General features: G+C 32.9%; 1 protein-coding gene across 1 annotated transcript; it reads left to right on the forward strand.

Moving 5' to 3' along the window:
* The first annotated feature begins 19,344 nt into the window (after positions 1-19,344).
* On the forward strand, positions 19,345-107,606 carry LOC129226741 (uncharacterized). Its single transcript, XM_054861371.1, has 30 exons — positions 19,345-19,450; positions 31,133-31,174; positions 35,561-35,776; positions 40,281-40,484; positions 45,265-45,483; positions 47,635-47,664; positions 50,395-50,619; positions 51,682-51,744; positions 52,865-53,083; positions 57,419-57,598; positions 61,640-61,716; positions 64,515-64,596; positions 69,218-69,328; positions 70,800-70,910; positions 71,880-72,074; positions 75,967-76,191; positions 78,673-78,873; positions 81,357-81,644; positions 81,699-81,784; positions 82,650-82,731; positions 85,558-85,668; positions 86,723-86,935; positions 89,336-89,713; positions 89,888-93,144; positions 93,955-95,668; positions 96,749-96,955; positions 97,061-97,252; positions 98,980-99,183; positions 105,048-105,629; positions 107,527-107,606. The coding sequence occupies exons 1-30, from the start codon at positions 19,345-19,347 to the stop codon at positions 107,538-107,540; spliced, it is 9,834 nt and encodes a 3,277-aa protein (XP_054717346.1). The 3' UTR covers positions 107,541-107,606.
* Positions 107,607-122,669: the final 15,063 nt, after the last annotated feature.

Below are 122,669 nucleotides of genomic sequence, written 5' to 3' on the forward strand. Positions count from 1 at the left end.
TACTTTATTTTCTCCAACGCTTTACACTCGAAGTTTAAAATTAAAAAAAATGGCGTATAACTGTAATTGTAGTCTAACAGTGCAAAAAAAAAGGGAATTTCAAAATATGCCCTGAGGACACTAACGCTATTTGTCAATAATTAGTTTTGAATAATTTTATTAATAAATCGTACATTAATAAAAAAACAGAAAAATAAAGATAATTTTGCCTTGGTGGAGTCAAATGCATAAGGGTGGGGTTACAACAAATATTTAATTTTAGACTTTTACACACATTTTTTGTGAATCAAATTTTTATTCTAAAACTACTGCGCATTTTTTAAAGCTTTTTTTTTTAATTTTGCTTTGCATACAATACTAATAAGCAATTGCGAGGGACATAACTTGCTTAAATTACCAACGAATACCCACACTTGAGGAGAAATAACTATAAGCACAACTAATAAAAAAGGTTCTTTCAGTTTATTGATTGAAAAGTGCGCAATTTAGCCTAAGTACAGTGTTGTGCTCCAGAAAGAAAATAAAAGGTATTAGGTGTCGGAGAAAGATTTCAGTCAATAAGGTGGAAAGAACTTGACGTTTTAACTGTCGGGGAGAAATATTGCATTCAGTTTCGGAAGATATTGAAAATAAGCGATATTTTTCACTCGCGTGTTTATTTCTTGTCGATCGTGCGAGTTTGCATCTAGTTGAGTAATTCTACAGAAGTATATTTTTTTTCTCTTTCTTTTAATGGAAGCTAAAAATAAATTCTCTTTGTCAGGAAAAATATGAATAACTTGAGTTTTGAATGCAGAGTTTCTCTATGATAAAATATGTGAAATATGGGAACTATATTGAACCGTTATACATAAAAATGTACTTTCATCATTTTAACTCTAAAACCAAACCGTTTTTGTTTTCTTCCGTTATAAGCAATACAATTCTTTTGATGGAAGTTTGTGACTTGTCTACTTATCGAATTTAAAAAAAAACAAAAAGTAAAATTACGTCGAGATCAGGTTTTGCTCCTCAAGCTTTTATTTGTATTTCAGTGGAACTTCTATTGTTTTTAATGGCTTTATATACTTATTTAGTAGATTGTTGTACATTTTAATCTAGTTTTTGAATGTTGTTTTATTTAGTTAGCGGATTATTTGAATGGCGACATTTTTGCTGTTTTATGACAGTTTAATTTTATTTCTTTGCATTTTTTGAAACTGTTTGCTATCTTTTTTGTTTGTCGAATTATGGAGCGTCAAGTTCAACAGCTTGTTTTTAAGTTCGTTGAAGAAACTAAATGATGTGTGGCACCACCAAGCAAGTGGTTTCTGTGTTTCTTTGATCAAACAGGAAGGCAAAAAATATAATTAAAAGTAATTACTCCAATTGTGGACAAGTTTATAAGGGAAAAATGCATGGTATTTTATGTGGTTTGACATGTGAACTGCCTTGCCGACAAATTCGCGCAGTGATTAAGCGTTGGATCTTGTACCCAAATGGCGACTTCAATCCCGTTCAGCAGGTGTATTTTAGGTGGAATCATCAGCACCCATGTTGTATGATTATTCAGTATGAAAAATATCCCTTGAATATTCGTTTGATTGCATACTTAAGGCAAAAGGAGAAATGCCTGGTATCATCAAGGTATGGTCACATCAAGGGGAGCACAGGTGTGTATCTGATGGTGGGTAAACTGCGCATCGATATTCCATGGCAATGATTATCTGCCGATAGAGGGGTAACATGACAGATGCCAGATCTCATGGAATGCAGTGGGTTTGGTAATGGTAAGAAACTTTTATACAGGCCCATTAAAAGACATGTCAATAGCTAAACTGGAGTATATAAAACAAGGGAATAACGAGGGGTTAAATCTACCCTATCTCCAGTGCTATTTTGGAGTCTTAAGGCTAAACGGTAGGTAAAAAGTTATAACAAGGAGAATATATTAAAAGCACTTAAGAGATACTTATTATACTAAATCAATAATATTCGTATGCAAGCAGAGAGAGTACATGCAAATATATTCAAACTAAAATTAAAATGAAATAAGTCTTTGCTCGGATATTTTTTCATCCATAAGCTCACTTCTATTGCATTGAAAAATGAGTTTCTTGCAAATCCGAAACACATGTCTGTAGTAATCTGCAATTTTGTGCAATTACACTTTGCTATATCTTCCTTTACTTTTCATGAACAAAGGTATTTATTCAATTCAATTTTTGTTTAATATGAAAACTATTAAAATAATCTGTCAAGCATCTGATACTTAATAAAGGACAGACATTTTACCTCACAACGCTCCACATGCCTCTTTGTGACTATTGCTTAGTATCGAAAAACTACAACGGTTTATGTACTGAAAAAGACGTTTCTTGTAACCCCAAAACGCGTGTGTGCAATTTTTTTTTTTTTTTTTTTTTTGCAATCTTAGCCTTTTGTAAAACTGATTTGAATGGGGTTTTTTCTTACTAAAAGTAAATGAGCCGTACTTCATCTTGTGACCCATAACTAAGTATTTTTGGAGAAATAAAATTTAAACTTTGTAATCATTTAATTAGACACACACCGTGCGGTGAATTATTGCCATTATTTTTAAATGTCAACGTAAAAGAAAAAGATATTTTAAAGTCTTTTACATATTGGGATACTTATTCTTTAAACATCTACATTTTAATTCCGAAGCTGATTTTTTTTTTGTAAATGAAAGTTGTGTTTTATTATTTACCAATGGATGTTTACAGACGTTAATGTGAGAAATTGCTTATTAGATTTGTTTGCTATTCAATGCATAAATAATGTCATAGTTAAAACTGCTTAAGATTCTTACCAGAATTTCAAACTTGTTGTGCGTTTAGAAAAGAACTTCTTTGTATTTCAAAAACACGCAATGTCTCTGAAGTATTTCCAACAAAACTAAACCGTTTAGGCAGTTAAACTTACGTGACTCCATGCAAGTTTACATTTTTTGGGGACATTTGTCTGCTTTCATTCCAAATTTTTTCTTCTTCTTTTTTACTACCTTACGTTTTCTTGCTCTTAAGAGACACTAGAATGAAATACTTTTCACAGAATTGGAACTGATAGTAAATGTGCCTCATAGTAAACAAAAAGCATTTAACTTTACTTGACGAACTGCTAAGCCACGTTTCTAAATTAACAAACCTGTTTTTCATTTTAAATGTTATCTCTTTTGTGAATCAATTTTAAGAGATTATGCTTATGGAGAAAAGAAAAGAAAAAGTTAATATTTTTCCAATACAACTTGATGGTTCAAAAATGTAAAAAATATAGAATCATCTAACATATTACTCACTTATTCTAAGTTTTAAAACATCTTATATGCAATTTTATGCGAAGTGTGCTTTAAATGGGAAATTAAAAAAACCAGTCCGAAGTTTACGAATCGCTTTTAAATAGGTCTTTTTTTCCTCTTAATTAAAATTTTTTTCTTTAAGTCTCCAATTTTTATTTCGTTAATACCTCCGTTTTAAAACACTGTTTTTAAAACATTTTTTAAAAAACTTAAACCATCTGACTCGTAACTATGATAAACCAATTGCTATCATTAGCAATCATGTTACATAAAATAGTCAATTTAAAGTAATATTTGGTCAATAGTTCACATTATTGTTACTTTAGAAGAGAGAATATGTTTGAGGAAGGGTGAAAGCGAAATTTTATCGTTGAATGTGCTTCAAATCTGCTGTAAACTTATTTTTCTAAAAAAAAATTATTCTGTCCTAAAATAAGGAAATAGGGAGATTTCAGTGCATTAATTCCAAACAATATAATCGCCTCCATGAAAATTAAACAGGCTCTTATTTTCAGGAACTAAATTTCAATTATATAATTAAAATTATGCAATTAAAATGATAATCAACTACCCTTAAAATGAACAAACTGTCATCATCCTCTCCGATGAAAAAATAGCTTTACTTTTTCCGTTAAACTTCTGTAATTAGGATTTTCCAAAGGGTTGTATAAAAAAAAGGCAACTAAATTTTTTTATTACCTCTTCTAGTGTAAAACATTTTCCATCCTTCCACTCTTGAAGCAGGGAACTTAAAATATAATCAACGCGGTAATTAAAGAACTGGATTAGTGCTCTTTTTTTTTTTACTTTTTTCAATCTCCAAAATAACACGAAAAAGATTTTTTCATGATCTGCAGCATGATCAAGTGAGATGAAAGAAGTTTGTCCAAAAGTGGACGAGACATTGTAAAATAAAATGTCTAGTTTAGCTCTAAGTTATAAAAATACATATTTTATCTGTTTGAATTTTATGTTTTATCTGAATAATTATTTCAAACTGCCAGGCTGTAAAAAATTATCAACTAATAAACGATTATCGTTTATGATTTCAAAATCGAGTCTACTATATCTATTTACTCAAAAGAGTCACTCAATAGACGACTCATTCAAAATAATCTCTCGAAAATCAAATCATTCAAAAGATCATTATTCTTTCAATTTAGGTTTCTATCGAATCATTTAATTAAATATCATTCAGAATAATCGCTCGAGATTGTAACGTTTTAATGAAGATTTAGAAAAAAGCTGAAAAATCGAATGGCACGAAGATTTTCATGCTTATTGCTTTTTATCACTTCGTATTTAGAATTATCTCTTTTGAATCTCCCACGACACACTTGAGATATATTTTTTGTTTCTCATACTTCACTAAAAAGAAATATCTTCGCATGGATATTTTCATGCATAACCATGCTGCTAAATGAAACTTGAAAGACATTACAACGAACTAGCAGTAAAATTCTACCCCTTCTTTTCCACTGCAAAAAAATTGTGCCTTTTTATTCGATATAGGATATGTAAAACTTCACTTCTCGGTTAAGTAAATGTTGACAAACTTTGCAACAACAGAACATTAAAATACCACCCCTTTAATTCACCTGAGCAAAACATTGTCTCTTTGTAGGAAACGTAGGAGAAGTGAAATTTCACCTCTCCGCTAGGAAAAGTTGAAGGAATTTACAACGAATAAACAGTAAAATACCATCCCTTGAATTCACCTATGGCGAAAAATTGTCTTTTTGCAGGAAATGTTGGAGAAACGAAATGCCAATTCACATAGCCAAATAAAATTTGAAGAATTTTGCAACAATAAAATACCAACCCTTTAATTCTTCTGCGAAAAAAATGCTTCTCTGTAGCAAGGTAAGATAGGAGAATCCCCCTGCTCACTTTTGCTTTTAAAACAGCTATTAAGAAGCAATATTTATTCTGTTGCACATTACACAGCGATTCTCCGATATTTTTCTCTTTATTATAGAGTTAATTGCACCTTTAAACGACTGATATAGAAGTTGATTCAGTGTTTGAAAAGAAGTGCGGACAAACAAAATTATTTTTTAAATGTTTAAACCTTCACGAGAGAAATGATATCAGTAACGAAGAATTAAGTAGTTCTTCGATATTTTTCTATTTATTGTAGGACAAAGTGTACCTTTAAAACGACGGATGAACAAGTTAATTCAGTGTGTTAAAAAATGTGGTGAAACAAAAGCATTGAACAAAACTGTTTTTGAAACTGCTTCAACTTTAACGTAGGAAATAATATACCAGTAACGATAATCAATACATAACCTTCAGTTCAGAATGTTAAAGGGCACATCATTAAGTGTTTAAAATATTATGAAAATTCCAACTATAGGAACAAAAAAAGAAAAAAAAATTGAAAAAAAAATAGAACCGACTTCAAAATTGCTCTAAAAAGTGAAAAATTATTTTATTCTTTAAACACCCTCGATAATGCTTTTAAACATAATTTTTGAAGTTGGCGCAAAAACAAAACGTAAAATCCAGTGTAACCATGCTTCGTTCATATTTTTTTTTTCAGAAAAGCATCCAAAGTTACGAACGAAACATTTATATCGCTATTCAAATATGCTGTCATCAATGCATAATGTATGTGATAGTGAAGAAACTGGTCCTGGTTAAATTTATAGTTGTATTTGAGTTATGGCTGTGAATGATTTTATCTATCGTTTTTGCGCCAACTTCAAAAATTATGTTTAAAAGCATTATCGATGGTGTTTAAAGAATAAAATTATTTTTCACTTTTTAGAGCAATTTTGAAGTCGGTTCTATTTTTTTTTTCAAAATTTTTTTTATTTTATTCTTTTAAGTGTAAATGTAGGTATTTCAGAAATAATAAGTTACTATCACGAAACTTTACATTTTTTTCTTAAAAATGCTCCATACTAAAAAAAAAACTATTGACACGCGTTAAACTTTAAGCGATTGGCACTAAAAACTTATCTTTGTTCCTCTCTGGAAATCATGCGTAGTTAATTTAATTATAACCATTTAAGTATTACGTTTTTCCTAACTAATTTACATTCCACAGCATCTAAGTTGCTTATGGTGCAATCCTGTATTTTCTTACTTAGCCCCGATCATCTGTGATCGGCATAGATGATAATGATAAAAATACTACAGAGTAGTTGAGTCAAACCTAATGGTAGCACTGTGAAGGCTAAGCAGATCCTAATCACTGCATCACCTCGCTTCCAGGTTAGGTTTACCCCTACTATGGAGCAATAGCACTGAAGAAAGGAAGATTTTGATAATTCACATAGGGTTACTATAAATCAGCAGGGTTACTAAAATAAAATTATTTACGCCAAAAATGAGACGACAGCGCCAGATTCCCCATTATCGAAATATCCCTTGAAGAAATTTGATGCTTGCTTCAGAGAAGCCTTCATTCAAAATTATCATTACAATTACTATTAATGTTACTGTTATATGGCACCAAACTTTTATATCAAGGAGTTTCATATTATCGCGTAGATGAAGATAGCGAAGACAATGTGAAAGTCAAATGAAGCGAATACTCGTTAGTCTCAACTCGAGATCTTTATTCAGAACCACGAATGAACGTTACATCTCCTTATATACAACTTGAGAAAGTGCTGGAACTTTCCAGACTTGGAAAGATGCAGAAATTAATAGAAGATTCGAGAAAATACGGGAAACAGTAGAAACGAAATTTTAGTAAAATTCACTTTGTCCTAGTCGGGACTTGAACCCGGGTCCTCGTGTGGGAGGCGAGAATTCTACCACTGAGCCACCGTTATCCACGGATGAAAAGTGCGAACTTCGCTACAGTATCATTTTGATCATTTAATAGGGAAATTGCATAAAATTTACTGTTTTTTGCCCACAACTTTTTTTCTAAAGAACAAATATGGTCAAACAAAGTAATGGGACCTAAGTTGAGCCATCCCCTATCCATTAAAAAAAGAATCATCAAAATCGGTTCACTAGGTGAGACGCTATGAGTGGACAAACAAAAAAAAAACATACATACGGTATGAATTGATAACCGCCTCCTTTTTGAAGTCGGTTAAAAAGAAAGAAAAGAAAAAAAAAAACAAATCCTGGAAAATAAGTAAAGCATTTAAAAATCTTTTCAGACATAAAAATGTGCAAAAAGATTTAACAAAACAATTTTTTCTCGCAAATCTTTTTCTGAAAACTGAAAACTAATTTTTGAATTTTACAAACGCCGAATCTTATATACGAGCACGAAATAAAAAAATAACTATTTTAATTAGCAGCTGTTAAAAACACTTCGCAAAATTATGAATCTCGTGGATAACAATAATTAAGGGAAAACCTCGGGAAAAACCCGTGAAGAGCTTCGTCCTAATTAATTTCCTCAGGGCAAAGCCTTTAATTCCTGATCCCGAAAACAGCTATTTTCTTATCTTGGTAATGAGTCTTTCTGCCTTTGAAGACTTAAAGAATTGCGTAAATTAATTAACGATTCCAGATGTGATTTTTTGTGCTTTCCCTTTTTTGCAGTCTCTCGTTACTTTATTTACAGTTTACTTGCGTCTGAAAATTTCATTAAATTAAATTATTTAACAGTTATTAGAAAACTCTAGGATGAACGTTTAAGTTTCGTTTAAATTTTGCTAGCTTCAGAGAATTTATTTGTCAGTTGCGTTTCTCAACTGTTCTGTTTAAAGTAAATATTTAAATTGTCCTCGAAGGAAATTATTAAATTAATCTAGATTGATATTAGACAAATATGGCTTTGGTTACTCACTCATTGGGCTGCACAAGATAAATTCAAGTTGTCAAATCGTGGAAAAAAAGTTGCGGAATTAAGTCTCAAAAGTTAAGGAAAGCGTTAAAATTGTTTTAATTTTTATTCAATGTAGAGTCTTGAAGCCGTACTTGAAGATATGTTTACTTTAAAAGTTAAATTTTGCTTTTGACAAGAGCAATAATAGACTCTCTGCTTTGATTCTTTAAATAAGATTTTCAATTTAGCCCTATAAATACGCATTGAAACACAAACATTTATTAAGGACTATTAAATATTAAATTTAATAAAAACAGCTATAAATGCATTAAAATAGTGTTGGTTAACGTATCGTAAATTCATCGCGAGCCACAACAGCCTAATCGTCTAGTGAGTTGTATTTCCGGTTTTCTCTTCTTCTAGTGCACAATTTTTTACTTTACTTGGTGTCCGCATGTGCTTTTAATCTGCATTTTCTGTGTACGCGGCAATAGTACTTACCCAACACCTCTCCAAGGACGGAAGGTACGAGAATAGTCACACACAAATTCCGAAATCTAACTTCAATTCGTCCTCCTGTTAGTGTTGTGTATGCTCCATGAGTGGTCTGTGACGGTATCTTTAAGATTACTGAAGATTATAGGGACATTAGACTGACAGGAAACTTGAAACTAGTTTTCTCTCCTTTGGGATCGTAGCGGTTTTTTCGTTCGTCAAGAAATCAGGCTTCTGTCGATTCAATGTTGATAACTTTTCGTTATCCACTGATGAGGATTCTGAGTCTCACGAATATAGAAAATGGTCCTTCATGCGTTGGTTATGGTGACTTTAGCAGTTTATCATCACAGAGACAAACGGCGAGTGTGTCGACAACGCGGGGATGGCAAAAAACTGAATTTTGGATGTGAGTAAATGAATGAAGGGGGGTTTGCTTATGCGCATTTTCCCACAGCAGTTTCAATTACATTCCCCCCTCTGGTATGCTATTGGGAATAAGAAGTCGGTAGGGAGTCCGACTGTCCATTCTGTACACTAACAGCATCGCAGAGAACTATTGGTCCTCTTTAAGGGAATCTTAATGCCGAGGTACCAGTAGTAAGCTAAGTATCCACTTTGATTTTCAATGGCATTCAGCCTCAAAGTTTGCTTTAGCGAGTTATGGAATCTTTCTTTTATTCCGTTGCTGGAAGGGTGGTACGGTGTAATAAGTGTATCTGTCTTATAAATAGTAGAGCTGTCAGCGAGGAAAACTCTTGGATTTGAATGAATACGCATTAATAACTGACATAACACCAACTCGCTCTATTCATTGGTTTCAGAAAACGCCAGTTACGTGCACCTAGTGCACCAGTAACATCAAGTATTGGTATCGCTTCCGGCAATCTGCGAAAACTGTCTATACAAGAAGGAATATGTGTACAACCTTTTGGTGGGAAAAGTAGTCAGACCAAGTCCATATGCACATGGTCGAATCTCTTTGATGCCGAATCAAATTGCTGGATTGGGTTTTTAGTGAGGCAACTGCACTGGCATGTGTATTTATATGATTTTGTACAAAATTGGCATAAAAAGTTTTTCGTTTTTTATTTTTATTTAATTTTATGTGCGCAAAAGTATACTTTTCTTACAAAAAACGTAATTAAAAGACCATTCTTGGATTATTACCATTGTTTAGATCAGAAATAAATCTGTAAAATAGCACTTTGTTCATTTATAAATCTCTGTGGTACATTTGAATTCAACGCAAAATGAACCAAATTGCTAAGATAAAATAATTATTTTTTATGTTTATTTCATATCGCTTTTCATTTTTAGTAAATCAACTGTGATTGCTTATAATGTAGAGGTATTTTAAATAAACCTAATTTAATTTCCATGAGACTTCTCTCTATAAAAATGTTCGTGACAGCAATTGTTTCAAAAATGATTTTTGCATCCTTTTAGCAATTTTAGAATAACAATTGCTTTGCTAATTGGCACACACAGATTTTTTTTCTCCGATATTCACATTTCAATTTACTGATGAACAAAACCGCAAACGTAGCAGTAGTTTTTGTTCAGAGAAAATCCTTTACAATCAGTATTATTTGCTCTGAAACTACTCTGATTCAGTACTTGAATCATTTTCTGAATGTTATTATGAATTCCGATAAATCTGAACTTGTTTCGCTCTTTTAAAAAAAATATCGCTATCTGCAATCGTACGAAATCGAAAATCAAAGTTTGCAGGATAAAATGCAAATACATGATGAATCAAAGAAGCAATAATTATGCAAACTGTTATTTTTGTCATACAGACAACAAAGTGGTGTCTGATTTTGTTAAATCAAGTACGAGGGCAAGGTCAAAAAGATTAGCCTTAGACTAGTTTTTCTTGAAATTCTTTTAATTATCTTTGTTCAAACTATTAGGGAAAAAATGAAGGAGAAGAAAAGAAAGAAATAAATAAGAACAAAATCTTATTTTTGCTTGATTTTTGGGATTAAAAGTTGTACTCCCTGTTTTTAATGAATGCATTTTCATTGCTCCGTTTCCCTTTTTCTTTGGCCGCTGGAAGTTTGAAGAGAAAAGAAATGTGGGCGGATTTTTGTTTCCTTCTCTATGTCTGCGGAAGAAAACCCTGACATTGAGATAATTTATTAAGGACAAAGGAACAATCCATTGATGGTCTCAGATACAAGAACACATACTTAAAAGTTCTCCTGACTAGACTGAACCTCTCTTTTAGAGGAAAAAAATACTGCTGCAATGCGCAATTAAGTTCACGTTGTAGCAGTACGGTTAGATTTTAATTATTGTAGCTATATTACGTTGTATTGTATATAATCAAGCTTTAAAAATTCTTTACTGAAATAGGCTCTGCTTGTTTAAAATTATGTGCTTTACGTGCAGAATACGTGTATTGAGGAATATTTTTGCACTAACTCCTCTTCAATTAGCTACGTCAACTTAACAAAAAAAAACATTCTAAACAATTTTATGAAATTTTGTACCTTCAATTTTTGGTCAGAGTACGTTAAATAATGCCAAACGGCAAACTTTGAAACAATCATTCCTTTCGAAATTGTAACAGTATTATTGCAATTTAAGCTTCAAAACGTTCTTGTTATAAAATGGAGCATTTATTTGTTAGTTTTCAATTTTGATATGTCTATTTAAGGATGATTCCACGCATTATCAACATGGTTTCGTTACATTATTTCTTGTTTAAGTCTTTATCATTAATTAAGCCATTATTGTTGATCATTTTTTAATGCAACATAAATCGCAAAATTGTATTGGACTTAAGCACAAAGTGTACTAGATACCAAAAGCATGTTTATGTATAACTTACTTTTAGCATAAGTCTAACTTTTATTCTGAAAAGCTAGTTGAAAATTTAATTCTGATTTTTTTCTGAGAAGAAAATACAACGTATGGAGAAAAAAAAAAGAAAAAGAAATGCAAAAATAGCAACTTAAGTTTACAGATGCAATTTGCAGATAACCCCCATTAGAGTTAGCACTGCATCAGGTGTATTGTTGAAAATCTACAAAATGAGTGAATTTCCAACCGCAGGTTAGATAAGACCAGAAGTCCACATCAAAACTTTATTTAGCTGAAGAGCGAAGAAAGGTTCCATTACCCATTTCCAATTGCTTTGGGCGAATGGCTTGAGACTATTTGAAGTCACTAAGTAGCATTATCAAGTTCTCCTCCTTTTTCTTACTTGGATTTCTGACAAGGATTTCCGTTTGATTTCTTTTGGAAATTGGCAGCCATAATGGTCGGAATATGATATTCCCGCGCAAGAAAGCAAATTACCTTTTTGCTCGACATAAGAGAACGATGAATTCATTAAGGTGACAAAGAAAAGATCATTATCCTAAGGTTGTTCTTTTCCATTGGAGAGTCTTTTGTCTTTCTTTGGCGTAAGGGAAAAAATGATGTAAGTCTATTAAACTGCCGATTGCACATGCCAATGAATGTATTCGTAAAAAAGTTGCATCGCAAAAAAAAAAGACTGATGTAATCGGATTTTGCTGAAGAACGAAATTGTTAAATTAACAGAGAAAATTGGGAAACGAGGTGAAATATGAAAAAAAGAAAAAACAAAATACACACAAAAAGTGCTTTTAAAAATAGCAAGTGGTACAATATTTCAGATTATCTAGGTTTCAGAGTAGGTAAAGACATACTCGAAATAAAACAAGTAAAAGCACCTATGAAAATGGAAGCGTTTAGAAATTCACAATACAAATTGCAGCCAGCTTCAGATTCCCGTCGGCTTGCCAACCCACTTGAACTACTACGCCCTTTGTTTGTATCGCAAACAAATCCCCCTGCCCCAATTAATATAAACTAGCCTGCGTGCCCGGCGTTGCACGGGCTACTTAAAAAATGAAAGAGATGTCCAATTGATGTTTTTGTATTACTCTGACATCAGTTTCTAAAGCGCTAAGGAGTAAATAAATACGCTTAATGCAAGGTTTGTAAAACACCAGTAGAGCATATTTTTGTCAAAATTCTCTTTAACGTTAATCATAGTTATCAATGATACAAGTTATGAGTATTTTCAATTAGCACAAAAGATGAAAATATATGCATTATCAACTATAATGTCTGGTCACTTTAAACTGAATTAAATCTGATAGACTATATCTGAAATATTTATGTACAATTACGATCATCTTTTTACATAAAATGACACACGCATTTTGATTGATTATGTGAAGCTAAAGCACCAAGACTAAATAAATACCAATAAGCATTAATTTAATACCAAGTCATCAGATTCCAAGCTAGCTTTAGTTAAAATCCTTAAAAACAATTTTTTTGTTCAACTCTGTTTCACTTAAAGAAATCCAAACAATCTTAATTTAACATGTTCTTTTAACGATACAAACTGTATTTCAAAAATAGAAACAGGAAAGAAAAAGAAAGTTATTGCAATTCGAAAACTCACCCATGTAACGGGAAAAAGTTCAACAAAATAAACATAATTAGTCGCACATCCTAAATGTATCAAAATATGAGACCGATGAACGATAAACTTACACTACAATCAATAAACATATCTACAGAAACAACTTTCCTATGCTGAAAGGAGTTAAGAACGTCGAGTGTAAAAAAATAAAAAAAGGACAGACGATAAAATAAAGGCTATATCCGAATAGAGCAACAAATTTTAAACTAATTTGAAATGAAATTCTAGATGGAAACGTTGTTTTAAGATTTGGACAGCAGCCAAAAAAATCTCTTTTAAAACAATTATTAGAATTTTATTTGCTCATACGCAAAATGGCAACAGGAAAGAAATAAAAATTCCTGAATAACGTTATGTTAATTAACGTTTTAATTAATATCTCCGCTAATTAAAGTCGTACAATTACGAGATTGGTTCTATTGTTTTCTTTGGAAAATTTCGAATTGATCGGTATCTCGTTCGACTCTAGTTTCGCAGCGGTTCTCGAGGAGATCGATCTTCAGACAGACAGACAGAGAGACGGACGCGAACAGATTTTAATATTATAGTGGATTATTCCAGGAATCACTATGGATTTTTAAAAGTCAAGGGTCTCAATAAGATTTTTGAAAACTGGCTCTTACCACGTTACCATCCAAAGCTGGAAGTTTCATTCTTAAACCTTATAGTCCAGTAAACGAAGGGCAACATATGGGTAAAAAAACAAAAACAAAAAAAAAAAAGATGTAATTTTTAACGTTGGTACACACCTACAAAAAGGGCTCCTAAACAACATACAAAAGTCCCCGGAAAGGGGGGGAGAGCTTGAACCACCATCTTGGATTTTAGTTTTTTCACTTCTCAGCATCCAGAAAATTAAAAAAAATTAACTTACCTTCATGAGAACTTTTCTTTTGTTTTTATTGTAGCTATAATAGGTGCCGAGATATTTCTTTTCAAAGTTCGTAAATTGTTGAAAAAGTGACCGTTTCCCCATATATTTTCTACTTTTCGTGACTCCTCAAAGTTTGATTAGATATGTTTATTTTTTCTTTTTGCTATAAATTATTACGGGCCATTAGCAATTGTTAGCATATCGTTTAAAATTTAGAGAAATTTGCCTAAAAAATTTTAACTGTTCAGCTTAAAAAAGTAATTAGTTTACGTTAAAAATATTTTTTATTGAAATAGTCAGTTAATTAAATTTTTTAAATACTCTACGTATATTGATCGAATCGTTAGATTAACAACTTTAATGCAAGAAAATAATTTTCTTTGAACAAGCTTTTGGATTAATTTTTAGTTAATCATCCTTTTAATTGAATGCTTCATATTTTACTGAAATCTAATGTCTAGTTCAAGTTTTTTACAAAATTTCGAAGCATATTTTACTTTTAATGTTATTATTCTCTATGTATTTAATGTACTTATTTGTTTTACCTTATCTATTTTACTTCATGTGCTTTCTTAAGCCAATATGTACTATTATGCAGTACGACAGTCTTGAAAAAATGGGATTAATCACGCTTGTAGGAAAAAACGCAAACAAATAGCAATTTGTTTTCATAATGGATGACTTACTTTTTATTTTTTTTAACTATCACTTTTTTTTTTGCTGGTGGTAAAAAAAAAAAAAAACTTTTCATCCTCCGCATATAAGTTTAGAAATTTTAAGAAAATCTCTTTCAACGTAGTAAAATCTCTCTTTCAAAAGATTAACGCTGTTGTCAAAAGCTTTTAAAAAAAGAAAAAAAGAAATAAGTATAAAGACAAATATGCGCAGTCGATTTCAGTTTACTTACTCTTTCGTTTAAAGAAGATAAAAATATCTGATTTAGGGTTGTTAATTACATTTTATGTTGATGGAAAGAAATAATAATAGACTACTTTAAAGTAAAATGTGTTTTATACCTCCTCTTTATTTCTCATTTATCATGCAAAAATACCGAGTTTCAATGTAAGTAATTTATATTGCTGGTTTTATTTCATCATTCGCCATCCATTATTTGTAAATATACAGGCGAACCAAATGATCTTTTAATTTTCTACTACGGGCAAAGCCGTGCGGGTACCACTAGTATAATATATAATTGATAAAGCGTTACTTAAAATACAACGGGTTTTGACAGCTTATAACAGTTACAACTCTTAATACAATGATTATGAACGTATTTTATTGACGTTTATATGGACAAATCGTTGCGTCACGTCAAGCGTCATTGATTACAATCTCACGTTTTTCGCTTGTGCACTACTGTTTACGGAGTTCTAGTGAATCTCCAATTGCTAAGGAAAAACTTTTGCTTTAAAAGAAAATCCCTAAAAACAATTCAAAATTTGATTACAGTCAAGTTTGTTGCATAAAGTTCAAAGTATGTTTTTTTTTTTGTTTTTTTGAAATATAATGTTAAGTGTTCCCGATTTTGTAGAACATCTAATTCTCTTTTCCCAGGCATAACTTTATTTCGCTTTTACTTGGTGTAGATGTAATGTTTAAAAACTATTGATTTGAAATCATCCCGAGAATAAACCTTGCTTTATTTGTTGCCTCAGCAGTTAAGTTATTTGGATTTCTATGAAACACCTGTAGATTCATGAACATAAAGAGGAAAACAGATTTCCTTCCTACAGGTATAATAGTGTGAATTTCCCTTCTCTAGACATAATCTGTAAGAAGAGGAAGTAAAATTATTTGTCTCCTTCTATTCATCACTTTTTAGCAAAATAATTAACAAATTCGCCCTTTAATCATATTAAAAATATCTTTAAAAAATACAAAATAACTAAATTTAAGGAACGAGTTCAAATCATTTTTATGTAATCATTGATTCAAAAGTTCACCCTATTACAATTTATTGTAATATAGCGTTTTCAGTACCTTCTTATGGCATTAAATTGGGTTTTTTATGTCTGAGTGGGGCTACAAATTAAAGTTTTTTTTAGTACCATCTAATGACATTAAATCACGTTTCTAATGTCCGAGTAGGGCTAAATATTAAAACGTCATTTTATGCATTATTTATGTTTTACTCAAAACCTAATAAAAAATCCGTACAGAATTAACGTCTTGCACTTACGCTTACATCATAATGTAGAACAAATTAAATTAAACATAAAACCAAAAAAGAAAAACTTTCTTCACAGTAAAATGTGAAAAATACCAAGTTCAACTTCGATAATGCTATAGTAGTGGTTGCTTTCTCTATGAACTTTTGCTAAACAAAAACGAAAAAAAAAAAAAAAAAAAAAAAAAAAAAAAAAAAACATGGTCTTTTCAAAGGCACTGTTTTTGGAAAGAATCTTCCCTCTAACTTTTGAGCTAAAACGCAACAAAGGTAAGTAAGAAATTTAAAGTTAACGTTCTTTCTCTCGGAGATCAAAAGCAAAAAACTCGGAAATTGACTAAGAAAACTATACAACATCCATCATAAAGATGGCAAGAGAGTTGAGAAACTTGGAAATGCTTTTTTTCTCTCCCTTCCTTGAAGCTACATCATTTCCTGGGGCGCAAGTTCTTTCAAATAAAATAGAAAGAAGGAAGTTGTTTAGTAAAAATGAATTCTTTCATATTTTTTTCATCATAAAAACTGACCTCAGTATTCGATAATGTGGCTAGACCTGTAAAAAACTCCTTTTGCAATAATTATGTCTGCTTTAAAGAACTTCATTTTTTAAAAATAGGACGCAACTCAAGATTACGTCAACATATTTCGTACATTTGCGTTTAACTTTAAATATCATTGCTACTTTAAATTATTCTTATATACCATATTAGGTAACCATTAATCTACTAATAAACCTGCACTATAAAATATTGCATAAGTTCTAAGAATAGTTCTTATACAGTGAAAAATAAAGTCACTTATAATTAAGAATACATGTATGTATCAATATATTGCTTTCAACTACTGTCTGACCATCGATTACATAGAAAGGCTAATATCCGGTTTAAAGGCGGAAATGGAATTATCTATTAGTTTAAAGGGGTGTTAGTTGGTTTGTTACAGATGTGCACTTTTGCCTCTCTATTATTTCGCCTTAGTTTTTTAACAATGAAAATTTGCTCTCAGCAACATTTTTTTAATCCAAAGTATATTCGATCTATATTCTCACGGCAAAAAATAATTGATGCATTTATTCACAACATTTTGAGCTTACCATTTTGCTTTTACGTTCTTGAACAAAATGAAAATATTTTGTTGTTTCCATGGTAACTATTTTTGTTTTCCCTTATTTTATTTTAAAGAATGCCATAAATGAATAAGGCACTAGTGACATTATAAAACGCGTGCATCAAAATTCCATCGTTATATTTCCTTCTCCCCTGCTAGATTCATTCAGATGGAATAGTCTTTACTTGGCAGATTGCCAAATTACATTCAATCCGCGGTCAAACAATATTGTATTCGTCCTACATGGCAAAAAACCTATAGCCCGGTTAGACATCCAGAGATGAAGTTTCTTCCTTATTTTGGACTCATTAGTCCAGAATAGTCAATAACTGAACTAGAAGCAGTTGAGATTATCAACGAACTGATAGCTAAAATAAACTTAACGCCCCCAACGAGAGTTCGCTAGTAGTAAGATAAAATTGAAATGTTAATATTATTTTTGGAAGTAACTTTGTATCTTCAGATAAAGAAGTGGAAAATTATCATTTTCCTCATACATGGAACAAAGTGACAATCAAAATGTTTTTCTAATAAAATGTTTTCTAATTGATTTTTAAAAATATGTTTTCGAATGATCTTGTTGTGATACTTAATGACATATTTTTAATAATGCTAATACCTTCGGCAAAGAAATAAAATTTGAGTTACAAAAATTAACTTGAAAAATATCTCGCCACATTAATTTATGCGGCGAGCTTCTTTACTTCAGACTATAAAATCTTTAATTGAGGTAAGTGTGAGGAAAAAGTTACTTTTTTATTTGCTTTGATCTATATAAATTTGGAGAATTGCTATTAATTTATTAACTTCTGACAATTTATTCCGGATTTAAAAACTAAATCAGTTAAGTGTGAAAAATAATTTGTGCGATTAATTATTCATTTATTCCTTCCATTTAATTATTGCTTGTTTTTATCTTCCGTTTGATATTTGTGTATATACACAGAAATAACAACAGAAATACCTAAAACTAAATTTGGATTTCTATTTGACCAGTTTTAAAATTTACTGAAACATGGTATATGGATTTAACGTAACAGTTTGACTATTTTTTTACTTATATTTATCACTTTTATGTTCTTCTATCTTAGTGAGAAATGTATTTGGAAAGTAAATCATGAGTTTGCTCAATTAACAAACAATACATTTTTTTCGTTATCTTTTGAATATAAATGACAGCGAAATTTTAAAACAGCCAGAGCAAATGTGTATGTTCTGCTCTTTTTCTCTTTTTGAGTTTTTTGATTGATTTTTCTTTAAATATATCGAAAACAAAAAGTACGGAAGGAAAAAACTAAAAAACCTTTGGTGCAATATTTTGATTCGAAATACCAGTAATTACATTCAACCCAATACTAATGAACTTCGATTCATCTGACAAGCAATTGAACATCAGATACTTTCAATTTTGCAAAAATAAATGAAAGTGCAGTTAATTGAGATTCGAAATGTAAATTCTTACTCCAGAGATTGGTATTGATTCTTCAAAGAATTCGTGCCGCTTTCAGACCTAAACTAGCTACATAAACAAAAAGAACAAAGAGTCAAGACTCTGTCATTTAAATTGCAATCGGTGAGTTTTGAGGTGGAAGAAAATAACTATTGAGTTTCAAGGAACTTTTTTTCCACTGCTATAGTTATTTCTATGCTTATTAGTATTTTCTAATTTCATTAAAATCCTAATGTCACAAATTATTTTGATTTTATTTAGGGTAGCAGATTTTTCATATTCATGTCACACATGTTAAATACACACGTTGAAATTACACTCACTGGCCAATGAATTAGAAAATAAGATCGATATTTTATCAAGTCACCTCTTTCACGGATAACTGCTCTGATTCGTGTGGGCATCAAGTCTACAAGCTTCTGGAGTGCATTTAGATTTAGATAATACCATGCATTTTCTATGAAGCTGTTTAAATCTTGTAAATTAAATGGAAGATGAGAGTGCTGTCGAATGCGAATTTTTACAATTTTTCGCACATTTTCTATGAGGTTAAGATCCGGAATATGCAGTTGCCAGGGAAAGTGTTGAAAGTTAGACTGATGTTCAGCAAACAGATTTTCAACACTTCTGGCACGGTGTGTAGTTGCATTATCGTCCAGGAAATATCCGTCACCATCAGGGTAAAAATGCAACATTTCAGGTTGCACTTGATCTGTCAGGATATCTTGGTATCTCATGGCTGTTTGTTTATCCTCGAGGAACTCCTTCCAGGGCACCACGTCCTTGCCAGCAGAACATGCTCCATATCATGATACTCCCTCCAGACCCTTGCACAGTGCGAGTAAGGCAAGAAGTTTCTCTCAAAGGTTTCTAATTCATTGGTCAGTGAGTGTATTTAAATCAGTTTCTAATTAATAGAACCCAATCTTAAAGAGAAAAAATGACGAAATTGGTATCGTGAACTAATTTTTAATTCATGCTACAAAGTCACTTTTTTGTAACATTAAAATTCCCTAGCTAAACAAGGGAAAACAATATCCTCACACTGAGAGTTAAATATATAAATTCATTTAAACAAAACTAAGATCTTTACTCAAGTCTACTGATGAAGTAAGGAAGGAAGAAAAACGGTAAAAGGTTTTATTCTTGTAACATTACGTAGCTCCCTGGGTATTCCTTTGGAAGAGTCGTGATCAATCACGAGCACGTTTTGAAAACACTTCTACCAAAAGAATGAAAACCGCCTTAAGGTAGGTTAATCGAGTGTATTGACCGCACACCGTATTTCTAGAAACATACCTTCGAAAACCGTTTATCAATCGACGATCAGTTTCCGCCTTTTTTTTTCTTTCTTTTTTACAACTTGTCCTTCACCTTCACAATCATGTACTGCTTTGTTTCCTTATGTGATTCCACGGTGGAAATTTAACCTTGTTAATCCATTACGTAATAGCGCTGGAGCAGAATTCGAGCATAATCAACCCCTGAATGCTCTGTGACGGATTATTTTTTTTAATGAGCACGCCTTTTGAAGAAAATCTATGTAAAAGGAAGTTAAAAAACGATGAGTAATTACTTTGAGCAAAACTGTTATGCATTATAAATAATAAAGACTAAAATTTCAGCAATTTCATCAGTGCTATCAGCTCAAGTATATCATGGACGTCAGTTAAAAATACAGCAAGCTCCAGATTATTGGCGGTTGGCTTATCCGCGGTTCGGATTATTCGCTATCTTTACACTTTTTTTAGCAGTCATTACATGTTTTTTACATTTATGCAATTGTGTTATTTTTTGCTTTTAGCTTTTACATTATGAATTTTTTTTTTTTTACATTCTATCTTAGTGGATGGAATATAGCTATAATTTAAAGGTTTTTAGCTATAATTTAAATGTATGTGTAAGTGTAGTTCATACTTTTAGCGATTGTATACAGTATTATCGTTTTTTTTTACCAATTATTCGGATTATCCGCGGTTACCGTACGACTCTACTGGAGGAGTTTACTGAGTTTTAAATTTCTTCTTTGCGACTGTATCATTTTTTATTACAAAGTTTGTAATTTTTTTTTCTTATTTTAACTGAAAAAATGGCACGGACACACAAAAAAAAGAAATGGTTTTTATTTATCTACCAGTGGCACACGCACGGCTTTGCCCGTAGTAGAAAATTAAAAGGTTTTTTTGGTTCGCCTGTATATATACAAATAATGTATGATGAATTTCTCGCCAATTGGCTTGTCCATGTTACGGTTCCACGTTATGATAACTTTGTAATTTACTCGTCCATCTTATAATAGTTTTGCTCGGGAAAATGTTCTTAAAATTGGAATAGAAAAAGAAAAAAATCGAGTTTTCGAAAAATCGCTTCGAGGTGCACACCGCCATGCTACAAACTAATTTTGTGCCAAATTTCATGAAAATCGGCCGAATTGTCTACGCGCTATTCGCGTCACAGAGATCCTGACAGACAGAGATCCGGACAGAGAGACTTTCAGCTTTATTATTAGTAAAGATTACATGCTAGCAGTAGGGGAAGATTGCCATCGATGAACCGGTTCCATGACTAGATCGCAAAGATATTTCCCGTACCAGAGTTTGTGCAGACGCGTAATCAGTTTAGTACCTTCCTTTGTCTGAAAACTGTTTACTGCAGAGTCGTCAGATAGCTAAAATTACTTCATCATATTGTTAATCGGTCAGATAAGATTTCTACCATTATCTTACTAACTACCAGAATTTTCATTTGGCTATAACATGCTTTGAATATCACCGATGAATTACACGTGAACATTGACGTAAAAGAGTTCCTTATCAAGTACTTCATGTTTCATTATAATTCGTCACAGCAAGTAGCACCAATAAGAATATTCGAAATCACGCAGTTGCTATCATTGGATCGCTAGGTGTTTTCACGAATGGACCTCTTGACAAAGTGGTTCATTCATGGAAAATCACAAATATCGTTGTAACTTCAGCTCAGTTACCTATGAAATATGCACAATTGCTTTAAATAAATATGATAATAATAAAACAAAAGTTTCTCAGCAATTTGTGAAAACTCTTACTTTACTACAATTTCAACTCAATTTTTTTATGAAATTGATTAAAAATTTAAAACATTTAACACAGTTTCAAGTGCTTCTGCTGTTTCAGAAAAATGCAAAAATTAGTAATATATGGCCAGTGGACAAGTGAGAGCATGTAACGTGCTACAGTAGCTTACAGAAATGATGGTATGGACCTTAACGAAGGCTGCCGACATTATAGAGTCCTGAAAACAACTCTAACAGTCGCATGGAAGATAAAAACCGGTTTGTCCCTCCAGTGAAACCTTAGTCACTTATTAGAAGTTAAGGAGAGAAGCCCCGCGAAATATGAATATAATTAGTGAATCATATTTTGAAACTAGAGAAACGTTTTTGGAATTACTTTCGAAAAAAAAATTTCTTGGCTTTTCAAGAGGCTGAGAAAAATAGCATGTTCCACGGGTTTAATTAAAATAAAAAGTGTTAGTACTTTATTCTGTGATAGTTTGAAACTTCAGTTTCTGGTTTCAGTAATAAAATGGTTAATAAGTTCTTTGACATTTTAGAGAGCAAGAACAATCTTGCTTCGAACTTAAATTTTCAAAGTGGATTGAACAAAACTCTCAACAATTCAAAAGAGGTTGAAAAGATATTGACTAAGAACGGTGTTGCATAGGTTGGGCAAGGGGTGAACGAGGTGTCATGACAACAGTTGTGTTTTGTATGTATGCTGTTTTTTATGTTACTCATATCCGAAAATAAAACATTTTAGAAAACAAATCTATTTTTTATAACTTATTTTTATTTGTAGTGTTTATTAATCGCCTGTTATAAATATTTGTAAGCTACTCATTGATATTTTTAATTTGAGAATGTGGTCCATCGATGGAAACTCGATGGTCCACTCAACCGGTTGCCATGAATGGACCAGATGCCAAAATATTTATTTTTAATTTTAATTCTTTATTGTGTATATTTATCATGACAGTGAATATTATTATTAAAAGAGAAATATACTGAGAAATTATTCCTATAATTTACGTGAAATTTAAGTTGTATTTCCTTTTTTAAAAAATCGAAAACTGTTATGTGGTTCATTGACAAGGATAGAAAAAATGTATAAATCACGAAACTTACAGCGGTTCTTATACATAATAGTACCGAAAAATTTAAATTTACATTTATTCATCCTTTTTGGAAATACTTCAGATTTCAATAGTTATAAAAGCTTAAAGGGTAATTTGTTTTCATAAATATACACTAATTCTGGCAACAATAAACACTAAATGATACACATAAAATAACAAGAAGTCCGCGAAATATTTCAATTAACAATTCGTTTAAACTGGTTGAAACAGGCAAGTATGAAGGGAAATGGAAATACCATTCAATTATGCTATATTTTTATCCCTTCCTTAAAAAATAAGCTGATTATGTCTCAAAATTTTCTGCAGAAAACAATGGGCAATTGTTTTCTTACAGAAATGAATTGTTTCCGCGCTTTTTTCGCCTCACTCCCTCTTGAATACACAACGAATTACCTTTGATGTTTCAAACTAAACAAACACAAAAAAAAAAAAAAAAAAAAAATCGTGAGCTTTTCAATATTTTTTAAAAGAAAACTTCCGCCTAAAGTTCAAGATTAAATTTGACGATCAATATCGGAAAAGAACAACAGAATTGTATAATCAGGTTAGTAGTTTCAAGGGCGAAACCATACTAGGCTAGTAGGGATGAATAAATTAGCTCAGCTATGCCGGTTGAACCAAATGAAAGAAACTTCAATAATGAATAAAATTGAAGCTAGTTAACTCACAAATGAATTCGACTGTAATCTTGGGCTGTGAAGTGATACACAGTGAAAGACAATGTACCAAAAGAACGAATAAAAACTAGAAAATTGAGTTGAGTTAAAAAATGAACCTTAGGTCATCATGTCTACACAAATGATAAAAAATAAAAATATTTAAATTTGGTCAGAATGAACAAGTGATAAAATCAAAGGCAAAAAACCGTAACAATAAAAATAAATCATCAAAACCAAAAATTAAAAAGAATTTATTGGATAACCTTGTTTTGAACTCTCAAAATTTGTGGTGCATTCATAAAGTTTCTTGTAACTCCAAAACAAGTTTATGAAACATTGTTGCTATTTTTTTACCCCAACATCGTTGTTTTTACCATTCGGGTATGTAAATAAATAATGTAACTGAAAATTGCTGTGAAATATGGTAACTCTGTTGGAAAAGGAAAACGTAAGAACCTATCTCGAATAATTTTTACATCAAATTATAACTAACTAACGTAAATTAATTAATAAAAAAATTACTTGACTTGCATAATTAAACAAAACCTGAAGCAAAGGCCATGGGTGATAAATAATATTAAAAGATTTAATTGAAACAAATAAATTTTTATTGAAAAGTTTTGCAAATTTGATAAGTCTACATGTAGACTGGAAAATGAATACGGTGAGACTAACGTCATAAGGTTGTTCGTTTGGTCGTCACACTAGTTGCCATATTTATTTAACAAGTGGTTTTCTCAATAAACATTGTTGAGTGGAGAAAGTATGCTAGAATTAAAATTGATCAGCAAATCATAAATCTCAAAACCGCAATATAGAAGGCAAAAAACCGATTGCAGTGATGCTATAGCAATAAGTTTTCATTTGTTTCCAAGTTCAGCAAATATCTGCTTTTTTTTTTTTTTTTTTTTTTTGCTCAAATTCTGCATAACAATTTTTTTGTGGTACACAACAAAATGACGCATAGCGTTTTATAAACAGTACTTCGGTTGGAAATTATTAGTATTATTTTTTTAACGAAGTAAAGAGCCCAGCGTTTTTTAACAACCCAACGCAAAATTTTAACGCATCATGAACTTTTAAGAGGACATTAAACTAATACGAGTCGCAGATATTCGACGTTTGAAAATAAATTATTTAAACCTTCACTTCTACTAGTCACGGCTCAACAGTTGCTATTAATTTTTTTCAACATTACTCGTTTGCAGAAGTTTTCATATTACATGTGTATAACATGAGTCTAACATATAGCTTACCATCGTCAATATTTCATAACACCATTAACAGAACGTCACTAATTGCACGCACTAAACGTCTCAAGGTATATCTAACAAGTTACAGAGGAAATTAAACCTCCCGAATGAAAACTGAAGTCTAGATCTTAATTGCACATGAGGTTTCAAATGCAGCAGATGGATGACAACAGTTACGAAGTTTTAACGCAGTTTTGAAGCCATTTGTGAACAACATCATGAGAAACAGCTCTGGTAGTACAGTCATTAAAATATTATTCCTCCAACATAATGGAACAAATGGCTCTGCTATGCAAGCCATTATTTTAGGTAACTGTCTCCTGTTTCGATTGTTCAAGATGATTTTCAATAATCTTTCCTCAAGTTCAGTTTTGAACAAAGCTTCTATATATACAGGTAGTTATCAAAATAATGGAAACACTCTGTGACAAGTGTGTTGGGAAACCCTACTCTGCCACAAATGTTCTGTTGATAAAGGTGCCTTCTAACTTTCATCACTCACACAGGTGAATCCAGATGGTGATTGAGTTCTTTGGTCATTTTTACGATATTTTTCGCTTTTTAGACATTACTATCCTCTTCAATACCGTCGGTTTCTTTTACTAAGCTTCTCTTTGAGTCCACTATTTTGCTTTGCCGAGCTTGTCTTACCGCGCTGCGTGTATGCTGTCATGGCTTTATATACTGTACCTCTAGAAATACCAAAAAAAATGAGATGTTTCAAGTACACTTGCTTCAGCTAGACGCGCTCCAACAATTTGGCCTCTTTTGAAATTTGAGAGGTCCGATATTTCACGCACTTTTAAAAAAATCTAAGACATCCAGAACTTTAGTTAATCCACCATATACTACCAGAATATGTTCAATGCTATTTATAAAAAATAAAAAATAAAAAATAAAATTTAAAAAAAAAAACCAGATCTAGTTTTATTTTTTATTACTTAGGAAACACATTCAAAAATGTCACTTTTATTCACAGGTGTTTCCATTATTTTGATAACTGCCTGTATATAGAAGATCTTTTATGTTTGTTGAATGAAAAGACTCTTTAAAAGTATTTTTTTAATTTCATCAAGTCAGAACGATTATAATTGGTTTGTTTCCCATTTTTCAAAAATATTTTTTCCTTAAAGCTCATATCGAAAGCATGGGATGAGTTCCTTTTTTTTCTCTAACTTTTTACTTAATTTCCTGTTTAAATAACAACCCTTAAAAGACATTCAGTCGCTGTTTTCGTTTTCGCTGATGACGTCAGAAGTGAACAAGTCGTAAGGTTATCAGAAAACATTTCAAGACATTACCAAACTTCACCAAAAGAATATTTTATTTTACCTACAATTCTGTTTCCACTAATAAGTGATCGCAGAGTAAAAATCACCAAAAGGCGGTATCTTGCCAGAAAAGACAGCAACGGGCTTCAATTCAAGATGGATGTCTTCACTTGTGACGTCACATGCTAAAACATTTTGTTCTAGAAATCTGATATCTGAAAAAAAATTATTCAAATTAAATTTTTAAAATAAAAGTATTTTCTGGCTTCATGTTTTTCTTTTTCTTTTTTGCGCATTCTATCAATTTCAGTGACTAAAAGTAGTTCTTTTGAATGATGGGAATTGAGGAATTGAGATAATTCTGCTCAATATGTAAGAGGAGCTCAATTGCCGATTGAAATTAGTCGTTATGTTCTGTGGCTCTTTACGTTCATGTGCTTTCGGGACTATTTTTTTTTCTTTTCAATGATTTTCTATGAAATCGTTCGCAATAATGATATTACTAAAATTCAAATACTGCATCTACTGAATCTTACTGCATCATGTTTTGGGTCTACAAATGATGTCATACTTTGAGGGGAATGTTCGTTAATTGGTCAAGTTTTTAACAAAAGGAGAGAGAGAGATCAAATCTGTTTAGAAAAACGTGTGACATCATTTTCAGACCCCTTATTAAAACTTAATGCTTTCAACTGTGAGAGAAACATTATTTAGCAATACGATTATTTCTTCTCATTTTTAAATTCATGAAGTTCATGTCCTAGATCAGGGGCTCCCAAAATGCAGGCCCCCGCAGGGAGAGTCTAGGGGGCCTCAAAGTGTCCACTGCACAATATAAATTCGTAATAGAGACGAACTGGTGTCGTGAGAAACTTTAATTTCTTCAAAGAGTGCCGTGAAACGAAAAAGTTTGGGAACCCTTGTCCCAGACTTTTGACTCGGACATGATACAAAGATATTGTAAAAAAGAAATGTTGCTCATTAAATTTTATTTTCAGTAGTAATCCTACTCCTGTTTAAAAAAAAAAAAATTAAGAAACCATAAAATCATTAAAATTCAAGTAAATTATGATATTCATCTAAAAATGATTTTCAAGTCCAGAAGAAACTTTCTTTTAAAACTATAATGTTATTTAAAGGTTTTGAAAATGCCTCATTTTTCTCATGACAGTTGGTAATCAACTAATTTGCTCTGAATCTACCTTAGCCGCAATTCTCATCTTTGATTGGAAATCATTACGACCCAATTGGAATTTAAATTGCACTACACCCATTTCGCATAATTGCTCTTGGGATGTCTTTTGACGAGAAGTTTGTAATTGGTATTAAGTGTTACGAATAAAGTCAAATTTTCCTCTAAATTCAAACATATTGAAAATTGTGACATCTGTATTACTCTTGGAAGTTGACATATATCTCACCTAATAACTATGAAATATTTTAGTTTTCTGTTTTTTTAAGAGGATACACTTTAATAATGCTATTCTTCTTAAAAAAAGAAAAGAAAAGAAACATTTTGTAGACGTATCTGCACTAAACAAACGCTGCATGTGTTTCCTGTTTTATGAGCTTCTCTTCAACCTTCCAGCTGTACTTTATTTTAAGAAAGGAACTTACTATTAATTTCCTTCATACCCTAGCATTTCAATGACATTTAATTTATTTTGACATAATCCCATGAAACACAGTCGTGAATCTTGAAGTCGGGAGTTTAAATAAGAAGAAACTATTAACTAATTATTGTCTTCACATGCATCTAATCAGAAATGAACTTTAGTAACAGGTAATGTTTCATCCTCAGTAAAATAAATTTGGAGCGTTTTAGAAGTACCGTAGATGAAAAAAGCATGTAAAGAGATATAAGTAGTAATATTAAGAGAGTTGGTTGGGTTAAAAAAATGAGATTGGATTTCTGAGTTCAGGAGAGTATAGGAAAGAAAGATAGCCTGGAGCCATTATAGAAGATTAGGAGTTACGTTAGACATAGAAGCAATATGCATGAAACCTTTTTGTAAAGATTTTATGTTCCAACTCTTTTATATATTGTTAAATTTCTTTGTATTAATTTTTGTTCATGTATATTTTACGCCATGATGTGCATTTTCCTCAAGAATTCTTTTTTATAAATAATTGTTCTATTTTAAGTAACTGATGCACGCATTCTTTCTTTACAATTTAAGTGCCTTCCTCCCATGCCTCTTACATGTATTTACTAGCGGTACCCGCACGGCTTTGCCCGTGGTAGAAAATTGAAAGGTCATTTGGTTCGCCTGCATATTTACAAATAATGGATGATGAATTTTTCGTTACTTTGCTATGTTCATTTGCTCGCCCTTGTTACGGTTCCACGTTATGATAATTTCGTAATTTACTCCTCCATCGGTGATTTTTCTCCGGAAAATGTTCTTAAAATTGGAATAGAAAAAGAAAAAAATCGAATTTTCAAAAAATCGCTTCGAGGTGCATAACTCCATGCCACAAACTAATTATGTGTCGAATTTTCGTGAGAATTGGCCAAACGGTTTAGGCGCTATGTGCGTCACAGAGAGATATCCGGACAGATATCCAGAAAAATTTTGAGCTTTATTATTAGTAAAGATTTTTTGTTTTGTTTCATTTTTTTTATTTAATTTAATTTATCTATTTATCTATTTTAACTTATTTCTTCTTAAATCTATTTATTTATCTGTTACAAATTTATTTTAAATTTATTTATCTATTTATTTTTTCTGTTCATTTCGCAATATTTTAAACAATTTTGAAATGTATCAACAAATCGTCATCAAAAGTGATTTAAATTACTCTTCGCAAAATTAAAATCCAAGTTTCACAGAAACGTTCAAATGATTACAGCAAATCGAAAGAGCTTTGAGTAGATGCAAAAGCAAATTATTGACGCAACATTGCCGAGCGAAAGCGCAGTTTGCGTCAACACGATAATTAGTCGTGATCACATATTTAGAAAAGCCGGATGATAGCAAAGGGTTGGATCGTAGTGAACTTTGTGTTGGAATCTTAAAGGCTTCCGTGTAATTCCAAACGTTGAAGTTGAAAGAGACCTAAAATACTTAAGATTCTTTTAATCCGTTGATCTTGGTTCAGAAACATGGATGTTTAATTTTTAATGTTTTTGATTTTAGATGATGCTAAAAGTTGCATATTTTCTTTAACATAACAAATCGTGGTTAGAATGAGAGTGAGCTAAGTCATCCAACAAAGTTAACTTCCAAACTAAGTTACAGTTTCTTGCAATTAATTGGAGGTTTGTAAAAAAAAAAAAACAATCTGTACAAATTCAGGCCTGCGGTAATTTTAATTTCAAGAGAAGGAATCTATTTAAACATAAGTATATTTTTGTATCAAAATTTGCATTGAATTTGCTGTAAAGTAATTCTCAAAAACTTACACCATTCAGGAGTGCTTCGATGGGAGGTCACGGGAAGTCACTCTGACCTCCATAAAATGTTCTTATTCGGATAATCGTATCTGATGATTTAGCAAAATTATCACTATTCGACAAAATTGTCGTCAATTGGCAAAATTATCATCCTTCGTCGAAGTTATTCTCAGTTGAAAAAACTGTAGATCCATTCAACAAATTTTGTCTGACGATTCGGCAAAATTATAGCCAATTTGCCAAAATTTGGAATTCCATTCGGCAAGTTTCGTCTGACGATTCGGCAAAGTTATTTTCTTTCGGCAAAATTCCATTGGCATTCCATTTGGCAAAATTTGGAGTACAGAATTTGGAGTAGAATTACAATTATTCGGCAAAATGTGAAGTTCTGTTCGGAGAATTGAGAGTTTCCGCCCTCCAAAAAATTTAATTTCAGATCGCCCCGAACACCACTATCTGTCTGGAGTTTACGAGAACTTAACTAAAAGTTAGTTAAGAATTGTATGCATGGTTGAGGCTCAAGCAGAACAGTCTGACTGCTGGTTCAATGAGTGGCCTAGAAACTGACTTATGCCTCGTCATTCTTACTTGAACAGTAGTTTCTTTTAATGGCAAATTGTGTGTGATCCTAGTGGACAATCCATCTTTGTATTTTTTGCGCTAAGTCTGAATAGAAAAACTGAAGAAAAACTCAAAAGTACTGTATTTGGAAAGTTTTTGATTCACGCCGCTATCCTTTGAACCCGTTCAACGTATGCAAACAATACTACATACAAAAATAATTGAATCATTTATTTTAAAAACCAGTCAAACGACAAAATTGCTAATTTCAAGAAAATATGTATACTACCATGTATGTATACTACCATACTAAATTATTCAATGACAATTACAATATTGTTTATTGAAGAAAATATACTTAAATATATATCACTTTTAGTTTAAAACATTGTAATTCTTATAGAAACACTTAATAAGAAGGGAAACATGCTTTTTCGATATTTCAGAGCTAGTCGCTTGACTGGGTTATGGATTAAACGGTTCAATTGGTCAACGCAATTTGAGTATTTTACGCTGCGAGTAAAATAAGAAACAAAAGAACGATTACACTTGTGAAAATGATGTATGCTAGACTAGATTTGACAAGTCGAAAAAAAATATTTGAATTAATCCATAACATTTTAGATTTAAAGATTTGGGCGCGTCACATTTACTTCTCCCCAGAAAAAATACAACTGTTCTTGATACTGCTAACACTACTAATTGCTGGTAAATAAGCCTACAAAATACGAATCATGTTACAACACAGCAGTCACATTTTGGATCATATATTTTTTCTAAGAAAGCTTTTTTTTATTGTTTCCTTGTTTTTTCAAAATTTTGAGAATCTTAACAGTTGTGTCACTTGGATTTTATTAAATTTTCGACAAAAAATTGATAAAAAAAGGAACACTTGGGAAATAGTAAAAAGTAAAAGAATGTATAATAAATGAAAAAAAAAATGAAAGCAATAAGATTCTTTAAACTTTTATCTCTATACAGTGATGAGTTTATTTTAAAAAATACTTCAAAACATATTTAATATTACTTTTCCATATTCAAATACTTTGATGAGAAATGTATCTAATTGTTTGTATAAGTGTTTTAGATAAGCTCGGTAAAAGTGTACTTATATTTAATTTTCAATTGTATTAGGTCTTAAATATTAGAAAAAAAGAATTGTTTATTATGTACTTAAATTTAATTTTTCTTCTCTTTTTCTTTTAGGATTTATTAAAGATGGAAAAAATGAATCGTTAAGCACACAAGGTAATGAATTTTCAAATATTTACCTTAAATTTTATACCTATATGCCCGCTTCAATCTCCTTCAAAATTTTAACTGATTCTTGCTGTTGTTAGTAAAGAAAGCTGAAAAAAAAACCTTCAAACCTATAAATAACGAAAGCAGCTTTAAAGATCTCATGCACGCGTTTCGGGATTAGAGTAAAATATTTTCACAGAAAAAGAAGGACGTTCATAGATGAAAAAAACGACCAAACTGAGAAGAGCATTCAAAGAACATATATAAAAAAAATTCATTGGTTCTCTTTTTCATCTTCTGTTTTTGCTATTCAACTTACTTTTCCATTTATGACATCGCTCTTATTGGATGTTCTTTCCTCCATAAGCAAAATTTTTTGCATAAAAAAAAGAACCTTGTAATTCAGAAACATGTTTGGGAAATAGTTTTCAAATTGTGTACCTTATTAAAGTTGTCTTTATAATTTGTAAGAAACCTAACAATATTTATGAACACTCAAACTAAGCGGAGAACATAAGGTACAACGTTCAGCACGAAATCAAGCTCTATGCACATCCAAGTGCATTTTAATAAGTAAATGAGTTAGGTAAAATATTATTTATTTGTTTGTTTTTCTCATACTGAATTTTTTCTTTCTTCTCCTCTCGAAACAGAACACATAAAAAGGCTTTATGATGCCCTTAAAAGAATGCGATGCTAAAAAGGTCTTCAACTTGGGGCTAATTTATAAATATTATTAAATCTATAAATGTAAAAAAAAACATCTTAGATTGGCATTAACATAATTCTAATTTTAATACAAGAAACCTTGAAAAAATTAATAAATATACTATCATGAAATTTGACATTCTGAAATTTTTTTAAAATTTGTGTCAGTAAGGTCAATTAAGACCGCCTGCACTTCGAATTGTTATGAACTGAATATGAATTTAGCATTAACTAAGCATCTATTTTACTTATTCAAAGTTTTTGAAAATGAAATGAGAATATTTTAAGTTTGGTATTGGCTTTGATTTAGCAACCCAGTTTACACATTTTGCTACTTAATTTTTTTGTGTGTAAGTGTGTTTTTTGATAAGCATATTTCATGGTCTGTTGAGCTTCTAAGACTCAGAAAAAGTATAAATGCAGGTACTTGCTTCATTTCCTGTATAAAATTACTGCTAAAAAGTAAATGTCTGAAAAATTCTATGAATGTATATATTTGTTACAAAAAGAAATGTTTACTTAAAAGAAGATTCATACGTAATTGTATTTATTGTGATCTTTATCATAAACAGTTGCTTTCCTCCTCTGCGCAGATTTTGCTACAGTGATATAGATGGCGCTAACATCAGAAAAATTCACTGCATATTTACTTAACTAAAAATACTTATAAATTACATGTATTTAAATTTTATTTTTGATGCGGTTCGGATTTAGTTATAATAAGCGTTGTTGGTTTTGGAAAAAAAAGTCTGGAAATTATGGAGCATGAAACTGTTTTTTTTCCCCAGCTGTGTTAGTGTTTTTTAAGTTATGTTTTTCCAGTGTTTTAGAGATTTGAAAAAAGTCACAATGCCTGTAAACTATTATATTTAAAGACGTACATGCACAGGCGGCTCGTACGGTGAGGGGGCAACTGCCCCCTCACTTCAAACAGTAAACGAGCTTTGCCCCCACTCTTTTCGGAGTTAAAAATGAATGATTTATTTATAGGATGGATTAATTTATTTTACAAAAGTAAAAACTGAAAATTCCAAATATAAATGAACTTTTCTCATATTATTTCATAAGAATGGAACTTTAAAATGGTAGAGGAAAGCCTACGGTAGTCATCCGTTCCGATTTGTTGTCATATATATGAAAGTAGTGTAACCCGATTTTACAAAAAGAAAAGAAAAAGAAAAACAGTCTCATATGGTCACTCCGCCTAACTTTTACACTTCATTTGATCCACGCCCCTTTCTTTGTGCACCAGTCACCTAAAGCACAAATAGATTTAGTTTCGAAAAAAAAGTATTAGCATAGTTTAAATATCCATGAACTCTAATATGTGTCTTGATCAAAGTAGAAAATGTGCAATCCGTTTTAGGGTAACAGTTTTTAGTATGACATTAGAAAATATACGATAGGGAAAACATAAACTTTATTTATTTAATGAACATAACAACAGAAGAAATTTTTAACATCTTCTCCTAAGTTATTTTTAGCTGATCTCAGATTGCCATGATGAAATGCTGTGTTGCGAAATAATATTGAAAAAAAAACCCTGTTTTTTGTTACAAAATGTCACCGTTCAATATATTTTATTTATCAGAAAATCGATTTATAACAAGAGTAAAAAATGTGATGAAATAAAAACGAAACGAAGAACTGAAATATCTCAATGTCTCTCAAATAACAAGAATAGAAGTTATTTGACGGTTTAACAGACCATTAAATTTACTGAAAGAAGGCAAAATTTATCACTGTATTAAGGATAAAGTATGAAACACGACTTACGCAGTTTAGAAAACATATGATAAATTTAAGCGTAATGTTCTATTTTCTCAGTAGATGGCTCTGGTGAATTGTTTCTTGTTTTTGCAACATTTATTAATGTTTCACTTTTAATAATAAATCTTTCCTTCATTTTTCCTTCCTTTTCATCCCATCCCACCCTCCGCCACCAACCTTATCCTGTTGCTTTTTTTTCTTTTACTTTTGCGTTTTTGCTATTGTTTAACTCAAATTAAAACATTCGTGCTGTCACTACTTTCCGCAATATATGTGATAACATTAATTCTAAATAAAAAACAACTTAAATTTAATTACATTTTCCCTTTCAAACTTTTGCTCCTTAAATAATAATGAATTAAATTGCATGCATTTTACTATGTACTTTGATTTAATGACACTTTTTTAATGTCCATTTTACCATCGCGGTAATTTTTATGCTCCAATTAATACACTATTTTAAACCGGTAATTAAAAAATGGTAAATGCATTTAATTTGCGGAATGTACGGTTTTCGTAAAATATGTGACCCCCCGCACCCTCTCCCGTGAAAATTCATGATTTTATTATCTTGTAAAATAAAACAAAATTAATGTTTTCGTATAAATTTTGGTGTAAATAAATAATGAAATATTGACGGAATGAAACCATCATGATTCAATTTCTACTTAAACTTTCATGCATAATTTTAACATTATATACTTTTTTTTTACTTCTATTTTCTTCTATATCAATAACATTGAAAACAAAACAAAATATTTTATTGTTTAAAAAATGGCTTATTTAAAACTCTTTTTACCCTTCAAAACCCTACGTTGTACCATGTTTTTTAATAATAAATGACATGTTGTCGAAACAAAATTTAAATTTTTCCTTTATAAAATTAAAATAAAAATCGACCTTCTTTACGTAATTTTTCTAATGTTGAAAATGCATACCAATTAAATAATGCCCTCTTTCTTATATTTTTGAAACTTCATTAATAATTAATCAACAATTTATCTACTTTATGTGCTTGTTTTGTAATCACAACTTTTTCCGAATTAATATACCAAACAAAACCTATCAATTTTTACAATAAACAAACTAAAAAAAACATGTATGCGTACCTTTATCAATTGCACTTTGGAAAACAATAATTGAAACTTAAAAAATACCTTAATTGAGTGACTCATTCCTAAAATTTTTGGAATCATATACTTTAAAATAATATTTGATCACATCTTTGAATAAAAATTACTCACATAAAATATTTTTTTCAATCAAATTTCAACATTTTTGCGCATTACATAATTACACTTTTATCAAATATGAATTTCAAATTATAAAATTAAACACACCTATTATAAATTATCTATGATGAACCATTTATTTTTTCTAAAATATTTCGAACATTCACCTGACGATAACTAACAACAAAACACTTTACCCGGTCCTTTTCATTTTTTTTTATTTATTGACTGTGCACGAAATGAAATAATATTTTCTTAAATGAATATATGTCGAACTCTTTTTTTTTTCTTTTTTTGCTTGCAAAATATTTTGAATATCTAATTGACGGTTACTAACAAAAACTATCTTGCCCACCAATTTTCATTTTCTTTTTTGAACTGTGTATGAAATGAAAATATCTTTTCCCATTATAATAAATGTTGAACCACTTATTGTTAACAAAATATTTTGAACATTTAATTGACGAAAACTAACAAAAACACCTTACCCGCCCAATTTCTCTTTTTATTTATATATGAACGAAATAAAATAATATTTTCTTCTCTGCTCTCTCTCTCTCTCTCTCTTCCAACCTCTTTTTCCTATCTCTTCGATTAACCATTCCTCTTACCCCCATCCATTTTGAATCCCACTGTTATTATTTACCCCACCCTCCGTCCGTACATTCCCTTTTCCCGAAAGGCACCTGCTATTACAACGGCACCTGGTTCGAGGACAAGGAGGAACTGCCAACCCGAGGACTGTGCCTCGTTTGCCACTGCTTCTCCGGATTTACGGAACCGAATGCCTTCACTTGCTCTGTGATCGATTGCCCCTGGGATGATTATCACAGGAGATTTCCCGGCTGCACCCCCATCTATGCCGACAGGGACTGTTGTCCCATCGGATGGGAATGCGGTACTACGCTCAATTGTTTTCAGGCATGCTTTATAGCTTGATGGTATAATTTGCACATTGTTGTAGTCCGAACACTTGTTGTATTCAAATTTGTTTGGGCCATCATATTAAATGAACGATGAAGTACTGACAACGATGCCCGTCAAATTAAACATTAAATGTCCATTTGTTTTTATTGATGCAATCCGCGAGTAATTACTTATCTGCACAATGATTCGCACAAAAGGTTTTAGATGTTTGCGGGACTTTACACTCAATTGTTTTCAGGCATGCTTCATAGCTTGACTGTATTGTCCGTCTTTCAAGAGAAGGCACTTCGCCATGCCTCCTTGAACGCAGAGTTCCATTTTACGCGGGGGTGATCGCTACGCAATCTACGCGCTTCTAAGGGAGACAACCAGACATTCTTAACTTGGGCGTGCATTTTAATGTGAAAAAAGGTCTTAGTGTCCTTTACATCGTTTGCTTCACTTGTCTGTTATTAGTTTAGTTATTCTTACATTTTAAAAACCGCTGCTTTTACAATAAAATGCTATAGTCCGAATATACCTTTTGCCGAAAACAGCGAAACAGAATCATCGGATACCACGTGACGAGGGAGGCGTCAAGTGCCTTCTTGTGAAAAACGAACAATATAATTTGCACATTGTTGTAGTCCGAACACGTGTTGTATTCAAACTTGATTTCTCCCCCGTTTCGCTGACATTTCAAATCCCCCCCCCCCTTTAATATATCAAAAAGTATAATTGAAACTGAAAAATAGGGGAGGGGAGGATTTTGTGTTGGTAAAACTGGGGGGAGGGGAGCGAAACACCTCAAATTTGTTTGGGCATCATCTCATGTGTATGATAAAGTACTGACAATAATGTCTTTAAATTAAACATTAAATGCACATTTGTTGTTATTTGTGCATTCATGCGTGTAATTACTTATCCGCACAATCATGCATACAAAAGACTTTAGATTGCTAGTGGGGCTCCACACTCCATTATTTCAGGCATGCTTTATAGCTTGATAGTATATTTTGCACATTGTTGTAGTCCGAACACTTGTATTCAAATTTGTTTGTGCCATCATCTTATATGAACGATGAAGTATTGACAACGATGTCCATCATATTAAGCATTAAATGCAATTTGTTTTTATTGATGTAATCTTGCGAGCAATTACTTATCTGCACAATAATTCACGCAAAAGATTTTAGATGTTAGCGGGCACTTAATTGTTTTCAGTCAGCTTGATGGTATAATTTGCAAATTGTTGCAGTCCGAAAACTTGTCGTATTCAAATTTGTTTGGGCCATCATCTTAAATGAACGATGAAGTATTGACAACGATGCCCATCCCATCAAATTAAACATTAAATTCATATTTGTTTTTATTGATGCAATATCGCTAGCAATTACTTATCTGCACAATGATTCGCACACAAGCTTTTAGAAGAGGTTGCAGGCACTCAATTGTTTTCAGGTATGCTTTATAGCTTGATGGTATAATTTGTACATTGTTGTAGTTCGAACACTTGTAACACTTGTATTGTTTGAGCCGTCATCTTAAATGAACAATGAAGTACTGAAAACGATGTCACATCAAATTAAGCATTAAATGCACAGTTGGTTTGATTGAGGCAATCACGCGAGCAATTAATTATCTGCACAATGTTTCGCACAAAAGGTTTTAGATGGTTAAGGACACTCAATCCTTTTCAGGCATGCTTCATAGCTTGATGGTATAATTTACAGATTGTAGTAGTAGTCCAAACACTTATTGTATTTAAATTTGTTTTATCCCCTTTTTCGCCGACACTTCAAATCCCCCCCCCCATCTCTAATGTATCCAAATGTATGATTGAAACTAAAAAAAACGGAGGACGGCAGGGGGCGGATTTCACGTTGAGGAAACTGGGGGGCACCTCAAATTTGTTTGACCCATCATCTCATGAGTGCGATGAAGTTATATATTATAACATATGTAGTTAAATATTAAATGCATATTTGTTGTTATTGGTGCATTAACACGTGTAATTACGTATCTGCACAATGATTTGCCCAAAAGGTTTAGATGATATTGGGGCTCTACATTCAATTGTTTTCAGACATGCTTTTTAGCTTGATGGTATAACTTGCACAGTGTTGTAGCCAAAAACACTTATTGTTTTTAAATTACACACTTATTGTTAGAGCAATCATCTCATATGAATGATCAAGTACTAAAAACGATGTCATCAAATTAAACATAAAATGCACGTATGCTTTTATTGGTGTATTCCCTCGTGCAATTACTACTCTGCAAAATGAATTTCTCAATGAATTTTAGATGGAAGTGGGGTACTACCTTCAATTGTTTTCAGGCATGCTTTATATCTTGACGCTATACTTTTTTGTAGTCCGAACATTTATTATATCCAAATTTGTTTGAACCATTACCTCATATGAATGTTGAAGGACTGACAGCGACGTAATTAGAATAGACATTAAATGGACATTTGGGGCAGAGTGAGAAGCAAAGGGATATAAGTGCCAAAATTAAAAATTTGGAGATAACCAGTAGAAATGATAGATAAACCTCTCGTATGCCTCTGGGCAAGAGATAGTACTAGCAGCTGTAGTAGGTGCTGTTATACAGCTTGATTTTGGAATACATTTTAATGAAAGTCTACAGAGGGACCTTATCTTTAAACGCGTTTTACTTAAAACTTTAAAATGTCCACTTGCATCTCTTTGCTTCTTACTGCCTCATTTGTTTTTACTCTGATGAATTCCCGCTTGCAGTTACTTATTTCCAGAATAATCGTAGAATAAGTAGCAGCGCGTCCGTCATCTCGGGGCTAAACGATGCTTTCTGCTTTAGTCTGCTATGGTGAAGTAGCGTGTTTTGCATTTGGATTGTGGTTTCTTGTTAACTTAATGTAACTATACAATCAAAAAGCCAAACAGTTTAAATATAGCAGAATATTTTATCCCAAAAAATTCTTAAACTGCGTACTATTTGATGGCTTCAACTGTTTAAATTATACAAAACAGTTAACAAGTACGATTTCAGATGCTTCTTTTATTAAAGTAATTCACAACTACTCCTTTTCATTTATAAACAATGGGAGTTTGCGAGTGCAGTGAGTGTAGAGTTTTTTCTTTTATTTAGCATAATTTGTATTTTTATTAGCAGCATTCTGATAATTCTTGAATATTTATCATTTCGCTTTACTTAATACACTGCGATAAATTTCATATGACTTCGAGTAATATGTATTTAACGTCGTAATTTCTCTCTATTTACGCAAATGCATGATTAGTCCTTCCTAATCATTATGTCACTAAGAAGGATTTCCGATTTGCATTTGAATTTTCGCCTCATGTTTATTTAATCAAGATGCCGTTGGCACTTTTCAGGACTCTTGTAGTGATATGTTAGTTTCTGCTTTTGCGGGAAAAACAAATAAATTGCGAATGCAGCGTTTTATATATTTTGTCTTTTCTTTTTTAATGTTTGCAGTATCATGTAAAACACAAAAGAGACTTTTAAGAAAGAGAAAAATGTATGCATTAATCCTAATAGTAATGGAAAAGAAAAAAAACTTTCATATCTCAATGCGAAAATAATTCTTGCATGAACTACAAAGATAAAATTTCATTCTTTAACGTAACAACAGTATTCAAAGACTGGCGAGAAAAACCTCGCTTTTAAAAAGAAATACTAAAATTAAGCGACTAAAGTGGATATTACCACTTTCTCAAGTTCTTTGGATATCAAAGAAGTTCATTTTCGAAAAAAAAAATAGAGGCGTCCGAGTTTCTGGTGAGACCATTTTAATTCTGAAAGCAGTAGCAAATTTACTGGTTTGGAACCGTCTCAATGCATTTTTGGGGGCCACTTTGTCTATCACAGAGTTATGTAAAACATTCAACCAATGCATTTGGAATCCTTCCTCTCTAAGGCCCCTATGATCGGGGGAGGGGGGGGGGCGGTTACTGGTTTGGAACCGTTTCAATGCATTTTTGGGGGTCCCTTTGTCTATCACAGAGTTATGTAAAACATTCAATCAGTGCATTTTAGAATCCTCTCCGAGGCTCGAATGAATAGAGAGGGGGTCGCAGTTGCGACAAAATACATCCGCTATTCTTTCAAAAAAAAAGAGTATCTTTGAAGTAGATACTTTTGCTATGTATATTGAAAGATAACGACATTCAAAGGTGGACAAAAGATTGATCGCAATTTATTTTCTGAAAGTGGATTTCAACAAAGTTTGTCTCACATTATGGAGTGATAAACATTTTTAACACATAACACATCAAAAGTGAAGAACTCGCTTTCTTCTTACATGTATCTCAGAAAGTATTTCATCATTATGGTTTTTATGTTGGTAACTTTTTAGCAGAAAGACTACACAGCAAAATCAAATCAATTAGTTTTGATCTGACTATTTGAAAGGATACTTCAGTAAAATATTTTACTTAATAAGCACCGTTTGATGGTATTTTGATTCGTGTTTTCATTTATTTTTTTAGATTATGGCACACAGAACCCAGGATCACAGCAGGTCAAAAGTCCCGGATGCGATTGTGAGTGGCGTTACCTAAAGCATTACGAAGCGAAAGGGTGCAGACCCGTTTACGAAGAGAAGAAACATTCTGATGGTGAAGAATCTTCATGCACGTGTCCTTGGAGGTTTGATTGTTCGCAGGCAGACGAGCTCCATGCCGATGAACGAGGTAAGAGTTAAAAAAAGAAAGAGAAAGCATACCATACGATACTGAAAGGCTTTTTTTTTAAAACAAGTTTCACCTCACCTTTTGTTTAATTTCGCATCATCGCTAGTCTAAGTCAGTCTGCATAAAAAAGTGAAAAAATGCGCGATGATGTCGATTAACCCCTAGTGATTCTAGAACACAAAAAAATATGTAAAACGTTCCTAAAAGCAGCACTCTTTGAATGAAATATTGAAAAAGCAACGCATTTCTAAACATCTAAATACACGTTTATCTTTGCATATTCAGAAACCCATGTTGTTAAGCGCAAACTGCAAATCATGTTGTACATACATATTCCGGTGTATGAAGGAACTTTTGTCCATGCGAAAGCGTTTAAAGCTTCAAGGCACTAAACCCGAAATAACCTATTGTTGTGAGACTTGAATCAAAAAGCATCTGAAGTCCTTGGATGCAATGCCGAAAGGACTGTTTCTTTGCACTTTGAAGCTGAAAACGTTTTAGACTTCAAAATGCTACGGTAGGCCAAAATGATTGCTGATCAATGTTCTGAAGCAGAAAATATTTCAAAAAAAAGGAGCTGATGTGTGCATCACATGACTTCCTTTTACTCCAATTTAATGTCATTTTCTCTTTTTTGGCAGTTTTAATGTGATTCAATAATTTACTCTCGAAATATCACCAACAATGGCCAAATTGAAACCAGATTTTTAAAAAAATCGCCAAATTTGTCTCCAAATTGGCGACAAAACTTGGCGACCAAAAGACTTGCGATATATCGCCAAGTGTCCGACAAATTATCACACCACTTGAGTTTAAATCGAAATTAACAATGATTTCCCCCCAAAAAGTGGCAAAAGACCCCTTTAGAACCACCCAAATGCAACCGAAAAGGGAGGTGCACAACTAGACCCCACTAGGAGCCTACGTAACAAATTTCAACTTTCTAGGACATTCCGTTTTTGAGTTATGCGACATAAATACGCACGTGCGCACATACATACAGTCACGAGAAAACTCGTAATTAACTCGGGAATCATCATTATGGATATTTCGCGTGTCTATACGTTTTTAGGCACTTATCCACGTGTGGTCGAGTCGAAAAAAAAACTCATTATTCATTCGGGGGTGAGCAAAATGGAACTTAAGGTCGATTTTTGAGTGAAATTTTTTTTGCGAATACAATACTTCCTTTTTTGTAAAAAGAAGTAAAAATGACTGATGTTGCTTCTTCTGGAGCTGAAAACGTTTCAAAACTACAAAACGGCAAGTATAAATTACTGTTGCTTAATGTCCTGAGACTCAAAACGTTTTTGTGTAGTAGAGGAGAGTCGCTTATCAGTGAAAAAAAATTATATTTCGAAAATGATGAGTACTTCCAAATACTTTCTACACTGAATTACGCAACAAATAAAATTTGAAAAAAAATATAAGCTTAGGGAAAAAACTATTTTTAAAAAAAATCGCCATTTAAGAGAAAAAGCGTTACGGTTTACTCTGGCAGTATAACACGTGAGTCAATGTCAGATTAGAAAATATTGCTCTTGTTTTAACCAAATATCCGCTGCACAAGCAACGAAAAAGGAGAAAAAATAATTTTAATGTATTATTTTTCAAATGAAAAGTATGATACGATGAAACATGTTTTTCTTAATATCAAAGAAGTTATCAAATTGGATGGTCTACATTTACTCTAAAAATCTGCATTTACTCCATAAATGCAGATCAAAACAGAAAGTATTCTTTACATACCCTATAGTTTACTGAAGAATGCACAAATTTCAAACTCCGTCTTTCAACAATGATATAGTCCTGAGTTTTAGCTCATAAATAAGACGTGGTGTAAAGCACTAAATCGAAAAATTACGCATGTTTGTAAATGTTTCCAAACATGAGCGTAAACTGCTGTTTATTCTCCATGGTAGTATCGTCCGTTCTCAATCACGCATAGCATTCGCAAACGATTCCACTTAAAAACGAAGTAATAAGTTGTGGATGGGCACTTTCCAAAGTTTTCAACTTGAAGCATCCACTTGCAATCTTTTTTTCAATTTCAATATATTATTTTACATTTCCTATTTGCACCATTTTATTTCGTTTCACACGGTTCTAAAAGTCTATCAATCAATCTCGGCAAAAAATTATTATTAAGTAAATAAAAATTCCCCATTGCCCCAAATTTGATAAATTCAAAGCAGACCTGACGTATGCATGAACTAGGGGAAGGTTTTACCCAAGAAAATCAGACAATTATGTGAATTTCTAAAAATAACATAATTTAAAAAATGCTTCATAAAAAAAAATAAATGACTACTTTTAAATAAACTATTTATATAACTTTGATAACTAACGTAAGGTTGCAAACAAAGTACAGATATGACAAAACGAAAGAAATGTCTAAAAATTTGAGGGTTAACGGCTTTCCACGAATACGTTTAACCGATTCCATAAGATTGCTATCAACCCTAAATGTTTTCTCTAAATGTTAATATAGGACCACAGATGTGCTGCAAAAACTACATCGTCTGGCTTATCATATAATGAGCTATCTAATGAATATTTAAAACTCGATGAAATATCGGAGAGCGTAACCGACCTTTTGGTTAATATAAATCATTCTCTTGGAGTAGGTACGTTCTCCGGCAGTGTGATAGTGTAAAGCGTAAAAGAGTTTCTGACCGAAAGTTTCGCTCAACTTGGAATACGCTTCCGCAATCAATCACTTACCTTTCGAACTTAGAATTTTTGGGAGGAAAAAAAATTGGAACTTAAATGACTTCGGGGGAAAGTTTGGAATTCATTATCTTGTCATCTTAACTTGATATAAGATCTTAAGGAATACTTCGGATTAATCAGTTATAAGTAATATCGGAAGCCAAATACTTTTACGAGTTTTAAAAGGGGCTTAACTTAATCATTTTAAAACTTAGGAGAGAACTTCTTTTTTCAAGAAATATTGCTAAAATGATAAAGCGGATATACAGGGTGAGCATAAAAGGATGATCAGATTATTAGAGTCTATACTTTAAAGCTATTACCCATTGTAAAATAACTCATACATAAAGTAATTAATGAAAAAAAAAATCTTCCATCACATGCACAATTTTGTTCAGTAACGAATGTTTAATGCTTGAGACTTTTTCAACACTAGACTTACGGTAACCTTTCTACACCTAGAAATATAGCAGGGGTCGTTTTGACCCTCCGAAAGAAATGATATATATTTATAACACGTACACCTCTAGGTTCAACCCTTCAGTTTGGATTTAAAACAAAAAGCTTTTTTCTTGAAAAATGTATAGCATTAAAGAACACGATGATTTAGGAAAAGTCAAGGAAAGATTAAGCTTTCTCTAAAAATATATAGGAGCAGTTTGCAAAAAAAAAAAATGCTTAGGGCTAAAATGACACCTTTTGTAATTCTCGTTCTAAAAAATAAATATGTAATAGGTCAACTAGTCAACTATTAAGTACAAACCATATTTCAATTTTTTTCCCCCAACCCACCCCGTATGATTTATTTTCATTAAACTACGTCAAAGACTCTCCTTATCAACCTTAGGAAACAAAAATGCTACAAGAACTTCAAGAGCCCATTTCTTCAGGATATTCGAACCATTGACAGTGTTACCACAAAACATGTGGAAAGAGCTGGATTAAAAATTAGATGTTTGTCGTGAAACAAAAAGCTCACAGGCTAACCATTTGTAACTAAGGAAAAAAAGTTATGTTTTTCGTTACTTCGCGTATCAATTATTTTTATGTGTCTAATAGTTTCAAAAATATAAGTTTTTAAAATCATTTTATTCTTTTGTGATAAGCCCGTACACACACTTATTATTTGTTATTACACACTTATGTGTAAATAGTGTAATAGTGTAAGTGTTAAGCCAAAACTTTTTGATACCGATGATACGTGTAAGTAATTCAACAATAATATTTAAAACTAATCATTCTCACGTTAACATAAAACCAAAGGCATATATAATGTAATTTTTCATGCTCTGAGGAATTCTAAACGATATTCTATTAAACAAAGTGACATTGATTAAAATTTCGTTCATTAAATAATTCGACCTCACAAACTAACTCGCCATGTAAAGTATATACTTGTAGTCTTTTAAAAGACTTTATGCCAATAATTCAAACAAACAAAAAAATAAATAATTCTTTACGGAAAGTTCTGTGAATTGGGAGTTGAAGGGTTTAAAAATAAATTGTTTTCAACTTACTTTCGTTTTGAAAGCCCCAAATACAGCAGAAAACACTTTGAAAAAAAAGTTAATGACTATATTATCGACTTACTTTCGAAATACCAATATTCAAATAGCATAGATGTTGATGTGATGGCACTGTTAGAACTGCTAATTGTATTTTATTGTATTTTTAATCATGTTGATATTCCTCATGAGTAGTCTTATGGTATTTTCCCAAATTGTCGTAACATTGTTGACTATAATTTGCAGTTTTTACTGAACGAAAAATAACACTATTATTTACCTTCATGTAGGGTTTTTTTTTTTGGTTTTTTTCATTTCTTTTTCCTTTGGTGTTATTATTATTATTATTGTAATGATTTTTTTTTCTGTAATGATAAACAAATTTTTCATTGATACATCTAGTGTTTACATGGATGTGTATTAAAAATGTATCGTATCGTTTTCGCAAAATGTTGTTTAATGTTTTGTAATTACAAATGTGTACATTTGATTACACGTTTATATTCATTCAAACTCTCATTCGCTTACTAGGCTTTAAAATGAAACTGAATTTCTCTTTCCAGCTTGCATTTACAAGAAGCATGTATATCCCATTGGCTCTAAAATAACAACGAACAACCCGTGCGAAACATGTTCTTGTGTGAGGGATTACTTCACCCAAGCAGCCACCATTTCTTGCAGCAATACAGAGTGTCCCACCGTGTATTCTCAAACGCCTCTGCCGGAGGGATGCCATTATGTCTATAAAGAAAACATGTGCTGTCCCACCAGTGTAGAATGCCGTGAGTAACTGTATATTTTCTGTTTCTTCTTATTACTAGAAGTAAATACTAACATTAATCTACAAGTTACCATTTCGTAACGGGTACTTTGGCTGAACTGCAAGATTACAGGCAGAAATATCAGGGGTTCCCACCCTTCCTGAGAACAAGGGCGCAGCCCTCCCCCTAAATCGCGAAGACCCCCTCCTAAAAGCAAGAGGCCCCCCCCCCTCCCAAAAAAAATGAAAAATACCCCTTCCATAAAAATTTTAATGCGCTGTCTGCTCCATGAATCCCCCCCCCTTTTGGACACCCGTGGTAACATTCATTTATATGAAAACTAGAAAATCGCCGGTCAAGATGTGACGGGTGAAAACTGCTTCTACATTTGTACGAAGCAATTGCCAGTTTAAAGGTACTTTTTGATTTTTGAAATTGTAACCCTAACGCCAGCGGATGATATTTAAAATTTCAACAACTCCTTTGATGATTCTTCATTTCTCTAAAATGACTGTTTTACAAGTAAAACAGTTAAGTTACCGGATCCAGTTCAGTTTTGTCAAAAAAAGCCTTTCCCTGCATGTTAATCATTTCCAAAACATATTATCAAATTATCATGCCGTGGGGCGAGTTTCATTGTTAATGACGTCGGGAGTGCTACTGGAGCATTATCTATTATACATATGAGGATTAGAAGTAAATACTAACATTAATCTAAAACTTACTACACCGTAGCAAGAACTTAGGCTGAACAGCAAGATTTTAGGCAGTAATATTCATTTATATGAAAATTAAATAGTTTCCAGTATCCTCGCGCTTTGAATTCACTTGACTCAAAACAATAAACCGGTAATTTCCGACAATGTTTCGTCTACGAGAAATTGCATTTTGATTTTTATAAATATATATATATATATATTTTTTTCTGATTTTAGAGACAAAACATTTAACTTATATTCTGGATCTCCACCATTTTCTCAATTTTTCGGTACTATTTTTTTTTTTTTTTTTACATTCGTCGTTTTTTTTTTAGAGATTTTTTTTCATTTCCGACATTGATGTTAGTGTAAACAAATTTGAAAAATTGCTCTAAAAACATAAAAAAAACCTCATGCAACAAACAGCCAAATAAAATTCGTTGAAATAGCTGTCGTTAGATTATGTCATAGTTTTTTTTTCATCATATTTTATCGTAACATCATTTGGACGTACCCTTTGTGGATATTTTTTATCAACAGTGCTCTTCAATAAAGCTGGCCTGAAGAAAATTCGGCTGTTGTACCAAATTTCAAATAGAAATTAAATTTTCAGTCATTATTTTTGTAATTGTTATTATTATCATTATTATTGTTTTTAAATTTAAATGTTCAAAACTGAGCAAAAAATGTTGAAATTATTAAGAAAGAGAAAAAAAAAATGGTAGACGGTGTCGTAGTCAAGATATCTCCAGAGAAAAAAACAATTCGTTCGTATTGGATCATTACCTGTAGAGTTAGAAAAGGAGAAACAGATGACCGACAGCCACGCCTTTAAGACCTACTTTATTTATTTTGTATTCATTCAATTAAGTAAAGTATGAAAAGAAAATTAATTAATTCTGATCTTTTTGTTTAAACATGTTTCATGTTTTCAAAACTGCTCAATTCTATTGTTTGCAGGCCAATAGATGGCAGCACTATTTTCCTCGAACTAACATTTTTCTATGATTACAGGATAAAATTTTTTTGTCTACATTTATTTCGGCTTGTCAGATTTAAAAAAACAACGCACTCAAAAATCGGAGAAAAAAAAAACTTGCTTTAAAATGTCACAATTTTCTGAAACATACAAACCATGTCCACCAGTTCTTTCTAAAAATATTGCACAATTTTATATTTTAATTATTTATACAAGTCATGACTGTTCTTGTACATCCTAAAGGCTTCTTTAAATTTGAATTTTCCGAAAGGTAATTGGACTTTTCAAAAATTATTATTTATTTATTTATTTTATTTATTAATTAATTTATTTTTTATTTATTTTTTTTTTGAGTGAAATTACCTTTCTGTGCATCTTTAGACGATATGCAATGTTTTTTTTTTCATTCATTTATGAAATAAAGAATTAAAGATGTTGAAAAAAATAGGATTCATTATTATTTCATACTTATTTATTTTTTTACTCACTTTGCAGCCACAGCTCAAAAAGATAATGTTTATAAAGGTAAGTTCCGTTTTATCTACTATTTTTTAAACTGGCAATCCAATATAATCATTATTTCATAATATATTTTAAGTTGGTTTCGTTATCGATTACTTTATGTTTGAAATAATACATTAATTATGCTGCCAATGCCAATTCTGTAGTAAATTCATTAATTTTTCCATGAATTTTAACGTAAAAAAATGTGAACATTTTCGGAAATATGTGCATATGGTTTTTTTCTTTAAAAAATGCGTATAAAGGAGGGTCGTATTGATGAGATTTCCTCAGATCTAGTCGGACAAAAACAAACGAACCAGATCTAACAGGAATTTAAAAAAAAAAAAGAAAGTAAACTTTCAACCACCTCTTATTTTAAAAGTCCGCGGGAGCAAAAAATTTGCATGCGTCCTAAAAATCCGCATATGTTCCAGTAATGAATTTAATTCTAAGCATATGTTTCTATTTTGGTACTGAAACATATTTAATAATCAATAAAAAGAAACACAAACATGTGTTCCACATTTACCTTCTGTATCGAAAACAAAAATCAAGTTCTTCTCTAAGCCTAATTCCCACTAGTTCCTTCTCACGCCAGAAGGAAAACAGTTTTTCCGCTGAAACAATTTCAACAAAACACATTTTAATAATACAATCCTTCATTACTAATAATGTATTTTTTCAGTTTCATATTGAATTTTATGCTGTCAATCACCGATCAAACCTGCGGTTTGAACGAAAAGTTCATTTTCAATAGCTGAAACTAGTCGCGGCTTGAACGGAAAGCTCAGTCTCAATTACAGTTAACTGAAGTTGCACTGATATGTAGAGAATCGTTTCACGTTCTTTCTTCGTACGCTACAAAATGATTGCTGTAATTGAACCTTTGCTTAAATAAATTAATAAATAAGTCATCTTTCGTTCAGCATTTGTTATTGACAAACACCGTGTAACTTAAATTTGTTCAAGACAATAATTGACATCTGTAGTTTTCTTGGTTCAAGTAACTCCATAGAACTTTATAGTACATTGTAAGAATGATTTATATTGCTAACACAGTAAACCCTCGTTACATCGCGAATCGTTATATCACTCATTCGGATATGTCGCGCTTTTCCTTTGTCTCCCAAAAAATTTCATTTAAAAAAAAATGCTGTCTTACATTTTACATCACAGGAAAAAAAAATTATATTTCTCAGAAAAAGTATTTTCTTCCTTTTGTAATCAATGGAAAAAACGTTCTTATTTTTCACATACTTAGCTTAATTTGTTGCAGTTTACTTTGCAACTTTCGATTCGTATTCCACCAAAAAACAACCAAAAAAAATATTTTTTCCTTAGTTGAAGAGAAAAAATTGTAGACGAAATTTCCTACGCTTTTATTAAAAAAATAGTTCTTCTATGATAATAAACCAGTAAAGATGTCATTAATTTTTACGTTAATTGATTTCTTATTTTTAATGACCTCGGTACTTTGCATTTTCGGATAAATCGCGCTTTTTTTTTTTTTTTTTGTCTCCCGAAAAGCGAGATAGAACTAAAGGTTACTGTATTAAACGCTCACTATTATTTAATGAACTTATGCTCTTAAATGAATAACAAGAATCCTACAACGGAAAGATATATTACCTTTCATCCTTATTTACCAACGCACCACCCTCCCTTTTTCTGTAATCAGCTCTCAACACCATTGGAGTTACTTAAGAATACAGTTCTCCCCTGACAAGAAACATCAACAACATCAGTAAAACCTTCCCACGATCATCCTCAAACCCGGTAGGGTGGTCATATTTCAATCTGTCTCTTTCCATGATATTCGCAATTAACTTCTTTAGTACATCCTTTGTATGGAGGATAATCTTGGAGAATTTTGAAAAGTTGCTGGTCCCTTAGACATTTTTCATTGTGATTTGAATAGTTTGTTGCAGATTCTCGAGCAAAAGAAAAATGTGTCTTGTATTCACTAATATTCTTTGTATTTCCTTAAAGTATTCACTTGAAACTTATCAATGAACAAGAAATATTAGATAGTATTTTTAAGTGTATCTTATGTCACTCCAACAATTTGTTATTAATAAGTCTTAATTTAAGACTTGTATTAATAATATGCTCCTGTTGTGACTGCAGATACTAAATCATTTGGAAAAGAAGATTAAATCAAAGGTTAAATAATTCTTTTACAACCGATGATTAAACCATTACTCAACTGTCAAAAGAAAAAGCGATGAAGCTCATACAGCAACAGCGCATCGGTGGTCGGGGATCTTTCGCGAGGGAAATTAAAAGACCCTCATAATATACGGAATGCAAAATAAACTTTTTATCGCGTCTTCTTACCAACTGAGACTATGTTGTTTTTGCTATTGTCTTGTGCCAGCTAGGCTGGCAATTTGGGGTGCGCGGCTTCACTTTTCCAACTGTACTGTAATCTGGTGTGAAGTCCGACTTCCCCAGTACACACATGCCACAAGGACCCGTTTATAGGGTAGGCAACCATTCACAGCATAACAACACATTCATACAAGGAAAGGAGAAGCACAGGAGAGAAAAAGTACATCCATACCTGGATTCGAACCCGGGACCTCCCCACCACAGTCAAACTTCACTGACCACTGTTGTCGTTAGAAATACAAATGCGAAAAACGAGCAAAAAATAAACGACAACTACACTTTGAAAATGCATTGTAAAATATATTAGTAATTTATCTTTAAACAATTGAAGTATTACATTAGAAAAAAATTACTTTGCAGTTCCAATCTGTGAGTACAAAGGCAAGATGTACTACGAAGGTGAACAGATCTACCCAGATGAAGATCCATGTTTGATCTGCTTGTGTAATCAGAACTGGACTGGCATTAACAGCACAAGCTGCAGGCAGCACGATTGCATGTTGGAGAGAGATTCGAGGAAATTGAAGCAAGGCTGCATTCCTATTTACCACGAGAAGACATGCTGTCCCATCGACTATCATTGTGGTAAGTTGAAGTAAAAATTCGTCAGTGTAAAACAAAGGACTGTTTACGAATGTTGCACAGCGGCTGTAGGTACGTAACACGTGTTATCTGTCGGCTGTTGTTACGGAGTAAAACTCAATTTTAAAGTAGATAGTGAAGCACGAAAATCATGCATCTTCTAGTAGTGGACAGTAGATAAGTTAATTATTTGCAATGTATTTTAACCTAACTGATACGGAGGCAGATTGATGTCAGATTTTTAATTTATTTGTGCTGTATCCTAGTCAAATATCAGTCGTAAATTTGCTCTGGCATACAATTTTTCTAACACACTCTGCTCACCATTGCTATGGAATTGGAAACGTTCAGCTAGGACGAGTCTATCTGAGTGAGAGGGAAAGTTAAATTTGTGTGCGTGAACATTAAAAATGTGCGTGTTTCAATGTGACACTGAATAATTTAGAGGCTGGCAAACATCTGCAAACGCTGACATCCCAAAAAACTAGTAGATGCTTCCATTTCCGCCTATAAACCGGATGTTAGTCTTACCATCTCATCAGTGGTCGGACAGTTACACTCTATAAACGATCATTTTAGCTACGTAGCATACACAACCGTAATACATGCTACATTCCAAAATCTAGAAGTTACATGTTCTGTATCCCATAAACTAACAACAATCAAAGTGTTCAAATTATTGTTAGGGCAACCTCACCTGGCTGCGTAGTAATGCTGCATAATTGGGATCTGCGTGACTTTCACAATGCTGCCAGGTTAGGTTTGCTCCAACTATAACCAGGGCCGACAAGAGGACATATTAGCCTAATCGGAAAATAGGGACCTGGTCTTTGGTGGGGCCCAGTCCCGGATTGGAGTGGTTTAAGCTTTCTAAGTTTTAAGATGGGAGGTGACTCCGATGACCTAATTGACAAGGTGTCCGCCTTGGCTTTTGGCGGCCTTAACTATAGCTATTCGTAAAACTGTAGGAGAATTATGGTACGGAAAGAAGATAACATGAGATCACCTTTCGTATCTTTTGATTTGTGAAATAAATTTCTGTTTTTTCTTTAATCTTTCTTATAGCTGATGAAGACTTCGACTTCAAAGGCAATAAAGGTCCAAGTTTTAAGTCTGAAGATGATGAAGGTAAGATCACTTATATGTTGTCAATAAATTCGTATGCATTGCATTAAATGTATTGTTGGTCAATGAAAAAATACACCTTTATTCGACTGATATTAGAAAACTGTGTACTCAATATTCATCTAACATCATCTTTTCATGCAAACATTTTAAAGTCATTTAAATATATGTCAACAACAAAGTTTAAAACTGATAGGTATTATCCGATAAAAGCTGTGTCTCAACTAAACAAACTGGTATGTCAGTCTTAAATAAAAAAGAATGAGCACTATTAGTAATAAAATATATATAGTATCAAGGTAAAAAAAACACATCACACGTTGTCAATAAAAAAGTTATTTCAGGGCTGCGATAAAAATATCACTGTAGCTTTGAAACTACAGTCTGTACATTTCGATTATTCGTAACTGTTACAAATAATCAGATTATGCAGAAAAAAAAGGGAACAAAATAATTTGAATAGAAGTCAGGATGATATTTTTAAATCATAACTCAAAACACAATAAGCAAGAAAAATGACAATTTGTATTGAATTTTCAGTAGTGAGATTGATTTAAAAATATTTCAAGACAATTGATTTTTTTTTTGTTCGTAAAGAATATTTGTTTATTTGATATTCGTTGTTTTAAAGGTAGCAAAAAAAAAAAAAAACCTGAAAGTTTAAGGTACCACATATTTTTGCATGAAAGCTTATGATAAATTCATCGAAGCAGGCTTTATTTTCGTTTTTTCGCTGAAATTGAATGATAGATACTTTAAGTTTTAAGAAAAACTTCAAACGAAACAACAACTTCAACGAAAATATTTCCGTTCATGTCAAAAGTTTAAATATCTATAAATTTTGAAAACTTCTTCGAAAAAAACTAATAACGTGATATATATATATATATATATATATATATATATATATATATATATATATATATATATATATATATACATATATATATATATATATATATATATATATATATGGGGGACAGAAGAGCTAATTTTATACCGAATCACCCGAATAATCTAGTTGAATTATCAAAAACTGCATTGTAGTATTCTTTACCAAATCCTCAATTCATCGATTGTCACACTCCCAATTCTGTAAAACATTTTTTAACTTTACTTCCAGATGAGATGTGTTACTTTGAAAGTCGTTACTATCCTGTTGGTCACGTTCTCGACATCAAGCATCCAACTAACTGCGTGACATGTACATGCAAAACGCCACCTGACTTTACATGCATTCATAGTTCCTGCCCGCCTCCACCAAACAATGACTACAACAACTGCAAGGCTGTTTACAAACCTCATTCCTGCTGCCCGGATTACACATGTGAAGAAAAAGCTAGTGAGTACAATATTGTCGCATTTATAAAGCTAAAAATTACCACCCGAAAAACGGAGCTAAGGCAAAGCTGCCTGTAAGTACCAAACAGCTCAGTTACATCATTCATAGACTACAGTTTTGCCTTTCCTTCGGACTCATCCTGAAATTGGAATAACCAGCTGAAAGCAAATAACCTCATGTAGAAGCTGAATAAATCTTCATACTGGTAGCTGCCTGCACATAATTCAGAACTCCAATAGGTCTCTTTATGCTGTGAATGAGCTGTTTGGCTGCTTTCAACAGTGTCACACGTGTTTCACGCTGAAAATTTCTTTTTTTTATGGTTAATTCTAATCGTTCTATTATTTTTCCTTATAAATTATTAGCACTAATTTTTTATGTAGTTCTACGTTTAAGGAATGCATACAAATGTAAATATTACTGGCATCTCTTTTCTTACTTTAAAAGAAACTCAAAGGGTTCAGTTAATACAACATTGAACATTTTTTGAAGCGAAACATCATAGCCGTTTTCAAGTTTTTTTTAAATTTGTGTTCATAACTAAGCAGATTTTAATTGAATAAATGAACAGATAACAGTAAGAACAATAGTAGTTTATTTTATAAACAACAACAAAAGTATCCCATTTTGTTGCGAGTTCTATTTTGCATGAGATTCTCGAAAAATAATTAGCAATGAGCATTCGAAAAACAGTTTCAATGTCTGGAAATCTTAACTGATACAAAAGCGTTTTTTTTCCTTTTTCAAACTTTTTTAACACTTGCGAACATTAAAATTTTGAGACCTTTTCCAAATCTAAGAGATTTTCTAATTAATTGATTGAATTAAAGTATTTAAATAATTATTTGAAACGCTAATATATATTTGGGTATTTTCTCAACAATTACTTCGATTCGTAGTCATTCCTAATACAATGACGATGTTAAATTTGAAGACTAGTTTCTTGCATTGGTAAAATATTGTTAAAAATATACAAGTTCATAGCATTCATTTTAATGCGTAAATGTTTTACGCATTATTCGTAATTCCACATTATAAGAAAAAAATACATGAAGTTATATTTACGAACAAAAGCGTTACGAACCTTTCCTTTCATTTTAAATATTCTTTTTTATTAATAAACCAGCCAGCAGTTACTAACTCTAGAGGAAGTCCAAACTGTATATCTATGTTACTGCAGCGAATGATATCAATCTGAATTGAACAGCTTCATAAATTACTCACTAAAATGCAGCTAATGTGCGATACTTGAATTTCTGTAGAGCTTGATGTTCTTCAGTATGTTCATAAAATATCGATTTGTAATAAGTTAGTTTCTGACAACAATTATTATTTATATTATTTTCAAGAATTACTTTAAAACTAAAAAGATATAAGTAAAGTAGTATGAAAATTAGAAATATATCTCCTTGGCTATTGAGTTTTTATATTGATTGAAATTTACCACAAATCAATATTAATTGCAATAACATATATTATTGAAATTCTCCACGAAATAAATACAAAAAAGATTTCTTGCTATTCACATTAAAAAGTAAATATTTGTCAGAAGATAAAATCTGCTGAGACAATTATTTGTTCCTATTGACCTTTTTCTAGTGAGCAATATTATTGGTTTTCTGAACAAAATAAAATTTTTACCAGTAAACGCTAAGGAAGATTCAAATCCTGTTAAAATTCTAAGAAAATCAGGTTCAACTGTCCTCTAAGATAAATTGGGTTTATCTACAGCTGTAGGATAGTACTTCCCATTTTTGGTACAAAAAATTATTGCCAAAGCACCACACTCTCGACGAAGTTTGTCATCAAACCCTTTGTATTTTCAAATATTCAAACAAAAAAATAAATAAATAAATAATAGTAATTATAAATTTAAAAAAAAACTGCATTAATTTTGTAAATGTCACTTCTCTACCACAGCAGTGTCAATGCGAGGAAGACATCTAGATCTAGCTGCTGTAGATAGATTAAGCGTTTGATGAATTTGATAAAGCAATTAACTAAATTTAAAGACAAAGGAAAAACGAGGAATTTAAAGATTAAAGTAGGGTTTGATGCTTAAAAAGAAATTTGCAAAGCATACAAATAAAAAGGTTCGGAAAAAATAGGAAGAAAAATTAATTAAAAAAAAAATCTGCGGCATTTTTCGTAGTTTACTCTCTAAATATCACAAACAGTGGCCAAATTGAAACCAGATTTAAAAAAAAAAAAATACCAAATTTGTCGCCAAGTTGGCGACAAAACTTGGCGAACAAAAGACTGGCGATATATCGCCAAGTGTCCGCCGAAGTATAACTCCTCGTGAGTTTACATCGAAATTAACAATGATTCCCCCCCCCCAAAAAAAGGGGCAAAAGACCCCCTTTGAAGCATACGAATGCAACCAAAAAGAAAGGTGCACAACTAGACCCACTAGGAGTCTATGTACCAAATTTCAACTTTCTAGGACATTTCGTTCTTGAGTTATGCGACATACATACACACATACGCACATACATACATAGAGACGTCACGAGAAAACTCGTTGTAATTAACTCGGGAATCGTCAAAATAGATATTTCGGGTGTCTGTACGTTCCTAGGCACATATCCACGTGTGGTCCAGGTTGAAAAAAAAAACTCAACATTCTTTTCGGGGTGAGCAAAATGGAAATTAAGGCCGATTTTAAAGTGACAATTTTTTTCGCAAATACAATACTTCCTTTTTTGTAAAAGGAAGTAAAAATAGCTTACCGTGACGAATTAAAAGGTAGAGTTAATAAACAGATGTATGACTACAGAAATATAGATTCCCTACGGGTTAAGCGTGATATATTCATACTAAAAGATTATAATCTCATAAAAAAAGCAATATGATTTACAAAATTAAGAAATGCATGCAATATACCAGGCAGCCCGGTTATCGCATCCAGAGACTGCAGTTTCGTTCTTATTAGAACTCATCTGTCTGAAATAGTGAATAACCAAGCTAGAGGCGGATGTCATCTTATTGAAGCTGAAAGCGGTAACAAACTGGTAGATATGTTAAATTTATCTCTCCCCAGGCAAGTGTCCGCAGAATGGTGCGGCTCAACTCGTGAATTGAAGGCAAATTTAGGTATTTAGCAGCAAGTTACCACTGCTAAGCCAGGGGTAAGCCCCCCCCCATAACTACTTGCAATATACCAGACAGTCCGGTTATTACATCCAGAGACTGCAGTTTTGTTCGTCTTACCCCATTCCTTATCACCAAAATAACGCCACTATATTCATAATTATATTTGAAGTTACTAAAGTTAAGAAAAATAGCGCACCTTCGAAGAATTTCAATTCTTCAAGTAATTACAGAAGAAATTGAGATACTTGCGTGAGACTTGGATGTGTTGATTGGTTGATTTTTTTTTAAATTTTAATTCTTGAGTTATCCTTAGGTGGTTTCACTGTGAAAAGATATTATAGGTGAAAGTTTACCATTAAATTCATATTTTAGTTTGGAGGAATGCAGTATTTTATTGTGTCTGGGTTGAAAAGATGTTAATTTTTCAAAATCAATGAAGTTCTCACATGAAATACACCCCCAGCTCAGTCATTCCAGCCGAGGACTGCAGTTTTGTGCTTATTAGCATTCGAGCGCTAATAAGAACGAAACTGCAGTCCTCGGCTGGAATGACTGAGCTAGAGGTGTATTTCTTCTGCCTTAGCAGTGGCTATAGGGCGGTAACTTATTGAAAATGAAGTTCTTGACAGAACTTTAAAACTTTTATGTGAAAAATAGTGTTAAATTTTGGATGAATTTTAACATAAAACTCAAGGTTGTGTATTTATTTCTGCATAATAAATCCAAAGAATTTAGAAAGAGTCACATTACTTTTAACCAGTTCCAAAGTACTATGCGTATAAAGTAGATAGTTAATTATGTAGTTCAATAGAAATTCCGTACAATGTACTTAACATAGGTATCAAACCCTGGTACATAGATAGAATTGCGGTAAAATAGTTTCAAACATACATTGCTGCGTAAATTAAGAACGTGTTGCTTATTAGTATAAGCACTGAACTTTTTTCAATAGTAAAAGACTACAGGTGCACAGTTAATTAGTAAAAATATACATTATTAGGTAACTCAAACCTAAGAATATTGTTTGATAAATATAACTTAATCTTAAGTACAGAAACAAACTAATATACTGAAGTTATCCCGTTTTATCCACTAAACTTTGAATGAGGAAGAAGCTATTACTTCGGGTCTACTTTGCTGGTCTTGCAGACGCGATGCTGGGGGATAGCTAATAGAATTAATTAGCAAACTCGCGACTGTGAGGGTGATTCGAATTCTAATGTATTGTTCGTACCGCAGGTACGGCTTGCCCGGACCCCATTTGCAAAGGGACCAACTGCTGGCTGGTTAAACAAGATGACGGGTGCCAGGTTTGCCGTTGCAAGTCCCGCTGCGTGCCCTGTCCGCCCATGTGTCAGCCCGAGAACCCCGAAAACGAATGCTCCGGATGTATTTGCCAAATCAATAGCACCGCCTTATGTAAGCAAACCACCGTTTGATGTTCAAAGATGGAACAAATTATCGGCGCAGTATTGGGTTCTGGAATTAATGTAAATCCTTCCGTCCCAAATTAGTTGAGTACTTTTGTACTGAGAACTGATATTGATGATTTTTTTTTTTTTTTAATTTTTAAATTTCAGTGTTCAAACATTAGTACCCATAAAGAGGTGGAGGCTGACATTAAAAAAGTCATTGTTTTTGAAATAAAGTTTGAGCATAAGTACATAATTTAAAATCTTTCCACGTTAACCATCAATAAATGGCGTTAGTAAAACCGTCGTATCTGAAATTTTTTCAACTTTTAATCTGCATTGATTTTTCTTTTGAAATCATAACAATTTTTTAGGTAACAAATTTCCACTTGTGTTCTGAAGAAAACCAAAATACATATTCCCTTACAGTGGGTAAAAATTCGTCATATTTTAAAACCGAAAATTTTCACAAATCTAACGTCTTTTACTCCTTGGTGAAACGAAGAAGAAGAAAGTAAAAGTTTTTTTACCATAAAAATAAAAACTTTGAAAAATATAATTTTTTGCCCCTCCTCTAAATACACATATGGGCGCCTATGTGTTCAATGCCGTCAATTAGCATCAATTACTTACCCAGCATGTCTTCTTTCCCTCCTCATATCAATGCCTAATTAGTTTCAAAAGTCCATAGTTCGCGCACACTCTGCCCACTTTCTGATGACTCAACCACCAGTATACCAACATGATTATTTTCTTTCAAATAAAATCACTATTAATTAGCTAGAGGATAATTTTATGTGATCACTGGTGAAAGAGTGTTTTCAAAATCGGACGTGGCTCAAAAATGGGAAACCTATGGATTTGTGAAATTAAATTATTATTTATTTAAGTAGGAGGGGGAGGAGAGGAATGCTTAGTCAGTAAATATTGTTGTTGGATTGGTTAGCATCCTGAATTCTCTAAAAAATGGCTTAAAAAATAACAACATCGTTCATATCAGTCTTCAGTACAAAAGTATTCAAATGTAACAACCAATAAGTGACAAAATTTTATACCTAAATGCCGAAACTAATTTAAGACAATGGGAGTTATTTCTTCATCCATTCATATTGTTTTGAGTAACTATTCGCGGTCCTAAAAAACTTCCGAACAAACTGGGAAACATAAGACGACATGGAATTAAGAGACAAATCAGAGAAAATGATAATTAGATTTCGAGCTGTAGAATGAAATTACAATACAGGATTGGTTTTCTTTTACAACTAAAGAATCGCATTTTGTATGTATATGATAAGAAAAATTACGTTCCTAGAGTTTCCTTCTCGTAATCTATATACATTGCATACATTCTAATATAATTAATATTTTACCCATTCATATTGTTGCTAACTAGAATAAATTCTCAAATAACTGAATAAATTATCAAGCGTTGTCGGAATACGTTCAAATGAATTTGTCAAGAAATTGGAAAGTTCACAAATGAGTTGAGAGATATTCTAGCAAAAATAACATAATGTATTAAAACTCACATACGTCAATTTAGTTTTCAGACAATCACGTTTGGGATTTCTAGTAAAATGATGAGAAATGAGTGATCATGACATTTTTCATTGCTTAGACTAATTTTTTCTGTTCTAGATGTCTATCATTTATTTATTTTTTAATATTAAGGATAACTTAGTAGTACAGTAAATTCCGGATTATCTGCGGAATAAGGTGGTATGGTAACCCCGAATGATCCGAATAAGAGGTAAAAAACGATACTAAAACATACAATAACAAAAATAATAATGCTCATACATTGATTCAAATTTTAGCTAAAAATATTGCATCTACTAAAATTGAATGTAAACAGTTTATCGAAAAGCTTAAAGCGAACAATAACACCATCATTGCTTTTTAAAAATATTTATTAACCAATAAGAAAACAAAAAAATTAAAATACCCACCGATTATCCGAGAGCGGATAATTGGGAGTTTACGGTATCAATAGTTTATCATTTCTCCGAATTTTTTTTTTTTTTTTTTTTTTGAAATTCTTCTGGTACTTTGTACACTGTAAAAAAAAACTGTAAATTTTGAAGAAGTTATCGGTATTTTTTACAGAAAAAAACTGTTCGTAATAAAATACAGGATTTCTCTGTTTTTTTGGATCTGTAACCGGTTATACTTTGGTTTTCTTCGAATCTTCGAAATTTCGCCCGCGTGATTGGATTTTGGTTCTCGTGCTCGAGTTTTTGATCTTATATTTATTTAAAGCGAGTAAGTCTTAAATCGTTTGCAACTTCCATTTCATTGCATCCTAATCAATATTTTATTATTATGTTTTCTTGTCATCTGTTACAGAGGCATATTCGGAAATTTACCTTTGTATACATGTATTTCGTAGTAGTATAGTAAATATTGAAATGGATTTATGAAAGTATAGTTTCATTTTTTTAATCTTCATAAAATAATAAATCAGCTTGAATAAATAATAAAAATACGGAAGATTTCTGTAAAATAAACGGAAGAAAACTGGCGTCCTGGCTGACAGTTTTTTTCTGTAAATTTTACGGATTTTTTTTACAGTGTAGTGGTTGCTATACACGAGTAGTTATAACATAAACAATTCATCTACACGTTCACGCAATAGAAATTAATTCTGATAGTCAAGTTGTCAGTGTATCTTTCTAGTAAATGCAATTTTTGTTGGAATAACAAACATGTAATACTTTAATTTATGTTGAATAGGTCTTAAAATACAAGATTAAGCTCAAGAACTCGCATCAACGTACATTTTTAGCCAGTTCATTTCTTTCACAACTCATTAAAATTTTATTAAAGTTATTTGGAGAAATTATTTACTGAAAATAATTTTTATTCCTATGTGTTTTGATTTTTGATACGCTTACATTGTTTTTATTCTTATAAATATTTTACCATAAAATTTTCTTCCTTTTTTCGGTTAACGAACTGTACGATGCAGTTTTTAGAGTTTAATGTAGTTTAATTAATTTCATTAACAAGTTCATTATTATGAAGTAATTTTAAACCTAGTGGGGTATTTCAAAAAGGTAATTTTATGTTTCCCGAAAATAATTGCTTTGAATTTTTATTAGAATTTCAAGAAAATTACTTCAAACTTAATTACCAATGCCAAATGGGCATCAAATGTTAGTTTTATAAAAAAAATTATAAAACTAAAAGTTCAATTCTTTTGAGCAATTGTTTGTCAGAAATTGATTAGAAAATTAATTAATGTATTTCGGAACGAATGCATCTACATAAAATACAGAATTATAGCGTTCTCTTTTCTACAAAAAATGAAAGAAAAAGAAGAAAAAGAAAAAAAGAGAGAAAATGCATAAAGCAATTTTAATTCGCATCAAACTTTAGATGTGTCCCAAATTTAAATACCTGATCTTACCTATCTTTGTGCTAAAAAAAATAAATAAAACTTCGCACTTTTTTAAAATCAACTTTTATATATTTATTACTCGAAAAACTTAATAAAATAATGCAAACATTTTTAACGCTGATTCTGCAATATTTCTTAAATATGTTTATCGTAAATATTATATTTACTGTCATGCTTGTGTAAACTATTTCCTACAACTTTCTGTAAAACAGTTGTAAAATGTCAGATTTGAACTTTCGGATTAAAAAAGATATACTAATTATTTTTAAATAATTAAATACATTTTACGTAAATATCCATTCACTTTTTTTCATTTCAAAAAAGATAAATGAAAAATGCAGTGTTTATAAATTTCATTTTTAACTATTTTCATTATTATTATTTTTTTTTTTTTTTTTTTTTTTTTGAAAACGTCTCTTACGTATGCGCCCTTTTAAATACTGAAAGCAAAAACAAACTTTACATCTGCAGAAGATTTAGAGCAGTTAATTCCCTCTTTAAACTGTAATCATCTACTTTTTGAAGCAAAGAGTAACACGTGTTTTTGAATTCCCTCGTTTAAATGTGTTGCAGAGGTCCAAAAGCAACTTGCTCTATTTATTTAAATGTGTTTATACTTGTGTGTAATATTGTTATTTTTATTTTCAGTGGAATTTGAAAAGAAAGATGAATCAGTGGAAAACAAACAAGAAAGTTCTTTAAAACATCTAGTGCAAGAATGCAAGGTAAGAATTTAAAACTGTTTTTATATGAATACAGTGTAAGAATAAAAATTGACACAGAAATTAATCCTAGATGCATCAAAGTCTGCAGTTTATACGGATTGTTTAAAAACCTAAATTGTACTCAATTAATGATAAATTTGCGATTTGTTTAAACAATATTGGCGTTTGATGTTAAATAAATACGCAGAAAGCAAGATTACGTTCTTATATTTATTTATATATATATATATATATATATATATATATATATATATATATATATATATATATATATATATATATATATATATATATGAACAGGGTGTTCCGTTTTAACCTGTAAGACCTTTATTTTCGCAACCGTTAGTCCTAGATGTATACTTCCAATTGCAAAAATGTTCAAAATAAGTTTCAACCATCAAGTTTGAATTGAAAATAAAAATAAGTCAAAAAATACAACATTTAACTTTTTTTTTTACGAGCTTATTTCCCCTAACTTATATTTAAGGAAATAATTTCCATTGAAAAACCATTCCAACACAAAAAGTTAGAAATTAGTACAAACAATATTCACCGAGATATGAAACGCGGCATTTTGCGATCTACACCACTTTTCACTCGCCGTCAATAACGCCTTTTAGAGGAAAATATAGCAGTTAACATGTGTTTAAAATTATATTTGTGCATAGAGTGTGGTTTTTCAAATTGTTCGAGGTTTTGTCGTATGTTTTTGCGTATATATCACGGCATAACATTTGCATTTATTTTTGAATAGCAATGAAAAATATAAACACCTTGTTTTTCTTACTTTGACGACCTAATATTCTTCTGAAAGGGCGGTAAGTTCCAATCTCCACTTTTGTATGGTCCCTTAAAACTTTAAACTGGAACATCTCTCTGAGTTTTGGTTACACAAATGTCAAGTTTTTTGTGTTAGTAATATCTTTCAATGGAGATTATTTCCCTAAATATAAGCTAGGGGACCTGGGCTCGTACAAAAATTTAACTTTTGTATTTTTTGACTCATTTTCATTTTTGCTTCAAAATTTCAATATTGTAACTCTGCATCTGATTTTGAACGTTTTTGCAATAGGAAGTATACACTTAGGATTAACGGTTGCGAAAATAAAGGTCTTGCAGGTTAAAATGGAACACCCTGTATATTGCGTGTGCTTTATATATATATATATATATATATATATATATATATATATATATATATATATATATATATATATATATATATATATATATATATATATATATATTTCAAACAAACAGTATGATTTTGTTTCAAAAAATGCTAATACTTACAATACATTCTAGTTTGCATTCGCGGACATTTAATGGATTTTTTATTTTTTATTTTATTTTTATTTTTTATTTTTTTTATTTTATTTATTTTTTTTTTATTTTTATTTTTATTTTTTTTTTTTCAAAAATACAGCTACAAGAAAATCTTAAATCTTGTAACTTGATGAGTGGTTCTATTGTTATGCTGTCATATTAGTTATAATTTAATGTGTCAAACTTTCTCAGGCTTGTCCAAAAAATAACTTTCCAATGCACACGAAACCCAACTGCCAATCCAATTACCAAAATCCAATGTCAACACATACAGACCATTAAAGCATGACACCGAGTCAATTTTGAATAACTTTAAAAATGAACTTCATCCTTAATTTTCAATGTAGATAAAATGAGAAATCAACAGAAAGATTTTTGTGAAGTCATTTTCTCTTAGGAGTAATGCAAGTTCAGCATGAAATGGCAGAAACGAATCCTAATGCAAATGAAGGTACCGTAAACATTTGGGTTTGTCAGAAAATTTGGTCCAATAAATAAGACTCCAAATCAAGTGACCGTTCGCAAGATTGCAGTAGAAAGCAGCCTTAAAGCATTCTCGAGACGATTTCCTCTGCAAAAGTTTCACTTTTAAATCAGTTCAAAACATGAATCGCGCTCTCCTGAGAAATCACACTCTTTGCAGAAGCTGCTTCTACCTGACTGATTGATAAATATTACGGTAATCACAATCTTATTGTACATCTTTATAATTTGCAGTTGTTGCATATTTATTTTTTCTTTCCCTTTTTTTTTAAAGTGCTTCGCAGCTTTTCTTAAAAGTCTGCTATTTTAACCATGTTAACCGTTTGACACGGACAGCTTCGTTCATATTTTAAACTGATTGTGTGTGTGTACATTGCGTTCTTCATTGCTTAGAGTCATAGTTAAAATTAATAAAACTATATTAAAAAAGAAAATGTTAAAAGCTGGAAATTTGGAATGAAAACTGCTTGCCCGTGTATATCCTACAGCTAGGTGACTATAATTCAGTATTTTTTCATACTGTTTTGAGGTCAACTCAACAAGTTAAAGCTTTCACGGAGAATGTGAAGACTTGATAAAATAGTATTCAAATGTCATTTTACTACCATTTCTAACTATTATTAAATTAGAAGAATTTATTTCTTGTCTCACCAGCGAGAGTCCGCAGCCAATGTGCGGTTCATCTCGTAAATTGAAGACAAACTTAATGTATTTGGGATAGTAACTTATCTTTTAAACACTACTAATCGAATTCGACAGTAAGAATGAATGACTTTCATTTCTAAAAGATTCAGTTTCAACTGCGTTGTCTATCCTTTAATAACTTCAAAAATCAATAAAATCTTTAAAATGTGGTCTTCATTTTCAAATCATGGTATTAGTCAACAAAAAATTTAGATATTACCTTATTTATTAATTCATTGAGTATTAACAATTTTTGAGATTACGTTAGAAAGTCCATTTTTTTTAAATGTTCTTATTTTTTGCAGAGTATGAACTGTCAAAGTGATGAACGATGCATGTTGGTTGAAACTAAGTGCGAAGAAGAACCTTGTCTGCCAGTTCCTAAATGTAAGATTGACGCAGAACTAATTCAAGAGATTCCTAAACTAATGCTGTTAAATACGTTTATTTTTTCAGGAGCATTTAGATTGAAGTAGTTCCCAAGAACCTTTTTGAGCCCATCGCCCCTTAGCTAGAGTTATTCAGACACCTATCAACCCCTCCCCACTTCTTACTAGAAAAAAAACATTACTTGGATGTAATGAATAAAATGCTTTTGAAAACATAAATGCCTAGTTAAATTTTAAGCAAAATTTATAATATGAAGAAATTTCATTCAATTACTCTTAAAATAAAAAATAAATGAAAAAGAAATACTTTTTACGCCTTTTTTTCCCCATTTCCTTGTTTTCCAAAAGAAAGTATTTGAAGGGAGATACTTAACTCAGATCCTTGACGTACTTATCAAAAACAAAAGTACACTTTTTTTGTAATTATTTGTTTTTTTAACTAAAATCTGGGGAATTAAAAATACTAAAAAAGTAATGATTTTAAAAAATAAATAGAATTTTTGAAAATTCATGAACTTGACAGTAAGTAATGAAATACTTCCTTAAGATTTAACTGAGATGAAAAGGAGGACGCTTCTGAACTTGAATTTGTCAGTTTTTCAACTTGTGATTCTTTCTGTAAACTCTGAACAATCGGTTTGACATAACGTAAAGCGGGGTGGCGTTGCCCACCGGGGTGACTTTGCCCAATTTTTATTCAAAGTTTCTCCATTTAAAAGTAGTACATCAAGATTCTGCTTCGAGGCGCTAAGATAGTGCAATATCATCTCCTCTTTGTGTAGAATGCACGAGAAAGGTACAGAATGATTATTTATAAGTTTTCAGTCAAAGAAGTTATTTCCTAGTCTGTAAGGCAATACAAAAAAATTTTAGTGTGCTCCGAATTACATCTGCGCTGTTTACGTGTTGAGTCAGTAAGTACCGTCTGTTATATCTTCCTATTGCTCTTATAATAACAAAGAAATAGCATTTTCATTATTTTTTCAAAACCCTACACACTAGGTATAATTCCTGTGGGCTATTTCACCCCGGCTTTTACAAGAAATTTGGGGTCACTTTGCATATTTGATCTGTAGAAAAAATGGATGCTTACTTGAAAATGTATGAATGAATAATGATTACTATTAATATATGTCTGTATTATTACTTGTTTGAAACAACGCCATGCACTTTTTGGGCACCGCCAATATGTCTTATAAACGAATGCTATGCGTGACGAGGCAATTTTTAATGGTGTTGACCAGGGTTTGCTGATTTAGTAAGGTTGTCTACTTGGCCAAAAGCATGAGATTCTCCGAATAACTTTGAGAAACCTTTGGGAAATCTGAGGGAAAAACATGCCTATCAGTGCCAGAGGAAAGAGAAATAATCAAACAAATTTTAGTGTGCGGTGATTAGGACACGTGACTATCATAAATGGATATACGATTCATTGCTGATGATTACTTGTCTCGAGCTGGAAGAGTGTGTACAGATCAAGAATAATCTACTTGTGTAAGATTGGTTTAAGTCATTTTTGAATCGTCTTAAAAAGGAGCTCTCAAAGAGTAACTTTAAAAATATATCCCTTTCAAGACCCGAGTGGAGGTCCTGAATATATCTTCTTATTTCGATCATCAGTTTGAATCTTTGCATACCATTCCTCCCCAAAAGCACCTTAAACTACAATGAATCTGTTCTCAGTAATGACCTGGTTTCCAAATTAATGATTTTGTGACGCGGAGAGAAGCATCCTGAAAGCAGTATGAAAAGTTCTAAAGGAGATTCTGAATATGTATGTATGTATATTTATTTATAGGGGATTCTAAAATAGTTCTAACTGCTAATACTATTGCTGATGAACTTAACTTAAGGTGTAGGACACATAATGTTTTTTTTCCTCCATTTTCCTGCATGCTTCAATGTTTCTGCTGATTTCCTGTATTTCTTTTTCCAATATATGTTTTTAACTAGCAGACAGTGGGGTTTTATTTACCCCTGATCAAGTTGACACTGCCCAACAAAATATTTGAAGGCGTTTTCCTACGAAAAGTATAAGTGGGCAAAGTCACCCCTTTTAGCAGGTTGACTTTGCCCACCCAGTTTTTCATTTTTTAAAAATATATCGAGTGAGTCAAAATTGAAATGCATTAGCGACCTGGATTCTTTTTGCCTTTCCCCAAAACACATAATTTTCACTGTTCCAATATTCTTGCAGCAAGTATAAAAAAATTGACTCTAAAGTTGAAAACTGGGCAATGTCAGCCCGGTTTACGGTACGTTTTCAATTTCGATATACGTTTAAACCCTACCCGGTAAATCATTACGTGAGAATAAATATGGATGTTCAGTGATCGATAGATACAAAGACAAAAAATGAAAAAATCTACCTTTAAGATCATACAAAATATCCTTATATAAATAATAGCCGATTATCGAGTAATTTGTGTGTTTCAACAATGAAACGCGCGCGACGACATGATAATTTGATAATATGCTTTGTACTATTTAACATGCAGGGAAAGCAAAGGTGCCCACATGCAAAATTGTAAGGGGGGGGGGGGGAGGGGCTCAGATATTTTCCCCGTGATTTAGCAGGATATTTTCCCCATGGAAACCGATTTCAGGACATATTAGAGTCATTAAACTTTGACACTTTCAATAACTCATTCCTTAATGGCCGAAGAAAAAATGTTTTTTACACTTTTGCACAGAAAAATGCACCAAAAGCAAGGAAAATCAACTTTCTAAGGGGAGCTTGAGCCCCCCTTGCCCCCCTATAAGGGCGCCCTTGAGGGAAAGGCTTTATTGTGACAAGGCCGAACTCGATCCGGTAACGTAACTGTTTTACTGGTAAGACTGTCATTTCAAGGCAATAAAGAAAGCAAAGAATGGTCAACAATGACTGCTATTTACTGGAGTTTAATGTTAATCCATTGGAGTTGAGGTTACAATTCCAAGTATCAAAATATCACCAAACAGGCAATGGCTTTGTTCAAATGCAGACGCAATTTTCACCCGTCATACCTTGACGAACGATTTTCTAGTATCATAATAACATAATAATAATATCTCAACTCGCTTCTAAAAAATTAAAGTTGTTGCAATCAAGAACTGAAGTGTTTTCTTTTGTTAGAAGCTCTTATTTCAGTTCCTCTAGTTAAAATGGGACTTTTATTATGAATATGTGATTTCAATTTTAAATAACTATCGAACTAATTGAGGCATTTTTTAAATTTTGGATGTGCCAATGGATCAAAATTTTTCAAGTTGTTTGACCTGTCATGGATTCTTGGAGGATTGAACTGTGAATAGATATTGACGAAAGTTTGCCTTTTGCTATCATAAAAAGGTAGAAGTGGCGTATTTTTCTTGAGTTAAAGTTTAGAACAGGAATTCCAAAAATGGGTGCAGCGTAACCCTAGTGTTCCGAAGGGAGAAGCAAGGGGTACTGCGATGTATTGACAATATCAAAAGAATGTATACAATAAAGATAGAATTTTCTCACGGCACCTTGCCTAATTCTTCAAAGGGTGCTGTGAATCGAAAATATTTGGGAGCCTCATGTTTAGAATATATATATATATATATATATATATATATATATATATATATATATATATATATATATATATATATATATAACTCTTTGAAGTTCTTGAGAGAATTTCAGTTTTTATGTCAAAAAATAAGGCTAAGTGTCCGAAGAATTTTCGGAATGACACAAAAACCAAGGTTGTGTGATTCCTTGTCACTGTAGAAGGTTATTTAATTCTTTGTCATGTGACCTGTCTTACCCAGGCTGTGGTCGAAATTAGATCAGTGAGCTAACTTCTTGATTGTTCAAAAAGTTAAGATCCATTATTTACATATTATTTGAAGATGACTTTAATCAATTCTTTATTGATTCTTTCATTAAGGCTCACAATTGTATATAAAAATATACTGCGCTTATTTATGCATTTATTTTTCCTGCATAAATGTTTAAATGTTTTAAATTAGTATATAGAATTTTAAAATATATTTAACCAAATATCTATATTTTAATTTTGTCAAATGTTGATACTTGGTGAATTTCCTCTAAACGCTGACGATACTAAGTTTGTACTTTTGTCAATAAAATAAAGAGAGTCTTTAAAACGATTTTCTATATTGATTTCTTATTTTATACTGACAATATCTTGAATTTCGGACTAATGGATTTTGCAAGGTTGGCAGATGTATAAAGTTAATGAGTTTCTGTGGATAATATTTCTGCCAGAAGAGATTAATTAAGCAGTGAAATAGCAGTGACGACTGGCCATTCTGCACACATTGCATTGAGAACTTTACTGACACGAACCCGCGATGATGAAAAGGGCAATAATTGCTTTTTTTTTTTTTTTAAGGAAAGGAATATTAGGGACATTTGTGGTACAACTAGAATATTTTTATTTTTTTTTAAAGAGTATAACGATTTTATGAAAGTATTTTCAGCACATTTAACCTTAACATATCTTTCCTTTTTAATACACTGTTTTATACCGAATTTGAAACAATTCATAACATACCAGTTTCATTCAGCAGTTTGTATGTTATGTTATTGGACGGCTTGCTTACTCTTCATTTCTTAGTAACTAAAACCCAGTTTACAATTTTAGGTGAGAAAGTGTCTTTTGGATGCGGACAAAAATCGTGCCCTGAGGGTTGCGAAGAAATTGGATCATATGAAAGCAGCTGTCCTCTCTGTTACTGTAAGCAACAAATTAAAGGTATGTTTAACTTTAAAAAACATGAAATAATAAATAAAAATGCTTGACATAACACAAGAATTCTTAATATTTTAAAATCCATTACCCCTTTTTGGGTACCATTATCTGTGCAATCCCCAATAAAAGACTTTTGCAGACAAAGATAAAGTGAAAACAAAGTTTAATGAAATAATTAACGGACAAAGTAAACTTAATTTATTTTTTACAAAACTTATCAATTTGTGACTGTAGCGTCGTCAAATAAAACTACAAATAAGCTTTAGCATGTACTTGTTTCTAAGCTCGTTCTTCAGAGGTTCTACGTAGGATGATTGAGGACACAAATCCATTTTCTGTTCCAGAAACTGAGAACTGCAGTGAAAGGAGATTTTTACCATTAAGGTTTGGCCATTCAGGCAGCCTTGACACAGGTGTTAAAGACCATTCCCAAAATGAATGTAAAAAGTCTATGGATAAACTGGTTGGCCATTCAAAGCGTTGTATTGAGTTAAATAGATACTATTATGAATACAGGTTTTGTCCCAAAAGTAATGAGTCTTTTTTCAAAAAAATAGATTCAATGATAAAACTTTTAATAGAACTTAACTCTTCAAAAACAGTTTCCTTCTGCGTTTATACACCTTTGCCAGCGTATTTCCCATGCATTATAGGCCTTCTGAAAATCGCTTGGTATGTTAAATGTTGTCCAGGGAATCCAGATATTTTCCTTTCAGCTCCCTTTTCACTTTTGGGAACAATAAGAAGTCTGCCGGAGCTACATCGCAGCAATAGGGAGAATTTGGCACTGTTGAAACACCGATCCGACCCGAGTCAGATAAAAGTTAATAACGAAGGCGATGTGACTCGGTGCACTGTCATGTCGACGCATGTCTTCTGAAACAATTCGATGATCATCAGTTTTCGGCAAATTTAACTATTCTAACACCGAACGAACGCACATTTGATGGTCTTAGTTTAGAAAATCACCCACAAGAGTTCGCGATACTGATGGTTGCCCAGAACGGGCCTTATTGACTAATTCTTCCTGGTCTTCCTTGACGACTTATGCCGCTTTTTGACCTGCGAGTATGACAAGCAATCATCCTTGAAGACCTGTGTGAGCAAATCGAATGCTTCCTTTGCCGTCTTTCGGAGTTTAAAGCAAAATTTTATCGCAAAACGTTGCTCTCAAGTTATCTCCATCCTAAGCACGACGACGAGACTGCGCGGAGGTTCACTAAATATGACATCCCACCTCTCCGAGAGCTAGTAGGCCACTGAACCAGGAGTCACTGGAAAGCTTAAAGCAACCATATAAGTCTCCCCTACAACTTCCAACTGGTTGTGCAGGTTTGCACGGTGCAGTCGCGTGGCAAAAAAAAATTAAACTCACTTTGGGACAAACCTTGTAAATATTAATTTTTATTCTGTAACTAAAAAGTTAGGTTATTTTTAGATCACACTGTACATAAATATACTTTTTTCTTTCTAGAACCTCAGTACAAGTTAACCTGTCGAGTACAGTCGTGTGAGGAAAACTGTATTCTGATTGGAAGAGATGAAGAAGGTTGCCCTGTATGTAAATGCCCCCAAGGAAATCTTGGTAAGTATGCAATATGTGCAACTTAGATAATTGACACATGAGATGTTGATCTTACATTTTAATAGGGTAAATCAAGGGGAATCACGCACCTGGAATAAATACTGCACGTCTTGTGTTTCTTTAACCAACTTGAGCCCCAGTGCTATGATTACTTTTAGTCATAAAATCGTTATTTTGAGTTTAAGTGCATAATTTTCCTATTGAAACTTTTAAGAACTGAAAGCTGAAAAAGTGTTTGACCTCTAGTTGTTGTAACCATGAACTATTTTGAAGTGAAAACTAAGTGTAAAGTTTTTATATAGTGCTGTGTGTATGAATGCGCTCTTATGCCACACCACGTGCCGGACCGGTATACGTTCCGCAGTTTCTCTTTACGGGATGCAGCCATAATTAAATTGAAATTGTTTTAACGACTCTTTCTTTTAATATGGAGCTGATTTTTATATTGCTAAAGTGGATTTTGTGGGCTTGATTATTGTTATAAACTTTCTTCTTTTTTTTTTCTTAATGCCAATGATCTTTAAGATCATTTGTTTTAGACATTGACAGATAACCAAGTGCCAACTGCAAAAACGTAGCACAAAAGGAGACAAATTCATCAAGTAAAGAACTAATCAAGATACTTCAGATCCATTTACAGGCATTCAGAACCTGAAAATGTCTCATCACCTACTTAGAGTTTTATTAATAAAATCTCATTCCGATACTTAGCCAGCAGTTAGCAAAGCAAATAATAAAAAAAGAAGCAGTACTCTAAGCCTCTATTGATAATAGTGGTTAGAGTACCACACAACTGCTTTAGAGTACTATTATGACTACTTTGAAATGTGTGCGTCTAAATATGATATCATCTTAATTTCAAAGTTATTATTTTTTTCACTAAATCTTAACGGTATTTCTGTCACACATAAAAGTTTTGCACTTGACCTGATTAACTCAAAAACTTACATTAAGCTTATTTTTGTGCAGAGGAACGAGCATGTGCCCCTTCTCCATGTCGAGGATACAACTGCACGATGGCAGTGAACTCTCTAGGATGCGCTGAATGCCGCTGTCAGCTGTCATGCAAGCCAAAAGAATGTCCAGTGGGATGTGACATGGATCTCGATGTGCCAGCTAACAGCGGTTTAGAATGCGGATGCCAGTGCAAGAATTCCACAACCGGTGAGTGAAATTTTCAGCTTCATTGTTAGGCTGTTTGCATAAATCAAACAGAAAACTTCAGTAAGTAATGAAAAATTTATTTATTAATTATTTATTTATTCTTGTTCCTAGAATGTATATGTTAATAGTAAATCTAGTATAATGTATGCATTGGAAAAAGTGGAAAATACAAACTATAAGGGTTGCCCAAATGAAAAATAGACAAGTTGTATAAAAATAATACTTTTAATGTTAATTAAAAGTAATCGTCATGGGCGTTGAAACACAGGTCCCAGCGTTGCGGCAGCAGGTCGATGTCTTTGGTGTAGAAAGATCAGGGCTGATTCCTGAGGAAGTATAGGGTTTGAATAGGGTACCTGTTAGGTAGGGTACGAAACAGGGAACCCCACTCTGCTCTACCATCTATGGACTTTTCATAGTACGGACCTTTCGGCCGGGGCTCCCTAGATCCTGACGGGAACAATAGTGCAACCACTTACGACTCTAAGCACCGTGGACCCAGGTACAGACCTTGCTTAGGTGACAAACATTGCCTACTCACTGTCCCACTCGATATTCACTGGGCAGATACAGATCTGCTCAAGCGTAAGTAAATAGTAGTAGTTTTACATGCATGGATGCTACACCATCACAGAACCCTCCCCATTTACCCGGGCTTGGGACCGGCATAGGGACGGGTCTGGTCCTATAAAGACCAAACTCCCCTACGGCTGGGTTCCGTTAGGTTAGGTATTTGTTTAGGGTATTGTACTGCAGATATTTGTGGATGATAGTGTCAACCGTTTCTTCACTCAGATTGAGTTCGCCACTGATTTCACGGGTCTTAATCCTTTGATTATCTCGGATCATTTCATTAACGAAGGCAATGGAATCATTGGTGACGTACTACCGCACGTTGTTCCGATTTGGACGCATCCATGGATAGCACGACTTTCCTTTTGTACGATTTCCTCTACAGCAAATAGGTTTCACCGCTGAACGGCATCTGAGATGCATAACTCATACCACTCTTTATATATTTGGGCAGTGTCGCTGCAATCGAATCATTCATTCTGACGTTATGGCACTTGTACACTTTTAATTTGGGGCAACCCTTATACATTGAGAAACTTTGAGCAGGCTCGGAAAATATTTGAATTTTTTTCTGATACTTTTGACCTCCTATAATTTAGTTTTGAATTTTATATATGTGTGGAGGTCTCAGGCTATTGCAACTGAGGTCTTGATTTTGACAAACTAAAATAAAATAAACCCTGTGTAAGTTGACCACTCGCGGTGCAGTACTTTGGTGGTCAACTTAGACAAGTGGTCAACTTATAAAGGGCGGTAATGTTTTTTTTTTTTTTTTTTTTTTTTTGTCATTTCTAGCACCATGTTTTCATTTTTTGAGTAATTCACCCTTATTCTTTCTGTTCAACTCACTTTCATTGTTTAACATTATTGAAAGTGAAACAATAATTAAAAATATTATTCAAATAATTTTGTTATTTTTTTCCTTGTTTTTGACTATATTAGACACTGTAGTTTTAGAAATTCCATATGTGCCGGCTAATTTTCTCTGGCTTTTTCCATTTTCAATTAATTTTAATATAATATTTCATACTTTTTATTAATCTCAAGTTCAACTAACTTTCTTTTTCAAGCCTTTTTTGTACAATTTATAGCACAAAGCGCAAAAAGCGCGACTCTCCCAGTTCATAAAGGCAAAATTAAAATGTCCTATCTCTTAATCCATTGCACCAGAAACATGTAACTTTACTCATTAGCAGGCCCAGATCTGCGTACCCGCAGAGCAAGGGGCCCGCGTCCTTAAAGGGGCTAAAGGTCCTAGAAATTGAAGAAAAAATAGAAAAAAAAATAGCACTAAAACTTATTCACTTTACAAATAGACACTGCTGGCCACTAAGGAGGGCCCCTACATATTTTGTTGCAGGGGGGCCCAAAATGTATAGATCCTGGCCTGCTCTTTTTAGCACAATTCCTGTATTGCCACAACATATTGGAACTAAAAGAAAAAACTTTGAACTTTTTTACTGACACCTAATTTTCATTGAACAGAGTACAAAAAGCTATCTCAAATAGAACAACAAATGAAAAACAAGTTTGGAGATTAAAGAGCAGCATAAGCTTTATGCTGCTGGTTAGTTAGTAAAATGCTGGTCTCTCATCAAAGCATTAAAAACATTTTTGGAAAGCTATCAAAACAACAATAATAATAATAAATAAATAAATAAATAATATAATAAAATAATTTTGTAAAGAAAGTTAAAAAAAATAAACCAAGTGGTCAACTTACAAAGGGTTTTTTACAATACTTCAAACCAAATTTGGGGTACATTAGTGGTCAAGATAGACAGGTAGTCAAGATAGAGAGGTGGTCAAGTTACAGAGGTTTCCCTTTATTATATGAGATAGGACTAATTCCGTTCCTGACAAAAGCGGTCAACATAGACAGGTGGTCAACTTACAAAGGTGGTCAACTTTACAGGTTTTACTGTATTAATGTTTTTTTTTAACTTATTTATTAATGTTTTTGTGCATTACTGAAAAATTTCCAAATGAGCATCCATGCAAAGTTCAAAGTTACTTTACCCTGTTAATATGGAAAACTATTTCCCCTATAGCAATGTTTTCGCTTCAAAATTTTAAAACGCACAAAAATGCTGAGAAACTGGATATCTTCCTGGCAATTTGATTTCACGAAACCATTTTCTCACACTGCAGTAAAATGAAAAAAAAGTTCCTGGTCCATGTTATTAAAGTAATTTTAATCACTAAAGTTACTTTAATGAGTTTTCCTCTTTTTAGCGAAAATCCGCTCTTTAAAGATTATTTTGCTGTTTTTGGAATCAATATAAATAGTTTGAGAAATCGTGCCCGAAAGTGTGGATAAAGGTAACTTCAAAAAAAAAAAAAAACTTGTTGTAGTAAAGTGCATTTTCATTATGCAAGGGAAAAATAAATTTGTTTTAGCAATATTCCAACATGTAACACGTGCATCTCCGAAAATGGCTCGGGATGTTTGATAATTCAATCCTTTTGCATCCTGCTAATATTTCATTTCTTTTGAAAGTTGCAAGCTATTTAAGCGTATGCCACCTTTAATCTTTTCATTTCGATGTTTGGTTTAGTTACTAATTTATGTTTCTCCTTTATATTTTATGTTTGATAATTCAATCCTTTTGCATCCTGCTAATATTTCATTTCTTTTGAAAGTTGCAAGCGATTTAAGCGTATGCCACCTTTAATCTTTTCATTTCGATGTTTGGTTTAGTTACTAATTTATGTTTCTCCTTTATATTTTATGTTTGATAATTCAATCCTTTTGCATCCTGCTAATATTTCATTTCTTTTGAAAGTTGCAAGCTATTTAAGCGTATGCCACCTTTAATCTTTTCATTTCGATGTTTGGTTTAGTTACTAATTTATGTTTCTCCTTTATATTTTATGTTTGATAATTCAATCCTTTTGCATCCTGCTAATATTTCATTTCTTTTGAAAGTTGCAAGCGATTTAAGCGTATGCCACCTTTAATCTTTTCATTTTAATGTTTGGTTTAGTTACTAATTTATGTTTCTCCTTTATATTTCGTTATTACCTAGCTGGTAGTTTGTAATTTGGCACATTAATTTATTTTTGCATTTCAAAGTATTTTTCAATGCCTTTCATAACATTTGCAACAATGCACTTCCTAATTTATGTTTGTAACTCCAACTGCTTGTTCTTACTGTGGTAAATTTCAATCCACGTTCAGCTTTTTTTTTTTTTTTTTTTTCAAACTCTGTTCCCTCCGAGAAATTTTTAAGAAAAGACATTATAGATTCCTTTAGGCTAAATATATTCTGTAATATACTGTAATCGCAAAATATTCTTAATGATGGACCTTTTTCAGCAATGGAACATATTCTTTCGAAGCCAGTTTCTGACTCCTGCCCGCCTGTATCGTGTCAGGGGTTGAACTGCACATATGGAGAAGACAAAGCTGGATGCCCCATTTGCTTCTGTAAAGCCCCGTGCCCAGCACCCACTTGCCAAGAAGGTTGCAAAATAGAAGAGGAGGTCAAGGAACCTGGACGTTGCCCAGGCTGTGCTTGTAAATTGTCCAGGTCAGCCAGAGGTAAATAGTTTATGAATTCTCTAAGTACTAAAGTATTATGTGTGTAAAATCATTGCGGTATTATCGCCACTAGTCATTGGCAGGTATCAAAACAAATATATTAATTAAAAAAACATAAAAACAATAGGACGTGTGATTGATACTTGAATATCCTTCGTTTATTCTTCCATTACCTGCACATGTCATTCTTAACATAGCACTTTTAAGGCTTTCATGACTAAAAACTTCTATATTTAAAAGACATCTGATAGCTTATACAATTTTACTAAAGTTAAACCCATAAAAGTAATAAGCTCATTGCAATTAAGTACATATAAAGCTTATACAATAAAAATTTATGAATGGACTAAAGCTATTTGATTTTGAGCAGGGGTTTATTCCGTAATCATTATATTTTACTTAACAAAAATTATTCAGTGCAATTTGATCAAGTATATAAAAAATAAATTTGAGTATTTTTTATCCTCACAAAAGCTTTATTACTTAAAAAACAAAACAGTTATTTATTGATTTTCTGTTTTTTTAAACATTTTTCTCTCAGCTGTGAGAAAAAATGTAATGGTTCACTTTACGAAATTGGAAATTCCATTTTCCTCTATTTAATTGAAATGTTTCTAAAATCACCAAAAATGAATGCAATAGTAATAAAAATTTTCAACAGTATTTTAATTCAAGATTTTTTCTAGGTAATTTTCAACAGTGTGTTTCTGGTGTTGTAACTTTTTCATTCTGTTTGGATCTTCTTTTTAATCATTAAAAATGTAAAGTTTCACTAACAAAATTAATCACTAACATATAATTGCTTACTTAATTCTCAATATTTTTGCCAAACATAGCGTAGGCATGAGTTTAATCATGAAATGCATCTTAGTTTATTCTCTGATGACAAAACAGAAGAGGAAAAACTTCACTAAATCTTTTAATAGCTAGTTCCGATGATGTAGATTTAAGATTGCGCTTAATTTTATTGGGTAAATTAAGTGCTCAATTGAAACTATGGTTTTTACTCTCACAATACTATCTACAATGGACTCTCTGCAATGCGACAAAGAAAACATGTGACACAAATGAGAAAAAAGATTCAAAATATTTCATTTTGATTTTCAACAAAAGCAGTGAAACCGGGTCTTATGAAACCACTGAAAGTTTAAAACGGGAAAATTTAAAATTTATCTTTGACTAATATGGGATCAGGTTCGTTGCTGGACTCATCAGTATTTAATAATATAGATTTTTATTAAAATAGTAACATAACGTCTGAAATACACAAAGGACCATCGTTTCCAATATAGAAAGAAGTTGCTTTTAACTCTGAAACACGTGTCTGCAATTCTATAGACGTTTGTGCATTTTAAACACCGCTTCATTGTTTTTAACTTTTATCACAAAGGAAAATTTTTTGATCATATATTAATTTATGTTTATTTCTTTATATAACTGATAGATGGCAGCAGTATTTCCCGCACTGTCAGATATCGTCTCTGAATTTCTCCGTAGTTATTTCAAATTAAACTAATGTAGAGCTGTCTTGACCTTCATACTTTTAACTACTAAGCTTCGATATTGCAGAAATTTATACTGTTTTTCGTTCACTAAATATTTTATGACTATTTCAGTGCTATTTTTGAAGATAAGATGGTATTTGTTTACACAGATGAGATATATATAGCTTTTGCTTTCAGTTGCGGAGGTAGAATTGAACTTTTACTGGAAATAGGTTGCTAGATCTTAGTAACAATACGGCCCAGCCTTATTCATAAACGTATTGTTAACGATTTTATTGATCGTCCAATATATAGCTCCATTTTAAAATAAAAGAGGTGAACACTGACAAAAACTTCTTGAAAGATGCACAAATCAAGTTAGAAATTCAAAGCACACAGTGAACGTGTTTATTGGTTATCCGGTGGACGTTTATTGCAAAGTAAACCGAAGTGACAATGTGTTTTCAGTCTGCAGTTTATCTTAAAGAAGGGGTGCCCACCTAAGGGAAGTCATGGCGCAGACTGCGTAATTAAAATTTTTAGTCGGGTGTTTTAAGGAGTATTTTTTTCTTTTGGGAAACTTGGTTTGGGGGTTCTTTGAGGCACTTTGGGGTTGCCTTTGCTCTTGGGGGGATGGGCATCTCCCTATCTTAGGCAGAAAAAAAAGAGAATATTTTAACCACGACTTAAATTTAATGTGAGGAGATCCATAAGTCATTACCGAAAAATTCAAATTAAGCTTAATTAAATTGAAGTTAACACTTCAAACTGTGGCTGTAATACTAACGATAAGTCTCCCAGAATTTGAAATCACATCGAATTAAAAGAAAATTGAGCTGAGCAGTTATCTCGCTCTTATTTTTGGCAAATGGCGCTATACATAATGATATAAAAATATTGAATTCCGTCGGAGCCGAAAATCTCGAATTGCGGGGAGTCCATTTGTTAAATAAAAGTATCCTCCAATTGAAATATATTTCTTTCTCCGGCCCCCCAGATAACACCGTAAAAGAGTGTCCACCGCCCACGTGCCTTGGTTACAACTGCAGTGTTGTGACTGCCGACGATGGCTGCCAAAAGTGCATCTGCGAGTCCCCCTGTGAAAAGGAGCCCAAATGCCCCTCCCACTGCAAAATTGAAACCAATGCCCCGGAAGGCAGATGCAGGGGATGCGTTTGCTCCGTCGGGGAACAGGCCGGTGAGACACGACTTCTTTTATTTTGAAATTCAAAAAATAATAATAACAAGCTCAATATGTCGATATAAAATAATTGTGCTTTAATATTGTGGGTGTTCAAAAAACGGCACGAGAAAATCAGTACCAAAATCTACTTGTTAGCGATTATATAAAAGTAGCATACTAAACTCGTATTATGCGATGGCAACAGAGTTTTATAAGCAAATTTCTTGTTCGTTCTACAGGAGGAAAGCGTACCCTAAAACCAAACAATCGCTTTATGGCTCCAATTTTTTTTTTTTTTTTTTTTTTTTTCATCGCGGTACACACAAGGCTTTTAGTGAGCGCTACAGAAAGGATGAGCTTTAATTATACGTTTTAGTGGCGCCAACTATGAAATCCCTAACGAACTAGAGTATTAGATCGCCTGCTGCATTAATGCAGACTGTTATTTGTTTCTCAGAATTGTGAAAAAACAACAGCCTCTTGTACTACGAGCTTAGTATGATTAAAATAATATATTAATAAAAATCTGATAATATTTTGTTTAGCACTGTAAGAAAGAGGCTTGTGGATGTAAGCGCTTACGTAAAGTAAAAATTAAAATAATTACATGCAGCTAACGAAAAAGGATATATTTCTTTTGAAAGTGGGTGCAAAATAAGTTTGAAATGCGTAACCAGTAACAACTTTTTTCCTCTCCGGTTTGAACGGCACGCACAAGGAAACACCAACCTTCGTAATATTCCTGTGTTACTAATAATTGTACTAATGATGATAACCATTAATAAATCACTGATAACATAAACACATTTATATAATAACTTTGAAACTTTCTTATGCGTGACTAAATAAATCGTTTTTCAATATCAAAATCATATCACTATTACCGTTAAAGTATATAATGCAGTTATTTCATAGAATACCTGGTTATTCCATGAAATAACTGATCGTGTCCGTTAAAGTGTGTAATATGTCATTCATTTGACACTTTAACTAGTTATTCTATGAAATAACTAGGTATTCTATAAATTAACTAATGAGAGACGGTTAAAGTCTAAAATAAACAATTTATCTAAAATGAAATAACTAGTACATATATATAGGTATTCTATAAATAAACTATTGATAGACAATTAAAATGAAAAAGAAGCAATTTATCTAATTTATGCAGCGTATAAATGGTATTTATGGAAACGTACCATAAAATCATTTGTAACAACAAGGATTACTAAAAATGACACTTGGAATTACAAAGAACATTATTTCTAAAACCAAAACATTTTTTTGTTGACACACTGGGTTTTACACGAACATTTGGGTGTAACACAGGGGTGAAAGGTAAATGTATTTGTCGTCTATATCATACATCATCTATATATGATGCTGATTATTTTACACTTTAACGGGCTGCAGATCGTTGTTCTATGAAGTAACTAGTTAAATCATGAAATACAAGAGATTTTTATACTTTAACGGACACGATCAGTTATTCCGTGAAATAACTAGGTATTCTATAAAATAACGGATTTCATACTTTAACGGTAACATCACTAATTCAACGTCTTCTTAACTGCATTGCTATCAACTCAAATATTTACTTATACTATTAGTCATTATCATCAGAAAAACACTTCGAACAATCTGATAACTTTTTTTTTTTTTTGGTGCAGCATCTATAAAAGGGTCATATTCAAGTTTTCAGAATAATGAATCTTAAGGGGAGAGAGGGATTTTCTCCTGAATTTTTTTCTGTTTACCTGAAAACTTAAAGAGTAATATCTTATTTAGAAAATAGCAATTTTTTTACTTTTGTTTACTTTTCCAGTTATTTATTTCTATAACCTGCCTTAGACAATTAAGATACGCATAGGGATGTAAATCACGAGGGAAAAAAAGGATTTAGAGCGCTGGTTAAGAAGGATTAGAGAAACAATTAGTTTCTGGCAAGAAATGCTAGAGGTAGTTTAATCAAGTGATGCAATATGAAAGAGTGCTTTGTTTTTTCCCGTGATTATACACCTAATGTCAATATTATTTTATATATTACGTTGATTCATGGATTCTATAATCAACTTAATAAAAAGACAAAACATTCAATAAGGAGAAATAGTTTTTGAAATCAAATATCAGACATTAAAATTCATAAACCAACACGTTATTTTTATTCACTGTCGGTTTACTCTTTCATTGTAATTCAATTTATTTAAATAATAAAAGAATGAAATGTTCCTCGATATTGCAAAAAAAAAGTTAGATCGAAGCATGTAAACTTTAATGGATTATTTGGAATCCTGTCTTGCTAAGTAATGGATAACGTAAATTTGTGGTGTGTACAACCTTTTAAATTTAAGTTCCTTTAAGCACTTTTTCGCTAAATAATTTGCAGTTATATTATATTTTGAAACTGTTATGAAAATTATGCACACATATTTTTTGTTGTAAATAAGTACTTTATATGCATTCATTTTTTATGGTTTGTTTATTAAATTTTAATGTTTCAGAAACCGAAGAGAAGACTCACGAAAACAACGAAAGCATTTCTAAGGGTACTGACACGGAACCAGAAAAGAGAGAAGACTTGGAGGCAGATTTCATTCCTCTACCAGGCAAAGAAATAGTTCCAGAAGTTGATAAAATCTTCTTCGTTCATGGTGATGGTGACAATGAAAAATATTCTGGACTGCCTGGATACCACTACAGCGGTGGTCACGCCTTCCCTGTTTTCGGAGAGCCTTTGGAATCAGACCTCTACAACACAGACGATCATATATCAGGGGACGTGGAAGGTGGTCAACCTGACGAAGCGCGGGAAGAATTGCATGGTGAAGAAAGTCATCTTGCAGGAGATTATGAACACGACGAGGATGGATATGTTCCGGATTATGCTGAGGAAAAAACCATTGAAGATGATGAAGATGAAAAATGTGCGGTTAGTATTCTATTTTAGGTTTTGTATTTACAAAGATCAAAATACTGATAGCAGTCAGGAGCTCCCCGATGGAAGGCCACAAGAAATTACTGTGACCTCCCAATACTTTTCTTATTCGGCAAATTTTGTCTGACGCTTCGGCAAAATTTTCAGCATTCGGCAATATTTGGAGTACCATTCGGCATCTGCATTCGGCGAAATTTGGAGATAATGAAGGTGCTTGGTTGTTTTACAATGTCTCCATGAGTGGAAAAACCTGAATTCTATGTTTTTTCATGCTTCATAAGAAAGTAATTAATTGGAGTAACTCCTGCTTACTAATTGCAGACATTAGAGACAAATTTCAAGATAGTTTTTCTAAGCTTTTAACGAATGCAGAACTAGAAGAAACTATATGATTGATTTCGGATATTTAACCTTTTTGAAAAGTACTTCAAAGTTTTGAATGCTTAAATTCAACCGTAACAAAAAGTTTTTGAATCCACCTGAGTTGCAAAAATATATAACGTTCAAACAATTAAACCACATCATTTTGTAGCGTTTCTCTGATAACTTCAGGCATGATTTTGACAGCGTATACTTCTTTTTGGATAGCTAAGTGAAAAGGAGACGTGTTATTGTCCAGGATTTAAGTTAAAATACTTCAACAAAGTTACTACAAAAGTCACCCAACTCAATTCGAATCCTTACTCCCTTTTTACCACAAAAAAAGTAGTAATCATTTAGAAGGTCATTCTTTAACTTATGAGAAACACAATATAGATGAAAAAATAATAAAACATGCAAATTAATACGAAAAGGTTTGATTTGCGTTTAAGTTTTCCTACACTTCCCAACATTAATTAAACAACAATTTTGTTTTCAGCAAAAGAATTGTCCAGAAGGTCAAAAATGTGTAATTAGAAGACTTCAGTGCATTCGTACGCCATGCCCGACCATACCTGTTTGTAAGTAATGTATAACTAATCATTCACGTATTCAGAAATCTATTCCAGATGTTAAGTATCAAAATAAGCCTAATCCAGGGTTTTTTAAAAGCTCTTTCCTTTTTTCATTTGATACTTCTTTTATCGAGACTATCACTCAACAAAGCTCACTCATTCTAAAACGAATGAAGCACTCTCAACCAAGGCAAAAAGTGCTGCTAAAAATCACCTTTATTTCAGGATCAGCTTAATCCATGCTTCCGCTAAACCAGGAGTTCAAACTTTCATGCTCTTTGCCACCTTTGAACACTGATTAAAGGTTACGGCCCTTCACCCTCCACTACAATCACCGATTACCGGATTAGGATAACTGAATCTGGTTATCAAATGACAATATCGTCGGCACCATGCTAAACTAACGAATGTGAAAAATCACGAATTCCGTTTTTCAAATTCGATAGTTTGCCGCAGTACTCAAAAAGGCCTACTGGTTATAACTATACTTCAAACGATAGTTTTACACTTAAATTTACATATATAAAATTTAAAACATTTAAAGTAACTCAACGCGTCAGCTGGAAAATAAGTATTGTTTTGGCTCTCCTGAAAAGTGTCAATTTTCACATTCGTTACTTTAGCATGGTTGTTGTTGTTGTTGTCGTGTGCCAGCTAGGCTGGCAATTTGGAGTGCGCTGCTTCACTTTTCCAACTGTACCGTAATTTGGTGTGAAGTCCGACTTCTACAGTACACACATGCCATAAGGACCCGTTTATAGAGTAGGCAACCATTCACATCACAACAACACATTAACACAAAGAAAGGACAAGGACAGGAGAGAGAAAGTACGTCCATGCCCGAGCCAGGATTCGAACCCGGACCTTCCTGTCGCAGTCAGACTGCTCTGATAACTAAACAAGGCAGGCGGCACTTTAGCATGGTGCCGACGATATATAGATAGTAATTTCGAATACGAAATTCAATATTATTACACTTTACTTTATTCTGAACATATTATTATCAGAATACAAGCAATCAAAGAGACAAGGTATAGCAAAACCTGTAAAGTTGACCACCCTTTCAAGTTGACCACCTGTTTAAGTTGATCATTTTTCTCATGCACAGAATTATGCAATATATCTAAACCTCCATAAGTCGACCACGTGTCTAAGTTGACCACTAAATTACTGCCCCGCAAGTGCTCAACTTACACAGGTTTCATTGTCCTCAGTTCCACTGTGAAATTGTTCCAGTCACTTTCAGAACATCAATTTGAGGGTTATCACTGTTTGTGTTTGACATTTTTCTCAGTTTTAGGTTGTAACAAAACGAACCTCAAGCCACTTCAATGTCAAGCTTTGTTCGGTATTTTGATTTTTCAAATCCTAGGGATGAAAATTCAGATTCAAACATAAGTACAGTGAAACTTGTGTAAGTTGACCGCTTGCGGAGCAGTACTTTAGTGGTCAACTTAGACACTTGGTCAACTTATGGAGGTTTAGACATATTATATAAGACTAACTCTGTACTTGAGAAAAATTATCAACTTGGACAGGTAATCAACTTGCAAGGATGGTCAACTTTACAGGTTTTACTGTAGATGAAAATTGCACTAAAATCTCAAAAAAGCGATAACGTCGAAAATATTTACGCGTGGCCTTAAAATTCAGTAAGTTTTTTTGTTTTTTTACTTTTTATTTTTATACATTCACTCCTCCCTTGAAATTCATCTACACCTTCACAGTGGGGCGCACCACCCAAGTTCAGAACCGCTGTACTAAAACAGCCACTTGTAAAAACACATGGGTAACCATCATTAACAATATTTTGCTTAATCAGTTATCATTGAACTTACAGGATAATACATGTCATAAAAGTGAAATGTCACATACATTTAATTTAATTTTGAACGGAAATTGAAAAAGAAATAGAACGAAATTTTACTTCAAAACCAACTCATCTAAATTATTTTCTTTGTAACTAACTACGCAATACTGTTAACCTAAAAAAGAAATTAAAAAGTAACATCATACGCAAAAGTTTATCCAATCGAAAATTAATTCATTTGACAAAAATAGGTGGACAAAGCGAGAAATATTTTGGTCTCTTCTATAATGTTTTAAAAAATGGATTGAACTGGTTTTGTTACTACACCCCTAATTTTTATTACTTATATTTTTTACTAGGATAGTACGATGGGTTTATACATAATGCATGCTTTTTTCTCGTTTAGTAATGTATACAATTGCTTATATCTAGAAAAATGTAAAGATCAAATCACTGTCGACATAGATTTAATTATTATATTTAGCCTTTAAAGATAAATGGATCTCAATATTTGACAAATTCAAAACTTTACGTATTCTAAAGAAAATATTATGTACAAAACTAGATCCCCATGTTCAAATATCAGCATATTTTTACAAAGTTTTCTCCATAATATTTTTCTATGAACAGAAAATCTATGACGTTAAGAGCGAAATTTTGATTAGTCACATTTGTCTGGGTGGCAAGATAAAATGAATTTAATAAGTTCAAAATTAACTGGTTCCATATTGATTTTTTCCCTCATTTTTAGGAAACTATAACATATCTCAAGAAATTTTATTTATGGGTCTTTTCTTTTTGAAACTAAATGCAATAACACTACAAAAATATGAGTAGTGCAGTCTAAAATAGAGAAATTGCAACTCTAAATTATATACATTTTAATGTCAACGTTGTAATAAGGTGAACTTTATTCTTAGGGTTACGCTTTTGTTTAACCATACGTAATATCGAAACAGTTTCATAAATTTTAATTTAAACAGTATGTTTTGTTGGTTTAATAAACTATTGGCTCATTGCAGGCATTGATGTGGAGCCACGTTGCCCTATTCCAATGTGTGCTATTGGTTGTATGGTTATGAAGTGGGACGATGAGGTATGCCCGTCTTGCTTCTGTGGAATCATTCGTGGAGGTTAGTATGAAATGAAATTTAAATTTCTAAACAAAGTGCATTATTTCAATTATTATTGTTAACATTTTTCAGAAAAAATGCACATTTTAACGCATGTTTTGTCGTAAAAACGAATTAAAACAGCTGCAGAAGTATAGCAATGGATCGTAAGAGCATTGAAATACATTCAACATAGATGAACGGTTTCTTGCGTGTATCATGTGAGAAGGTGAGAAATGTTTCCATAATTGGCGAGTTTTCTTGGTATTGTTATCCACGGCAATGACTCCTGAAAAACTGTATAAACTTAGTGATGCGTGGGTGCAAAAAGATTGGTGAACTCGCAGGACTATTTGAGCCAAAAAGCTAGCCATAAACTGATATTGTTTTGGCTGATTGGCGTCATGTTCACCGCTTATTAGGGAAATACGAAGATTTTATTAGCTATCCACGTTTTGAGAAACACTTCTACAGATACCCAGTTTCTCATTTGTATATAAAATAGTCATATAAGTTAGGGTTGCTACAGAATTGCGCTAATCCTGATGCAAAATTAAGTGCTCAATTTTTTTCCAGAATAGCTGTGTTACTATTCAAGCTTGAAATGCGTTGTGTGTAAATTTCCATGCAATAAAAGCAGTTTCTAACTCTAATCATTTCCTAGTTTAGCGCCTTCTTGTTACTAAGTTAAATACTTAAACAAACTGCGAGATCAATATAAAAGATTCTAGATTACTGAAAAGACGTTTTATCCTATCCGTTTGTAAACACCTTTCTCTGATTCCAATATTCCAGCATTCCCTGTTTCAAGACTCATGCGATGAAATCGTTTATAACCGAAGACATGCGGCAAAAAGTTGCTGCACCAGTTCAGTTGCAGAACCTTCACTTTCCATTTACTTTTACAACATTATTATAACGTACGGAATAACTTGAACATTATGTCCTTTTATTCTTTTTATAAATTATAAACATATTAAATATCATTACATATTTTTACATTCTGCATCACTAAGATTTCTAAAATCATTTGATTCAATTTAGAAATCAATCTTTTGCTCTTTCTCCCATGTAGCGGAAGGCCGAGTTTGCCCTAGAACACGCTGCGTAGGACGTCGCTGCTACAATGTGATTGGAGACGACGGCTGTCCTCAGTGTAAGTGCGATTCCATTTGCATAGCTCCTACCTGTACCGAAGGCTGCTCGCTAGACAAGGATCCACCTGAAGGAAAGTGCCCCACTTGCATCTGCTCCTCAAAAAGCACAGTAGAGCCGTCCATTATACGAGGTAAGATTTCACCTTCTCATTTATATATTCTGTGTGAAGTTTTTTAAAATAAGTAAAGAGAATGGATACTTTTATTTTGGTAAAAAAAGAGTTGTGAATCAATTTGATATAATATAAATTGAATCGATGAGTGCGAGAACCAGTCATCTCTTGAATTTTAAAGAAGGAGTTTAGTGACTCAATTGATAAAACTAATTGGCCAAATAAGAAAGCAGTTTAGATTTATTTGGTACTTATCATGATTTTGATACACAATGCAAGCCTTCCGAAAATATCATTTAGAACTGCATGTTAAAGCAAAGATTCTTTCTGATACTTGAGAATATGCATATAAACATGTTGCTGTTTGAGGTAGACAGATTGAGGTAATCGATCTAGACACTGCGACGTCAGTGTTTTTAATTTTGACAATAATTATTGTCCCCGAAACGCCTACAAAGCTAATTTTAATCTAGAAATGCATAACAACCGATGGCCAAACCAATAACTCTACATACGTCCCCACATTTTATGAACATTTAAAATGACGATTTTTTTTTCTGTAAGTCTGTAGGTTTAATACAATGCTGACTTTTCATGATATGAATTTTTTTTTTTTTTTTTGACTTAAAAATGTTAAAAAAAGACATTTTAATTAATTTTTCAAGGAGCTTTTTGTAAAACTCGGTTGTTTCTAATATTTTTATCATCTGCTTTAGTTTTCTTGTCATAAATCAGCAGGCGATAATATCATATATCTTATGTGCTTTACAAATGCTAATACGAAACAAACTAAAATTCCAAGATATTCATTAAACTAAAGTGTCACATCTTTTAATGTATCCCTATAATTTTCGTTTCCAAAGCATTTGTTGAGTTTGTAATCAAACTTATTCAAGCTGCTATGAAAATATCTTTATGGCATTATGAAAATACTCATGCATTTTTGTGAACATTTTAACCGGCGTTAATATTTCTTTCTAAGTATGAACAGCAACAATATTAACCATCTAAATCACCATAACTGTACAAACTTAATTCTTATTTTTCATTTTAATCAAGAACATTTTATTGTTTTACACTTTAATTTCTTACTCATGATCTCTCTAATAGCACAGTGATTAAAACGGGACCCTTTGTATGAAGATCGAGTGAAACTCTAAAGCAAGGGTCCCTATCACGTGACAGTCCCGAAACGACCTTACAATGACTTCTTCGTATTGTCACAAAGTGACGGGTCACAAATTATTTGTTGCATGGATGTGACAGGGAAGTCATATGAAATATGTCACAAATGTTTCACAGTGAGTTGTCACATTTCAGTCACTATGCAAATGTGATCATTTTGCTATGACATGCTGTGCTGTGCTATCAAGGGTGTGAATGAGGTTGTTTTGCATATGATTGTAATGTTACTTGCTTTCAGAATCCTGTCGACAACGAAATGGTGTTTTATAACGTATCATATTTACTAACATACACCTTTAACCTCTTTAACCAATAACAAGCTCACAATGTAACAATGATCCATAAAGTTGCTGAAGAAAAGTTACACAGATTATGAAAAGATGGTAAGAGTGGTGTAGAGTAGTTTAGTTTTAGCAATTCATTATTATGTTTAAAGAACAATTGTAAGTGCGTTTATACTTTTTTTACGATGCAATAATGATTTTATAGACGTTGATGGATGATTTAAATTGCTTTGTTGTTCAAAATAAAGGACAGTTTCAGTATCTTCTACTTTATTCTCAAGACGACTTGGATCCTAATTTTAAATATGTGGCACTGAAGTTTTTCTAGAAAGAAGTCCATCTTACACTTACAGTTCTGCAAGACTGAAATGAAATTATTATGAAGAGCTAAAGACTTTGTAGGCATTTTGGCAGGATTATAAAGTTCCTTTTAAGTTGTTTTCAAAAAACAGTTGAAACGTTTGAAAGGAGCAAGCTTGAATGTCAGAAGATTGTAAAATAATCGCTTGAATGTCATTAGAGGTAAATATTGTTGAGAGAAGCTTCTTTCAGACTATACCATTTTTTTTTCATTACTCTTGTAGAATTTCTACTTCAGCCTAGTGTGTAATTTCAGACAAAATTTCTTCTATTCACACAATGAAATTACAAGTTTGAGGTTTTCGCATGTTTAGAAAAATAGTTTTTAGTTACCCTGCCTGTTCTTTTTTGTCATCAGTTTTGGTAATTTAAAAAGAAACCAGTTCAAGCATTACCTTGCTAAAGTTCGATTCTTACTTATAACGTATTAACCTTACTAACAATCAGTGTTCTAAAAACTCATAAATTGGGGCTAGTCTTTTTAACTAGCATATTTTAGAAACAACGTAATAAAATTTTTATTGTTTGATCAAGAATGAAATTCTAATGCTTGCTCCTTGAAAATGTTCCTGTTTCTTGAATCTTTCAGGAACTTCACCCGCCATCACCACAACAGAACCTGGAACTGATTACGATAATGTAGAAGCTTTGAGTCGAGATCCAGAAGACTACGAAACCGGTGACGAAAATCATTCAGAGCATACTGATGAATATCTGTCAGATGATGGTACGACAATGATAACTGAAGAAAACTTTTCTTCGGATGAGGTAGCAACAGGAGCGGACTCCCTTTCAAAAACTGAAGAAAGTACTGAAGATAATTTGAAATTAAGTCTTGGGCATTTACCTACTGATTTATATGAAAGTTTAGCCGAAATTGAAGAACAAGTAAAAATGAGTGATCCTACAACAATTACAATAAATCTACCAGAAACGTCGGATTATTCAGATTTGATTGAAACATCTAGTGGTATTATAGACGAGTTAGCAGAATCAGAAACGGATACTAGTCTTAGTGATTATACATCTGTACCTACGGATGCGCAAATGTTAGATTTCGAAATTACTACTACTCGCCGACCGTCATCATCTCGAAGACCACCGAAACCGTATAGAAGAAAATCAACTATTGCCCCTTCAGCACAATCTACAACTATATCCATTGATTTACCATCAGATGAACTACTTACTACTCCCAAGCCTTGTATGCTGAAACCAACTATTTCTGATACTGGGATAGAAGAAAATCCTGTAGTAAATGCTTTTGACGATGTGAAGCCAATTGAAAAGAAAACTACGAGTAAACCACCAACAGTTACCCAAAAGCAAACCAGACCTACTCAGGTCACATCAACAAGAAAGCCACACAGAAAACCAACTCCAATTAGAAGAAAAAACAGTCCTCGTCCCCCCACCCGCAAACCTATATACTCCATTGAGACCACACCTTCTGATTTACCAAAAGAGAAGGTTACTTCCAGCAGCATAACGTCAGAAACAACTGAAGCCAATCGACCTGTAGTGTTAGAAGGTCGTCCGTCTACTAATCAACACTTGAAACAAAAACCAGTACTCAAACCACATCTCACTTCCGAAAATTCAGAGAGCCTTAATGTAAAAGATTCAGAAAGTAACAGAGAAGAAAGTGAAGGGAGTATGAAACCCATTTTGCAAAACCTTCAGCAGTTAATGTCTAACCTGCATACCGTACTTTCAAATCATCAGAGACCAGCTCAAGTAACAGAATTGGCTCCTCAAGTTCCAGAGAAAAAGGAACCTGCAGATTACACTAAGATTAAGAATCCATCGAATGTCACGAAAGACCAAGTTCCTGACACTTCTGAATCAGAGATAAAACAGGCGTCAGACTCTTTGTCAACAAATAGTTCCATTCAAAATGATAACAAAGATGCGTTAGACCTGAAAACAACTACTCAAGATGAAATTTCAAAAGATAGTAGTAAAATCAAACCAAGTTCTGAATCATTATCAGACAAGCTGAATGAAACTTCTGAAAATACAAAAGCCAAACCAGACTTTTCATTCAACAATCCACTTGCACTTCACGGAGCTTTGTTGCAGCATCTTATCGCAAATCCTAGCCTCCAAAACATATTAGCTTCACATCATTTGCTCTCCAATCCTGCGTTTGTTTCCCCATTACTACAACAAGGTGTGAATCCTCAGTATCATTTATATCCCCATTATGCATATCAAAGCAATCCAGGTGGCATACAATTAGTACACCCATCACAAATCCCTAATATTCCTTACCAAACTTCCTATTATCCTCAAACACAAGGGCAAGGATTCCTTTCCAATCTTCCATTACAACATGACCAATATTCTCAAATGACACCTCAGTTTCAGCAACAGCAGTTTCTTTCAACTAATCTTCCAATGCCTCCGTCACTTCAACAACAATTACAGGCTGGAACACAAAAAATTGGCTTTTTGACCCAATTCAATAATCATAATGCAGCGAGACCACCATTTGTTAGTGAAGCTGCTGTATCCCAATCTCCAGAAACTTCACAAACTAGTAATGTATTAGACACAAAGTATCCAAATCCTCAAGAAATAAATAAAAATACTTCCACGCCAGAAGAAGTACATATTGATGCTCAATCAGTTGAAATTCAAACTATGCCTCCTTTCCCGGAAAACGATAACACTAGCAATTCCTCGTTAATGGAAAGTATACTAAATTCTGAAGAAACTACCGGTACCTCTTCAGAAACTGACCAAACAGTAATCCAGCAATTTAATCATCATGCTCCCCCTTCAAAACAACAAGTGGAAATTCCAGTTCCAGTCCAAACTTCAAGTCAATCACAGTCGGACAGTATTAGCACTTCAAATGACGTATTAGAGGAAATCCCAACTAACCAACACCAAAATGATCATTCACATAGTGATCTTGCTACTTCATTACACGATGACAGCGTTACTATAGAAAAAATTCCTGATTATCAAGAAGCGAAATTACCACATTTGCAAGATCTCGAAAGATTAAATTACCAGTCTCAGCAGCAGCAAGTTTTAATACAGCAACTGCAAGCGCAACAATCACAACAACAAAATCAATTACAAAAAATACAATCCACGCAAGAACAATACTTTTATGACAAAAACAAAGATAAAACACAGGAGAGTGAAATACAGACATTGAATGATCAAGCACAACTTGAAATAAGCACGGGAGATGTATCACAGTCCGCGCATGTCTCAATTCCGCAAAATGATGATAAAAATTTGCACGTAACAGCACATTTTAGACCAGAAAATATTCAAAATTCTCAAGCACATATTCAAACACAAGCTCAAGATCCACATTTTGTCAGTGAAAATCCATCAGTTGATCAAGAAACTGATATCTCCCAGCAAAACCAACAGTTAATCCAATTTTCTCAAAACGACGTTCATGTGCAAAATACAATCCAGCAAAGTGTAATGCAAAACAAACCTTATTTACTTCAAGAACAAACGCAATATTTGAATCAGGATATAAACAAAACACCAGCACCCCAACAAGCTGTTCAGAATAGTGATGAACTAATAGCTCAACAACATCAAATTCAACAACAATATCAAACTCCTCATGTTGTTTTACTAAAACCGGATTCCCCGGATTCACAAGTAAGTGAAAACATGCAGTCTCAGTACTATTTACAAAATCAGTCTCCAAATATTCAGTCACAAGATTCACAACAAGGTGTTCCACCACTTGATTTTGCGCAAGTGCGAAAGCAGACTCCAGCACAGAGTGAACAACCACAAATTATCAGTAATCATAATATTCCTTACAATCAACACGAGAGTTCACAGCAGTTTTTGCAATCTGAGCAACCACTTATTACTCAAAATCAGGTGTACCAGCATCAAAACAACTTTTCTGGAGCGTCTTTACAACAAGATGCAAATACTTATAATTCATATGCTATAATAAATAATCAAAACCAAGTACCAATGCATCAACAAGAAGCAAGTTACCAAAATAAACCGGTACAGGATCAGCAGCAAAGTCAGTACAACACATATCCTCAAGACAGACCCTTAAGTCATCAACAACAGTTCACGAGTATGCAAGATAAATATGTTCTGGGTGGATCTGTTGGCATGCAATATGGACCGGCAATTCAGAGACCTCAATACGGATCTCAAAATAATCATCAACCTCAAGAAATGCAACCGAACTATATTCAACCAGCTACACAAAACTTTAATTTTCAACATAAACCAATTCCAGCTATTCAACTGCAAAATCAACAAATTCCTCATGAAAATAAGTATGCACCACAGTCATTTCAACAGCAAGCTTCTCAAGAGCAGCACAATCAGTTTTGGGCTCATCGACCGTCCGAGACAAGTAATCAAGTAAATCCCCCTTCTCCATCTGTAAGCATATCCCCTTCTTCCGCACAACAATTTCCATCTGCAGTTCCTCTTTCGGGGCATAAACCTCAACAAATTCAACAGGAAGAAACACAACATTACGTAAGCAGTCAAAATCTTTCCCAAAGCTCCAATTATCAACATTCAAGTGCAAGTGTAATTCAGACACCCCTTCAACAAGTACCGAACCAATTTTTAGGCATGCAAGTACACAATCAAGTGTCTCAACAGACTCAACAAAATTATAATACTCCTTATCAACAGTTTCCTCATGTTGCTCAAGGTACTTTGCCGCAGAGTCAACCACAAAACATCGCTACTGTGCAACAAAATTTCGTCCAAAATCAAATCCCTGCACAACAATATCAAGCGTATCAAAATAGGCCAGAACATCAACAGCAAAGCAATCAACAATTCCCAGAACCTCAAAATCTACAACCGAGTATACAACAACCAGTGCTTTCTTCTCAACAACCATTTAGTGCTGGGAACACTGGAATTACATCACCTATTCAACAACACTCCAACGTAAATAATCAGGTTAATAATTATCAACAACAGTTCCAACAACAGCAGACTTATATGTTCCAAAATAGACCCAGGCCTCAACAACAAGTTATGCAGCAAGAAGCACCGTTTTTGCAGCAGAACATGCCACAAAAAGAAGTGGTTCCATCTATAGTGCAACCAAACATTCCAGTATCACAAGAACAGGGGGGTTATCATCAACAAGTGCCTTCTATACAGCAGCAAAATATTCAGCAGACTTATTTTATTTCAAGTGACGTGCCTTATTCTCCTGAGCAGCAACAGGTACAACAAACATACACACCTCCATCAGAACCTGTGCAAAATCATCCTAATTACGGGTATCAGCAGCAGCTTCCTACTTCTTCCGAGAACATTTTGCAAAATCAGCCAAATGTACCACAGATTCTTAACATTCATAGTTCAAGCGTGTCACAGCAACAAAGTACTTATCAGAATACATTCAACTATCAAACCTCAAAAGAACAGATTCCACCCCAAGTAAGTGTGGCCTCAGAACCACTTTCTTCTCAGCATTTATTAGAGCATACTCAGTATATACAGCAGCAAGTCAAACCACAGGTACCATCAGAGTATCAGCAAATTCAACAAGAGCAGGAAATTAAACCATTAAAGGATCAACATATTTCCGACTATAGCCATCAGTATGGTATTGCAGAACAACAACTTTCAAATGCAAATGAAAGACCGCAGCAACAAATTCAAATGGAAATTGCTTCATTTAATCCATCTGTTTCGCAGCAGAACTATGAGCAACAAACAAGTTTTAAGCCTTCCGAAGATATTCAAGAAGAATTGCTATTCAGCGACGAAGACGGTTTGAAGCTTCCTCAACAGCAGGAAGAAGCTTTAGATACTAAGCCATATGAGCAACAACTTCAGCACAGTGAAATAGGATTGAGTCAAGATTTTCAGCAGGATTCTGAGGAGGATAGATACTCTGCATTAAAGCCAATAGCGCAAATAATAACAGCTGATTCACAGTACAGTAAAGACGATGTTGTCCAAAATAAGGACACAATTAGCGACAATGTATTTAGCGAAGCATCGGTAGAGCAAAGTGCAGATGAAAATCAGTATACGCAAAAAGATTCTAGCTTTGATCAATTTCTTGTTCAGGAATCAGTACCGCCATTTGAGGAAACAACGCCAAAAGTCCATTACGGGGTTAAAGGAAGACCTGGATCTGTTGTTCGGCCACATTTTCATCCCGTTAGCTCAAAACCAACAACAACAACAACTACTACTACTACAGAAAGCACATATGACCTATTTCCAGCACCATCTAGGCCTTTAAATCAAAAACCAGATGCCCAGCAAGAAGAAGATTATGCCCATCAACAGTTTATGGAAGAAGATGTGCCTCAAGAACTTTCATCGTTTGATGAAGATGAATACGATTTTGATGATAATACTCTACCAACAACAGCGACCCTCACAACCCAACCACCACTAGCAATCACAACAACAAAGCTTTTCTCACCATTACATTTATCTACCGCATATCCCACTACAGTAAAACCATCGACACCTGACGAATCTTCCCAGCAACATGAAATAATTGAAAGTTTCGACAACCACCAACCCGATTTTGGTAAAAAACCGATCGACATTCAGGAATCGATTGAGGAATATGATACTACTACGCCTAAAAAAACTCTTTTCGCACAACCTTCTACCCTTAAAGATCCAAACCCTTTTGCTTCTTTTCCAACAGCATCTCCAACGGCGGATACATATGGAACGGCTCAACACACCTCTAAATCTCCAGGAAATGCATTCTCTTCGTACCACTGTCCAACCCCACACTGCAATGGCTACAACTGTTCTCTCCTTCGAGGTCCTGATGGCTGTCAGAAATGTGTTTGCGATTCTCCATGTGCTCCTTGCCCCCAATACTGTGTGAAGACAAAGGTTTTATCAGAAGGCCGATGTCCCATCTGTGATTGTACAGTTGCTCATGCTTCTGGTCAGCAAGGTAAAAATTTTAATTATTGAGATAATTGAACTAAGTTGGGTCTTGTACTTTTTAGCTTTTCAGCTTTTAGCTACGTTAACTTTTGAGAGCTTGATTTTTTTTTTTTTTAGACATTAATTTTTCGTTTTTATATTGCTTACGAAATGTTACACTATGAACTATTTATATAATTACTCAATTTCATTTAACTAGAATTCAATTTTCCACTGACTGTTCCAGTAAAAAGTAAAAGTCCTGAGAGTAAAATGTAAATAATTTTGATAAAATTTGTTTTGTGGTCAAAAACCTCTGAAATCGAAAAATTTAGATAATTTATTTTTTTTTGTAAATAATGTACATAATACAATAAGAACAATCATTTTATGCAGGTTAATAATAACTATATTAACAGCCTTTAAGGAGTTATAAATGAAGGTTTCTTATTAATTTATTATTCCACTATACAAAATATCAATCACGCTTAGCAATGTTAACGCCATAGACCAGCCCGGATACATGATCAGCCCCTTGCCGGACAGAACGATTTAACAGACTGCGAATGAAGTTTTTTTTTAATTCAATGTTATTATGAATGAACTACTTCTGTATATTTCTTCTCTAAGATTTTATTACGTTTTCTTGTATCTTAGTCTCAAATAATTACAATTAAGTAATTTTGCAATTGCATTTTTACATCCTTACAACAGGGAAAATGGTATCATATTTCAAGGCTATGCACTAAAAACATTTTAATATTAAATAATAATCAAAAGCGAGATTTTTTTTTTTTTTTTTTTTTTTTTTTGTATTTGAATATATTCAGGAAGAAACTAATTAACTTTGGAGCATTGGAACTCAGCAAGGAATCATAAGTTAAGAGCGTTAAGCAATACTTAAAAGAAAACGATATATTTTTTTTTTCTGAGTCGTCTTTGTCTGTAATAACCAGTAAAGTTAAAAATAAATTACTTGCATTGCAAACTTTGGATATGAGATTTTTTTCCCTCGGATCATCACACTCGTGAAATGATCTCTTTTTTTTTAATTTGCCACTGAATGTGCAATAAATAAGTTTTTAATCACGGAATAATTTTCTTCTAGTGCCGGTAAAACAATGTCCTAATGTTGACTGTGCCAAACCAAATTGCAGAAAAGTAAAAGATAACGATGGATGCTTCACCTGTTTATGTGACCCTAAATGTGCAGAGCCAAAATGTGATCCTGGCTGTGAAGTACTCAGAAACGTTCCTCCTGGACAGTGCCCAGGATGTGTATGCAGAGTCACTGTTGTGCAAGCAGTTGTAAACAGTAAGTGAAACTAAAATCATTTTTGAAGAAACAATTTTACATATAATTTTGCATTTAGTAAATTCTGTTAAGTTCAGCTGGTTAATTATTTCTTTTCATTTCCAGAACAAAAACAATGCCCAGCCATTTCTTGTACTGGACAAAATTGTAGAGAGACAAAGGGTCCTGATGGCTGTCCAAAATGTATCTGCGATGTATCATGTCCCCCTCCCAAGTGTGATCCAGGGTGTGAAGTACAGACAGATGTAGCACAAGGACAGTGCCCGACATGTGTTTGCCCTACCTTCCCTGATGAAGGTTAGTGTTAGTACTACAGTTGAATTTCGATACTTATATGAGGCGCTTTGTACCTAAATTAGTGTAATGCATACAATTTGAAAAGAGTTTTTTTTTTATCATTTGATATTTATTTCTCTATAATCACTTCCCAGAGCGATTTGGAACAAATCCCTCTCAGCCAGGGTTATTAGTTCAAAAACTTACCACCAGGGTGGAAAAGGGCGCATGAATCAAATAAGACGGAGATTGAGTCACAAAATCGATTTTATTTACAGAATTAGTTCAATATGCATTCCATCTGCGTCAATCACGTGTTCAAAACGTGTTATAGCGTCAGCCACAGTCGCACGAAGGGTTTCCCTATCAATAGCATGAACATAGCGCCCTATGCTGTCCTTTAATTCAGGCACCGTCCGTATGCTTCCACCATAGATGGACCATGATTGGACTTCTGCCTTTTTAATAGCTCATTTAATTTGCATAATGCAGCGGAGGTTGTAGCTGGATGTTTTATGTGTGTAGAACGTCCCCTATCGTCGATTTTTTAACTTTTTTTTATTGCATAATCCTACTTGCCATGGTCTATATAATCTATATTCCAAGTTCCATCGAAATCCGGTGTGTAGAACGATCACTAGAGGGGTCTAAACATTTTAACTTTAATTATAACCAGCCTGTATTTTCTCCTGCAAATTGTGCTTTTAAAGATGTCCACTAAGTTACAGTGCTCCTTAGTCTTTTTGGTACTTAGTGGAAGAATCAAAAACATCAAACTCGTAGGAAACGGGGAGAGAAGTAAACGTGATCAGCAAACCAAGACTTCCACAATGTTTTCTTTATTGGGGGTGTTTTCAGTTGAAATTTATTTGTTATTCCAAACAAGCAGGGACGCGTCATGGAAAAAAATGGTTTTCAAATGCTTGATTACCGCAAACCTAGCTTCTTTTGTTTTGCAACCTGTTTTGAAGGGACCAGTCCAAGGACGAGCGCCAACAATGCTGACGCACCCCTTTGTACTTCTGTTCCTTTTATATATTCCGTTTATTGTTTAATATGCAAATTTCTGATTTCAGACGCTAACAAAAACATTGAAGTTGTTTAAACTTGAAACTGCAATAATGTTCATTTGCTGTAATTTATAAGCTTAAAATAATATCTATAAAGTCGTTAACAAATTATGAACGCATGTATATCACTTTTGATACGCGTACATAGCTGCAGGTTTTTTTTTTTTTTTTTTTTTTTTTTTTTTTTTTTTTTTGCTGCTTCACGCACAAAAGTTTTTTGGTCAATGAAATAATTCTTAAAGTATCACAAATTCAAACTTAAAATGATCGCATCGTATTGATTAAAAACAAGAGTCATTTCTATAAACTTGAAATACTTTCGTGCTGAGAGTTATTAGATTTAATTTCGACCTTAAATTGAAAAACATTTACGCTGCTGGAAGGAGTAATTTATTTATTTTTTCCTTGCCTTGTGTATAAAAGTCGTATTAGATGTAGCCGTGAGATGACGACCTGTGCAATTTCATTTATGTTTTTGGCATAAAGATCTACCAATGAAGCTAAAACTCCCAGTCCTTCTAAGATTAGTATTTACAGCTGGAAAATCAAAAACGTGGCTCGATGTCAGTTGCGTATCTAAGCAGCAGTAGTGATGCAATAAAATAGGAATATAATAATTATTTATGACCACAGTAATTTTCTTCCTCAAAATATGATGATTTTGTTTTCTTAACGTAGATGATGATGAAGATGACGATTTGTACTGCCCAAATCTGTTCTGCGCCGATTACGGTTGCAGAGAGATCCCTGGTCCAGCGGGTTGTCCAATCTGCATGTGTGATCCTGTGTGCAAAACTCCAGTCTGCGAGCCTGGTTGCGAAGTCGTAACCAACAAGTACTTAGGACGATGTCCTGTTTGCATATGCAGCGCGCCCTTGGGTCGTAAGTTTTATATTATGCATTTTTTTCATCTCTCTCTTTTAACTTTAAATCTTTACGGCAACTTTCGCTACACTGTTTCAACCAATGAACAAAGGTTACGTTCGCATAGAGCTACCGGTCAACTTCAGTTGGTTGATCACCTGACAGCTTACGAGGTCAGTGGTTATTAACTAGTTGTTCACCAACGGATGCTCCATCGAACGCTTTTGGTTGATAACGTGGTTACTTGTGCAGACGAAGAACGCCGCTGGTGAAAAATACTTACCATTGGTCAAAAATGTCACCATGCATCATCCAGCTTAAATATCAATCGGAAATGGATTTTTTTTATCTACCGGTGAAACTATTAGAACGAATTCGGAAACAACCATTTAACACGTAGATCTATTAGAACGCTCTTGGTTAGTCATTGGTTAACGTCGTTCGGCCGGTAGCTCTGGGCTAACGTAACCAAATAAGTATTATCGTAAGTCAAGTTGAGATCAAAAGTTGGGTAATTAGCCACAAGCAAATGTTTAAACCATACAGTTAAGATGTGAGAATCTATAGTGCAATAAAACATTCCAGTATCACAAGAACAGGGGAGTTATCATCAAGTGAATGTGCATGAAGTGCAAAATGATACCTGTAAATCAAATAATTTTGATTATCCGTCTTTTGCCACTTGATTGCTACCTCAAAAAGTAAACTAATGACCTTAAAATGAACACTAGTAAATGAATTAATTTTCTCACCAAAACTAAAAGGTAAGCTTTATGAACTGCTTTCTTAAAAATATAGAACTTACGGCAAGTAATGAGTTAAAAGGTTACACTTCGCAACAAAACAGAACTTTTCCTTGCATCTTGGTTTTGAATAGTCAATTCCTACTCATTTTGGGTACCGAAAAACGACTATGGTAACGGATTTTTTTTTATTAGCCCTTGTTTTCAATATACACAAAAGCCCACTGGAGAAAGATGCACAACAACCACGCATTGATTTGAAGGTAAGGTTAAAAAGGAAAAATAAATCCTGTGCAATAAATGTTTTTTAAAGAGTCCTGATTTATTAAGCAACTAGTCGGAGCCGTACGGAACTCCGCACTTTGCTTCGAATCGTTTCAGAAGGCATTTCACTCTTTATAATGTTCTCTCTTTGAAATTTTTAAAGAAGAACCGAAAAAAGTAAACGGAAGAAAGTAAAAGAGAACAAGAGAAGGCATGTAATTTGAAGACATCAGTAACAAAACCTTGTTAAATACAACGCTGTGATAGTTTGATCATCGCTCACCTTTTCGTTGTACGTATTTTCAATGCAAACATAAATATCATTAAAAGTGTGGCTGAGTGACTCGTGAAAAAGCAGTAGTTTTGCATTTGAAAAAAAACAGGTTGTTGCAAATACAGTCCTGAGCATCTGTCGGAAAAAATGAAACATTAAAGAGATATTTATTGGCACGGATTCGAACTGGCGCCACTCTGATTAACAGCACGACACTCCAACAAACCTAGCAATTGCGCCTTCCTTTTCGAATGCTATTCATTGAAGGAATGCGTAATAAAAAAACAGCAAAAAAAAAAAAAAGATCATGCGTCTATGTTTTGTTATTAGCCAGCATGATACGATTTAAAATTATTCGTAAAACATGGAATTTGATTAAAGAATGAGGAAGATCTCACGAAGCGGTTGAAACAAACATTCTACAGAAGTAATAAATTCGATTGAAAACAAGTGTTTTTATTTTTGAATATTGAACAATTTCCCCATAGCAGGCTGCTTTAACTGTTACGGCTTAAATGCCCGCACAAGTTTTTCTTTTAATCGAACACTTAAAATTCAAAACCAGTTGAACTGAGTTCGTTTTTTAAGTGTAATTTTTCGAACGCAGACAAAATGTTTTTTTTTTCTCCCAGCCGAAAGCAGAGGAGTAGAAAATGATTTCTTACTAATGAAGTTGATAGTTATTTTAATGTTTTATATCGCATTCGAGTAATTAATGAAATTTTTACTGGGTGAAACTCGTAGTATTAATTTGGCGTAGTATTTTTTCATTTGTACAAAAGGTCGAACACTGCTATTAGAAAAATCTACATTTCAGCATACAATGAAAATGTTTTTCTGCACAAAAAGGATTCCCTTGAGGTAAATCTAATACTTTTTTATGCTTACATTATGCTTAGTGGTCTGGAAGGAGTCAAAGCTTTAAAAACAAAAAAGGCAGAACATCCTTCGATTAACAGTCAACTTATCTGAATGATAACTGTAGCCTGCATAGAGGAGTCGAAACACTAAGTAGCATTCCCATTGCATTTATTTAATTATGTGTGTTATCTGTTGTACGTTATATGTATGTTGTATGTTATGAGTACATGTAATGCGTGATATTAATGTAAATTTGCTGTTATGCCGGACAGCCCTTGCTTACCCGAAGTTCAGATAGTTTATAGCCGAACGCTCTACCGAAAAAAACTTATCAGTTTAACCGAACAACTAAGTCCAGTGCTTTTAAGCTTTATTAAAGAAAAAAAAACACAGGTTAATTTAATTTTTTTTCTTGCCAAAAGTGACACAAAAAATTAGAAAATTGTATTAGAACTTTGCTTTAAAAAAATCTGCATAAGAACTATAGACTGCATCAAGGTTTTGCAACAACAAGGGGCGTTTCCGAAAACTTGATTTTTAGACCGTAAATCTATTTTACGTCATTAGCCGGCCTGATAAGTTTTAAAATGAGGGAAGAATTTCTTCAAGAGATAAGAAAGATCTCGCATACTGACAGAAAAATAATTCACAAAAATAATATATAAGGTAAGATATTGAAGAGAAGTGTTTTTATTTTTGAAAATTTTTACAATTATTTATCACAGGCTGCTTGAACCGTTATGGCTTAGATGGCAGCACGTGTTTATCATTTAATAGCACGGTTAAAATAAAAAATAATTTGAACTAAGTTCTTTTTTAAGCGTAGCTTTTCGAATGTAGTAAAAATTTGATAGGCTATTTTTTTTTTTTTTTTTTTTGCAAAAAGAAGAAAAAATATATATTTTACCCTTCAAATTGAGCTAGTAATTTTTTTATTTGTATTTTCATTAGAAGAATCTATATTTTATTATCGAATTTATTATTTTTTTCTGAACAAAAAACAATTCCATTGTAGTCTGAAATCTTGAACCTGATACTTATATTTTCGTTTACATAATGCTTTAATTTTCTTACCGGAGCCAAAGCTTTAAAAACAACAACAAAAAAAAAAACTAGTATGTTGTGGCCATCACGAAACTTTCTTCTATATTTTTCTTCTTTTTTTCTGATCCCTCCCCATGCTTGACGAGGAAGCAATATTCCCAACAAAAACAAAATTACACATGCAAAAACTTGACGACCATCCCAATGTCTGAATTATTGCAAAAGCAAAGCAAAGAGCGAAAATTGAAAGTTATTTTAAAAGCCTTGCTTGAATTAATTACAAATATTTTATTTCTCAACAAACATAAGATGGCAACAGTTAAAAATTTTAAATCATTGAGATAATATGTCCGATCATTTTCATACAATTAAAGTCACGCGAAATACGCAGACGACAGTCTGTTACGATTTATCTTTCTTATTGTTGCATTAATAAAGCTATTTTTATTCGCAAAAAAAAAAAAAAAAATCAACACCTCTTGGAGCAATTAACGTCTAAATTGAACCAAAGCCTGTTTGCATATGGATTCACATTTATTCCAAATTTCATCCAGAACGTAGCTTTACTTCTTGAGATAGGGTACTCACAATGGAAAAAGAGAACGTTCGATTGCGCCACCCTCTTTTCAGCTGTTCACACCAAAATAAAATCAGCTCTTATACCCACTAAGGGCTACTTGTCGAAAAAATTTTGTTTGATTCCGTTCGTTATTTCTTGAGATACAGCAGTCACAATTGACGACAAAAAACGTTCTATAACTCAACCCCCGTTTGAGCTATTGACACCAAAATTGAATCAGCACCTGCTCTTGTTAGGGGCAGCATGTGAACAGAATTTTGTTTGATTCCGCCAGTTACTTCCTGAGGAATAGCAAGCACGCGTAACTCAAAAAACGTCCCATTGCTCCACCCCCCTTTTAGGAATTCGCGCCAAAAACCAATGGGCACAAGTTCACATAGGGGCACATATGTGTAGCAAATTTCGTTCGATTTCATGCGGTAGTTTTTGGCACTGTAGAGCGGCCACAAAAAACTGGTCACACACAGACGTGACACACACACGGACAAACACACACACACACAGACAGACAGACATTTTCCAAAAATAGTCGAAATGGACTCAGCACACCTCAAAACGTTCGAATCTGTCAAAATTCGAAAATTTGCACGAACCCAATACTTTCTTCTTCTATATATATATTTAATATAGAAGAAAGTAAAAACCTTGCAATTACGAATCATTTCATCTCCATGTTGAATCAAGTTTTCATAACAGCACGGAGCGCTTCCACTTCATCGATTCCGTCATGTTTGTTATTCATTGTTTTCAAGTTTTCATGTAATTCGCGATTTTTTTCTAATTTTTTGATGCAGGTTGTCCGGACGTGGGCCCGAACACGCATTCTCCTGGTTACCAGTCGAACGCTCTGCCGATCAAGCTATTCTGCTCTGTCGGTCACAGTGCAAGTTAAAGTTATAAATTTAACCGAAAACCTCATTCTGATTCTTTAAAACAGATTTTTTTTGATAGAAAGAACAATTTTTAGACCGTGGGTATATTTTTCGTCAGTCGCCATCACTATAAGCTTTAAAATAAGGTGTAAATCAAAGAAATCGATCAAGAATTGAGGAAGATCTCGCGTAGAAACTAAAAACAGGCTACAGAAATAATATATAAGGATGTTAATTTTCCGAAAGTAGTTGTTGCTTTGGGCCTTTTGCTGTAAATGCTTCATTTTCAAATGGTTTTTGTTCGTAAAAGAAGAACCTTAATTTACTATTACTATATACTGAACTATTACTTATAATAGTTCAGCAGCATTTGGTGAGCATTAACTCAGCCCAGTGACCCTGATATCTGCGTTCCACTGTAAAGATATCTTGGTAAAACCTTTTCTCACGACCATCGCTCATAGCTCCTAAGTTTTTAAGAAACATAAATTGGAGCAAGTGAACAAAAAAGATTTTTAGAGACATATCATTCATCAATGGTCTCAGAACTTCTGCAGGGTTTTTTTGACCAACTGTTTTTAATTATCGTCTTTCTGCTGCTTATAAATACTTGAACTACATCGTTAAATGTTTTTAAGTGTTTTTTTAATCCCTTTCAAAAAACTTTAAAAACTGATTTTGATAATTGCGCGTATTTGAAGGGCCAGACCGTATAAAGTTCTCCCCTTAACCTTAGCTGAAATATATCTTGGAAATTTCCATTTAAGGAATTTCAAAACCATCATTGTTCACAGTTTTTCATTCAATTTTTCATTACTCCCTGCAGAATGATCTTGGGGTGGAAACAGAAATGGGTGGATCTACTAGAGGCTCATTTTGAGCATTTCTCTTCAAAGAATTTCAATTCTAGAGCTAATCTGAACTTTATATGGTGATTTTCACGTTTAGCGGAGGCAAAATACTTCGAAAATAGCTATTTTTGAGCCGGATGCAATTTTAGTGTTGAGTAGTGTTACTTATTAATTAAACAAAATCATCATTTAGCACTTAAAGTTAAAACAGTCGTCACTAAGATAAATAAGATAAATAAATACCTTTGTGCTGAACAGTAAAGTAAGAAATAACAACGTCATAAAAGCACAAATTACAGATTATTGCAGACACGTGTTTCGGCCTTACAGGGATGCTTTTTTCAATGCAGAAGTAATGAGCTTATGGATGAAAAGAAAAAGTGGCTAATAACTGAACTTTATCCTTTTTGCCCCTGGCAAAAAAAAAAAAAAAAATCTTCCAGTTTTGCCTTTTAATATCGATCGAACTCTTTCATCGATTAATAAATTGCATGAAATGTAAATATTTCCTAATTCAGAATATCATATTTACAGAACCTTCAGTCTCATCAATGGCAGCTCCATCCCCAACAAACATCACCTATCAGGCCATTGAAAGCATCAAACTCCCACCTCCAGAAGTAGCACAGCAACCATTCTCTGTGGAGCCCGTTGTTGCCGACGAAGAAGATTCCACGGCCTCCACCCTCCACACAACAGTCACTGTCCATTTTAGTCCAACTGAAACAGAAGAAGAAGAAGAGGAATACGAAGACGAAACCACCGAGCCGACTACAACGACAGAGGAACCGGTTGCAACCTGTCCAGCACCAGTTTGTTCCGGCCTTAGATGCAATTTTGAAGTAGGAGATGATGGCTGCGAGGTGTGTAAATGTCGTTATAAATGTCCACAACCGAAGTGTGTTGGAAACTGCTATCCGGAAACAAACTATCCGTCACACAGATGTCCAGGATGCGTGTGCCCACAGAAACGGCGTAAGTATTTTTTTTTAATAAATCGGGATTCTTCTGTTTTTTAGAGACAATATAAGCGAAAAAACAAATCCGCTGATATTCGTTTTTAGCTGATAAAACGAATATCAGGAAAAAATGATATTCATTTTTCGCTGAAAATTTATTTTTTATCGCAATCACAAAATTGAGGATTAATAGTTAATTGAATATATTACAATACATATGAGGCAGTGAGAAGCAAAGAGATGTAAGTGGCGAAATTAAAAATTTAGACATAACCAGTACACATGTCATGGTAGGTGAACCTCTCCTCTGTCTTGGGGCAAGAGGTGGTACTAGAAGCCCTGGTAGTTGCTGCAATACAGCATGATTTAGGAAAAAAATCATTGAAAGCCCACCTAGGATGTTATCTTTAAACGCGTTTTACTCAAAACTTGAAAATGTCCACTTACATCCCTTTGCTTCTCACTGTCTCATATGTAGTTGACTGAATCAGTAACTATACATAAATGCATCACGTTATAAAAGTATTTTTTTTTACAACAGTGATGCAATTTCTGAGGATTTCTCTCGAGCTTTCGTTTTGCATCCATAATTTTTTTTAGTACAATAGAATCTCAGTTATTCCAATTATTCAATTTTGGTGTCTGCAAATACCAATACGATGGAGATCACTCGCTAAGCAAACGTGACTGATTTCCACATTAAAATGGGCCACTGTTTTATCCCGCGGTGTTTCTACCATAATAGTTCTCTTCTGAATGTCTCTTCAGCTCTTAGCTTATACACATAAAATGAGTACTTTTCACCGTTTCTGCTTCATGAAAATACGAATATACGAACTTTCATTTTTCACAATTAAAGGAGCATTTTGTAGATACCGTTGTCAAATAAAAGCTTCAAAACAAATAAAAAATGTTTCCAGGGTGCACCACAAGGAGTAAATTTATTTCGCATCCCAGGAAATGCAAAAAATTATCTAATAGCAATCTTCCAAATTTTTTCAAAACCTTTCCGAAAGTAGTAAATAATAGTACCCATGGTCAACTCTCAATAACTCGAAGTCACAAGGGACCGGTTAAAGCATTCGAGTTATAGGAAGTTTCCACAACAGTCTCAAGAGTTTGGGCCCCGATGAAAACTTTGAGATAAAGGATTTTTCCACATCTTCCAAATTGAAGGATATGCAACTACTGACTATGGTACTCATAATCTACCACATGCCAGTTACGTGAACCAACTTTGCCCTACTATTATGGCAAGAAAAAACATTCAACTCAAGTTTTAAATCATTAGTTATCAACGTTTTGTCAAACTTATTCGGATGTGACAGTGCTGTAGCCACTAAGCTGTTTGTTCTTAATTGCTGTGTTCTAAAGTGTTTATCAAGTCATACTCATTTAATTTTCATTCAGTATATTTTGTAACCTTAGAAGATCGTTTCATATAAACGATTAGTGTTTCGATTCCTTTTCAGAAACATGTTTTATATGCAATTATTCTCATTTAGCCCCAAATTGTTACATGTAAGGAGCCTGTTAAACATACTTCACAGATTTTCATTCTTAATCATAGCTATTCTAGAATGCATGTTTAGTTTTGTTACCATATCTATTTCAATTCATAGCTAAAACTTAATCAAGGAGAGATGGCGGAAGATTTTGAAGCAGAAACATCATTTGTAACATTTGTAATAGGTTGTTTGTTATTATTTTATAATAGATAAGATCAGCGAGAACGCACCTCTTACTTCTCGGCGCTTTCTGGCTGATTCTACCTGTTAAAAAACTACAAATGATGGTTATGCTTCAAGGTTATGCACCATCTCTCCGCAATCAAGCTGTACAAACATTCATTAGTTCTTTAAACAAAATTTTCAAGAATACATGAAAAATAACGTTTTTTTTTCTCTTTCCAGCATCGAAGCCGTGATTTCCAGGAGCAATGGTTCCTATTCATAGCTGATCCAGCGGGGATCATTTTAAGACATTCCTATTTCCGAAGGGCTGAAGCTTACTTCTGATTTTCTGTTCCTTGGACTGTAAAGCAAAAGCTGAACAGGAAATGACAGAATGAATCGTCATGGCGTGATATCAAAATGCTCATTGGTTAAAGTAACTGGAAATGTTCTCATCGTTACAAGCATAAACAGAGGCAATTTTTATCCGTATAGAACAAAGCATCGGTGGTTAAACTCTGTGCCAAAATTATTTACCTAATTTTGGGGATTTACGAAAGAAAGCAAAAATCAGTTTTCTCTCTATCTGCATTTTAAAAAATTTATAAAACATTTTCCCGTGTAAAGGGAAAATTTTTCGCATTTTAAGTAGTAGTATGGACTGGCACGTGTTATTTTTTCGTATTTAGTCTTCGATTATCAAGACCAAGTTTATTCAGTTTTGAGTTCAGATTGCAAACATTTTCTTCAAAGCAATATTTCGCTAGAAATATACATCGACCCATAAGTAAGATAATTCATTTACAAAAATGCATAAGGTCATTCATTGTATGTGATGCACTAAATGATTTGTACTTAAATTACCTTAATTATTCATACATAAGCTTTTTGTGCATAATATACCGAGATCGCATGGATTCAAACGTGCTGAATTTCTCAACAAAATTGGCTTCCTAGTTTAATCACTTAAATCAATAACGTTAACCAATAATGTAACATTTGTTTGTAAGGATGTTTATGTACCATATTTTAGCGTTGCTGAAATATATTTTTTGGATACTCCTTCTTTACAAACATGTAACAAATTAACGAACTATTGATGAGATACGCCTAATGTAAATCAGTTAGTAATGATATATTAGTTCAATCCTACTTCCAATATTATTGGTGTTTAACACTAAAACACTATTTAAAGTATAGTCTGGCAACAGTCCACACACTGCTGTTGTTTGACTAATACTTCTTATCCGAAATCAAACGCTTGAATTCCAGAAATTTCTGTTATTATGCACTACCTTCTTCCTTTAATCTACATTTGTAAAATTCATTTGGTACAAAGAAAAATAAATACAGGTTCCGCATCTTCCAATTATAAACATGATCAAAAAGCATTTATGACATTCATCCTTGCACATTCGCCTCCTCACTACTGATACATTCCCGAAGGCAGCTTATCTGTGAAGATCAAACCATCCGTCACTTTGAAACTATGCACCATTAATGAATGTCGCGGAGCACGAAGTGTTATACAGCCTGATAACTGCAGCTGCGTACAATCAATTTGTGAATAGCTTTTAATGAACACACTGTTGTTTGACTTGCTATAGAAATATAAAAGCTGTGAAATTTCAATTTCTTGAGCAGTGTAAATCGCAATGCTGTGTACAACTTCAGGACTAAATGTGTGTATTTTAAGATGGAAATGCATAAAAGTATAAAACTCTGGAACGGGCTCCTGTGGGCTAAAAGTGTTAATTTTAAGACTATCCTCATGGAACATGAAATAACCGACTCTCAGTGTGTTGAAGCTGGAAAATTTTCGCTCAGTACCAATAAAACATTCTCATTACTTGTTAGTGATTCAAGAAGGCATTTCTTTGTTGCTTCTAAATGAAATTAAAAAATAATAGTTTAAAATTCAAATGTACACCGCAAAATATTTGGTAAACAGTCTAAATTTTTACTGGTTCGACAAGTGTTTCATTAGGTTTTTTTATGAGCTACTGTATCCGACCATATTTAGTATGGAAAATAGAAGGCTGTCAGCTAATGAGTTTCTATCTGAATGAGTCTAGAAGGGAAAAATAGCTAAAGGGTTTTGAAGCACGTGCATCGTTAATTTCGATGTAGCTCTCTTCAAATTATGCAAAAAACAGCCATCCCTACGAAATAATATACGCGTCCGTTTCCACCCCCAAAACGGATGTTTGTTTTTTCATTCCAATAACAGTGGAACAGTACAGGAACAATGGGCGCCCATATAGGGCAGCAAGTGGGGCTCAGGTCCCCCCCCCCCCTCCAAATAGGAGCTTCCTTGCTTTTAGTACTTTTATTTATTTATTTATTTTTGCAAAAATGTAAAAACATTTCGTTTCCAACGATTAATGAATAAGTTATTAAATTTGTCGAATTTTAATACCTCTAATCTGTACTGAAATCGGTTTCCATGGGGACAATATCCCCCAAAACCATAGGGAAAGTATTTGAACCCCCACCCATCGTTTAAAATTTTGCATATGAGCGTCTATAACAGGAACGAATAACTATCTCGTCATTGTAATCATCAAATGCAAAAAGTACACAACTAATCAGCTCATTAAATTCAAATTTCCTGCTTGCTTTCGGTAATATTGAGCAATTTTATGCACAATCTCTGTACAGTCTTTTATGGCACTGCATTTAACCTAAAAGTATGTATAGATTGTATTAATTATATTGCTCACAAAGTGAGATGCCTTTGAAAAAAAAACTATACTTTTGCCATAAATTATTTATTATATGCCAGATGTTTATGCTTTCACGTTTCACTGAATATTTTTGTCATTTCTGCTTTGCCTCAGTGGTAACTTGTGTGTAGGTTACGTCATTTCATTCATCTATTTATTTTACATTGCTTATTTATTTAATTTATTTATTTATTTGTGGAACACTGGAAGTGTACCTTGCCAATGGAGGGGATTTTTTATTCATTTGAATAATAAACATCCTTTATATAAAAAAAAAAGTGTCATTGTTTTTTCTCATTCTTGATCAATCATTCGTAAATATATTCATGTATCATGTTTGCTTTGTTACCTATAGGTAATGCGCTCAGCTCAATGTTTACAAATGAGTTACAATAAGAATAACTAGTTTTCTCAAAAATTAAAAAAAAAATCGCACGATCTTTTTAGAAATCGAATCTTCACACAATAAAGTTATGCAAGAAACCGTAGTTTAAACTCATGGACATTTGCAAGAATACCTTTCAAAAACATTATACAATGAACTTTCTCTTTTTTTTTTTCTTTTGCAAGTCACACTGCTAAAAAAGATTGGGGAAAGAAATCTTTAAATGATCGAAAACGTCTTACATAAATTTTTGATGACGAATTTTAATTCTGAAACAACGAGAAACCTTTGTTGTGGACCGAGTTGATCCTAATGGTGAGATGAGTGCTCCAAATAAGCTCTCCCTAAGGTTCATGACCTAATATCTCGCTCATGTATAATTTTATTGGGTTAAATTTTTGCACATTTATCAAGTGACTCATAAAAAATAAAAATAACTTTAAATTAATTTAAATTCTGTTTTTTCTTTCTTTCAGTTTTAACTAAGAAAGACTATTTTGCTCTCTTAGAACTATGGATCCTCTTTAAGGTCATCTATGGGAAAGGATTATTTTAAGCAATGACGAAAAGAAATTAAAGGCGAAAAGCAAAGCAAAAAGTAAAATCAAACTCAAAATAACTGAAAAATTCTTCAATGTCAGTATTAAAACATATTGAACCTTATTTGATTTAACTCAAAAACACAACGTCCCATTTTGATCACTGGTAACTCAATTTTCCGTTAGTTGGTTCAGTGTTGGTCAGTTTGGTGCTTCATCATACTGTTATGATACAAAGAAAAAAGTAAAAAGAATTTTGCATGTAATAGAAATTAATCCACTTTAATACATGATCAGAAAATAACAATTTTTTTTGTTCAATTTCAAAATAACGTCCAGCACCAATAACATTGAAATTTTTTTACTAAAAGTATTTTCAGCCCATTCAAATTATACTAGTTAAAATAAACTTCATATCCGAATATTTATGTCTTGCCTTTCCGGAACAATTCTGCCGTAAATTTCGCTCCTTGTACGGCAAAAATATTCGTCTGTAATCCATCGACAAAAGATTTGTCATTACAAGTTAAAAGTAGTAGTTCATGGCTACAGAGCATTTGGATTACAAAATTTAATTCATCAGAATCAGACTCCTCCCAAATACGTGAAATAAAAGCATACATTATTTTTAGTGATATCCTTCATTTGTGAATAAATAAGTGCGAAATATGAAATCATGTAGCACGGGGATTCTATCTTACATTGTGAGCAAAAAAAAAAAAAAATTAGTGTGCACCAGTTTCTTAAAGGAAACGGAATGAAACGGAATGTTCAGCTTTAATCGTGCAGAGATGTAACAAAATGCATACAACTCATCAACAACATCCCATAACATTCATAATATAGTAAAACTAGCTGACCCGGCGAACGTTGTTCAACGGTACAAATTATTTCCGCCAATGCAATGCAATGCAATGCAATTACTAGATTGTATTTCAGCGAGAATTAACGAAATTAGAAATGTTTTGCTAGTTCCACCTGGTGCAGAAAAAAAAATGAATCCATCTTGTCCCGCCTTGACTAATAGTACTACTGCCCGGCGTTTTATTAAGCCCAATATCCTATATTCCCAAAATGTCACTCCTATCCCCGCCTGTCCATTTGTGGAATATTCAAAGGAACCTAAATGCTGAATGAGCTGTTTTGCCTTCATCCAATAAAGTTGTTGCAATGCCAAATGATGCATTGGCCAATGCGATGCCATTATTAGATCGTATTACGGCGAGTATTAGCGAAATATTTAAATGTTTTGCTAGTTCCCCTTATAAAAATGGTCTATAAAATTCTATAGAAAAAATCTTCAGAAATATTTATATAGAGTCTTATAGAATTATGGCCCAAATTTCTAAAGTCTGTTTTCTATAAATTCTATACTGAAAAACTCTATAGGTTTCTATAAGTTAGTTCTATAGAATTCTATATACTTCTTATAGAAATCTACAGAGTTAATTTCTATCGAATCCTATAGAAATGTCCTATAGAAAATTGGTCCATAATTCTATAAAACTTTATACAGGTATTTCTCATAGAGTCTCTATAGATCTTCGTATACAGCCTCTAGAAATTATTAAGAGTCTCACAAAACACAGTGACAATGCTTTACATAATCAATATATGTTTGACAAAATCAAATTATGCCTAAAACTATTAGGTGCAGCAATTTATTCCCAACGATTGCACATTATTGTTAGATAGACAGCATAAAACTGGACAATGGCACCATTTGGGGAGGCTAATTAAATATTAAAACCCCAATCAGTACAAAAATAAATGTTAACATGTCCAAACTTTTGGTTATTGTTACTTACATATAAATTAATAATGCAAAAATCACTAGTAAATTAATGTCATTACTCAGTCATGAGCTTTATTTATTTAGTAAAATCAAATGCTATTTCCGATGCATAATGAAGTTCATTCTGGATTTGGAACTCAATTTTTGTTCTATAACTACTGTTCATACATTTTTTCATTGCCAATTGGTTTAATACAATCAAATATATAGCAAAACAACACAAAAATAATACGTACTTTCTAACGAATTCGCCAATGTTCGGCCATTTTCAGCGCAACGATTTGTGAAGATCGCACGTGCAAAATGGACGACTCCATTTGGGATTTGGAGCAGAAAAGGGAAAACAGGCTGGCGCATGCTCAAAGATATTGAGAGAAATATTGCCGGCAAGCTTTCGCGACAAAATACGGAGATTGCATCATGGAATTTCTATTATTTTATTTACTGAACAATGACAAGAAGTTATACGATTTCTCACACACTTAGAATCAATTTGAATGTTCAGAAGTTTTATTATTACTACAAAATAAAACTTAAGCATTTTAAATAATGAATAATTTTTATCTTTTAACAGTATATTTTTTTTATTATTTAATTAAGTTTGAATTTTTTCTTCGAACTATGACAAAATGAAACAGTATTATTTTTAAAGACCATAATACAATCCTTCTTTTTAATAAAAAATATGACCTTAATAAAAATCATTAATTGTTAAAGTAATTATTCTTAAAAATAAATAGATTAATTATGAATTAAACCATTTCATTTTAAGGATAAAACTTCCTAATTAATTTGGGATTTTTAGCCTTTCCAAACTAGAAGTATTATATAAATACTAATGAAAGCTATTATTGTATACAAAATAAACGAATTCTCATTTTTTTTACAAAATTCTACAGTAAGGGAAATTTTCTGATCAAATTCTATAGCATTTTATAGAATTTATTATCTATAGAAACTTTATGCTCAAATTCTATAGCAGTGTCTATAGAACTTTATTGAAGAAATTCGTTATAGAAACTTTCACTCGCAAGTTCTATATAGATATCTATAGAATTATATAGAAATAATTTCTATACAAACTTTCTTACAGACTCCTATGTAATTTTCTATAGAAATCTATTAAGCTCTATTAACCATTTTCCCACCCGGTGCACCAAAAAAAAAAAAGAATCCACCTTGTCCCGCCTTGACTACCAACACTGCTGCCTAGCGTTTAATTAAGCACAACATCCTATATTCCCAAAATTTCACGCTCCTACCCCCGCCTTTCCGTTTATGGAATATTCAGAGATTACTTAAATGCTGAATGAACTGTTCTGCCTTCACCCAATAAAATTGTCGCAATGCCAAATGATGCATTGGTCAATGCGATGCCATTATTAGATCGTATTTCGGCGAGAATTAGCGAAATTAGAAATGTTTTGCTAGTTTCACCTGGTACACTAAAAAAAAAAATGAATCCACCTTGTCGCGCCTTGACTACCAGCACTACTGCAAGGCGTTTAATTAAACCCAATATCCTATATTTTCAAAATTTCTCCCTCCAACACTCTCTTTCTATTTTTTAATTGCGAATTTCCCAATTTTCAAAAGATATCCGCAAAACAATCAAAGAGAGAAACTGAAAACCATCGTAAAAGCCTTGCTTAAATTAATTTCAAACATTTTATTTTATAAGAGTAGAAGAGATGGCAATAAATAAAATGTTAAATCATTGAGAGTTTACGATATTTTGTTGGAGCGTCGCGAAAACAATTCTGAAAAAGGAGTTCCTAATTACTTAGCGGTATAAAATGTACTTTATAACCTATTCTCATACCTAATAAATACACATAAAAAATTTCATGACAATCGGTCGAGCTGTTTTGGAGGAGTTCAATAACTAACACCGTGACAGGAGATTTTTATGTATTATATATTTAAAAAAAATTTTATCGCCATCTCTGGTTTGTCTACAAATGAAATATTTATAATTAATTCAAGCAAGGCTTTTACAATGATTTTCACAACTATGGTTTTTTCAATGATTTTCAACAATGATTTCTTTTCAATGATTTTCAACAATGATTTTTGCTATCATTTTCAACAATGATTTTTTTCAACGATTTTCAACAATGATTTTTACAATGGTTTAAAAAAAATTCTTGATAGGGACACCCTGATTACGTAGCGATGTGAAATTTACTTTATGTCCTATTATCATGTCTAACAAATACACATAAAAAATTTCATGAAAATCCGTCGAACCGTTCCAGGGCTGCCACTGAGTTTATAGTCCCAAAAAAAGTTTTAGTAGCCTCTTAAATAAAAAAATTCGCAAAACAAGGAAAATAGTATCTAAAATAGTTTCCCATTATATTTAAATAGCATTAATATTAAATCATGCTACATATGCTTTGATGAATAGACGTACCTCAGCTGCATGGTATCTAAACGGGATCACCTAGACAAGCAGAGCTCTCTCCAGTTACACACAAACCCAACATGGTTTCATACCATTATTTCAATGGTAGGATTGTGAAAGTTGTGCATGTACAGAGATATTTATATAATAATGAAAACATTGCAGTCGGTAGTTCCTTTTTTGAAATATCTCAAAACGTAATAAAGTTTATAAAAAATCCTTCAAATACAAATCAGCTATTTCTCTGTTTTAAACGAAGTAACTTATAATCCCTAAAATTCTATATACCTATTATACAAATCAAAATTTTTGACAATTTTCCCTTTCGGACTTTGGTCGGTAACTTTTCTGCAATGTTGGCCAGTTCGCGAATTGGCCGATATCGAGCTTTGGCCGTAACACATATAATAAAAAATCAGTATGAAATGTAAAATTTTCTCAAATTAGTCAATATAGCCTCCGATCATTTTTCGCTTTAGTTTGTTTTAAAAGTCAAGCCTTAATAATAACGCCCACATCCAATTCACCTGTCAAGTTGTCTACATTGTACGATGAGAGCTTCAAACACTTTAAGACCTTGACATCTTTCAGATGTTTCAAAACATTCCCATAATCAGGTGTTTCATCATTTTCCTGTAAGAATTTGTTTTTTCACGCTAACCATTCGCATACATTTTAAATTTTAACTGATATGCTCTTTTAAAATACTGATAAAAAGAGCTGTATTTTCTTCTCTTAGCTTGTTGCATGAACCGACTGAAACCATTAAACCTCATTGATATCATCGTCTGACAAAGATATTTATAGTGAAGGTTGTTTAACAATTTCAAATAGAGAAAATTATGCTTTTCAATTAAACTTTTATTGCGTGAGCGAGATTGCAGTGAGAACATTTTTCATTTATAAACGCTTTTTTTATACTTGCTCTGCTCTCTCCTGGTGTTAGTTTTGTTAGGCGGAACAAACGCTTCAATCGTAAAGCAAAGATAAACATGATAGCAATTTTCACTTCCAATAAACTATAGAAGGCGCTGCAATCACTCGTTAATGGCGGCTGGAAGAGTTAAGACAAACAAAGGCCATAACTTATAACATGCTTTTAAAAGCTGTGAATGGCAGTAATTTTTCATCGTGATTATATATATATATATATATATATATATATATATATATATATATATATATATATATATATATATATATATATATATATATATATATATATATATATATATATACATTCTTTTGAAATTACATTGCACCATAAACTGTCTGAAGCTTGTACTTCACCATAAAGTAAAAACGTTGAAAGGAATGTTGTACCTGTTACGGCAGTTTCTTAACTCTCACAGGTTAGCGTATTCAAACTCTAGAATTGCGAATAGCCGTCTGCAAAAGGCAAGGACAGATCTAGAAATGTTTCAAGGGAGGGGCGATTGATTTTTATTTCTTACTTTTTACTATGTAAAATGTATATAGATTGACAAAAATGATCACAAAGGTACTCGCCTAAAAACGTCTTTTATGAATTTTAAACGTATTTGTGGAAAGTCCCTCAAGGAAGGGGCCATCGCTCCTCCCATGTATTCGTACATGGCAAAGGGTTAGAACGAATGCACATCCTGACTAAAATTCTAGTCATTTCTGGAACTTTACCTATCCCTCGACGGTATGACAGAACTTTGCCGGTTTTTCTCCTACTTAGTACTCAAATACGGGACAGCTACTCTATACGTTCCTTCTAGAGAAGAGCTTTCCCCAAATAAGCGAAAAAAACTCGAAACAAACTATTATGAGGTTCTGAGAAGTTGAGCTCCGATTCTGACAAAGTTTACTTTAAATAAGGAGAGGTAATTGGCGCTAAGTTGAGAAACTTTTTAAGTACTTTTTCAAAAATATTCCAACTAAAATCTGAGCCAATAACACGTCTATTTTTCACTAAACTCCCCTAAAACAGGTAAACATAGTCACTGTCACAGCTCAACTAACCAGAGCTGCACTATACTCTTGGCACAATTGAACCCGTTAAGGCTCGAGTCACTAAACATAAAGCACAAACTAGTTACTACCAATTGTCAGCATTTTCACTCGCTTAGAGTTACCACACAAACAGTAAGCTAACTGTTCAAACGTCCTTCATATTCTACTTTTCACTATTGTACTAGATGATTAAATGAAGGCAAACACAAAAGAGTTTTTTGGTTGCATTGGGCGACTCGTGAGAATCGCCTTGTCCTCAACACACTTTTGTACCTCGAAAACAACCGCTCCGGCTCCGAAAAAAACTGGTTGAAAAATTCCCCGTTTACGTATTAAAATAGGTTATCCATTGTACCACAGCAAGCGGTTTTTACCCAGCACCTTACGGTATACCCAGCATACCCAGCAAGTAGAAAACTTGTTTCGCCTAATGAATTATGGGTAAAAACTCCGCATTTACCCCTGAAGGAAGCAGCAGGAAAACAAATCCACATTTCTCCGGCAATAACCAGAAAGCGGTGAAAAGCAGGTTTTTTGCGGGTTCGAAACTGTCCTTTTTTTTTTTTTTTTGGAAACGTTCCTAATGTATCATATTATCAATTTCTTTCAGCTTTTGGAATTACACAAGTACGACAGAAGAAATTAGTTAATTGGTAAAAACACTTGCATCCCCAACGAAAGAAATAAAACTATTCCATTCATTCCATCTCTTGCTATTTGGTAAATACATCTTTTCTGTAATATGCAAACTTTTATAATAAAAATACTTTAGGTTTCGTGTCTAGAATTTCAGGAATATCAAACATGATTGCGTGTTAACTATTCGACCTCGAAGACAACTACTGACTCAAGATTAAACATATAAACCGGTTCATCGCGGAAATGATACGATTTTGCTTTTGAAGTAAATCAACGCTAAAGTGTTATTTCGACGTTAACTGGAAGTGCAAAAACGTTTTACGGTAACTAAAACAGGACTCTAGAAACTCGTTATCTCACCTAATGACATTTTATTAAAAAAAGGAAAACATATTTATTCTAATTTATTACTTTTTCAAAATAATAATAATAAATAAATAAATAAATGAATATGTAGAAATAAAGAGGAAGCAATAGTGTTGTTTCCTCTTTAAAAGTAATCGTAGTAGTAGTTAATTATATTATTAATAAAGTAGTTGCAGTGTAGTTCGCTACAAAAAAGATGTACAACCATTGTTTCCCAACGATTCATAAAACCACTTTCATTTCTGCCTGTTTTGCCTAATAAAAGTGCACAAACTCGTCATTCATTGTGCTATAAACAAACGTATCAATGATAACGGTCTTTTAAAGTGTAAGTGATTCTGGAAACTTATTAATAAGGGGACTTCGGAACTAAACGGGCAACCGAGTTTTTTGAGTAAAAAGTGACCTTTCTTGCCTAAATTTTGCTTTATTAACTTTTTCATGATCAAATCTTTTCGGGCACTCACGAATTAAGAGAAAAGTTTCAAAGTACGTGGGTTTTCTAGGAATTTATTCAATATTCCTTCCAATGGAGTTGTGTCCTTCCGTCAAAAGTAGTACTTTTTTTCACTGAAATTGATAGAATAAGCAAAAAAAATTACCATGGACCCAGAAAATACTTTCATTTTCTCAACAGTTATTTTTTAATTAATTTTTTTAAAGGTTCGATTTTTCAAACAAGGCGTGGTCCTAATGATGTCACAAAGTATGCTCTTTGGCGCATCTTTCTATCGCGTTCCCACGTTATGATAATCAAGAAGCGAATTAAAATTGCGCTCTACCCTTGCTATCAACCCTATCGTTGCCAATACACATGAGTAAAGATGCGAATTAAATATTTTGTTCCGTAAATGGCAACACGGAATGGCATTTCATCTTTTGTGATGTCATCGGCAGAAGTATAAACAATTAAAGCATACCGATTTAGGTTTTTTTTTTTAAATATTAAACTTAAACAAATAGTTTAAAAAAATTGTCAGATCCTATGTTTTTAAGCATGCTCTTTCAGAAAAAAATACTTTTAAAAATTTGGAAATGACTCCATTGTTTCAATCACGCAGCTTGTTATTGCTTGCTCAATAGCAGCGCAATTGTTTTTCAATCAAATGCTTGGCAATGAGAATTACAATTGATAAAGAAGTCGAAAAGCGATGCATATTTTTAAAAAAAAATGACTAGGATAACAGACCAGTAACAGACAAGGGTCCAGTTACAGACACAGTCGTAAGTTTCGATTAAAATAATAAGAATTTTAGACGGATAAAACTTATGTTGCCGCGACCCATGAATACAGTGCAACCATCTAATGTTAAATGTTATCAGAGTAAATTTTATGAGCTAGTTGGTATTTAACAAGGCAGTGGTGGAAGGTTACGAAAAGCTACCACGAGGTTTGCTAGTGCTTCAGGTTCATTTGAACTTGTAGAGACGGGTAATCCAGTTGTTAAAAGCGAACATTTATTGTAAATTGCAACGAAACACATTACCATTAAAAGAAATAAATATAAATTAATCAGTTCCATCTCGGAATAATCTAACATTTACACAACACATCAATCCAGATACCGCGAGCTAGCCAACTCAACTGGAGACTTTTAAATAAACTTTGCCAGATTTGCATGCGCTGTTTCTCTGAGTTTAGGCCGTTGCCACAGACTCCCTCACCAGTCTCACAAGACCATTGGGAGACGAAAACGTACTTTGCGGCCAAACCTTGTTGTAACTCCAGGAGTCCTTGGATTGGAATCTCCAGCAATTAAAAATGCTGGTTTTAAGCGATCGATGTGAACGATCTTTTCCTTGTCGTTCACCGAAATCAAAAAGTTCTTGTCCATTCTCTTTAGGACCTCATAAGGCCCTTCGTATGGCGGCTGCAATGATTTTTTTACAGCATCTAAGCGCACAAAAACATGTGTACAGTTTTGCAGATCTTTAGGGATATAAATCCGTTGTTGACCATGCCGAATAGGGGTAGATGGACTTAGCGAGCTAATCAGTCTTTGAAGACGTGCAACGTAGTCAGGCATATTAGATAAAGTTTTTTCTTCATACAACTGCCCAGGTAACCGTAGAGTTGACCCATAAGTCAGCTGTGCCGCAGACGCGCCAAGGTCTTCACGTAACGTAGATCTGAGTCCCAACAGCACTAATGGAAGTGCTTCAACCCAATCGGATTTGTAACACATCAAAGCTTGCTTCAATGGTCGGTGCAGTCTTTCCACCAGACCGTTACTTTGGGGTCTGTACGGCGATGTCCTTGCTAATTTTATGCCAAGCATCTTTGATAGACTCGTAAAAAGTTCAGATTCAAACTGTCTGCCCCTGTCACATGTTATCCTTTGCGGAGTACCAAATCGAGAAACCCATGACTGTACGAAAGCACGAGCTTCCGTTTCTGCTGTTATATCAGTAATTGGCACAACTTCAGGCCACCGCGTAAATCTATCCACTATAGTCAAGCAATACTTAAAATTTTGAACTTGTGTTAGTGGACCTATTATGTCTAAATGAATGAGAAAATCTCTCATCCGGAACTAAAAATTGAACTAACGGGGATTTAGTATGCAAATGTACTTTAGTCTGCTGACACGGAACACAAGCTCTGCACCAAGCAGTTATATCTTTGTTTATATTTGGCCAGACATATTTGCTATCGATAAGACGTTTTGTAGCACGTATGCCGGGGTGAGACAAACCGTGCATTGTATCAAAAATTTTACGCCTTAGAATTTGCGGAACAAAGAATCTATTATAATTTCCTGATGTATCACAATATAGAGATTTATCGGTACCAGGCATAGGAACTTTAGCTAATTTACCACTGTACTTAATTCGTCCCTCTAAAACGTCCTGAAGTTCTTCATCCTCAGATTGTGATTTTTCCCACATTTCTATATCATCTAGAGATGAAAATGTGATCTCCGATATTCGCGATAGGCTGTCCGCAACCAAATTTCCCTTGCCAGGTAAATATCTGATATCCGTAGTAAATTGAGATATGAAATCCAACTGACGGATAGTTCGGGGGGAGGATTTTTCATGTTTCCGCCGAAATGCGAAAGTTAGAGGTTTGTGGTCTACATACAAAATAAATTTCCTTGCCTCTAACATGTATCGAAAATACTGAATTGCACTATATGCTGCCAACAATTCTCTATCATAAGTTGAATATTTACATTGAGTAGCCGATAGTTTCTTTGAAAAAAAACCTAAAGGCTTGGGACCTTCGGGGGATAATTCATGCAATACACCACCCATCGCAAAATCACTGCAATCAGTTGTTAAAGCAAGTTCTGCATTAGTAGAAGGGTGATAAAGCAAAGTCGCTTCCGCTAAAGCACTTTTAATTTTTTTAAAGCTTGTTTCTGAAGCAGTATCCCACGGAATTTCCCTCTTATCTCGTTTTTTTGCTTTAATTAAAAACTTATGAAGTGGCGCTAAAATGACGGCGATATCTGGAATAAAGCGATGATAATAGTTTACCATACCCAAAAAACGTCTAAGTTCAGAAATAGTTTTGGGTTTAGGGAACTCTACCACTGCCTTCACCTTTTTTGGATCTGGCATACACCCCTTACTGTTTATCATATGTCCTAAAAAAATTATAGTTTCTTTCCCAAATTCACATTTTGATTCGTTTATAACGATCCCGTAGTTAAGGAAACGTTTAAAAATTTCTTCTAAATGCTTTTTATGCTGCTGGTGATTTTCACTCGCGATTAAAATGTCATCCAGGTATGGAAAACAGAAATTCAACCCTCTCAAAACCTCATCCAAAAAGCGTTGAAATGTTTGTGCTGCTGAACATAACCCGAAGTTTAGAAACGGAAATTCATATAACCCAAAAGGTGTTATTATAGCCGTTTTCGGAATATCAGGGGGGTTCACAGGAATCTGGTGATACGCCCTTATTAAGTCAACTTTCGAGAATATTTTCTTCCCGTGTAAAATGCTAACACAATCTTGAATGTGAGGAATTGGATATTTGTCCTGAACTGTTATACGATTTAGTGCTCTGTAATCGCCAGTTGGTCTCCAGTCATACTCGCCTTTTGGGACCATATGCAAAGGACTAGCCCAATTACTTTTTGACGGTCTACAAATCCCTTTGTCAAGCATATATTCAAATTCCTGTTTAGCTATTTGAAGTTGCGTTGGGTGTAACCGACGCGCTTTAGCTGAAACAGGGGGTCCCTCAGTCGGAATGAAATGAACTGTATTATGTTTCATTACCTTTTGTGAAAGAACATTAAGTTGTGTAATCTCAATATATTTCTTTAACCATTCTTGATATTCAGAATTCCCATAAATTGTTTTCACATTCGGAACCTCGCAAAATATCGATCGACCGCTTGCACTAAATTTAGTCACCGGATCTAAAATACGCCTTTTCTTTAAATCGACTAGGAATTCCAAATGCTGCAAAAAGTCCGCCCCTATTATAGGCTTTGTAACGTCAGCTATGATAAACGGCCATCTCAATCTGCGTCCTAACCCGAAATCTAAATTTAATAACTTAGTACCGTAAGTATCAATCCCAGATCCA

This window comes from Uloborus diversus, chromosome 7 (assembly GCF_026930045.1).
Source record: "Uloborus diversus isolate 005 chromosome 7, Udiv.v.3.1, whole genome shotgun sequence".
Classification (NCBI taxonomy): Eukaryota; Metazoa; Arthropoda; class Arachnida; order Araneae; family Uloboridae; genus Uloborus; species Uloborus diversus.

What these genes read in the sequence shown, in the direction of transcription:
- LOC129226741 (XM_054861371.1), top strand. Translation starts at nt 19,345, where the DNA reads ATGGCTGTTTGTTTATCCTCGAGGAACTCCTTCCAGGGCACCACGTCC. An exon ending in GCTCCATGCCGATGAACGAG is followed by an intron (nt 40,485 to 45,264) that starts GTAAGAGTTAAA and finishes TTCTCTTTCCAG; the next exon opens with CTTGCATTTACAAGAAGCAT. An exon ending in GTGCAAGAATTCCACAACCG is followed by an intron (nt 72,075 to 75,966) that starts GTGAGTGAAATT and finishes GACCTTTTTCAG; the next exon opens with CAATGGAACATATTCTTTCG.